The sequence below is a fragment of the Sciurus carolinensis genome, chromosome 7 (assembly GCF_902686445.1).
Source record: "Sciurus carolinensis chromosome 7, mSciCar1.2, whole genome shotgun sequence".
Classification (NCBI taxonomy): Eukaryota; Metazoa; Chordata; class Mammalia; order Rodentia; family Sciuridae; genus Sciurus; species Sciurus carolinensis.
The window spans coordinates 32,301,492-32,445,670 of NC_062219.1; the positions used below are offsets into that span (position 1 = coordinate 32,301,492).

The 144,179-nt window shown below is 36.7% G+C and overlaps 9 protein-coding genes and 1 pseudogene across 9 annotated transcripts; 5 read left to right on the forward strand and 5 right to left on the reverse strand.

The window, feature by feature from the left end:
- The first annotated feature begins 11,197 nt into the window (after positions 1-11,197).
- Positions 11,198-12,217, forward strand: Taar1 (trace amine associated receptor 1). The gene has a single exon (XM_047559160.1). It carries the CDS (start codon positions 11,198-11,200, stop codon positions 12,215-12,217), a length of 1,020 nt encoding a protein of 339 aa, XP_047415116.1.
- An 11,487-nt stretch (positions 12,218-23,704) lies between these two features.
- LOC124989747 (trace amine-associated receptor 2) lies at positions 23,705-29,087 on the forward strand. The gene is made up of 2 exons (XM_047559740.1): positions 23,705-23,728; positions 28,092-29,087. Exons 1-2 carry the CDS (start codon positions 23,705-23,707, stop codon positions 29,085-29,087), a joined length of 1,020 nt encoding a protein of 339 aa, XP_047415696.1.
- A 9,992-nt stretch (positions 29,088-39,079) lies between these two features.
- LOC124989660 (trace amine-associated receptor 3) lies at positions 39,080-40,111 on the forward strand. The gene has a single exon (XM_047559605.1). The coding sequence runs from the start codon at positions 39,080-39,082 to the stop codon at positions 40,109-40,111; it is 1,032 nt and encodes a 343-aa protein (XP_047415561.1).
- A 6,138-nt stretch (positions 40,112-46,249) lies between these two features.
- LOC124989790 (trace amine-associated receptor 4) lies at positions 46,250-47,293 on the forward strand. The gene has a single exon (XM_047559814.1). The coding sequence runs from the start codon at positions 46,250-46,252 to the stop codon at positions 47,291-47,293; it is 1,044 nt and encodes a 347-aa protein (XP_047415770.1).
- Positions 47,294-55,508: 8,215 nt separating this feature from the next.
- On the forward strand, positions 55,509-56,522 carry Taar5 (trace amine associated receptor 5). Its single transcript, XM_047559412.1, has one exon. The coding sequence runs from the start codon at positions 55,509-55,511 to the stop codon at positions 56,520-56,522; it is 1,014 nt and encodes a 337-aa protein (XP_047415368.1).
- A 13,203-nt stretch (positions 56,523-69,725) lies between these two features.
- On the reverse strand, positions 69,726-70,763 carry Taar6 (trace amine associated receptor 6). Its single transcript, XM_047558785.1, has one exon. The coding sequence runs from the start codon at positions 70,761-70,763 to the stop codon at positions 69,726-69,728; it is 1,038 nt and encodes a 345-aa protein (XP_047414741.1).
- A 7,539-nt stretch (positions 70,764-78,302) lies between these two features.
- On the reverse strand, positions 78,303-79,331 carry LOC124988933 (trace amine-associated receptor 7a). Its single transcript, XM_047558771.1, has one exon. The coding sequence runs from the start codon at positions 79,329-79,331 to the stop codon at positions 78,303-78,305; it is 1,029 nt and encodes a 342-aa protein (XP_047414727.1).
- Positions 79,332-87,455: 8,124 nt separating this feature from the next.
- Positions 87,456-92,834, reverse strand: LOC124989178 (trace amine-associated receptor 6-like; annotated as a pseudogene).
- A 3,223-nt stretch (positions 92,835-96,057) lies between these two features.
- Positions 96,058-97,092, reverse strand: LOC124988926 (trace amine-associated receptor 8b). Its single transcript, XM_047558758.1, has one exon. The coding sequence runs from the start codon at positions 97,090-97,092 to the stop codon at positions 96,058-96,060; it is 1,035 nt and encodes a 344-aa protein (XP_047414714.1).
- A 25,642-nt stretch (positions 97,093-122,734) lies between these two features.
- Positions 122,735-123,781, reverse strand: LOC124988924 (trace amine-associated receptor 9). The gene has a single exon (XM_047558756.1). The coding sequence runs from the start codon at positions 123,779-123,781 to the stop codon at positions 122,735-122,737; it is 1,047 nt and encodes a 348-aa protein (XP_047414712.1).
- Between the last annotated feature and the right edge of the window lie 20,398 nt (positions 123,782-144,179).

The following is a 144,179-nucleotide window of genomic DNA, read 5'->3' on the forward strand; positions in this document are numbered from 1 at the left end:
AGTTTTGAGGAGTACTAGACAAATAAGTCATAAGATATCCTTCTTAAAAAAAGAATCATGACTTGTTTCTTCTGTCCTTTATCTCTTTCCTTCTGTAAAAATAAGTGTTTTTTTCCAAAGTGCTTTTAATATTTTAATAAAATACTGGATAAGTTACAGACCTACAAAACTATTTTTGGAATGAAGTCATTGTTAAGTCCATTTCTATTTTCTTTCTGAATTTGTACAGCAGAAACAGGAAATGAGAATTTGAAGTATACAATTTGATTCCTATTTTTCATGCTTAAAGACAAATGCATACATAAATGTTTGTATATATGGTAACTTAAACACTCTGGTTTTTGTTGTTTTGTTTTTGCTTGTTAAGGTATCACTGACATCTTTATGGTGTTTCTTATACTTTACCACATCTTGTTGAATATGTACCATATTTCTATTTATTTTCATGTCTCATAGAAGTTTAGATTATTACACTTTTTACTTTTGTTGCTGTTAAAATGTTCACCACACTGAACATTTGCTGGGTCACATAATGTGAGTTTAAGGTTTAAAAAATGCTAGTATAATGGGCCAAAATTAAGTTGTAGTTTCTTGAGTTCAGAGAAGTGTTACTTACCAAGCCCTCACCGACCCTGACAACAACTAGTGGGTACTGAGATGGTTAAAGATCTAGTTCCAGGCTAATATTAAGGTCTCCTTAAAATTTACTTCTTCAACTCAAAACCTTTATTTAATAAGTATTTCATTATGTCACATTAATTCTGGTCATATTCTTTTTGAAACTCAGTTCTATGCTTGATTTGCCTCGAACCGATTATGGTCTTCTTATGGTTCAGCTTCCCAGTTCTTGAGATCCTAATCCCCATACCTTTCTCAAGCAACCAAAAACTTCTCTGCAAGAAACTTTTTTGTTTTTTTAAAAAGAACACATGGTGCTCTATTTTATGGGTCCCTGAATATGCAAGACCATCTTTCATAGTTGTTCAAAGACATATCTTCCACATTTAACATTCTCCAGTTTCAACACTTTCCTTGCTCTGTATAGTGTGTTCCATTAAATTAAAGGATATGGTGTTCCTGTGAAGTTCTATGTCAGTCTATTTGCATTCCTGTTACCCATTACTTTGGAGCTATGGATTTGTAGGAAGAGATCAAACTGCATTTAACGTGAAGTTACATTCCAGATTGTGATAGCTTCAAGTGGAAGTACATACCAGTTGTCCTTCATTAGATTAGAGCACGAGAGCTGCACCCAGCACGGAAAACCAGTACATTTCAGCATTTCCAGCAATACTAGAAGGTCCACACTGCAGCTTACGACACTCAACCAGGGTAGGGTTTTACAAGATTTGCAAGTTCAGCCGCGGCTATACCCATTGCTCTTTCAGTTGGGACTTGAAACACGTTTTTAGGAGATCTCGTGCTAACATTTATTCTTCCAGATAAGGGCATGTTAATATCTGGAGGTTTTCCTTGTTCTGAACAAAACACAGTCAACTGATTTCCAGCACCATCTGCAGAGAGAGAGAGCAGCTAGGGACCAGGTGTCTCGGAACAAATGTTTTCCATACTGGACTGCTTAATAGACTCATCTAGTGTGTGTGACTTTTTTTCTACGTGCTTTAAATTATTTGTTTCCTTTGAGCATCAGACATTCATGGGGTTCCATAACATTAATAAGTTGCCTTGACTGCCAATGTTTCCTTTATGATGTTCCAATGGTTACCAATGGTCAAAAAACAACTCAAACTTTAAAAGTTTACAAAGTGTGAGTGAAATACTTTCTGTGGATTCACAATTTTTAAAAATTTCTCTAGGATAAATAAGAAATCATAAAATAATATATATGGACTTAAAGTTTAGTTTCAATTTTGGCCCATGATACCTTTAAAACCTGCTCCCCTCCACCAAATCAATTAGTGTATCTGATGCTTTACTGAATTTCTTATGAAAGCAAGTACAGAATAGCCATAGAAAGTCCTAGAGCAAAAAATGAAATCCTTGCATCAGTCATCGTGCCCTATATCTTTGTCTCAAATTTTGTGTTATGTGGTAATGACAAAATTACCACACAGAAAATCAGTGTTACTTAGACACACACACAGTACAACATAAGAGTTCAAACAAGTCAACCAGATACTGTATTCTAGTTTCTGTCTGGATCAAGGACGTTTGTTTGTTCTTGATTTCTTTTGAAATACGAAGTGGTCCTTGCTAAGTAATAGTTAGCAATGAGCAGTGAAATATGAACCAATAATGTAGCAGGGTCACAGGGTTTCTTTGAATTGCCTTTAATGAAAAATTGATTAACTAATAGATAAGCAACAGGTGCACAAACTTTGAGGACAAATAGGTGGAAACAAAGAAAGTCAATTAGAAAATATGTCAAGAAGGAAAGATTGATGAGGTTAACCCATGACAGGGTCTATTGGGGTCATTGTAAAATTAGGATTTATGGTCACAGGTTTCTCAGAGTATTTCAGAAGAGACAATTCTTTAATAACATTACACCAAGGTAAATTCTGTCCAGTCACTAACCCCAATACTGACATTAACATAGGATTGACTTGTAGATGAAGCCCCCCGAATAGGATGGTCACCATGACTGCTCTGGAAAGAACCAAGTAGGGTCAAAAACTCCTCCATCCACAGTGAAGTAGGAGATAAACCTACGATTGGTAAAGACAGCAGAAGTCGGAACCTAATTCTCCTGGTAGACAGCAAACATCAATTAATTTGGAAGCAGCATGTTTTCTTTTGTCATTCTCTGTTCAGATCTCTCTCTCTCTCTCTCTCTCTCCCTGTCTCTGTCTCTCTCTCTCTCTTTCTCATTCTTTGCTTGAGCCTCACTGTACTTTCACTCATAATAAAATTCTCTTGATTGACGTTTTGAGTATGCCTTTAAATATTCTTTTGTCAAAACACAAGAACCAAGATTGGAGCTTCAGTTCCCCATTCTGTCAAAGTCCCTACCTTGAATATCCTACGCATTTAATATAAGAATATGGTAAATACCAATGAAACTATTGCAACAACATGATATATGATACTTTTTCCCCCAGTCAAGACATGTTCCAATTAGACCAGTCTCATTTTCCACTCTTCTGTCAAAGAGGAGAATTTGTACAAATTTCTATTCCAGATGGGACAAAACAAAATTGTGCTAGCAGGAATTTAATTCTGCACATTTTCTGCTGGGGGACTGCTTTTTCATTTCTATTTGGCATCACATAAGGACACATCAGTGATAGGATCTGCACTGTATCAGCTCCAGACTCTTCTGCTGTCATTTCCTGGAAGGGCTGTCAATCTCCTTGCAGCTAGGGACAAGGGGTCTTAACCTTTCACTGATCTGCATTAGAGCTGAAGTGACTTTTCCTGGAGGGTTTGGGCATGCTTAGAAGCTCTTATTGCAAGGAGGCAAAACCCTAGTCTCTCCCAGGCTCTATTGACAGCTGCATAGTTTTCAGAAGACTCACCCCTCTACCACTCCCTGCCCTGACTCTGTGATTGCCTTTTTTTTTAGGAACACTGGGGGCCTTCTTTCTTTTAACTTTATGACTAATTTACACACCTGATTGCAAAACAGAACAAATTTAGCCTCTGTTCAACATCATCACCAAACAGATTCTTGACATCTTCCATGAAATTTATTCCCAGTCTTCACCTGTCATACAAGAATGAGATGGAACAAATGCAGTCCTTCTTGACTTGGAAGTTGTATTCTCCAGTCAAGAATCTAAAGTAAGTCAGAAAAGAAAGGGAGGGGGAAGTAAGCAATTTCAGCTGGTCGAATATATAGCCTCAGAGAAACTTCTTTTTTTTTTTTATGTCTCTAACCCATCAAGGTTGTCTTCCTAAAAACAATCCACCTGACATTCAGAAACATTATTATAACTTTTTTAGTTTTTACTTGTAAGAGCAATATTATTTCACAGACCCTATACCCTAGATATCAGTGAAAAAAAAATCACCTACCTTGTACAAGTCCAGAACTCCAGATTGTTAATTCTTTGTGGCCTTATCTATAAGAATAGCAATAGTAGCTCAATCTTGTTAAAATAAAGTCACTCATAGCTGAACATATAAAAACTTGATATATCTAAGATTCCATATCAGCAGGATGAAACCTCACACATGCACACTCTGGCATGAGATCAAGGTCTTCACACAGGCAGGAATAGATGCAGCATATGACAATGCAGTTTCCCTTGTCCTCCAACCCCCAATGAGGACGTATGGCTGCCAGACCCCAGTATTGGCTCTGAGAATGTATTTTGTGCTATTGCTTCTTTATTTCTAGGAGAATTGACAGTAAAATATGTGTGCTCCTGTGATAATTTTGGCTGCTGTGTTGGGGATATCCTTTGTGGGGAGAAGAGAAGATGAGAGGAAACCACTGGAGAGGTTATTAAAATTATCTGGCAGTTGTTTGCTTGGACCAGACAGTCATAATAGAAATAATTACTAATCTGATTCTAGATCTATTTTCAATGAAGAGCCAAGATGACTTACTGATAGATCAGATATTTTGTTGCATCTGAGGTCAAGTCCTCAAGAGGACATTCAGGAATGGAGCTACCATCTTCTAAAAGTATAGGGAAGAGGAGGCAGAGCTAAGTGTACATTAGGAAAGGGATCAAGGGCTTCTTTAGACACATTTGGAGGTGATAACCTCTAGCAAGCAGGAATTCCTAGTCCAGCATTTAGTGGTGAAGTCAAGGCTGGAGGTTCATAGGAGACTCACCAGCATAGAGAGTAATTCAAAGCCACAAAACAGGAAGAGATCACCTTGGGAGTAGTTACAGAAGGGAATCGAGGACTGAGCCTCAGAACAGGTGAGATGAAGGACCAGGAAGGGCGCCTGACTGGGGCCTGTGAGGTGTCAGAACTGTGATCTGGAATAACTTGATTAAGATTTGTTCTGGTAGAATGTTAATGTTGAAAACAAAAATCTCATCAAATTAGATTCAAAAATATAAGAAGAGAGGAATTGGAGATGGGGAGTATAAATAACTCAAAGATGTTTTTCTAATAATGTGGAAAAACAGGGGATCGTTGGGAGGAGATGTGGACTTAAAATAGTTTGTAAGGAGAACCACTGAAGAGGCAGGGGAACTCAGGAGAACTGGAGGGGAGGTCTTTGAATGTCAACATCAAATAGCAACTCCACTTTAAACGAAATAAGAGAAAAATTTTTTATTTGTTTTTTTTTTTTTCCTGAACCAAATATAAGTGACCATGGCATGGGAACATGGATTCAAGTGACCCTGAATGGTATATTTCACTGTAATATATTTCATGAACCTCATAGCCAAAGAACAAACCAAGTCATTAATCAACACATTTGGCAGATAGACTTGTAGGAGCATCAGGTAGGCAACTGCAGCAGAGTTGGGGAATCTCTTCGATAGGTCTCAGATGTTATAGCAACCTTAGCATCGGGGTTGGGGAGGTTAGAGATCTGCTAAACTCAGTGATACATTCCTAAAGGTTTACGTAATAGTCACAAGGATGTTAGATTAGATGTAGAAGTTGAAAGTAAAAGGCTACTACAGGGACTAAGATTGCCCAAGGTGATTTTGGCTGGACCAGCAACATTCCATTTCCACAATCATGATGCTCAACTCAGCCAAGATTAAACAGTCTGCAGGATCTTCAGGTATATGCAACTTCTTCAGAGAACTTCAGCTGCACAGGAGAGAGTTTAAGATAATGCCAGAAAAATATTTGACTCTAAACTGAATAAAGAGGTGAGCATGACTAAATGAAGAACAGTGAAAAAAAATGGCAAAATAAACTAATAGAGGCCTTTCCTTGGATTAAAAATTGTTGGAAGAAGAGCCCTAGTGGCAATTGGTTGGGGGAACAGGATGTGGAGCTTGAAATCGATCATGTAGATGGGTCTGGTTATTAGTAAGGACATCCTCGGGTATGGTCATGGAAATGTGGGACAAGATGGAGGGAAGGACATGTTTGTTGGAAGAACAAGAATCAGTAACCTGAGAGTTCATCCTCCGAAGGATCATTTAGGTGCAAAATAAAATTACTAAGAATTTTGGCAGGAGTAGCTTAGTAAAGTCAGGAGTTCCTATCTTCAAGAAATACAGAGCAATGGCTTGGAAATCTGTGGACTCCATACCTCCAGGAGAAGGTATAACTAAAAACATGAGGAGCTGGTGAGGAGCTGGAGGTTAGGAAGAGGCAAGGAATAGTGAGGATCTTCTTTGGGCACAAATACAGTGGGTACCAACCCTTCCACCAGAGTATATCATATAAGGGGTTACAGGGACTGTATAGTGAAAACAGCCATCATTGAGGCTGTGGGGGCAGAAGTATCCTGAAGAAAGAGTTTTAGCTAAAACAAAGAGAGGAATACATGTAGAAAAGAGTTTGAAGAAACAGATTGATGACCATGAGTAGCAGAGGGAATACTTGAAGGGTCTAGTACATAACAATGCAGTGGGAGATAGGTTTAAATTAGAAGATATAGAGTGCACATAGAGTTAAAAGTATGAGCAATTAGGAGTGTGTGGTCGATGGAACCTGGGACAAAAGGTATGAAGGATTAGCTTTGATAGCCTCTGTTGGGAAGCTGGGGAACTTTACCTGTGAATTCCTGTTCTGTTAGACACATCTATTTTAGATTATAATGCCTACCAATAGATTTTTAACTCATATGCCCTTTTCAAACATTGTATGATAATAGCATTTGGAGAGAACTATTTGCTTAGCTAGATAATCAAACAGAAGTTGATTAACTTTCCATATTACTATTACATATTCAATCTGATAATTTGTATTGATGGATAAAAATCATTTCAAGCTAGCTAAATTTTTCAAGCTGGAGGAAACAAAACCGCTATTTTGCTAGGTCCTTAGGAAAGCATTCGACTAATAATGTTATAATGAGGCATTTATTTAAATGATAAATCATATAAAAGCAAACTATGATACTTCAAGAGTATTTAGACAATGATGTTCTTTAGGTTGAGTGGTATGTTGTTCAGTTTTCCATTCCTGAAAAAAAAAATGTTGTAGGATAAACAACTTAAAGTTTATTTTGACGAATAGTTACAGTGGCATTAGACCATGGTTGCTTGCTCACTGCTTTTGGGCCTGTGGCAAAGCAGTACATCAGGAGTGCTCTTGGTGGAGGAGATCTGTTCGCCTCATGATCCAGGTAACAAAAGAGAGAGAGAGAAAAAGAGAAAGAGAGAGAGAGAGAGAGGCGCTAAGGTCCTATCTCCTTTGAGGACATGTCCCCACGTCACCTAACTTCCTTGAACAAGGCCCCACCTCCTAAAACTTTCTATCACCTCCCAAGAGTGCCACAGGCTGGCTACCAATACTTTAGCATATGGGCTTTTGGGGACATGTAGGGTTCAAACCAATCGGGTAAGACAAATTATTCTACCCAAGTAGCACGAATATTACCAAGAATTTCTAAGATACTATGCTTGTGGCTCAAGTTCTCTGTAAGTAAGATGAATAAATAGGATTTTGAAGCCACCCCTGAGTTAATTTGGTGACTGAACATTTTAGATCTTATAAAGAACAAGGCATACAAAGGTGCCAGGTGGCTTTTTCATCTTCTATGAATTGTTTTCTTCTAAAATTGAAAATTTTATCTTACTTTGTTTCCACCTTACGTCTTCAAATCTTTATGTCTTTATGTCCCACTTCCTGCTGAGAGTCCTCATCTACTAAAACATCAGAGTAGAGATGGTTAATTTTTTTATTTGTTCTTTTTAGTTATACATGACAGTAGAATCTCTTTTGATATGTTCATACAAACTTGGAATATATCTTATGCTAATTAGTATCCCAGTTTTGTAGAAGTACATGATGTTGAGATTCACTGTGGTGTACTCATATATGTACATAGGAAAGTTATGTCAGATTAATTCCACTGTTTCCTTCGTTTTTTCACTGCTTCCCCCGCTTCCTTCCCTTCATTACCCTTTGTCTAATTCAATGAACATCTATCCTTCCCCGACCTTATTGTGGGGTTAGCATTCACATGTGAGAGAGAATATTTGACCTTTTCTTTTGGGATTTGGCTTATTTCACTTAGCATGATAGTCTCCAGATCCATTCATTTACTGGCAAATGTCAAAGTCATTCGTTTTTATGGCTGAGTAATATTCCATTGTGTATATATACCACAATGTTCTTATCCATTCATCTGTTGATGGGCATCTAAGTTGGTTCCACAGCTTAGCTATTGTGAATTGAGCTGCAATAAACATTGATGTGATTGTATCACTGTAGTATGATGATTTTAATTCCTTTGAATATATACTGAGCAGTGGGATAACTGGGTCAAATGGTGGTTCCATTCCCAATTTTCTGATGAGTCTCCATACCACTTTCCAGAGTTGTACCAATTTACAGTCCCACCAGCAATGTAAGAGAGTACCCTTTTCTCCACATCCTCACCAACATTTATTGTTGCTCATATTCTTGATAATTGCCATTCTGGTTGAACAAGTTGAAATCTCAGTGTAGTTTTAATTTACATTTCTCTAATTGCTAGAGATGTTGAGCAGTTTTTCATATATCTATTGACTCTTCGTATATCTTCTTTGGCCCATTTTATTGACTTTTTTTGGGTGTTAAGTTTTTTTGAGTTCTTTGTCCTGGAAATTAATGCCTTATTTGAATTGTGGGCAGTAAAAAATTTCTCCCATTCTGTAGCTTCCCTTTGCTGTGAAGAAGCTTTTGTTTGATACCATTCCATTTATTGATTCTTGATTTTACTTCTTGTGCTTTAGGAGTCTTATTCAGAAGTTTCCTAAACTGACATATTGGAGTGTTGGGCCTACATTTTCTTCTAGTAGGTGCAGGGTATCTGGTTTAATGTCTAGGTCTTTGATCTACTTTGAGTTGAGAGATAGGGGTTAAATTTCATTCTACTACATATGGACTTTCAGTTTTCCCAACTCCATTTGTTGAAGAGGCCATCTTTTCTCCAATGCATGTTTATGGTGCCTTTGTCTAATATGAGATTAATTATATTTATGTGGGTTTGTCTCTGTGTCTTCTATTCTATTCCATTGGTCTTCATGTCTGTTTTGATGCCAATACTAGGGCCAGTACTTCTAAACAGCAATTTAGAGTTTTATATGGCTCTTCAATTTTTTTATCTTTTTGCATCTCTGGGGATCCAACTCATAGCCAATACCTGCTAGGCATACATTCTACCACTGAAGTACATCCCTAGGTTTTTTTTTTTTTAATATAGCATACACTTTTAATAGCATAATTAAAAGAAAGAAGAAAAAAGGAGAGTCTAAAGTTCTATAATTTGAATAACAGAGTTTAGTTAAATTTCATAGTAAAAAGAGCCATCATTCTTTTAATTAAATTTTAGTTATAATTCAACTATTGTTTAGTTCAAATAATCTAATAGTTTTAGTTACCTGTTTATTCTGTCTTGGAATGAGCCTGTATGTCTATTCAACTAAATCTTACACATCCATTTGTATGAATATGTTTTCTCCCAGGAATAGAAGATGGTAGTGAATTGGGGGAGAGGAGTTAAAATTTTATTAAATAGGAATTTTATACCTAAATATTGTAGTCCTCCAATTCTAGTTTGGGCAAATTTGGATTTCTGTGTGGTGTCGATCTAAACCAGAGAGAAGGGAAAGAGATGAAAAGACAGACAGACCCTTGGAATTCTAACACTTGATGTCATTTTCTAGCATTTTCATACATAGGGATGGTTGTGGGGCTTCACTGAGTGCCAGAAAATTACATTTTCCCCCTAAGCATTCCCTTCCTCTCCTCTCTTCTTTCCCTTCCTCCTTTCTCCTTCCCCCTCTTCTTCCTTCCCCTTGTACATAGAGAAAATGGTTTAGAATTACAGAATTCTGTAAAAACAAAAGGACCATTTTCAAACTGAGTCTCATGGATCTCTGAAGAGGAGTCCTAGTAGAAGGTGATATCTCTGTTTTAAAGTTTTCCTTTTACCTGTTTCATACATTGGAATTTCATGGGGGAAAAATGGTTTTCAGAGAGCTTAAAAAAAACCCAGAAAAACAAAGAGAGGTCTGGGAGCCTACCTGCAGCCTGTGTCGAAGCTCCGCTCCCTGATTCTCATCTCTGGGCTCTTTGGCCCATGCTGCATCATTTCTCACCATTGGCTTTGGTCTGCATTTTAAAATTCCTTAAGAGGTGGGACCACAAAATCACTTAACTATGGGTGTGGTTATTTAAGACATAAATTCTCATATGAAAATTGAAATCCCAATATTATTTAGTTCATCTTGAGTCGATTCTTTCTACAGTGCAAAGAAAAACTCCACAGGTTAAAAAAGAAATTGAACTAGGAATTAAGACCTCAGATTATATTCCAGTTTTCATGGTTTTATGAACTAAATCTCAATTTCATGCCAGAAAAATGAGGATAACAAAACATACCATGTCTTTCTTACAAGGAATGATGTTGATATTACAGGTAAATAAATAAAATGTTAAATGAAATAATGCCTGGAATACATAGAGAGTTGGTTTGCAAACTGAAAATAAAGTTATCTAAGCTTTCATTACAATCAATTATTAGAAACAACTTATAATGACCAAGGACAAAAGGCAGCACTAATGGGTCATAATTCTATGTAACAGACACATTTAAACATTTGTTTCTTTTCACCAACATATTTAATTCTAAGTTTTCTGGCAATTTGTATCTGCCCTTTAGAATGTAAGCATTACCACAAGATTCTGGCTTTTTAGACAAATAGCATAAGTAAAAGAAAGGGAAAAAAAGGGAAATAGTGTGTAGAGGGGATTCCAGATCAAAGTGTAGGATGATAATCATTTGACCTCTGACCTATAAATGTGAAGGTTTCATATAGTTAAACCTAAAAACTCAGCTTTATGTTTTAGCAAAATGTCCGCTCCAACTAGCTGTTAAAAAAAAATCATTGAATTGAAATGAACTTGGAAATAAAGCTTCCAAAATAATTATTCTTCAACAGGAAGTTATAGGTAAGTGTGTTAAAAATACAGGGAATCAAACTGCTGATGATTTACTCTTTTCTCTTTCTCTTTTTTTCCCCCTCCCAAGTTTCTGGGATAGGTATGTGCAAATAAAAGGAGAAGGGACTATAAACTGACTATGGATCTGGAAAAAGACTATGCAACACACAAAGGGAAGAATAAACTTGGTGGAGAGTTGTCAGGAGTGATGCCCCTTTGCTACAATATAATTAACATCTCCTGTGTGAAAACCAAGTGGTCAAGCGATGTCCGTGCCTCATTGTACAGCTTCATGGTACTGATAATTCTAATCACTCTGGTTGGCAATCTGACTGTCATTATTTCCATATTGCATTTCAAGCAACTCCACACCCCCACTAACTGGCTCATTCATTCCATGGCCATTGTGGACTTTCTGCTGGGGTGCCTGGTGATGCCTTATAGCATGGTGAGGTCAGTTGAGCACTGCTGGTATTTTGGAGACATCTTCTGTAAAATTCACACTAGCACTGACATTATGCTGAGTTCAGCCTCCATTTTCCACTTATCCTTCATTTCCATTGACCGCTACTATGCCGTGTGTGATCCACTGAGATACAAAGCCAGGATTAATACCTTAGTAATTCTTGTGATGATCTTCATTAGTTGGAGTGTGCCTGCTATTTTTGCATTTGGAATGATCTTTCTGGAGCTAAACATCAAAGGAATTGAAGAGACATATTACAAACACTTTCACTGCATAGGGGGGTGCTCTGTCATCTTTAGCAAAACATCTGGGGTACTGGCCTTCCTGACTTCTTTCTATATACCTGGATCAGTTATGTTGTGTGTCTATTATAGAATATATTTCATAGCTAAAGGGCAAGCAAGATCAATTAATGATACAAATCAGAAACTTCAAATTGGATTGGAAGATAAAAATGGAATTTCACAAAACAAAGAAAGAAAAGCTGCGAAGACGTTAGGAATCGTGATGGGAGTTTTCCTAATATGCTGGAGCCCCTTCTTTGTCTGCACAGTCATGGATCCTTTCCTGAACTACACTATTCCACCTACTGTGAATGATGCATTCATTTGGTTTGGCTACTTAAACTCTACTTTTAATCCAATGGTTTATGCATTTTTCTATCCCTGGTTCAGAAGAGCACTGAAGATGGTTTTACTTGGTAAAATTTTCCAAAGAGATTCATCTAGGTGTAAGTTATTTTTAGAGTCAAATCCACAATAATTTTTTTGCAAAGGAGTTGGTGATCCAATTCATGAACACAATATAACCAACCAAATGCACTAACTACATGAATCTTTTAATGATTACTTGAGTCAAAGTACTCAAGGTGAGCCAAGTTATGCTAATCATCTCCTATATGGGGCATGGTAGGTGAAATCTTAGGCATTCTTACAATACATACACAAGTGTTGAAAACCTAGTATTTAAGGACCTACATTTAAGGACCTACATTTTAAAGAAATTCTAAGACTAGAATTGTAGCCCACTGATAAAGTGCTTGGCTAACATGTACAAGGCTTTGGTTTGATCCCCAGCAACATGAAGAGATAGGTAGGTAGATAGATAGATAGATAGATAGATAGATAGATAGATAGATAGAAAGAAAGGAAGAAAGAAGGAGTAGGAGGAAGAGAAGGAGGGGGAAGGGAGGGGGAGAATTCTTCTAAAGAACTTTTCCTGCCCGTAGATAAACTTCCATGAATTGACAGTGGTACCTAACTAAGTGGTTCAGTAGTGGAAACTATAAGGCTGTATTTGGGAATACAAATTGGAATGACTTTGTAACATTTGCATATAGGAATTTGTCATATATGTACAGTTAGTTGGCCCTTCATATATTCAGGTTCTGCATCTGCAGATTCAAGCAATCTTAGATCCAAAAATTTTTGGAAAAAAAACATTGTGCCTGTAGTGAAAACTTACAGACCTTTTTACTTTGTCATTATTATAGTTGTCAATATAGTAATTATTTATATAACATTTACACTGTATTAGGTATTGTAAGTTATCTATAGATGATTTGAAGTATATGGGAGAATGTCACAGATTATATGCAAATGCTATGCTACATTATATAAGGGATTTAGCATCCATAGATTATTGTATCTGCTGAAGATCCTGGAATCAATACGTCAAGGATACTGAGAGGCAACTGAATGTGTCTTTTTTGTGTACAAGGATTTTTATAACCATTTCCCTATCATTTACTACTTCGGTTTTTTCTATTTTTTAAAATAATAGCAATTAAATTATGTTCTGAAAAAATTTAACCATATCTTAAGGTTATATCTTGCAGGGTGGACTCAAAATGTATCCAGAATAAAAGAAGTTCACTTTGCTGAATTCTGTGCTATACAGAAAATAAGTAATCATACATCACAGCAGCTAAACATGAATGATAGCAATCAGAATAGACATACCATGCCTACTAAAATGGTATCTACAAAAAGAAAAAAAAGGGGAGAACAAATAGTTATTTTCCAAAAGGTGCCTTAATAGGAAATGGAAAACATTCTAAATTATAAACATTGATCTGCAATTGAGCTGTTTCTTACAAAGACTTGATGTGGTTTGTTTCAGGTTACGTATCATCAGGAATTTGAATTTATTCAATAATAACAATTTTGCTTAAGCAAGTTAGGGCAAAGTGACCAATTTTAAATAAAACTAAAATGCACACTCCTCCCTATATTTGTCTGTTCACAAATCTGATGATCTTCTGGGGATATACTAAATCTCTTCAACTATTACTATCTGTTTCAGCACTATATTTTGTCTCGTTGATATGGTCAGACTGTTTTTCTCATACATTTAAAAACTTTATGGGTCACCTTTTAACTTAGTATGTGTAAGACAAGTTGCCCCTTAATACTTCTTTTAAAATGCTACTTTGAATTTATTCCCCTGTGAGGTCAGTGTGTCAAAATTTTGAAAGAAAAAAAAAAAAGTACTTTGAGAGTTTTTTATTCTTTACAGCAAGTTCCTGGGATTCTCTTAATTTGCTCCCACATGTTCCTCTAAGATTATTTCTATATGTTGAACAAATTTTTGAAATCACTTTATTTTATGTAAATATTATTGCTGGTATACAATAAAGTTTATATTGACTTCCCAGTTGACTTATTTAGGTTTCCATCATAGACAATGATGTTATCTATAATGCTGTTTTTCATCTCCTTTGCAATAATAATGATTTAATAATGATTCTTATGTATATTCCTTACTGTGCTCCATTAATCAGAATTTCTAGAGCAATTTCGATAATGGTGGTAAAGAGTCATCCTTATCGTATACCTATTTTAAATGACTCAGGCTTTAATAGATTTCATGTTTATCTTAGAGCAAGATCATGACTCAGGTAATTCTACATTGTTCATTCAGCACCAGTAAAACCTTAATTGCCTATCTTTTTTTGTAGGCTCTCTCTCTTTTTTTTTAATTTAATGCTCATAGTAATAAATAACCTAACCTACAGACAGGTTGGCTTTGTCTGTCCACATTCCCTACTTTACTGTAGCTTCATTTCCTAAGGCAGAAGCTATTTGGAACTTTTGGTCATCCAGAATCCATTTCCCAAATGGAACCAAATCAGCTTTAGAGAAATTTCTCATTCCAACAGAATAGAATCTGCTGGAACTGTAATGAAGAGACTGCCCTCCTCCCTCTCCCTTTAAACACATGAATAGATAACCCTAGTAAAAATTTTCAGAACTTTCTCCAGAATTGAATCTTTAGCAAAGGGAAAAGGACAGTGATCTTTTACAGAATCATTAGCTAAAAATGTGGATTTTCATTCCTTCCAAAAAGTAAGGTCATGGTCAGGCTGTTCTTGGTATATTGTCAGAATTCTTGGTCCACAGATTTTAGAGCTGCTTGCCTGTCTTCCAATTTCCAAAGGGAGTTACCCAACCTTCATGAATTCCAAGTTCCAAACAGCATTCTATGAATAGTTTTTGGTCGTATCCATGAAAAGGACCTTAACTTAATATATAAGAATATGGTAAATACCAATAAAATTATTGCAATGACATGATACATGATACTTTTTCCCCCAGGCAAGACATCTTCCAATTAGACCAGTTTCATTTTCCACTCTCCTCTCAAAAGAGGAGAATTCATACAAATTTCTACTCCAGATGGGACAAAACCAAAATGTGCTAGCGAGGAAGTTTGTTGGAAATGACTTACTATTAATATTAATGATATCTTCAGAGATCAGTGGACTGGAATTTCCATCTTGAATTTAAACTTGGTCCTTGAAGTCAGAATTCAGTAATCCAATCTTTGCAAAGTAATAAATATTCACCAATCCACTGTGGATTCTGGTAAGCCACAGTCTCTGTTTAGTTGTACACTGTCACCAAGAGTTTGAATATTAAATGTGGAATGAGATTTGAAGAATGATTTCTGTTTTTAAATTTAGCAGACTATGAAGAGTACCAACAAAACTATTCTTCAGTACTTGGGATAGGCACCAAAATAATCTAGATGATGTAAGAATCAGAGTGAAATATTCTTTTGCTTTTTGCTTTGTTTTTCAATTACAATTTAATTTATTTTACTTTTTGTTGTGGTACTGGGGATTGAACCCAGAGTCTCATACATGCTAAGAAAGCACTCTGCCATTGAGCTACATTCTCAACTTTGCTTTCTGTATTTCTAAAAGTGATACATATGCATTTTCCAAAGCTCATTAAGTATGTAACCAACTGTAAGAAAGATTCAAAGAAATAAACTTGTCTTTAACATGTCCTCACATTTTTTTCCACATCCCTGCTTTTCTTAAAATTCCTTCTTCTAGTCTCTAAGCTGCCAGTGAGTTTATGCTGCTCTGACGTTCCACCTGGCTCCTTCCATCAAAACTGGTTCTGTTGTGAGTCACATCAGCCTCAGCATCTGTTTCTGTCTTTGATCTTTTCCAGGAGGAAGATATCATTGACTCACACAAATTTAAAATTTCTCAGCATATTTATAAGTTTAGAAGACATAGAAGCTTAAAGTTAAGCCACTCAATGATTTACAATGACAGGAATTCCTCTTAGTAAATGTATAAGTCAGATAAGCAATAACTGAGGTGATAAACCACAAAATTGTTTATTGGTCAATGGTTTTACAATATGATATATAAAGTAGTGCTTTCAACCCTGGTTACTACTGGGGAGGACCTAGGTCAAGAAAATGATCCATACTGAAGAGGACAAACCCAGAGGAGATGACATGGGTTTACAGTCTAGTGCCAATGTTTATCAGTTACTCTCAGTTACTTCAGAACCCCAAACACTGGTTTACTCATACACAAAATGAGAATAATAATGTCACTTGCCTCAGTAGACTGTTGAATATTAGATGGGAGAAGCTGCTAGCATGGGACTCCACACACAAAAACACTCCACAAACATACACTTATAGCATCATTCCTGGTCATTTTATTGGCATGTGGTATTGTGGTGCTCACTCAGTAGATGCTAAGGCACTGTACACAGACAAGTTGACCAAGGAAGATATTATTTATCTTTAAAACAACAACCAAAGCGGAATTTTAACATTTTTTCCTAATAAATGACATAATTGTATGAATTATGCAAAAAGATAGTCAAACTTTTTCAAAAGTCAATGCAGAAAGATGTAACCTGGTAAGACATTTATGCATTTTATTCTATGATGTTATTGTGTGTTGAGAGACCATGGGAATTTTTTATCTCTTTAACAAAATAATTTATATAAAATGAATATACACACACATGTAATCTATATAATTATAAACATTTGTAATTACATATGATAGTGGATGATATCATTATAAATCTTATATATTGATATCTGTCTGTAAAACAACTATTGTCTACCTAATGAACTTGAGTAAAAATTGTATAACCTTATAACATACTGATACAAAGCCCTGAAGCACCTGACATTAAAAAAAAATCCTCTGGCTTTGGCACCAGACAAGCATGGATTCAAAGTCCAGCTCTAGTTATAGTTCCCATATTTTCCCTTCTTTATGCCTTTGCTTCTGCAGCTCTGTATGCCCGAAATGCTTTGTTCCCAAACCCACGGTGTAACTAACTGACATTACTCATTCCAAGAGTCTTGTCTTGAGATTACCTGTCTGGGAAGCCATTTTTAATGCCCTCAGGTAGGTAGGTCTCTTTGAATTCCCAACATATCCCACACACTCCTTGTCAGCACACTTACTGAGTACATTATAGTGTCCTCTACCCTCTAGACTGTATCGCAAAAGTTAGGAACTATGTTTTATTCATCTTAGTATTCCTGAACTTAGCACCAAGCCTGGCATGGAGGGCACTACATACATCTTTTTTAGGTGAATAAACAAATAAAGCATAGTAAGAAGTCCAAGGGGTACAGCTAATAAAAGATAGCAACAGAATTTGGGCCTAAGTCTGTCAGGCTACAAACTCTACCTCCTCTTCTATTTCAGAAAATGGGGCCAACTATGAGAAAACTATTGGAAATTCAGTTTTATCCTGTCATATGTGCCTATATGATCTTAATTTTGGCAATAAATATGTACTTTTCATTATCAGAAAAATATTTTAAAAGAGAAGTTATTAAAACATATCCTGAAACTATTAACAAGATTTGGTTTAAGGCCTTCTAGCAGGGATTATACTTGACACATCAAAATTATTCAGGGTGATTTGACTGAGACTCAGAAATCTGCAGTTTGAATCAAGAACTCAGGTTCTTTGAAATGAATACATTTCTTCTAAGAACCATTGATTTAGAGCTTCAAGAAAAAGGGATTCTAAAGTGATTTTTCAGTGTATACAGTAGGGTTAAAATTTAGAGGAATAGTGGACACTACAACACAATTAATGATGAGCTCAGAAGTCCTGACTATGAGCTCTGTGGGCAGAACCTTATAAAATCATAAGTAAAGTTGTAAGAATTGCTAAAAAACACAGTCACAACTCAGTGGAAACAGGAAGCAAAGACAACAAACCAACACAAGCAAAACAATTCTTGCTATTAAGAAGGAAGTTGGCCTGTACAGCATTACCTTTTGATAGAAAAACTTAATTTATTCCGTGTAGGTAATTTACTTATAGTTTTAAAATTTGAAATTACCCTGTAAAGGACAAATGAAATGAGTGTTCAATAAGGGTTTTCTTGTATCATCAAATGAGGGCTGAGGTTTGGTGTCCGTTGAATGGTTTTCTTGAGACTTCACAAATCTTCCAGATATGTGACTCTTTGGTTTTGGCTCTTGATGCCAGTTCTAAAAACATATTTACATCAGATAAGAAGGTCGACTAAGGCGCCAATCACTGTTTTGCTTCTTTTACATCAGCTAAAGTTTTCTTTCTGAGATTTACACTTGGTCTTTGCTTAATAGTTTGAGAATTCCCCCAAGCATTGAGTTCTTCAAATAAAATGCTGTGATAAACATTTTCCTATCTCCATTAAGTGAAACTCCCTCACCAGGGACTTACAAATGTGAGTTATTTTCCATCATGACCAACACCAAATAACATGTGTTAATGATGCCCTCTGGTCTCTATTTACTCAGAAGTTTGATAAATGAGGACAAAGTGTAAGTGGTGTTGCTTATACTTGCCTCTTTGAACTTGGGACTTAGGTCAAACAAATTGTAGCTTCAACATGTCAAACTATAAATGAAGTGCAGAGGGCATTGGTAATTAGCCAATCAACACATTTAATTACTTTTATTTGCAATTCTCTCAAGACTACTTTAACAAACAGAAGGGTTCACAGTTATAACACATGCTTGAAAGGTGTTGATAACTGTTTTTAAATGGTTTAAAGTTTTATTCTTGTTTGTATATTCTCTTAATTATAATAATTTAACATTACTTTTTGACTTTACAAAAAAAGGAGTTTTAAATAAATATGGAATAAAACATGTAGCAGAACATATGTAAGGTATAAATGTTTGACATGAAATCAGCATAAACATTCTTTCAGTTTACTCATTTTAGGGAAAATAGCATTATTTTCAGTTTACACATTTTAGGGAAAATAACATTATTATTGTTGTTGTTATTACTTTTCTAGTTGATTTGAAGTTCTTTGCATATTCCTGATGATTATTTGTTGTCAATGAAATGTGTGGCAAATGTCTTCCCCTAGTTAGTAGCTTATTTATTCAATCTCATATGATAACTGTTACTAAACATAAATTCTTCACTCTAGTGTAGTCAAATGCATTACATTTCTTTATGTTTTATGCTTTTTGTGACTTAAGTAATTCATCCTGTTTTAGTTAGTTTTTTGTCACGGTGACCAAAAGACCTTACAAGACAAATGTAAAGACAGAAGTTTATTTTGGCTTATGGTTTCAAAGGTTCACTCCAGTAGGCCGATTCTATCGCTCTGGGCAGCAAATGAGGCAGAACATGGTGGTAGAAGGGCATGGCAGAGGAAAGCAGCTCAGGACATGGCAATAAGGAAGCAGAAGCACAGAGAGTACTCTGTTCACCCAGTGACCCGCCTCCTCCAACAACATCCTACCTACCTACAGCTACTGCCCAGTTAATCCATATCAGTTGATTAATCCACCAAACAGTTTACACCTCTCATAGTCTAATCACTTCACCTCTGAAAATTCTTGCATTGTCTCACACATGAGCTTTTGGGGGACACCTCAGATCTCAACCACAACACCTTACCATGAGATGGTAAAGTTATTTTCCTAGATTGTATACTAAGAGTTTTATATGTTTGTCATTTACACTTGCAGTTTTAATTCACCTGGGTTCTGGAATTGAGTATTTTGTAGGAGCTGGTTTCATCTACTCTTTCCATATAACCAGTTGCTCCGGTACCATTTACTAAAAAGTCTAACCATTCCCAATTATTTCTTCTTTCTGATATAGTAATTTAATTTCCCACACATAAAGAAAAAACAGTTTTGAGCTATTTGATATATCATTGATCTATTTACCCCTTTACCAGCATCTCATTTTCTTGATACTTTAATTTTATATTCCAACATGAAATGAGGTAAAGGAAAACTCCTTTCATTCAATTTTTTATTTCTTCTCTTCCTTGTTTATTTGAAAAGTTTAGGTATGTGAGACACTTTGTAATTCCCTATATAGAAAGCACGTACACATAACAATACCAGACCTTAAATTATACTATAGCACTATAGTTACAAAAACAGCATGATAGTGACACCAAAACAGACGTGAAGACCAATGGTACAGAATAGAAGACACAGAGACAAACCCACATAAATACAATTATCTCATACTAGACAAAGGTGCCAAAAATATATATTGCAGAAAAGATAGCCTCTTTAACAAATGGTGCTGGGAAACCTGGAAATCCATATGCAGCAAAAAGAAATTGAACTCCTATCTCTAACTCTGAAAAAAACACAACTCAAAAAGGATCAAGGACCTAGACATTAGACCAGAGATCCTGTACCTACTAGAAGAAAAAGTAGGCCTGAATCATCATCATGTTGGCTTAGGACCTGACTTTCTCAAAAAGACTCCTACGATGCAAGAAGTAAAATCAAGAATCAATAAATGGGATGGAATCAAACTAAAAAGCTGCTACTCATCAAAGGAAACAATCAAGAACATGAAGTGAGAGCCTACAGAGTGGGAGAAAGTCTTTGTCATCTGTATCTCAGATAGAGCATTGATCTCAGGGATATATAAAGAACTCAAAAAACTTAACACCAAAAAATAAGTAAATAAATGGGCAAAGAAACTGAACAGACACATCACAGAAGAAGAAATATAATTGGTCAAGAAATATATGAAAAAATGTCAACATCACTAGCAATTAGAGAAATGTAAATTAAAACTACACTGAGATTTTATCTCACTCCAGTCAGAATGGCAATTATCAAGAATACAAGTAAAAATAAATGTTGGCAAGAATATGGGGAAAAAGTTATGCTCATACATTGCTGGTGGGACTGCAAATTGGTACAACCACTCTGAAAACAAGTATGGAGATTCCTCAGACAACTTGGAATGGAACTACTATTTGACCCAGTTCTCCCATTCCTCAGCATATACCCAAGTACTTAAAATCAGTATACTACAGTGACATGGCTACATCAATGTTTATAGCTTCTCATTCACAATAACTAAGCTATGGAACCAACCTAGGTGCACTTCAACCTAGGTGTCTTTCATTGTGTATATATACAGAAAATGTGGTATATATACACAATGAAATATTACTCACCCATAAAAAGAAATGAGCTGGGTGTGGTGGTGCAGGCAGGATGAGTTCAAATTCAAAGCCAGCCTCAACAACTTAGCAAGGCCCTAAGTACCTCAGTGAGACTCTGTTTCTAAATAAAATACAAAATAGGGCTGGAGATGTGGCTCAGTGGTTGAGAGCACCTGAGTTCAATCCCAGATACCCGCCGCCCCCACCACACACACAAAGAAAGAGAGAAATGAAATTCTGGCATTTGCCAGGAGAGGTATGGAACTGGAGACTCTCATGCTAGTGAAATAAGCCAATCCCAAAAACCAAAGGCCAAATGTTCTCTCTGATATGGAGATGCTAACTCACAATAAGGGGCAGGGTAGGAAAAAAATAGTAGCATTTTGGATTAGAAAAAGGGGAATGGGGGAATGAAGGGAAAGGAGGGGGATCAGGAGTGTGATGAATTGGACTTTACTTCCCTTTGTTCATATATGTTCATGTTCACACAAACACACATAATATCTCTTTTTTGGGTGATACTGGGGATAGAACCAGGGGTGCTTTACCACTGAGCCACATCCCCCACCCTTTATACTTTGTATTTTGAGACAGGGTCTTGCTAAGCTGGTAGATGGGCGTCAAACTTGAAATTTTCCTGCCTCAGCCTCCTGAGTAGCTGAAATTATAGGTATGAAACACTAAAGCTTGACTCTCTCACACAATATCTTAATTGTACTATGCTCACCTTGTAATGGTGTAAGGTGATCCAATTCCTACATGATGAAATGAAGTGGGATTAATAACATAGGCATTGTGACATAGTGTTAGGCTGCTACATAACATAAGGGTTATTTGAACACAAGCACTATAATATCTCAACTGTTAATGTGATAACTGAGAAGGCTACAAGGGACTAGCAGGTGGGTAGAGTACACAGCATGGATATGCTAGATAAAGGGGTGTCCCCGGGGACATACAAAGAGACAGTATGAGATTTCAATATGCCACTCAGAACAGCACATAGTTTAGAATTTATGAATTGTTTGTTTCTGGAATTTTCCATTTAATATATTTGAACCACAGGTAACTGGAATCATGGATAAGGAAGGACTACTGTATTTCAGTTTTTTTGATATATTCTAGTAATTGTGAACTTCAGAAGGAAAGGGTACAAAATTTATTACCCTTGCTCTCTGTATGTTGTTTAGCTATTAAAAACACATTTAAGTTTTAATCCTCCCCTATGGCTTGTCTCTCATCTATGTAATTAATAGAGAATGCTGAAACGATTCTTTACAGAATTAAGGTTTGTCCAATGTGACTCACTGTCTCTACCAGAGAGAGAAGTTAATAGCAACTTTTGTGTAGTAATGTCTCTTGCTATTTATAAATTAAGTTCTAACTTCCTGGTAAACAACTGTGCTAATATTTGTGTAAATATTTTATAAAACACTTTGATATATATGTATTTATGCCATAATATAACTGAATATGCTGTGAAATAAAAACAGATTTTTAAAAATTCTTCTTTCTCTTCTTTAAACAGAACTACTTGGAGAGGGTGAGACAGGAGCATTTACAAATTTTGTGAGACCCAGCACAAAATGAAAATGTAGAGTACCTTGTTTGAAAGCTTTTAAGATTACAAGTAGGAGACAAAAGAGAATTCAGCTAGGTGTCAGCCCTTTGAAGCTCTCTTCTCCATTAAACTGCACAGATTGCACACTCACAGAGTGACCCTGGGCCACACTAAGGTCACCAAAATAGCTATAATTTTAATTCCAGTAGGACCCTGATATCTTCTAGTGACCAGTGTTGTATTTCCTCTGTAAGGCTGTCTCATCAATGGGAAACAGACTTTCACATTTCAGAAAAGACAAATGAAAATATAGGTATTAAACAACATAGGAGGAATAGATTTAAACCAAGTAGCATCTGAAAAGATTTTGGCATAATAACGGGAGTTACTTAAAGATATAATATTGAGGCCTGATTCCTCCATGTCTAAGAGGTTTGATGATATAAATTATTTTAGTGACATTCATGCCAAAAAAGAAAAAGAAAAAGGAACCAGTGGATAGTAAAACCTCTTCTCTTAGTGTCTGAAATGTTAGACACAGTATGGACTGTGACCATCCCAGGTCATCCTAAAGAGTTGAAGACACATCCATTTTTCTACTTAAACCACTGGTCCCATCTGTGTATGGTTGGGATTATGTTTGGTAATGCCACCTACGACTCAGCAGTTCAGATTTGTTACTACAACCTTTATATAATGGCAGACTTAGAGTCTACGATGGGGCAGGTGAGGAAAATCTAGGTGAGCAGGGACTCCAGAGAGGATACAAGGGTATGTTAGTTTCCTTTAAGCTCTTCAACTTTACAATGGCAAGGTGTTTTTTTTCCATTTTCAGATCCAATTCCCTTGAGATTAGTTGTTAAGTTACAAAACAGCACAATTAACATGGTTCAGGTCTTCTATTTTCATATAAATAGTCATAGTAGATAAAGAAGAGACAAAGATTCTTCCATAAGGAGTTAACAATGGCAGCTCTCCCAGCGCAACAGGTATGTGGAGAAAGGATTATAAAGGAAACACCTTGTTAGCTCTTCTTGAGGTTTTTTTTGGAAGTAAATTGTCACCCTATTGATGAAGTAGCTTTGTTGGTGACTCTTCCTTTTTCCAATTGGTCACGTGCGGAGAGAATATGTAGGCATGTGGAAGATTGTTGAAGGTGCAAGACTGAATATAAATCTGTAATGAAAGGCAGATTCTTTCTAATATGTGAAGACTTTCAACAGTACGCATGTTTTGGGGGAAGCATATTTAGAATACTGTAAAGGAGTACTTCTTCAAATGTGACTGAGCAATGTATTTATTGCAGGTGTTCATAGGGCTAAGTGAAACATAGGGCTAAAGCAGTGACCTAGGCGTTTTACAAACGCCTTACTTTCTTAAGAAGAATATTTTCTGACCAAATGTATTTCCACCCACTTACTTTCTTAAGAAGAATATTTTCTGACCAAATGTATTCTTGAATGTGTTTATTTCAAACAAGGAAGAGAGGTAGGAGTCTTTGATAATGCTTATTATATATCAAGCATTGTTCTAAGACCGTTCACATGTATTATTTAATGCATTATATTCATTAACATTAAAATTTGATAAAAATTGAAAAACTGAAAGAAATCAATTGTTAGGGAAAGGGCAAAATAATTTTAAGGCAAGCAGAAAGAATGATTAGCAAGAGAAATGAAATTTAATTCTTAAAACTTAAAATGTCCATGTTAAACTTAAAAGTCTTTAACAAAAGCGATTATAAAGCAGAATATTTAACAATTGAGGTATTAATCAAATTTAATGACAAGGTAAAATGAAAAGAGATTACAACTAGAAAAATCAGAAAATCTGTGTTATTGTGATTATGGTCTTACACTTTTATCATTTTCACGGGGAATTTAGAAAAACTCTTATTTTTATAATTAAATAGAATACAGTTTAGATAAAATAGTTTTTATTAGTTGATTGGGCAAGAAATCGATTATACTCCAAATCTTTAACTTTCATGCCTAAGCTTCTTGTAGAAATACAACAGTAATGGAGAAATTGTCAGACATTTCATTTAGTTCTACTCCAATTTGCACATCTACACATGCTTTCATTACATTGTTTAAAATATAGGAAAAATGACAGTGAAACAATATAGACTTGAAAATCTTGTTTTTTGCATTAAACTTTCTAAGGGTGATCAATATGAAATATGTGAAAGGCAGGATTAATAAAAGGCTTAAACCTATGTGAGATGTCACTTCAGAAACTATGCCAAAAGCCAGGCACGACGGTGCATACCTGTAATCCCAGTTACTTGGAAGGCTGAGGCAAGAGGATCCTAAATTCGAGGTCAGCCTCAGCAACTTAGCAAGACCTTATCTCAAATAAATAATTAATAAAGGACTGGGGTTGTAGCTCAGATGCCCCTGGGTTCAATTCCCAGTATCAAAACAACAACAAAAACTGTGTCCAATATGCGAAGGAGAACGGCGATGCTCAGAAAGAATTAACAGTATTTGAAAAGTCCTTCAAGTAATTATCTCATATGCTCCTCCCTGCTCTGTGGCAAGTGAATGAGGAATACAGGTATATGCTTAGGTATCAGATTATGTTTCAAAAAATTTCATTGTAGGATGCAAAGTTGATTGGCTAATAAAAGTTGCTGAATGCTAAACGGGAAATGAATCAAACTCTGTACACTATGATTTGAGACTAAGAAGGATTGAGTAGGACTTTTACAAAAGTGGGATGATATGATGACAATTTTATCAGTCATTAAGCCAGGACAAGGAGTTTGAAATTAAATCGTACAATGTTCTACTATTGTAGAGATGCATGAGCACAAAATTATTGTGTGCATGCCATTTTCATGATTAATTTATTATTTCTCTTTACTTTCTAAGAAGTAAAGTGATTTTAAAGTAAACCAACAAAATTTCCTTTGTGTCTATGCTTTTTTTTTTTTTTTAAACTGGGGATTGAACTTAGGATCTCACACATGCCAAGCATACACTCTATCACTGGGTTACACTCCCAGCCCTTCCTATACTTTTTAATGAGCATACCAAAGGTAACCAGAATTTTCCTTTCTTTTTCATAGTATTGCACTTTTTCTCAGTATTTTCTGCTGTGGTAATGGCCAACAAGTGGCTAACATGGAATAGTGGCAAATGGCAGAAAAACTTGGTACCAATACAGAGGAATAATTCCTTGCCTCTTCTTACTTTTTTTTCCTTTTCCCTGTGAGACTATTAGGAGGAACAGAATGAAATGTTGTGAACGTACTAGAAACTCCCATTTTTAGCTGCTAAAAAATGAATATAGTTTGAGACATAGTTGTATACATTTTGGAGATTCCTGGATAAAAATGTTTTGATGAAACTCTTTCAGGAATAAGCCTGTTCTTTCTGTCAACAGCAGTTAGAGTGCTTTTGGGTAAAAACTTTAAAGACAGTTTGGTAGTGTTCTTATTTTCTGGTGTCTGATCTCCCAGGTCACAGACATAAGGATGGCTCCTTGCTCCATCTTTAGTTCCATTGCTAAAACATGTCCCATCACACATTAGGCCATTAGTTCTCTGCAGGTGGGGATGAGCCTCAGAGTAAGAAGGAAAAAGAGGATAAAATTGCCAACAACAAACTTATCCCTGGGAATCAGTTGGAGAAGCCTTTTAATTTTAAATCTACCCTATCTCTCCTATAGCTAATTAACTATTTTATTTATTTATTTTTAAATCTGTTCAAATTTGATGACAGAGTGGGCAATCTCCTTTGTATAGGGGTAAGAACACTGGCTGAAAACAATAGTGAAATTAGAAACACCTTCTTCTCTCATCCTTGCGTTCGAGAGATCTTTGAGCATTACTTTTTGAAAGGTCTCAGACATTTCCTGCCCCCAGAGGAAATGCTTTCCTCCTACTGTTTGAATTCAAATTTCACTCACACATTGAGATCCAGATCAAAAGTCACTTTTGTACTGAAATATTTTTGTCTAGTCCAGACCGAATTTACCTTATTCAGTTATCTTTAGTTGTATATTTTGCCTAGATCTTTCTTTGGTTAATTATCATTGTTGCTTTTAACTGAGGTTCAGAATTATTGAGGTTTTAAGAGTTGTATTTTATCTCTTCAACAGTCTCAAAGATTTTTTGCAGTCAGGGACTATGTTTACACTTTCTGGTTCATTTCACTGTGTCTTCTATCTTGAGAGCATTCAATAGATATTTCTTGCTCAGTTTGTGATTGGTGCTTTTACATTACACAGAGTGACACTTGGTTATCTGTCAGTAACAGGTGAAGTCTGACAGATATAAGGTCACTGAAGGCCAAAATCAAACACTACTCTGCAAAATTAATAGTTTTACATTGCTTATTGTTTTTTTTTCCCAATGTACATTTTAAAAAGAAAGTATTATAACTTGTGAGCATATTGCATCCCAAAGGTAGGTATAAATGATAATCGGTCGATTTTTTATATTTAAACTAGACATATTGGGCAGAACAAAAGGGCATGTGCTTGTTTTTCTTATGAAGGTCTGACTTGCTTTTTGAAAGCTCCTTAACCACCTACCTGCTCATAGCCCTCTGTGTGGATCCCGCACAGGAACTTACCAGACTGTCATTATGGCCTGTTGACAATTGTACGGGCTGTGAGTAGACACACTAGGGAAGAGCACTGCTCACAGAAGAAGAAGTGGTACAGCTTTGCTCTCTGCCCACCTCTGACTTATCTGCCCTGGCTGGTGGGATGCTTGTCAGGGCTTCATGATTTGCTGAAGAAGACCCCATCAGATCATCAGGGTTCTTTAATGGTTCCTCCCATTAAACAACCTTACCATGAAAAATCAAAGCATAGTGGAAATGGTGGCACACATGAATAAAACTATTTCCAAACAATAATCTGGACCCATAAGGCAATAAACCACAAGCTAATCAATGTGATTATGTATTTCAGATTTATTTGAGGAAGAAGTGCATGTATTGCCTAATAACTATTCTGTTACGTAAAGAAGATCAAGTATGGTTACTTCCATAATAAATTTGTTCCTTCTCCTCTTCCTTACCCTCCTTCCTCTTCTTCTTATTTTCAGACCTTGAAATAATAAAGTTTTAAATATGTGTGATACAACTTGAATTGAAAGAAATACAAATCATGATCATTTAAACCCATTGGGTTAGAATTGTATAAAACTACAGACAATTGTATAAAACTACAGTCAAATAAATTAATTAATGGGAAAGACACAAGTAACATTCCAGCATACTTATGTCTCTTGAGTCCTACGTCTTTCTTGAGGTTTTCTAAGAAAGCACATATAAAATGCGTAGATTACTTTGTCTATTTTCTGATAGAATGCTGTGTGCTCTCACTTTCCTGAAGGAAACATTCGATTGTTCTGAGTATGGAAACGGATCTTGTCCAGAAACAGAGAGGTCCCTGGGCACGCGGGCGGCCATGTATTCTTTCATGGCAGGAGTCATATTCATCACCGTGTTCGGCAATCTTGCCATGATAGTTTCCATTTCCTACTTCAAGCAGCTTCACACACCAACCAACTTCCTCATCCTCTCCATGGCAGTCACTGACTTCCTCCTGGGACTCACCATCATGCCGTACAGTATGGTCAGATCGGTGGAGAACTGCTGGTATTTTGGGCTTACATTTTGCAAGATTCATTATAGTTTTGACCTGATGCTTAGCATCACATCCATTTTCCATCTTTGCTCAGTGGCCATTGATCGATTTTATGCTATCTGTTACCCTCTACGTTATTCCACCAAAATGACCATTCCAGTCATTAAACGGTTGCTACTTCTCTGTTGGTCAGTCCCTGGAGCATTTGCCTTTGGGGTGGTCTTCTCAGAGGCTTATGCTGATGGAATAGAAGGCTATGACATCCTGGTTGCTTGTTCCAGCTCCTGCCCAGTCATGTTCAACAAGCTGTGGGGGACCACCTTGTTTATGGCAGGTTTCTTCACTCCTGGGTCTATCATGGTGGGGATTTATGGCAAAATTTTTGCAGTATCCAGAAAATTTGCTCGTGCAATCAATAACTTGCCAGAAAATCAAAATAATCAAATGAGGAAAGACAAAAAAGCAGCCAAGACTTTAGGAATAGTGATGGGCATTTTTTTGTTATGTTGGTTTCCCTGTTTTTTCACGATTTTACTGGATGCCTTTTTGAACTTCTCTACTCCCGCCATTTTGTTTGATGCCTTGACCTGGTTTGGCTATTTTAACTCCACGTGTAATCCCTTAATATATGGTTTCTTCTACCCCTGGTTTCGCAGAGCATTTAAGTACATTCTGCTAGGTAAAATTTTCAGCTCACATTTCCATGATACCAATTTGCTTACTCAAAAAGAAACTGAATAGACTTATTTATGGAGAAGTGAATTAAAGCAAAAGGACTGGAACTTTGAAGAATGAAGTTACTTAAAGGGTGTGTGTGTGTGTGTGTGTGTGTGTGTGTGTTTGCATACACACACATTATTTTTGTTAGCAAGAAAGGCTCCTGATTTCTAAGACTTGAGGAAAAAAGGAATCTTCTCTTTGGACTAAGATCCCCCTCCAATCCTTCAAACATCCACTAAGAGAGGGAAAAAAAGGAAAATTATAAAGCTAAATAATATGTGGAAAAGTGAGGAACGGAAAAAAAAAGATGCACAAAAATTTGTTTGGTATTCAAAATGGCCTGAATGCAGACTGAACTTGAAAAGAGCTCACCCCTCTCACCACTATACACACTTCATGTGATAGCCCTTTAATGTTTGTTTCCAGTATCCAATCAAGTATATTTTGAAACACCAGCAATTAAAAATTAGTAGCAGGCAAGTGTGGACATAAAGATTTCAAAAATTCATATATTGTCAGGAAGCAATATTTTGTTAGATGAGGGTTAAACTTTTGCTAGATTTTATTATGGTGAGATTACGTGTGTGTGTGTGTGTGTGTGTGTTTTAATAAAAGAGAACTGGAAAAAATGTGTAACTAAGGTCACAGATTTCATACAAGCCTTCATTAATGTATCATCTTAATCACAGAAGTTGTCAATTTTCTATTGTACCAGCACTAGAATTCTGTTCAATATCTTTCTTTCTTTCCTAGTCCCACCCACATTTTGTATTGCCATTTGACATGCTGATGTTTAATAAATACAACATAACCACCAGATAGCTTGTGCTTTGAATCCATCATTCTTTTTTGGTTAATATCTACACTTCTATTTTTCAGTAATAGAGTAGTGGAAGGGGAAAACAAAGAAGAAAAGTAATATTTACTGGGGGCTGTGGGTACTAGAAACTTTATATTCATTATTTAGTAATTAAGACTCATGAATACCTGGTGGGCTGCGATCAGTGATGTGCTGGCAAATGTTTAATATCTGACTCTCGAAAAATTAAAAGACAGATGAAGGAAGAAAAAAATACCTCTGATTTGTAGAGTTGGACAATTTCTGTAGTAAACAAACAAAAATCTCCCCTTATAAAAAATAACAGAATGAATCAAACAGCATTACCCTATGTAAATTTATGATTACACAAATGGTATGCCTTTACGCCATGTACAGAGAAACAACATGTATCCCATTTGTTTACAATAAAAAAATAATAATAATAACAAAATTAATACCATCAAAAAAAAATCTCCCCTTATAACTGATTTTAAGCTATGGCTCTAGTGTCAAATGGCTCTCAAAATTCCTGAAAAGTTAGCAACCTATTCTTGAAAGTGGACTTAAGTGGTCCCAGGGTACTCCTGGCTGCAAGCAACATTCTCAGTGAAAAGCAAATTAGCATAGAAGAAAAGAGATGAATTAGAATCCATTACCTGCCTGGAGGGCATCGCCTTATGAAGTTTTACTTTCAGATATGTGTGTATGTTTCACTGAAATATTTGTTTTTCACTTATATTGGTGAAAACATTAGGACTGTTTTACATAAATGACCACAAATTTGCTTTGTTCTTAGCTCATTGTTTCCAGTGTCCAATCAAGTGTATTTTGAAACACCAGCAATTAAAAATTATTAGCAGGCAAGTGTGGACATAAAGATTTCAAAAATCCATATATTGTCAGGAAGCAATATTTTGTTAGATGAGGGTGCATGAGAACAGTGCATGAGAACAGTGACCATGCAGCAGTCAACTTAAGGGTTAGTTTTGTTAAAATACAGCCACTTAGGGATGGGTGTGTCACATGCTCTCCATATTCACTGCCTCTGTGTTCTGACTGGCCTGCTGGTAGGCTGGTCCTTCCTTATAACCTACAGTGGGGAAGTGAAAGAGTCCAATTTCTTTGAAATGAAGAGACATTGCAAGCACAAGCTAAGGGAAGGAACAAGTGATCTTCTTACACGAAGAGAGTAATTAAGCCAGGTACAGTCATGGAAGCTAATCTGGTATATTAGCTGCTATTGAGACAATTGGGTCATGTGTCTAAATGAAATGATGAAGTTTATGCTATTTTGGTATTTAAAGACAAACACACGTGCGCGCACACGCACACATACTTTGATCCTTTAAAAGATCCATTGCTAAAAAATGAACAGAAGATTTTAGCATTATAGTAAGACAGAATTAAAGTATTTTGAATTAAAAATTTTTAATTTACTTCCTGACTCATGGCTTGAGAAAATAAAACCAAACATCTTGGTGAGAGGTTTACCTGTTGTCATTGGTCAGAAAGGGGTTTGCCACTGTCTCTTTTACAAATGACCATGTTTGTGATGGTGGCTTTAGTTTGTGCTGGAGTTTACAGACAAAATAAAAACTTGACAACACTGTGTAGGCCATAAACATTCTTATGATGCTTCTTCTATTCGACCTATTTGTATGCTTAATTGTATCTGTTGTGATGCTGGGGATGGAATTCAAGGCTTTGTCCATGCTAGGCAAGCCTTCTGCCACTCAGCCCACCCCCACCTGTGTTGGCATTTTGAGGAACCATTCACAAGGCCTCTCTGTAAAATTCTGCTCAGGTACATTCAAACAGCTACTTTCCTCCATTTCTTTCCACTGCACTTTTCAGCATGAAGGTTTCGTCTGGTCATCCTGCCTTGTCCACTGCCTTTTTTCATTCCTTCTGCTTTTGTTTCCCAGGGCTGGTCAAGTAATCTCACCTGCACCCAAAGTTTTACGGGAAGTAACAGATGAGAAAACTGAATCCAAGTGATTGTGTCACTTAACCTGTATTATACCACTCGTTATAGAAGCAGGATTAGAATCCAACTCTCTTAACTTCTCCTATAGTGTTCTTTGTTTATAAACTAGGGGTGTCTTTTCATTATTTGTGACACCTTGTTCCTTCTTTCTTTTTACTTTTAGCTCAGGATTTTGTTCAAACGGGTACAAATTACTGAAGTAGTAATAAATATCTTTCCCACGCCAATATCTTCTTATAAAAAGCACAAGTAGAATCCTTTTATGAATTAGACAATTATTCCTCCCTGGATATTAGCCAACACTTAATTTAGCCTACACATTTTTAAATATACAGACGTTTTGGTACCGTATCTTTTCCAGAATGAAGACCATATGACCATGAAATCATATATGAGATTTTGTCATCATTCATTTGGAAAATATAAAAGAAACTGAAAACACTCTGGGACATTAAAAACACAGAGAAAACTCCCTGGAATTTTTCAATATCCCCCAGGAAAGAAAGTTAAGAGAATAATTCTACTGGGGTTCTGAAGTTAGTGCCTCTGTGGAGTTCCTGGATCTGCCTTCTACACTCCAATTTTCTTAAGAGCAGAGGCAAACTTATTAGAACAGGTATGTTCATCCTCTACACTAAACTTTCTGGAACTTCCTGATAGCACACCTGCCATGTCACCAAAAGAGATTCCATGATTCACAACTAACTGTCCAGGAAAGAAAAGGTACTGAGTCAATAAAAAGAATTGGAAATGTACTATCTTTTTTCATTATTACTGATTTATTCCATTCTTTGAAATAAACAACAATAATTACATTTTATAAGTAACCAGAAATTGTTACAAATAGGTTGTAATAGAAACAGAAGGGTTTTTTTTTCCCTAACTGAAAAATAATTATTATGATATTTCAATGAAAGGTCTTGAATTTCCCAACAAAATTTATGTGAAATATTTTATAAATTTCTATGTAGTCGCATATAAAATATTTTTGGAAAGTACAAAACTATGCCAGACATGATTCAGTAAGTGTAAGCTACTTGGATTGTTCAATAATGTTAAAATGTAGTTTCCTCTTTGTATTATATCTTAACAAAAATATCTGTTACGTACTACTTAAATCCTTGCTAGATGCCACATTTAATTTTTGGTAATTTTTTCTCTTGCAAGCAGCATTTTCTTAAAATACTCTATTACTTTTTGTGCCACAAAACTATTCCTTCATTCCAAATACAAAGAGTGCCCAAACAAAACATTCAGATTTTCTGTGATTCAAAACAATTCTTTGCAAATTCAATGGGTGTTAAAATACCATATGTATCTTGGAAAGATGTACATTTTGGGATGGGTCTGAGATTTTTTTCATCTCAAAGTCATTCTGAGGAGATGAGAATGCGGTTGGCTCATAAACATAATGTCATTAATATGGGCTTTAATCAGCTGAAGTAATAAATTTTCTCACTGCCCAAATAGATCAGAAGTAAATTGTCACCCACTGTTAGAGAAGGTAAGGGATGGAGAGGGTTCTCTAAAACAGGAGCAAAAGACTTGTATTTTAATGCTAATTCCAGAATTTAATAGCAATGGCTACTTCAAGACCTTAGTCATTTCATATACCTGGAGTCATTGGGAGGATACAAGAAAAAGATTCTTATCAAGGAACTTAGAACTTAAGACGCCCAGATTTCTTATTGTTAACTGAGTTTTGTTTGTAATAGTTTGTTGGGGGAGAGGTTTTGTTAGTTTTATCTAAACAGCACTTGCTGTTTTCCTAATATGTTAACCTTTCCCAATCAGAGTTAGAGAGTATTATGAAAAAATGTCTATTAATTAAGCTTACATGATGTATTGAAGTTAACTTGTAGTTAATTCAACAAGTCATTAATGGTAACCGGCCATATACATGGCTCTTTATTAAGTGTTGCAAGTGTTAACAGACAATAAGATATTAATTATCACATCCTATTGAGAAATGATATTTGTGCTGAGTCCTGACATGGGCAGAGATGAAGGGTCTGGCAATTGTATGGAAGAAAGGGAGTAGGTCAAGTTGTGGAGTGCACATTTTCAGGACAACACAGAGACCACCATGGTTAAGGTAACTGGGGGATTGGAGACTGAAAGAAGGCGGTGTTAAGTAAGTTTCCATGAAAATGGATGCTGAAATATGCACGTGGAGCACATGCAAAGCTATGTGGTGACCCTCGAGCCCAGGTGAGCTTTCTCAGACCCTCTCTCTGTCCATCACAAAACAGTAAATATGGTCCTGATAAAGGATGCATTTAGATCAATTCCTCTGGGTCCCCCGCCTCTAACTCATTGTCTGATACTTAGATTTAGCTATTTAGATATTTTTCTCTTCTGCTAGTTTTTATGCTACAGTTTATAGCTAATTATATGAAAGAGGATACGTGGTTTTAATTCTCACTCACCTTTTTGTCCCTGCTCTCTGAGATAGAAGTTCTGTGTGTGTATTTACTATCACTAAAAATGATTTTCCTGTTGCTGTTTGGTTTTTTTTTTAAAGATCAAACCTGCTTTTATTTGTGATCATTAATCAGGCAGCTACCTAGCTAAAGATTTGGGAAAGGTGCTCCAATGAACCAAGCAGAGGAGGGTTTTGGGCAGAAAAGGGCTGAGCAGGGAACAAAGAATTGGTCATTTCAAAGTTACTTTCTTTATAGGGTTAAAACACAAGGGATGTCCTTGTCATGCCTGCTGAAGTAAAGTGGGCCCCTTCTGTTTGATTGCTGTAAATCTCCTGGATTTTCTTTTTTGAAAATCAGACTGTTTAAAATTTGGTCTGATTGTGGCACCTGGCATGAGTGACTGCATTCTGGTTTGGTCTGGTGTGTTGGGCCTATTGCAGGAGCCCAGTCCAAAGCACTGGCCTCCCATAAATGTCATTTAGTAGTCCTTGGCACTTTGTTCCTCAAGCTGGAATACTCTCCCTGCCTGTGGCCACACACTGCCTCTTCAGTCTTTGCTCAAGATGTCACCAAATAATGACACTCACACACATTCCCTATCTGTGTCCCTACTTTATTTATTATTTTTTAAAATTTATTTTTGTTGTAAACAAATGGGATACATCTTGTTTCTCTGTTTGTACTTGAAATAGAGGCATACCATTTGTGTAATCATACATTTACAAAGGGTGATGGTGTTCGATTCATTCTGTTATTTTTTCCTCCCCCCACCTCTCCCACCCCTCTTTCCCCTCTATATAATCCCTCCTTCCTCCATTCTTGCCTTCCTCAGTAGAGGCTAATACACCAATGTTTGATAACAACACTGACGCTTGTATTATTTGGTGCCTTGTAAGTACCACGTACAAATACTTATATCATCTGTTGGGATCATGGATTATAAGTTTTTATCTCCAACTGCAGTTTATATTACATTCATATTTTAAGACTTCAAAAATTAGATTCCGTGCCTAGAGTTTGCTATGAGGTCACCTATGCCTCCTACTTAAATGAATGTGTCCAGCCTCTCAAAGATTCTCTTCAACATGCTTTTAACTCCATGATATAAACTAACATCACAAATCTGACATTTTGCAAAGGTATGTGACTGGAAATATGCCAACCTTATCATTCAGGGGTTGAAACTAAAACTTATGAGGAAAATTGAAAATTGAATAATTTTCAATCCCATTTGAAAATTATTTGAAATCATTAGAATTTGAATATGTTTTACTTATAAAAAAGACAATTTCCTAGAGTCTGCTTGGTTCAACACAATAGACTGAATCAAATAATTTTTTCAAAAAAAAAAAGGGGGACGTGAAGGAGGTGTCAATTCTTCTGAAAGAAAGCAGGGAGGAGAGTAGGAACAATGTCAATGGCCTCAAATTCACATAGGCAGCTTCCAAACTTATATGCACATTGTGAAGAGTTTATTTTCAAATCAGTCATTTAGAAATAAGAATATAGTTTTCCAGGGAAACTTAGTTTGTTAAAGCTGGTCAATGTGGACTTCAAGAAGTGCTGACTATATAGATGCTATGATTTTCAGACAGTATCTCTGATCATTAAATCTAATAATAAAGTGCTTTTCTCAGGATGAAACTGAGGCCCAGGGACATTGAACAACTTGTCCAAAGTAAAAAAGATATAAGTAGTAGAACAAATAACCCAACACAGTTCTAACTTCAGAATCATACAATGGAAATTAAGATAGCAAGGGGGGTTAGATCTGTACCACAAAATAATTCTTTGTAATATTTCACTTGAGGTCTTCTTCAATTTTAAAAATATATGATTTTTTCTTATACAAATGGTTAGTGCCAATAAGATCAAATACATAGTGGAAGGTTTGATATGGTGCTGAAATACCTATTAGAATATCCCAGTCCTTAACAAATGAGCATTTGCTTGTGTGGAGTGCTTAGTGAGGCTGTTTCAATGTCATGGCTGTGATTATTAAGATCACAAGGGCAACTGGGGCGTGGGAGTCTCCTAGGTAATCATATGCTTCAACTTTGTACATGCGTGTTCACAGATTTAGGTACTATACAAGTTAATTTGTAAGTGTGTGCTTTCCCACATAGTCTTTCTTTTAGTTTGGAGACTATGTGAATTTCAGCTGGAAAAAAATTTCTAATTCCCCTAAGTGGTAGGTAAGACTGAAAAGAGCCAATATAACCCCATCCTAACATGTTCATGGGACAATGAAAAATGAACTATGTCACCATGACCTCTACCTCCAAGTACTTTTAACGGAAATACTCAGTAGCTTTTTCTTCTACTAACACCTTCACATCTCTCTTCAATTCTCTTGTCTGTAGTGTAAAAGATCAGTAGAATATGCCCATGCCACATCTCTCAGCTCTGCCGATCTAAATGCTATTCTGGGATGGATTTCTTTATAGCAACCTCAGAAATAATATAATCCCAGAGGGTGTCATCATGAAATATGCTCTTAGAACTAGTCCATTCATCTATGGCAAAATTTCAAGTACACTGAACCCATTTCTTTTATTGAAACAATGCAGATATTTTTTAAATGACCAAAATCTACTATATACTTATACATTTATTCATTCATAAATTCTTACCTAGTATCTGCTATAGCCACTAACCTGGTTCTGAGAATTTAAGAGTGTACCAGACAGACGAGTTCCTTGTCTCATGGTGTTGTAACAGAAGACACATCTTATCAGATGTAGTTTTTTTGTTTTTGTTTTTGTTTTTTTTTTAGTTTATTTTAGGACATAAAGTCAAGGAAAAAAAATGTGAGCCTCTGTGTATTTTAACATTCAGCATTCAACAGTTATTTATCAAGTGCTGTCATTTGTAGGTCAAAATGGAACCTCACAATCTTTCCTTGATGAAAACCACAGAAGAAAGAGGGGGTGAGAGGAGTTGAAGAAGATCCATAGTGGAGGGAACACAACCTTACTATGGATCAGACAGGCACCAGTGCTGAAAGTACCATTCAGTTCCATTCATAGACTTTATTCCATGTCTCCCTTTCTTCTTGTTTCTCTGCTCTTCCATTTTCTGATTATAAGAAATTGATTTAAAACTAATAGCCTTTGGTTTGCCAATGACCCTCTAACTGTTAGAACTGAAAGGGCCTGGAAAGCACATCTAGCCAGCACACCTCGTATTCCCAGAGCTTCCCGCTGGCTCCAGTACATTTTGGACTAGAAGAACTCCCAGGGCAAGGACCTTTTCCTAGTGGCTCTTTGGAAATCAGTAATGAAACTTTTAACCAGAGGAAGCCCAAGACTTGTGTGGAAGGATCAGCTCAAGAAGGTATCCTCCTAAGATTTTCTGAACAGAAGTCTTCCTGTGACTTGGGAATAGGAAACTTCTCTGGTTGCCATCATATAATGTTTACACTTTTTGTTTGTTTTTGGTCACAAAGGCTTCGTTTTTCCATCTCTTAAAGAGATTGCCAAAATCAAAAGGAATGAAGGGAACTTCTAACACCTTCAGGTCCAGGAAAGGACCATTTTTTTGATCATCCTTGAAGTTGTGTGTGTGTGTGTGTGTGTGTGTGTGTGTGTGTGAGAGTGTGTGTGTGGGGGGGGAGTCCTTCTTAGGGATCTTAAGGGGAAAGCTAAATTGAACCTGTCTAAAGAGACAAATTTCCCCAATGTATGCTGCAGTTGAATCTCTGGTTTGAGAGAATCTGATGTAGTTTTGGAGTGTACTCTATTCTAATTCACCACAATTGGGCTCACTTTCCTGTAATCCACTAAGTAGCCTTGATGTTTTCTTATAGGCACAGCAGTAAGACTTTCTAAAGTCTATTAGTCAGTGGTTTTTCACAATGACATGTACCCCAGAATAAATAGTAAACCAGGTGCAATAACTTATCGAAAGTTTGGATTTATGCATTACCCATCTTCCTCATTCAGCCTACAGTGACAAGCAGCAGTTACCATGAGGTGTGGTTAGATATGAGCATGAAGTTTGTGTTTCTTCTGGGTCGCTCAGGGATGAAGCCTGTGGCATGACTCCAATAATTAGAATCTCATATAAGCTATAAGATTCAAAATACAGGAAGGTAAATGAAAACGGGAAAAAAGGACATAAGAAGAGAGAAAGGGAGTAGAAAATAGAGAAACTATAAAACATTGGCCCTGGTGCATGACTTGCCTCATAGGTACACAACTTTCAGCAGCCATGTTTAAAAGTCATGTTTTATGGACTGTATATTCAACAGCAATCTGCCATTTCCAATTCCTAAAATATATGCAGATTTTTTGCAAATGAAGAATTCAAATTATGAAAAGAATGTACAATGAAAACTTTGTGATTTCACTTAGATTTTGTTTATTAAGTATTTTTGTGGTGAAAGTGATGTTTGCTTATTATTGTTCAAGAGTTAATAGGAAAGTGGCTGCCAAAGGTAAAAATCAACCAAAACCTGAAAATCTTTCAATACGTTACCAGGACTAAAAGTCAATAAACAATGCCATGTTGATTGAATGTATGGATGGAAAAAAATAGAATAATTAGGAAAGAAGAAGCAGTTGAAATTTTTTATTTTTCTAGTACAATAACCAATTCAGTAGGCAAACACAGTCGATACAATTTTAAATATTTGAAATAAGTTATAGTTGAAGTGAATTAATAACAGATGATTTCAAACTCTATTATACTCTTAGGAGCTGAACTTTGCTGGAATCATTTTCAGAAGAGAACACACTGACTCATCCTCTTGGAAAGAAATTTGAAGTGATAAAGCACCATGGATCTAACTTACATTCCCAAAGACTTATCCAGTTGTCTCAACTTTGGAAATAAATCCTGCCCTCCCACTCATCGCTCTTTTTACGTCCGAGTGATAATGTATTCAGTTATGACTGGAGCCATGGTTATCACCATCTTTGGAAACTTGGTTATAATGATCTCCATATCACATTTCAGACAGCTTCACTCTCCTACAAACTTTCTGATCCTCTCCATGGCAACCACGGATTTTCTGCTGGGTTTTGTCATCATGCCATACAGCATGGTACGTTCAGTGGAGAGTTGCTGGTATTTTGGGGATGGTTTTTGTAAATTCCATGCAAGTTTTGACATGATGCTAAGCCTAACCTCCATTTTCCACCTCTGTTCCATTGCTATTGATCGATTTTATGCTGTGTGTGACCCTTTACACTACACAACCACAATGACAACCTCAATGATAAAGCGATTGCTAGCATTTTGCTGGTCCGCCCCAGCTCTGTTTTCATTTGGTTTAGTTCTATCTGAGGCCAATGTTTCTGGTATGCAGAGCTATGAGATTCTTGTTGCTTGCTTCAATTTCTGTGCACTTACTTTCAACAAATTTTGGGGAACAGTATTGTTCACTACCTGTTTCTTTACTCCTGGCTCCATCATGGTTGGTATTTATGGCAAGATTTTTATTGTTTCCAAACGACATGCTCGAGTCATCAGCAACATGCCTGAAAACACAAAAGGGGAGGTGAAAAAAACCTTATCTAAGAAAAAAGACAGGAAAGCAGCTAAGACGCTGGGTATAGTCATGGGGGTGTTTCTGGCTTGTTGGTTGCCCTGCTTTCTTGCCGTTTTGATTGACCCATATTTAGACTACTCCACTCCCATAATTGTGCTTGATCTTTTGGTTTGGCTTGGGTACTTCAACTCCACTTGCAATCCCCTCATTCATGGCTTTTTTTATCCATGGTTTCGAAAAGCTCTTAAGTACATTGTGTCAGGGAAAATATTTAGTTCCCATTCAGAAACTGCTAAACTGTTTCCTGAAGCACATTAATGAAAAACCATTACAAAAGTGAATAGAATACTGAAAACGAGATTGTTATTACTTTGTCCTGCAGTCTATACCCCAGATCACTGCAAACGTTATTCTTTGAAATTTCTGTAATCCCAGTTCTATAACCTGTACATGAGCTACTTTCAGCATCTTGGACCAATCAATGCGTGTGTCATTTATTGTTAACTCTGTGTCCAATGACATGGTGAGGAAAATGTACAAAAGAAATATAAAACATAGTTTGGAAAAGGTTCAACTAGATTTACATCCAGGAGACAACTGAAGACTAATAAAGACATGGTTTTGTTTCCTATCTGATTCTACTTTGCAAATTCAGAAAAGGGAAGATTCTTGTGACTAGTATGAGCTTTTAAAAAAATGTTTTACCTGACATTGACATGTTCCTCTTAAATATCTTAAAGGGTTTAAATGCTAGGTACCCAACCCAACCTATTTTCAGGCTTCTTAACAGCTCAGAACATGCTGGGTTAAAGGGTGATTCTTGCCCAGGGTTTCCAATGGCATTTTACCAATGAGAAGCACCCTCAAGAGATCAGTGGATGGAAAGAGGGTGAAATCAGGATACCTTTCTGCAAACCACAGTCATGCCCCAGGGATGACTGTGTTCCTCTAAGAAAGGCCAATTGGAATGTCTTTCCATGGCACCACCCTCTCAGAGTTCCAGTAATTGCTCCCTTCCTCTGCCACTCTGGTCTAGCTGGGGTTCCCTGCCATTGCTGCTCCTGGGTAAAACCCTGATTTTCGCTGGTTTCCTTCAACCAGCATTCCTCATACACCTTTGCAAACACACCCTTTATTAAACTCTCCTCAATCAACCAGGGTGATTTCTCCATCTGTTCCTGTTGGTCACCTGGTTAACATAATTAGACTCAAGTCTAAACCCAAAATTCTTTGTTCACAGAGCTTGAAGATAATTTTATACAATACTTTTTGTGCTATTGCATTTTGGCTGTGACCCATCCCGTGAGGTCAGGTGTGGAATTTTCCTTTTGTGGTGTCAAGGAAAAATCTCAAAAAGTTTTTGATATGATTTTGGATTCTTTGAATTAGGGATGCTCAAACTATAATCATTTCTCCTTTTTCAAATTAATAAGTTTCGTTCCTACTTTTAGAAATAATCAAGTCCTAGGACCCCACAAGTCATTTTGCCCTCCATGGAGCCCTTGGAAAGCTGTCAAAGCAGCTCATGGTGACAGTGGTCCAGTGGAGAGTTCAGGCTTCAACTGTGGCCACCCCAAAACCTGTGCTTCATATTTCAGCAGGTTGAAAGGTCACTAAGGAGTTATCTTCATGCTAAATCATGTTTTTTAGATGAATACCATTGAAAATTTCAGTTCTTTCCTGGGTCAAGCAATTAATAGATTACAAAGAAGATACAAAAATGTTTAAAAGATTGTTAAATTATAAATAACAGTGAACCAGCTCTTTTGGTAAAATAATTTATGCCAAAATAACCATATCAACAATGATGATAACAATAGTTTACCTGCATAGAGGAACTTGCCAAACTCCTGGGGAACCAGCTGTAGCAAGGTACAATTCTTACGTCCCAAGTCTGAGAACCCCTTCCGAGGGAATCTTGCTTCAGGCAAGTATAGTGCTCTAGTACAAAGAGTGTATATATGGTCAATGAAAACTAAAATTCCAAAGGAATCAAAGTCAGCATACAACAAAGACAGCCATAGACCGGTCTTCAACAAGGCACTTTTCATAATAATGAAATCAGCCTACATGCCCATCATAAATAGTGCATTAAAAAATTGGCATATATACATAGTGGAGTATTTCTCAGTCACAAAGAACATGTTTTTACCAGGGAAATGCATGGAACCGAAGAGCACTATGTTAAATGAAATAAGCCAGACTCAAAAAGACAAGTATCTCATGTTTCCTCCTATATGGAATCTAAGGAGAAAAATAAAAGAAAATAGAAGGGGAACTATTAGGGAAGGAAAACAAGGGAAGGGAGAAATGGGATAATAGAGGGGAGTAGGGAGGAAAATATGACCAAAGTACATTATGCATATACTTGAAAATGCACAAAGAAGTCCATTATTTTTACAACTAATATGCACTAATAATTATAATAGAAATGATTGAACAGAAAACTCATCATCCTCCAATTCTCCAACCATCCCTATTCACCAAAGTGTTTAATTTTATGAAGAAAATTCTCCAAAGATGCAATAAAATTAGTGTTCTGAGTTGACTTGTTTTGTTTGTTTTTTTGTTTTTGTTTTTTAATACTGATGATTGAACCTGGGACCTCAAGTATACTAAACACATGCTCTATCACACTCAGTCCCACAAATTGATGTAAATACAAATAATTTGATTCTATTTTTTTGTAAATACTTAAGCTTTGGCGTTCTCGAAATCACTGCATATTTAAGTACAATTATTTTGTGGTCTTGATGAATGATAAATTTATCAATGTAAATTATTTGAAATTTAAAGTATACAGCTATGACATACTAATGAAAACACCTTCCCCAAATGAAAACAGAGCTGGGGTGGACCAGCAAAATGTTAGCAATCCCTTTATCCCCACAGAGGGATATAAGTTTCTACTTTTCAAAATGTTTTGCAACATTTTTCATTTTGCTTGAACCTTTACTTGGAAAGGAACCACAGGTTGAATTTAAGGAACCACAGGTTGAAGTCACATTCCTGACTTATATATATATCAGTAAAGGGTAAAGGTATCAGGGATTTGTTGAATTTGAACTAAATGTTCTCCTTACTCTCTCCCTCTCTTCCTTTCCTCCCTCCTCTTGCTCATTTATTTATTATTATTTTTTATCATTCCCCACCTTTGGCCTTATGTGAAGCTCATCCGCATTGTCCCTTTGAAGTCATAATAATGAGAGTACAAAAAAAGATTTGCCCTCACAAAGCCAATTCTCTGGTGACTTACTGTAATTTCTGTTGGCAGCAAGTGAATATTGTAAGAGAACATGCCTGTCAAAAGCAGGATGCCTGGTAACACCACCTCGGGAGATGTATTTTGTGCTTAAATACTGACGACCATGCAGCCTGGGGGAGCATGGTCCCTTCAGGAGTGTGGAGCTGAACCTTCTTGGGAGGGAAATGTGTGGAAAGGAGATCAAAGGAGCCCAGGTTCATTTGCCTGGTAAGAGACTGTAGTACAACAGAAAACTTTTTGTTCAATTATTTTAACTCCAAATTACTTGATTTAACCAAACAAATTCTAGTAATCTAAAAGAAAAAAGTTTTAGGAAATGGAAAAATGTCATATTTTTTTGCATGTTAAAAGAAATTAAATTTAAAATATTGACCTATAAGAATAAATCTAGATTATTCATTTAAAAAGTCACTAGGATTCTAAAATAACAATAATAGGAAAAACTGCAGATCTTTCTTAAATTTATTTCACAAATAATCCCCTCTTGTCTAAGAAATTACTGTGCAGGATACTTGTATTAAAGTAAAAGCCAATCATTATTTTTGTAGAGATAGTTCCATAAATGGAGTGTCTGAGCTATGTGACCAGTAGAAGAAGAAAAAATCATGCCTGCGTATGATGTGTTGTGTCTTCTCCTAAGTTTTTCCATTTATTCTCAACACATTATTGAGTTGTTGAAGAGTTTCTGATTTAAGGGGAAGACATGTACACTAATATACTTTTAGGCATTTAATATCTGAGGAAAAATCATTACATTACTCCTTTTCTTTAAAATTCGAAGTATTTTTTTAAAATATAAAAACCATTATATTAAATACTTCCTAAAAGTATTTAGGAAGTATTAAATGCCTAAAAGTATATTATTTCTGTGTTCTGAGAAAAACAACTAATAATTTTCTAAGTTTTACTGTGTGATTGTGTGCAGTGCTATAATTAAGTTAGTCCTTTGTTGCTGATACTTGGGGAAATATTGATAAAGAGAAAAGGGTATAGCAATATCCCTTGATGAAAGTGAGATGCCATAAAGGGTTGAACTTTATTTTATATTATTAAAAAATTATGGCATGGATCCTTTTTGAAAATGTCTCCAAAGGCAAGAAATCACAAATATGTCAAGCATTAAAATAGTAAACAAAACCTCAACTCCACTTAGCTTCATAGCAATTTCCTTTAGCAAAGCAGTAGGCCAGTACTCATTCTTGCATTTGCTTAATTTGTTTTTGTAATTCTGGGCTCAAAGTTCAAGATAGATGTATAATAATAAACCTTATTTTTGACATTTCATAAATAATTCATCCATGTAATAATTTTAAAATAAATGTGTGTTCTACTTTATCTTCTTGTCTTAATCTAACACTTAGCTGTTTAAATATTTCCTTAGTATTTTTATCTATGCAAAAAGACCAAGAGAGAATACTGTTACTCTCTAGAAGTGGTGCATTCCATGTTTTTGAAAAAATGAAGTTCACTTGATAAATTCAGGGAGTTAAATTATATCGATACTTCAGGGAATTAGTTTTCACAACTAAAATTTAAAACTTCAAATACCATACAATGAACTATTACAGAGTGTTCTGTCTTTTTTAGGGAATACTATGTCTATGGATATATAGCAGCAAATCCTTATGTAATCTTGTAGTGATTCTTAGCTAACTTAAAATAATTTTTAAGTGACTTTAAAAATAATTAGAGAGAACTTTAAATCACAAAAAAAAATACAGAATAAAGTTAATTTATTAAGTAAGGTAATTAAGTGTTCAAGAATGAATTATTTTCATTCTCTTAGAACTTAAGGACCAAAGTGATAAGTAACAAAATAATAGGTGCTGTGTTAGGATCGATTGTACAATTTTATGTTGGTACAATTTTAAAAATCCGAAGAAAAATACTAAAGAAATTAAATTATTATATCTAGAGCTAATAAACAAAATATGCCATAACTGTAAAGTTTCAAGTAAAACATAGACATTGGAAATAACTATTGAGCTGCTGTAGCAAATGGGGGAAATATTATTTTCAAAGGTGTTTATATTCTCGTTAATATGTTGTTCATGTAAATCTGGTGAGGACATGCTTGTTGGTTCATTTCCCCAAGAGACCAGTGAGTTAGAGTCTATTAGCTAGTCAAAGTTCATTTCTATGAGCAGTTGTTGGTTCTCACAAATGTTTGCCATTGGTCATCAGAATTATACATACAGACTTGTCCCTGGAAAAACAAATCAAACACTGTCATACTGTGGGTGAGTCAGTCCCATTAGTTTTACATTATAAGGACAACAGCATAAAGGATACAAAATGACAAGTTAAACAAAAAGACCTCCTGTATGTCAAATCTGTTACCAATGCAAAACTTGAAATCACTGCAAGAGATCCTCAAACCTGAATTTAAATTTGCCAGTGCATCTGCTAAGCGAAAGGAAACAACCCATGTGATTTATAGAATCTATCATTTGGGTTATTTTCCCCTTTTTCAGACATGTTTAGTTTACTATAATATTGCTCTAAATTCTAAAAGCTATATTCTTAACATTGGAGAAAGAAATAGTTCCTTAACTGAATAATACATAAAAAGTATTAGGATCAAAGCATTCGCAAATACCCACATTTTTTTTTTTAAAGAAGATAGCACAATCTTCAAGTTCTAATTATGGTTTAAGCTAAACCTGAAATAACAGTTCTACAGCTTTTGATCATTCTTGAGGGGCTTTTATCTGGAAAACTGGTTAATATAAGTGGGACAGGAAAAATTCTTGCTCTGACTTTGAATTTGGATCCTAAGAGTTACCTATTAATGCAACTGAAACCTGCATCCACCTATACTGCTTGTATGTTGAGTGTCTAAATATCAATTCAGTTTTCTTTAGCTCCTTTTTTCTCAAGGAGTGGTCCTTGGACTAACAGCATTTGCCTCTCCTGAGAGCCTTGGAGAAATGTGGACTCTACCTTCTACCCTAGAATCAGAATCTGGCTTTAGAAAGATCCCCAGGTGATTCATATGCATGTGAAAAATGGGGAAGGGAAGCACTTGGTTAGTGGGAATTTCAAATATCGATTGGAAGTGCAGATTACCTGGGCTTGTATAGAAAGTTGCCCTGCCAATAATTTTTATTGTTTTTCTTCTTTCTTTCACAGAAAGAAAGGAAATATAGTACTTTTTAAAAAAGATTCATAATACCACCAGGATAAAGACGATGAATTCACCTGACTCTTGGAATCCTCCAGAAGTACAATTTTGCTTTGCTTTCATTAATAATTCATGCCCTAGGAATGAGAGGTCCATGCCCATTGTCTGTGCCATGTATGTGGTCATGGTCAGTGCTATCGTGCTGACCATGCTGGGCAACATGGTGGTGGTCATTTCCATCGCTCACTTCAAGCAGCTCCATTCCCCCACCAACTTCCTGATCCTCTCCATGGCCACCACTGACTTTCTACTAAGTTGTGTGGTCATGCCCTTCAGTATGATCAGGTCCATCGAGTCCTGCTGGTACTTTGGAGACCTCTTTTGCAAAGTCCACAGCTGCTTCGACATCATGCTCTGCACTACCTCCATTTTCCACCTCTGCTTCATCTCAGTTGATCGCTACTATGCTGTTTGTGATCCTTTGCACTATGTCACCAAAATCACAATGCCTGTTATAGAGGTCTTTCTACTTATCAGCTGGTCCATTCCCATATTTTTTGCCTTTGGCCTGGTATTCTCAGAATTAAACATAATTGGCACAGAAGATTTTGTTGCTGCAGTCAACTGTACGGGTTTGTGTGTGTTGATATTTAACAAGCTCTGGGGGGTGCTGGCCTCCTGTATAGCTTTCTTTTTCCCTGGCACAGTCATGGTGGGGATTTATATACACATTTTTACAGTAGCCAGGAAGCATGCTAAGCAGATTGGCATGGGTCCTAGGATGAAAGAGGCTGGCTCAGAAAGCAAGACAAAGGCAACCTCCAAAAAGGAAAGCAAGGCCACCCGGACGTTAAGCATCGTCATGGGAGTGTTTGTGTTGTGCTGGCTGCCCTTTTTTGTCCTAACAATCACGGACCCTTTCATTAATTTTACAACCCCTGAAGATTTGTACAATGTCTTCCTCTGGCTGGGGTATTTCAATTCCACTTTCAATCCCATTATATATGGCATGTTTTATCCTTGGTTTCGCAAGGCATTGAGGATGATAGTCACAGGAATGATCTTCCGCCCCAACTCTTCCACCCTAAGCCTGTTTCCATCTCATTCTTAGACTCTGCTCCCCATTTTTGAAGATTCTTTTCTTGTGGGGAATCTTAGATGTTCTTACATCCCAAAGATAGAACCACCAACTGACTCAACAAGGAGATTCTTCAGATGGCGTAACGGACTTCTAAGCATGAGCAGTAAATCTTGTCTTCCTGGTATACAAAAGAAACACAGCTCATTTCTGAGCTCCTGGAAAAGGCATCTCCAACAAAAAGAAACTCTCCAGTCTTCTGATTTCTGAATTTCCAAAATTAGCAATTTAGAATCTCACTCTATTGACTCACATAGATATTTTTTCCTTTTAACTTATGAACATCTGGGGAGAAGATATAGTTGGGCTTTCAATCATTGACAGCCATGTAGTATATCTGAGTGAATCTAAATCTCCCTTGAGATTATTACTGCTGCCAGGTGCAGTGGTGCACGCCTGTAGTTCCAGGGGCTCAGGAGGCTGAGGCAGGAGGATCATGAGTTCAAAGACAGCCTCAGCAAAAGCAAGGCACTAAGCAACTCAGCGTGACCCTGTCTCAAAGAAAATACAAAATAGGACTGGGGATTTGGCTCAGTGGTTGACTGTCCCTGAGTTCAATCCCCAGTACCAAAAACAAACAAACAAAAATAAAACCAAAAACAAACCACTAGAGATTATTATTTCCTATCGGGGGAGTGAGAGAGCTGGAACATGTGGTAGGCTGGGCTACGGAACATGTGAGTGACAGGAGAGGGAAGAAGGAAGCAGAAAGAACTTCCAATTACAATTTTATTTGTTCTGGCTTAAATTTTTTTTTCAGAAAGAATTGATGTGAGGTTCACAATATTGATAAAATCTGACCTACATGAAGTGAAAAGAATGAATAAAGAAAAAGTTTAAGAAAACATTCTTTATCCCAATATGTACTTTTGAATTATACAAATTATACAATATGTACTTTTGAATATACAAGTGTCCTGTATGTATCTATATAGCAGATATACCTGTCTTTTAGAATGTGTGTCAATGTGTGAGTTGACACACATTGAAATAGTTGAAATAAAAGTTGAGTTTGGAGGTGTTTAGCAGATGATTTATCCTCTAGTGATTGCAGAAATTTAATCCTTTAGGAGATTTCTTTTGACTATTCCTAAGGCAGTATTCAGAGGCTAGGGTGTGTTTTTTTTGAAGAGTCAAAGGAACAGGAGGAGCTCTCAGGCTTCAGGTCAAGATAAATCTCACTGAAGGTCTCAAAGAGGTAATAGGTCACTTAAAATGACAGGAGCATTTTGCAATTCACTTTCCAAGATGAGAGTCCTTTCCCATCTAGAATTTAACAAGGGATTCATTCATTCAACACATACTCATCTTCTTAAATGATGCTCAAAATAACACAAAATATGTGACAGTCACAAGGAACTATGGTTTGAGGACAGTTATTTTCTTTAACCTACTAGGACCAGTAAAGTGAGAAAAAATGAAAAGCAGATGGAAACCTTTGTTGGAGTCATAATCATTTTTTACCTTAGTAAAGGACTTTTATAACTTACAAAGGTGTCCATGCATTTTATAAGCTCAATTTTTTTTCTCAGAACAGCTCCACATGCTCTTCCTAAGCTAATCCAAGGAGAAATGAAGAATCCGACATTATTGCTATTTTAACTCTCTTTCCAAAACTCATATAAATTGACCAGAGTAACCATTATCTCAGGATGATGATGACTATGATGGGTACTCTGGTTGTGTGTTCAAAGTCATTCAGGAGCTTCTACTTTCCAAATCTCATACACGTCCCTTTAATGTGGGATCCAGAAAGAAACTGAGCAAAAGCAGTTTCTAGCTTAAGTTGACACAACACAATTTGTCACAGGAAATAAAATGAACAAAAGGGAAGAGCAGCCTCTTTGTATGGGGATAGAATCTGCTCAGCCCCCACTGCACAGAGATGAAACCTTAAGGATGTCAGGAATGGATTGAGGAGTACCTTATGTGCCCTGCTGAGAGTCTCCATCTATTCAGTGAACAGGAAGCATTGAAACAGGTGGGAATTTTCAGTACTAGATTTTCACTCTCTTCTCCCGGCTTCGTTACAACATTTGGTTCTAACAGACATATGAATGAAGAGATGCACACTAAATAACTCAGTGTGAGTATAATATATGATAATATATAATATTATCCAGGATATAATATTATCCTACCTCTCCAGGACTATTACCAAGATAGGAAGTGATTCCATATAACCTGTTAGTTTCCATAGAGTTTTACTACAGATTGATGAGCATAATCTCTGAGGGTTCTAGGATAAGAGACATTATTTGTTTAAAGGAAAGAGAATGGAAGAAAAAAACATAGGAATAGGAACTGGCATCTGGGGCAGTCTGTCTAGTAGTCTCACATCAGGAAATATTGTGGGCACCAACTCATGGAAGCAGCCCAGTCGTGTCTGTCAGTCTGTGAAGTCAGAAAAAGCATATTTTAATCTCTATTAATGTATAGATAGCAATGCAGAAAAATGATACTTAAATCTCCTGTTGTCAAGACAAATTTATTATAAAACTTCTTGCCCTATCTTTTCTACTCCTCAGTCCATGCTCTCAAAACCACTTTCAAAATCCACCATGCTTCATCTCAATGACTCTTCTTCCCTTTTTGCCAACTAAGTAGAGTCTGGAACACTTGGAAATGTCAGAGTTTTATTGAAAATTTATATTTAGTTTCATTTTAAAAACTTGTTATTTAGTAAGTATCCACCTGACTTCACGATTTCAGGTTACCATAATTAGTGTAGAGTATCATAATTGATTTTGTTAAAAGTTGGGACAAATCCAAAAACAAATTTGGTTTCTAAAATTTGGTAGCAGCAATCTTGACCATAAATAATAATTAAGTAGCCATCTCTAACATCCCATGAAACTTTTTGAAATCAGTATTAAAACAAAATTTGCTAAATATGCAGAGGTACATTCCAAATTAGGAGGTGCTGTGATACTCAGACTATTTTACATCAGTAGTCTGGGGTACTCCCATTTGTGGATTTTATTCACAGACAATAATTCAAAGAGTGCAGTATACTTGGTTAGAGGACTTGGAGCAAAGCTCAATTTCTGAGCACACATAAGACACTTGCATCTTTCTTGGAGCAAAACTAAAGACTTTTCTCTCCCTTTGATTAAAATCATACAGACTTACTACAAAGAACAAAACAAAACTTCAAGTACTAAAGAAAAGTACATTGAAGGTAGTAACTCCAAAACAGACTAGAGAGAGCTACTGTCAGTTTCCCCTCCTTGTATAAATGGGCCCATAGAGATATACATGTTTGGTTTTGTTATACCTGTTTATTTGATATCTGTCTTTTGTACTCAATCATATATCATGAATATATTGGTTAACAGCAATATAACTATATCATTAACTTTAGTGATTGCAAAATATCTCATTGCATTGATTATACCTCATTTTCTTTATTTCATCCCATATTAGAGAATGTTCAGATTATTTATATTTTTCACTACTATTAACAGTATTCCACAGAATATCCTTTTTTGTCTTTGAGTGGTTATCTTCCTGGGACATATTACTTGAATTGGTACTGCTACATCCAAGATTCATAATAACAATAATTTTTACTTCAACCCCTTGATCCAATAAAGACTGAAGAATTATTTATGTGAATGCTTATAACAAAGAGACTCAGTCAAATTAACTTTTTTTAATTAATTTTTTTTTTATTTTTACAGACTCCATTTTGATTCATTGTACACAAATGGGGCATATCTTTTTGTTTCTATGGTTGTGCACAATGTAGATTCATACCTTTCGTGTAATCAGACATGTACATAGGGTAATGATGTCTGTCTCATTCCACCATCTTTCATAACCCTCTCATTTCCCTCTACATAAGCTAAACTTCCACCATTCTTCTCTCACCCCCATCCCCCCACCCTCATTATATACCATCATCCACTTCTCAGGGAAAACACTTGGCCTTTGTTTTTTTGGGATTGACTTATTTCTTAATAATTTTTTTTTTTAAAGTAGACTAAGGAAATGAACAGACACTTCACAGAAGAAGATGTACAAGTAATCAACAGATATATGAAAAAATGTTCAACATCCCTAGTAATAAGGGAAATGCAAATCAAAACTACCCTAAGATTTCATCTCACCCCAATTAGAATGGCGATTATCAAGAATACAAGCAACAATAGGTGTTGGCGAGGATGTGGTGAAAAAGGAACACTCATACATTGCTGGTGGGGTTGCAAATTAGTGCAGCCACTCTGGAAAGCAGTGTGGAGATTCCTCAGAAAGCTTGGAATGGAAACACCATTTGACCCAGCTATCCCACTCCTTGGCCTATACCCAAAGGACTTAAAATCAGCATACTACAGAGATACAGCCACATCAATGTTCATTGCTGCTCAATTCACCATAGCCAGATTGTGGAACCAACCTAGATGCCCTTCAGTTGATGAATGGATAAAGAAACTGTGGCATATTTATACAATGGAATATTACTCCGCAATGAAGAATGATAAAATTACGGCATTTGTAGGCAAATGGACGAAATTGGAGAATATCATGCTAAGTGAGATAAGCCAATCTCAAAAAACTAAAGGACGAATGATCTCGCTGATAAGCGGATGAGGACATATAATGGGGGGTGGGAGGGGTTAGCATTAGGTTTAGGGTTAGTTTTAGGGTTAGGGATAAGGAGAGCGGTAAGAATGAAGGAAAGAAGGACTGTATAGAGGGAAAAGAGGGGTGGGAGGGGTGGGGGGGAAGGGAAAAAAAATAAACATCATTGCCCTATGTAAACGTATGATTACACAAATGGTATGCCTTGACTCTATGTACAAATAGAGAAACAAAATGTATCCCATTTGTATAATAAAATTAAAAAAAAAAAAAAAAGTAGAACAAAAAGGGAAATGAGACTAGAAAAGGTAAGACAAAGACACTGGATCCAGGAATGGTTCCAGGTCATATGCTAAATCCTACCTCCAGGCCAATGCTTTTGCTCTTACCACCACCCTCTCTGTGCTTCCTCTCTGCACCCTTGAAACCCCTTCCTGGTCTCCACTGTTCCCATGCTATCTCTGGAGACCACCGACCCTTACAGTCAACACAACTCTGTTAGAGCAACAGCACAACAATGTCTAAGTCAGGTTGCCCACTATGTCTCATAACTTACCTGGTACCTGGGTGGTAAGAGAAAGCTGCATTAAAGTCACACTGTTGACCAGTGTTTTCATAGCATTCTTACAGTGCTGGCTTGTCTAGGGTGTGATGAATCACAGTCAATGCATGTTTCTTGTGTGACTAATATATGCCAGGCATTGCAACAGGCATCAAGTCCTGTTGATAAATAATACACAACTCCTCATCTCATGAAGAATGTAACTGATAGGACCCTGAAAAGAAACAAGGTTTTAATGGCTGCTAAACAGTAAGGAAGTACAAGAGTTAAAGAAGCATCTAAGTAGGACATGGAGTGCAGACTTTGGGAATCAAGGACCAATTATTTCAACATGAAGTACAGTGCAGAGGAGACTATGTACAACACAGTGGGGAAATTTGAGAAAGATTAGAAATTTTCTATATTCAAGACACTTGCCAGCTCACTGGGATAAAATATGAAATCCTTGAGGATGATTGCAAAAGCAACATAAAAGAGAAAATTAATCAAACATCAGATATAAGGGATAAATACAGAGAGGATGCAGAATGAAGGTGACAGGAGAAATCGATTTTTATTAATTGCATACTATGCTCCGGGTAATTGGTATAATGTGTTTTAGTTAATCTAAATATTTTAATGCCCCTTATAAGTTGTAGATTAGATCCTTTGATTCTCAGAGAGGTTAGGCAACTCTTCCAAGACCAAACAGTTCATATGTTAGGAGCAAGATTCAGAACCAGGTTTCCCTCTCCATAAAGACCCTGTTATTTACATTGTCTAATGATTATATTTTAGTCAGCTTTTTTGCTGCTGTGACTAAAAGGATCTGACCAGGACAATTTCAGGAGGAAAAGTTTATTTGAGGGCTTCTGGTTTCAGAGGTCTTAGTCCATAGAAGGCCAGCTCCATTCCTCAGAGCTCAAGGTGAGGCTGAACATCATGGTGGAAGAGTGTGGTGGAGGGAAGCAATCCACATGGTGATCAGGAAGCAGAGAGACTCCACTGGTCAGATACAAATATATACCACATAGCCACGCCCCCAGTGACCCACTTCCTCCCGACACACTCCACCTGCCTCAAGTTATCACTCAGTTAATACCATCAAGGAATAATTCACTGATTATGTTATGACTATGGCCCAATCAATTCCCCTCCAAACCTTCTTGCATTCACACGTGAGCTTTTGGGGAGACATCACATTTAAACCATAACAATTACCTATGTCTTTCCTTTGTCAACATTTAATTTACCTTTATTTAATTGCATCAATTCTACTAAAAGTGGGTAGTTCCGTACTCTATACATAAGTTCTAAAATTGCTTACGTTAAAAAAAAAGAATTTCCACCTTATTGGTCCTTTGACAGTGATTGACTCATAAATATAATCAGAGTCAGTTCTTAGAAACTTACTGCTTGTCTCAAATGCTTCTGAGGAGGTATGGGCTTCTTGAAGGTCCTCAGCTAGAATTTCTTCCCCTCTGGAATATCTCCTTATAGCCTTTCCCTCCCCATGACCAACATTTAGAACCCCTCCTCAGGAAATGATTTGCCAAGAAGAATTAATTCTCAACTCTTGCTCATGTTGAGAAACTCACACAAAGAATTCTAAAGTAGAAGGCATGTATGGAACTTACTGAAAATGAAATAAAATAAAATAGAATTCAATAAAAATTGACATTAAATAATCTAATTGTGTATAGTTGTGGATAGAAACCATAAATAATCTAATTGTGTATAGTTGTGGATAGAAACTATCCACACACAAGAAAATAGAGTACCTCTGTGAATATCCCAGAACTCATGAGTGAAAAAAATCCATTGTCTTTAAATTTCATCTCTAAGTTTTCAGAGTAAATAATCCCATGTTGAGAAAGAAACCTGAACAACAGAGGCTTGTGAATAGTGCAAACTAGGTCCCTTGGTATTCCTCCACTGCCCATTTGTATCACACTACAAGGGGAGCTGTTTCTATGGAGAGTATAAATCATGAACTGGTTGCACATCTGTCATCTGTGGGGAGAGAGGACTCTACATTCCTTATGTCTGCCTGCTTACATGGAAGACCTTCCTGTTAAGTGACTCTGACTCCTACCTGTGTAAGTAGCTTAGAAACCCTGAATTCAGATAATTAGAATTTGTTTACTGACTAGTGTTTGTTACACAAAATACTTTCTCATATCAGATAGTTCTCCCAAGATGTGTAAACACTGTGTATTATCTTTATAAAATATGCAGCATGATAAACCAAAACAGGGCAATTTTCTATTCTTTTGGTTATTTGCCTGCTGAATTCTTCTTTTTGGAAAAGTTGGCCTCATTAAAAATTTTAATTAACTTTAATTTATTGTCAGTTTAGTTGTTGAAGAGAAGTGCTAGAATTTCCTTTTCCTCAAGCAATGATTTCTTAATAAAAATTAATTTGTCATTTGGTTCAGACTCATAACTAAATCTCACTTTACATTTGGCAAGTACCTTATTAACATGGGAAAGACATCCTTTCAATAATTTTATACTAAATACCATCACATAATCAGTTTTTCCTTGAAGGAATATTTAGCTTATATTCCTTCTCTTTCCATAAGGATCTTGTCTATACTAGTCAGACAAACAAAGGCTAGCAGAGGTATATCTAACAAAACCTTGATTCCTATGCTACTTTTGATTTTCAGTGCACTTTTTTTGGTGGGGGGTACTAAGTATCAAATGTAGGGGTATTTTCCATTTGAGCTACATCCTTATTCTCAGCTCTTTTTATTATTATTTTTAATTTAAGTCAGGATCTCGTTGAGTTGCTAAGGGTCTTACTAAGTTGCTGAGGCTGGCCTTGAACTTGCAAGCCTCCTGCCTCAGCTCCTGCATCACTAGGATTATAGACATGTGCCACCACACCCAGCTTCCAGTGCACTTTTGATTCAGTACTTAGGGAAACTGTAATCGGTTCAAGTGACCTTTAGTTTCCTCTTCTTGTTCTCTCTTTCTGATTTTTTAGCAGAAAAACATTTTTTTAAAAAAAATTTGGTGGAGAAGGTGGCCAGTTCCAGAGAAGACTAGAACCTATCAATGAGAGCTGTCCTCACCCGAGGTGCTGAAGAACTCCCTGCGGCATTCTGCTACCAGGTGAATGGGTCTTGCCCCAGGACAGTCCATCCTCTGGGTATCCAGTTGGTCATCTACCTGGCCTGTGCAGCAGGCATACTTACTACAGTCCTAGGGAACCTGTTTGTGGTATTTTCTGTGTCCTACTTTAAAGTACTTCACACTCCCACCAATTTCTTACTGCTCTCCCTGGCCTTGGCTGACATGCTGCTGGGTCTTCTGGTGCTGCCACTAAGCACTGTTCGCTCTGTGGAGAGTTGCTGGTTCTTTGGGGACTTCCTCTGCCGTCTGCACACCTACTTGGACACTCTTTTCTGCCTCACCTCCATTTTCCATCTTTGTTTCATTTCCATTGATCGCCACTGTGCCATCTGTGACCCGCTGCTCTATCCCTCCAAGTTCACCATCAGGGTGGCCCTCAAGTACATCTTAGCAGGGTGGGGAGTGCCAGCAGTTTATACTGCCCTCCTGCTCTACACAGATTTTGTAGAAAAAGGACTTAGCCAATGGCTGGAAGAGATGCCTTGTGTGGGCAGTTGCCAGCTGCTGTTCAATAAGTTTTGGGGTTGGTTAAACTTCCCTGCATTCTTTATCCCCTGCCTCCTCATGATCAGCTTGTATATGAAGATCTTCGTAGTTGCAACCAGGCAGGCTCGACAGATCAGCACCTTAAGCAAAAGCTTGGCAGGGGCTGCCAAGCGTGAGAGAAAAGCTGCCAAGACCCTAGGCATTGCTGTGGGCATCTACCTCTTGTGCTGGCTTCCCTTCACTGTGGACACTCTGGTGGACAGCCTTCTTAACTTTATCACACCACCACTGGTCTTTGACATCTTTATCTGGTTTGCCTACTTCAACTCTGCCTGCAACCCCATCATCTACGTCTTTTCCTACCGGTGGTTCAGGAAGGCACTGAAACTCGTCCTGAGTCGGGAGATCTTCTTGCCACGGACCCCCACTGTTGATTTATACCAGGAATGACTCCTTGTGGGAAGGATGAGTGGCACTGAGGCTGTGGGCTGTGTGGTGTCATGAGTTTGTAGGCAGCTTCCAAGGTTCAAGTGCAGGACAGCCAACATAATTTGGGAAGAGATGAGGTTCTCCTCTTATTTTGTGTTCTTATAGTAGAATGCATAGAAGGAGAGAGTTAAGTCATCTAAAGACCTCCTGGATAAGCCATGATGCTGGGAAAATACTTGGCTCCTAAGCCCTTGCTTCTTTGAAACAACTAAGATGCAAAGGTGGAAGGACCAGAACTCCAAGATCTGTATTTCTGAGCTCTTGGTTCTGCCACATGAAGCAGCCAGGTGAGACTTCAGCTAACTTTGAATCCTCCATCCCCCTGCCATAGAGTGTCCTCATTCACAAAATTTGGAGTTTGTACTATTTTCTCTATAAAGTCTCCTAAAGTTAAAATATTTCATAGTATAACCCTGGGAAACCTTGTTTGAATCATAATTTTACTTCACATTTTTAAGTCAATGTCAAGAGTTTGACATCTTTTTCAAAATGTTCATTTTAGAATTCTTGTCCTCTTGGAAATCAACCACTAAACAGAATTATAAGTCAGATCTATTTATTTTAATGATCATTGAATAAATATATTCTGTTCTTGAAGGAATGTTTTCATTTATTTAAATTACCATAACTTGAAAACATATGGAATATTTTATTAAGTGATAATTAGCCACATCTCATCATTTTAATATTTACTCTTTTATATTTTTATCATACCGGTTAGAACCACTATCTTTCCAACAGCACTACCACATGGTTTTCATTGGGAAAATGAGTAACTGTGTCACATACTTCTCAGAATTGGACCAAGTGAGTCTCAGCAGCCATCACCAGCAATGGTAATAAATCTGTGAGTAGGACTAGCATTAGAAATTAGGAAGGACTAGCATTAGAGAATCATAGAAATACAGAGAAATGAATGTCACAGCACAGTTCAGTGTCTCTATCACCAATGAATCAGGCAGGACAGAGAACAAGAATCAGACCTGAGGTGAACAACTATAATGGGGAGCCTAAGCTGATGGGTGGACAAGCAAGCACCTGACCCCAGAACTTGAAGTCCAGCTCTTCATCATTTTGATGAGAACAGGGCATAATAAGCAAATGTTTTGTACCTGGCAAATATGTTTAAGCCCTTAGACAAATGAAAACCTGCTTTCCATATTAATTCCCTGGGATCCTGGTGTCTGAGCAGAATGTCTCTGGCGATACATTTTTATGGGGTTATTGTCCCTCTCCCTTACTAAGTGAGAATTAACTATACTTAAGGTAAATATTCTTACTTATTTTGTGCTATGACTCTTTTGACACTCTGGTTAAGATCATAGGCCCTGATCTCAGAATAAGACTTTCAAGTGGAAAAAATTGTTTTTAAGACAGTTTTGTAAAGGAAAACAGTTACTTTGAAGTATAATTATCATGAAGCAGCACAGGTCATTAGTCAGATCCAAGTCTAGAGATCTAATCCTGATTACCCAATTAGTATTCATGCCATTTAGGGATGGTGATAACATCCGTGCATTCTTGTGCTTCTGGATGTGGTCTGGATCCCACCCTGGACTGTGTCTTATATCTCCTTATCCCAAGAACCTAGCACAATGCCAGCCACGCAGCAGGTACTCAATCAATATTTGTTGAATGAAAGATCTGCAAATTGGGAATCAAAATCTTTTAAATGCTTTGAATCAAAATAGTTAATGTGTAATTTTGTGAATTCCTAATGCTCTGAAATCTGTAAAATCTCTGGTCCAGTAAATGCTCTATATTCTTCAAAAAAGAAAAAAAGAAATACAGTTATCATAACATTCTAGAAATAGCCAAGTCTGTAATGTAATCGTGTGCTTCTTTCTGAAGTCATCAAATAAGATCTGCTGGCAAGTGCAATAAAATCACTGTAATTCAAAATACTGATGGGCATAAGTGAGGTTGCACAAAATCTGCAACCATACTGTGATATGAAAATATTGATTTCTACTGATGACAAAAATCAGCCCTAATATCACTGTATTTTTTGCCTACTTTCCAAGTGGAAGGAAGTTCTAAAATTTCAGAAAGAAGTTAGTGAATATAAAGATAGAGTATTTTCCCCATACAAATTCATTAACACCCTGAATTAAGATTCTCCTTTAAACACAAACACCAGGACATTCTAACAAGCATGATGACTTTGGGATCAGATGTGAACACAAGGCAGTGACAGTCAGACCTCACTGTGAACTGTGACAGGCTGATGCCTGATTAGACTTATCTTCATCAAGAGCATGCCACTGGTAAACAAGTGGACAAGCACAGCAATTTCTTGTTCTTTACGTGCTTGTTTAGAATGTTTTTGATTTTTTAAAAAAAATTTCTTGCTCCATAATAAATATCATCAGAGTTTCAAATTCTAGGATGAATCCTTATTTTGTATGAACCTAACCATTATTCTCTTTTCTCTAAACATCTCTCAACTTAATTATATTGCTTTCTTTTAACTCAGTCAAACCCATTATAGCTCATCCCAGCTGGCAACATGAGTGAATATATAATACACCTGAGTGTATGTGAGTTTGTGTGTGTCTGAACATGCCAGTGTACGTTTATGAGTAAGTTTGTGTGCGTGTGAACTATATGCCAGATACCATATAGACAAGGGTTCTGAGCAAGGCAACTTCCATCACTAGAGGCCCTTTGTATTGTTTCTTAGTGTCTCTGTTCTATACAGTTAGTCCTACAAGATGAAGAATTAAGGGGTGATCTGGGAATGGTGACATGGACCCATCAACCTAGCTGGTGGGTTTTGTTCCCAGAAGCTACCAGAAACCCAAACAAATGAGCACTAGTAATGGATCCATTCACCTGCCTGAGTATTTTCAGGGAGACTGTCAATTGGGAGTCAAATTGCAGGCATTTCCTCAATGATCCCTCCACAGAATGAAAACTTAAGTGTTTTTAGTACTTACAGATTCAATTGGTAAGATGTATGCACACGTAGGACAGGGAACTCAGGCAGAGAGAGAAGGAAATGACTGTGGATGGACCAACACTTTTATTAGGGTATAAGGCATCATCCCAACAAGGTTTTCCATGAGGAATTTTAATTGTGAACTTAAGGCATGCAGGCATGAGTTGCAGACCACCCTGTGTTTGAGAGGTGGTCACTGTGTCATATCTGCATAGTCCATGTGGGGCATGGGGGTCAGTGGAGTCAATCAAACAGCATCCAACTGCCCCATAGGAAGTGGTTACTAGGGACCAGCTGTATAAGAAGAAATCTGAATGGTCACATGGAGGAAATGAGGGAAGATGTGTACAATTGGAAATTATGTCAAAGGTAACTAGGCCCTTCTTCTGGTATAGAAAAGTCCAGCTTGCATTTAGAATGGGTGCTAAGGCAACATTAAATTATAAGCATTTGTTCTAGCAGAAAAGTTGACTAATACAGGCAAAAATTCAGTGGGCTGTCTCATGCTGCCCTCTGGCTATTCAGTTTCTGTTCCAATCTTAGTTCAACATTGAAGTACCTGCCAATGTTTAAAAGTAATCATCCTCTACTTCCACATCTTGACATCAGCTATGTGTTTAATATCAGTCATGGGGAATAGTTTCAATTCACAGGCAAGCTTTCCTAAAAACATGGATGTTCCTATATGTCTAGTCAATTCTTCCCACTTTATAGGCTGCAACTCCTACTGCAGGACTGAATCCTGAACAGAGAGCCTAGGAGTCCTGAGGGCCTTAGACATGTTGCCAAAATCTCTGACTCACCTCTACCCAGTCAGAGATTCAGAGAAGTGCAATATGATTTGAAGTACTTAAAATATGATATATTTTAGTCTCTCAGCTAGCATTTCTTGAGATGCTATTATATGCAGATTGTGTTGCTATTCTGCTGAACCTGGAATTCCTGAAATGTCAACACTGCACTCAAAAAGCATTCAGTTCAAAGGGATAGAAATAACTACAAATTAAAAAAAAAAAAGGACAAAGGATAAGTTCAGTTCTCAATAAAGGTACAAAAAAGAGTTACAGTAATCAGAAAGGAAGTAGTCAATTATTCAGCATAAATCAATATTCAAGTGCAAGGGTTAAAGAGTCAGATGGGTCTGGCCAATTTCACATTTAATCCTTTCCTTCTCCTGTAATCTTGGACAAGCTACTTACTTCATTTGTGCTTCAGTTTTCTCATCTGTAAAAGGGAGCTAATAATAGCTATTCCCCAGGGTCTGGACAAGAAATGAGATAATTATGGAAATAAAGTGACTGTCAAAACACTTAGCACATATTCATGCTTCATTAATTGTCCCAGTCTCAAAGAATTACAAGAGGAGTGGCATTTAAACTGAATTTCAAAGATCAGAAACTTCCCAGCAGCGGGGAAAGATAGAGAAATACATTTTAAACTCAAGGAGCAGTATAAAAACTAATAGCTAATATTTTTTAAAAATTCTACCCATACTGAACTTGAATATTCAAAACACACCCTTGCGAAAGCAAAAGAACAAGGTTCAGAAAGGTTAAGAATATTGCCAAGGGTTGGTGTGTGGCTCAGTGGTAGGGTGTAGTAGGTAGAGTGCTTGCCCTGGGTTGGATTGCTTGTATCTAAACAAAAAAAGAAACTTGTCCAACAGATATAAACTTGTAGTCTCTCATATGTGAAAGCTGAAAAAGTTGGTCTCAAAGAAGAGAGTGGAATAGTAATAATTAGAAGAAGGAGGGAATTTGGGTTATAGGTGGATAAGAGGAATAGGTTCTGGTGTTCTACAGCACAGTAAGGGGATGGCAGCTCACAATAACCAATTATATATCTGATGAAGAATTATAAGGGAGGAGCCCAAAGGCTCTGAACAAAAAAGAAATGATAATTACCTGAAAATGCTAATTACCCTAAAGTTGATCAGTACATGTTGTATGCATGTATTAAAATAGCTCACTGTACCCCATAACTGTGCATATTTATTGCATGTTAATTAAAAACCAAGAGTAAAAAAAAATGCTATTCTTGTTCATAGAGTCAGCAAAGAATAGCACTGAGATTGAACTGCCCATGCCCTCCAACAGTGCCTTTCTTGGACACCATCCTACTCTTTTCCAGGAGCAAAATTTGAAGGACTTCTCTAGGTTGGGTCTTTTTGGATCTGGTGAATGTTACTGAGCTGAATAATATCGTGTATTGGAAGCAATACAGTTGATGCATTTTTATGGTTTTATTTTCCTTTTAAAATAAATCCTCTTGTTTATAAAAACAATAATTCATTACATATGTGCACAATTTGGAAAATACAAAAAAAAAAAAAAAATGGAGGGGGAAATCATTTCCCTAATTCTCACTTTCTAGAAAAGACTGGTGTCTGTTTTATATATTCCTCCAGTCTTTTCACTCAAGGAATGCTGCTTTAAAATACAGTATCTTGATTGCATTTCTCTATTTATTTCACTCTGGGTTCATGGTAATTTGTGAACCTGATACTTTGTTGATACCTGGAGAGGGTTCTAGTAACAGGTCCAGTTAAGGATCACAGACAGTTCAGCGTGTCAGGGGTAGAGACAGACAGGCCTGAACACCATCTTAGCTAAAAGAGATTGCAAGAAAGGCGTTGTGTTAGTCTCATATTGCTGCAGTCACAGATTCCCTCCACCTAGAGTTTTAAAATGAAACAAATTTATTATTCTATAGTTCTGTAGGTCAGAAGCTGGAAATGGGTTTTATAGGGCTAAAATCAGGGTATCTACAGAACATGTTCCTTTGAGAGACTCTGGAGAAAAGTTCCTCTATGTCTTTTCCAGTTTCTGGGGTATTCTGGCATTCCTTGGCATGTGGCCATGTCACTCGATCCTCTGCTTCCATCCTCCCATCTCCTCTGACTGATTCTCCCCCTGTCCCTCATAAGAACCCTTGTGGTTGCAGGACGCCCACGTTGGTAATCCAAGGCAATATTCACATCTCCAGAGGCTTAACTTTAACACTTCAGCCAAGTCCTTTGGCCACATAAGGTAATATAGTCAAAGGTTCTGGGGATTAGTATGTGTGCATCTTTGCGATGATTGTCCTGCCTACCACGGCACCTAAGGTTTCTCTTATATTTAATCCAAGATCTTATGTTTCCACTATCAATAGCATTAATATCTGTATGGTTGAGGTCACACATTTCTCTTGACCTAAAATTATGACTGAATTCCTTCAACTTCCAACCACATACCTTCAATTCCAGCTTTGAGGGAAAAAAAGTAGAATTAGTCTGAAAGAACGGCACACCTACTAAACAACACTGAGAAAGCAGAGTTTATAGCAGGGAGGTGTGTAAGTCCAGTTTCCCTGAGAGTGCCAGCTGAGAAACAATCAGTAGATCAGATAACAGGTACAGATGTATTTGACTTCAGTCACCACACAGGTTAAGTAATGGGAACCCATTCCATGGGCCCGCTGCTGCTCCAGGTCAATCCAGGCATTGTTTCTGCATTCCTTTATTTTAGAAATTTTAGAAACCAAACTAGGGAGGTAAGTCCTCCCTAGGTCTTCCTACCACTCTTTCTTGTGGGTCCTAGGCAGCTCACATTCTGCTTTTGCCATGGCACAGGCTGCCTTGGCCTATGGCCCTGACTTCCACTACAGTCCTCCTTCTCTCCCCTAGTGTTCAAACTGCTTTACCTCATTCTTGGGGAGGCTCCTACAAAGTAGGAAAACTTACTTGGTCAGACTTAGATCGTTTTCTTCCTAATTTACTCTTTAGATAGTAAATGTAGTGTGGCATTTGCAAGTTTACATACAGTATTAAACTCTCGGAACAGAAAATTCTATCTGACTCCACTGTCTGGTATATTCTGACACTTCTAGGTCCTCTTGAGTCAAGTCTTAGGAGCATGCTGGACCTGTCACTCATCTGTGCTTTCTAATGGATTCCTTGCCTTCTTGGAGTACATCTCTCCTTTATTCCCTTTGTTTGGATCTTAACCCTGAGGACTAGGATTTTCAATTCAGTTCAAAGCTGACTTAACTATGTTCCGTGTAACTTCAGCTACCATGCAAATAGACTCCCCAAAGCAAGTCCTGACTAGAACTGTGGGCACACAGAAAGTCATACCATGTTACTCACATGTCCTTTATAGACATAGACCTTCTAGACTGAAAGAAAATTTAGAGGCAATCTATTTGAATTTTGTCATTTTACATTGGGGTCTACTCTTTGTCCAAAGTCCCACATGTCTAAGTGACAGAACCAGGACTCAGGACCAGATTCCCAGGATTTCTAAAGTATAGATAGCACACTTTCTTCTACCTCAGGATTACATAGTAGGTAAAAGTAGGAACATCATACCTGTCTCCAAATACCAAATTCCAGCTGAATGGTCTGGTCCAGTCAGATTTCTGCGGAAATCTGAGGAAGGAGTGATCTGGGTAGATGAGATAGCTTGTGCCAGGCTCCCAAGGCATCTGGTAGGACATCTGAGGGGAAGGGAGTGGGGAAACACGTCTGCCACATAGTGAGGTAGAGGAGAATACAATTGGATGTGGTTAAAGAGTTTTGCAGGGGTAAGACTATGTGAAGCCTCACAGGTCACAGCAACAGAGTTAGAATTCAATTCCAAATACTCTAGGAATGAGACTTTGGGCTGTAGATTGTGGACAGACCATGGAGACCAAGGTCTGATGCTGGGACCAAGCAGGATCTCTAGGACCTGGTGGTTGCGTGGATACACTGCTGTCAAGTCAGGCCCAACTTAGTGTGAAGTAGGAAAATCTTCAACAACCTCTGTGACTTTAACACAAGAAAAGTTTATTTCTTGCTCACGTGAAGTCCACCTTGAATCTGGAGTACTATCCTGGGCAGCTGTCCTCAACATTTGTGATACAGAGGGCTTTGCTTCCATGGCTCCTCCATCTTTTCAGCAAGAGACCTTCACTGCCTCAACTGGAACAGACATTATCAGAGCTGCATATGAATAGCAGAACAGAGCAGGCAGCCCCACCTAGTGGCTGGGAAAGGTAGGGGAGCAAGTGGAAGGAATGGAAGTTCATGCTGTGTGTTAAGGCATATTTTTCAGGATTTGGATTTGGCACAAACTGGCTTAAACACATTAGGGTTTATTTTATTAAGTCATACTGAGGTTGAAATGAAGAGATTGCTGACTTTGGCTTGGTGACTCAAGCACTTTAGAGTCAAGGGTGCAATGATTCCCTGATAATGTTGTTACTGGTCCCTGAGTGGCCCCTTGGAGCTCCAGCCAAATCTCACATATTCCTGGATGTAGGAAGGAGCAAGGAATGGGGAGAGAGGGCTTTCCTGGAGCCTCTGTGAACAACTACAGCTTCATCCATGGAGGGAAGTTCCTGATGCCTTGGAAAAAGGAGAAAACAGCCATCAGGTAAGAAATAAGCACTTCTACCATGAAATAATTAAGAAAATGACATCTAACAAGAGAAAACAAAAATTCTTGACAAATCTTCTCAAATGAATTTTCTTTACACAAGACAGTGATCTGAGAGAGATACAGGATAGGAGAAAATAGCTAAGGTTTTCTTAATAACCTCTCTGATCTTTTCCTCAAACTTCTGCCTTAGTATTACTATTTTTCCAGCTAATGAACACTTATTCAACACTATGTAGAAACCACTGATTGGGTAAACGCATGAGACATGAATGAGACATGAGAGTGAATGAGACCCAGTCACTTCAATACATTTCCTGATATTTCCCCAAAGGTTGGGGTGACGAACATCACCTGACCGTCTCATCTTGGGATAGACACATCTTACTAGAGTTCAAAAGGGAATCAGCACCAGGGAGAGAGTCAAAGATTCACAATGGCCAACTAACCCAAACCTTATCCAAATCGAACTAAGAATAATTAAAATCTCATTGGAATATAGCAATTAACCCAATAGCAAGCTATAAAAAATTGTGAGGACAATATAATAATTCTGATTATGAATGTCTTTTATTCTCATTCAACCTTCATTAATACTTATAAGCAAAATGGTGAAGTTGTATTATTCTAAATAAATTCAGATGAAATAATTTGTTTAAGTCAAATATAGCATATCAAAATATAGCATATCAAAAAAGATGATTTTTTGACAATGAGACTTTAATCAGTTTTAAGTGGAGTTTTAACACTAAGAGATAGTTGTTAACAAACGCAATAACAAATGGACTTCTGATTGGTATGAGGCATTATTCTGCTGTACACATTTGTGTGTGTGTGTATCCTCAGTGCATAGCAAAGATGTTTATATTGTCCTTAATGTACATAGTATGAATTTGAATGAGGAAGTTTAAAAACAAAACTTTTCTCCTCTTTCCCCCAAAATGTCTCCCCAAGAGGGCCCTCCTCTACCAGATGGCTAGATACAGAGCTAGAGCGTGGAGGGCCAGAATTCTAATTTTTAAGCCCTGGAAGGCTTGAATCAGGTCTTATGATTCATTTTTATTTTCTGTAGGGTAGAACTGTCCTATAGAAATATATTATGAACTGTATGTAGCTTAAAACTTTTTTAGTATCCAGCTTGAAAAAGTTAAAAATTATATTTAAATTATGTATTTTATTTAACCCAGTATTTAAAAAATGATAGTTTCAACATGTAATTAATATAAAAATTTATGAGGGCTTTTACGTGCTTGTTCTAAATTTGTGCAAATCTGATACACATTTCGTACTTACAGGCAACCTCAATTCAGACTAGCATTTTTCAAGTGCTCAATAATCACATGTTTATTTGTGTAATGACTTTATGTAATGACAGTTTTATCATTTTTATCCTCATTTTGAATATGTTGGATCAGAAGACAATGAGAACTACAGGAGTCAACTTGAGAGATGGAAGGGTCTGGATGCTAACACCAGTAAACTTTACGGGGTGAGAACTCTTTGGGTGATTGTTAATTGTTTAATCTCCATATTCTCTTGGTAATGACTGTTCATTGGGTGGTGTAGTGATAGGGCCTAAAACAGTATCTTGATTCACTGTGGCACTTCAACACAAACACTGTACTTTGAACCAACTGGTCTTTTGATTGTTCATTTTGTGTGCTTAATTATGCTTGATATGCCAACAACTTTATGCATTTCATAAAATATTTACTTCAAGTAGGAATTTCCTTTCTATTCTCTTTAAATGAGTGATCCCTGCTCAGGCTATAATCTGAACTGTCCATGGAACTTTCTCAGATTTCTCAACCTTAGCATCCTATCCCTCTTCCTAAGTCACACTGTATTATGTGTTACATATCATATAATTTATCTTATACATCACAGTTGACAACAAACACAACTTGAGTATTATTATTCATTATTGTACCATGAGTTCTAAAACCATCTTTGCCCTTTAGAAATACACATTGAACTTCAAGACTGGGATCCTAATTAGAATGTATACTCCATGTATGTATAATATGTTAAAATAACTCTACTGTCATGTATATCTAAAAATAACAAATAAAAAATTTAAAAATTATATAAAAAGATATATACATTGAAGTTTGTGGATTATAGTTTAAAAGAACAAGACAAAATAAGGAATAAATTTGGTAAGTGCGAAATCAATGATACAGACCAGTGTTTCCCTGGGACAGGAGTTCTGTTATTTAGCCTTCCACCTCAAAGAGGTCTTTATGGTTAAACAATTTTTAGAATGCATATTTAAACAAGGTCAGATGAGTTTTTGTTAAAATGGCTTCTAAGAGTCTTTAATAGGACTTTGGGTAGTGGTATACTCTAAGAGCAGGGTATAGCATACAAACTTTCCAAAACATTGTTGATACAGAAACTCTTTTCCTTGGAATGACTTTATGTAATGACAGTTTTATCATTTTTATCCTCATTTTGAATATGTTGGATCAGAAGACAATGAGAGCAGGGCTGGGGAGATAGCTCAGCTGGTAGAGTGCTTGCCTTGCAAGCACAAGGTCCTGAGTTCAATCCCCAGTATCAATAAAAAAAAAAAAAAAAAAAAAAAAAAAAAGAAGACAATGAGAACTACAGGAGTCAACTTGAGAGGTGGAAGGGTCTGGATGCTAACACCAGTAAACTTTACAGGGTGAGGACTCTTTGGGTGGTTGTTAATTGTTTAATCTCCATATTCTCTGAAAATTACACTTTCTCAGTTTCTTTTCTCATGCTATTGCCTCAGCCTGAAAATCTCTTCCCATTCCTTCCTTCCTTCAAAAATCTTTCTTATAATTTAAGGCCCAACCTAAATGCTACTTCTTTAATTTGTCTCCCAAATCTTCCATTCAGGTGTGAATTCTTTCCTCTGCACTCCTTGAATGTGTCTTTTACGATTTTAACTCTCATGAATCACAAGACATAATTATTGGCACCTTGCTTTTCCCCACTAAAGATTCTACATTCTCTGTTTTCTATTTCTAATCACACTGAACCCAAAACTTGGTACACACTTTCCTTCAGGGACATTTGTGGAGTGGAGAGATGAATGAATATAAGGAATGTGCTTTGTTGTCTGTAGGTAGACATGTTGGAAACTTCATCAAGGAAGAATTGTGTACCCTGTGTTTTAAAATATTTTTTATTATGGAATAGTTTTAGATTTACAGAAAAGTGACAAAAATAATGCAGAGTTTCTAATATACTCACACTTTAATGATAATTAAAATCATCATTTTAATTAGTATAGTACCTTGATAACAAGCTATAAACAAATGTTGATACATTGTCATTAATATATTAGTAAAAAGTGCATTCATTATTCAGATTTCCTCATTTTCCCTGATTTCCCTTTTCTGTTTCAGCTTCCCATTTAAGACATCATAGCACATGTAGTTGTTACATGTCCTCAGGTTCCTCTGGACTGGGACAATTTTTTATTTTCAATGACCTTGACAGTATGAGGCTACCAGACATGAATTTTTGTATTCCTTAATGAGGATTCATCTGATGTCTTTCTTTCATATGTTTTTGAATGGGGATCATATATAAAAGGTCATTCTCATCACATAACATCAAGAATACATGCCATTGACACAACTGCTCACCACTGATGTTAACCTCCATCACTGCTTGACTAGTGTTTGTCCTTTTAAAACCTGTCCACCATGACCAACATTGCTTCTTGCTATAGAGTCAAAGCTTATTAAATGTCATTACCTGCATCCATGGCTCTGAGGACTGATTTCAATACGATGTAGGCATGCAACTCATGTTTGGTAATTAAAAAAGACATGGATGGATACAGGAATGTTTGTTATTGATTTATATTCCTTGGGTCTTTTAAAACTTACAAATTCTCTAATCTGATTAAGCTTTTTAAAGAAAATGACAAAGAACTAGAGACTGCACTTAGATATTCTTCTTCCACGAACAGGTGATAGTCAATGTGTATAAACAGAAGCTTGTAATACAGGGTGTTGACCATCCAAACCATTCAGTTTCCAGCCATGGTGAGGGAATATAATGACACAGAAGGACAGTAACTTATTAGACAATCACAACAACCTGGTCAAGGTGTCTATATTTGCAAATTGCCCACACATCTGAGATCTCCCACCAAACTGAATACATTAAGCTGCTACCCAATAGGCTCAAGAACAAGAACCCATAAAGGCTCTTCATGAATGAAATTTTTAACAGGTTAGGATCAAGTAGCAAACTTTGTAAGGAGAAGAGGAAAGGGAATCAAAGGAGATACTTTCAGGGAACATACCACAACAAAGGGAAAGTCAGTGGATTAAAGGAAGAAAGGGAAGGAGGGAGGCAAGTGTCCTCAGGCATGAGATATGTTGTTTAATAATTAAGTTAATATTTTTGGAGAAGTGACAGATATATCTTAAAATGACTGAAAACATGTATATATATCCTATCTACTTGAAGAGAAATTTTTTTGTTTTCATTAGTAATCTTTCTTGAATTTTTAAAACATTTCATTTGGAAATCCTGTGGGTTTTGTTTGCTTTTTTTCTTTCTTTCTTTCTTTTTTTTTTTTTTTTTTTTTTTTTGTGGTGCTGAGGATTGAACCCAGGGGGCTCATGCATGCTAGACAAGCACACTACTACAGAATTTTATTCCCAGCCTTCATTCAGACATCTTAAAGATATATACATACTGGAAAACAAAATTGACCAAATTATGCTGTATGCATCTATGAATGTGTAACAACAAATCCCCACTGATATGTATAATTATAATGCACAATAATTTTTCAAATGAAATCTTTAATTTCCTCAATCCAATTGCTTACATTTGATCAGAGAACAAATTCATGGTTGCTGAACTGTTCTTTAAGATCTGACCACTAATAATAACTTTAATAGCTTTTTTAAACCATGGGTAAAATAAAGCATAAATCAAAGGATTCATGGCTGAGTTGTAATAAGCACACCAAACACAAATCTCATAAATATAGGCAGGCGTGATAAATCCCATAAAAGCATCAACTAAGGAATCAATGCTATATGGTAACCATGAGATCATAAATGCTATCACAGTGATCCCCAGGGTTTTGGCTGCTTTTCTTTCTCTCCTAGCCACTCTGGCTTTGTAACTTTCTGAGGCTGATTCTGCTTTGCCACTAACATTTTCGATCTTTTTAGCCTGCTGTCTAGCCACAAGAAAAATATTACAATACAGAATTATCATAATAATGGTAGGTATAAAGAAAGATAGAAAATCTATCAACACCCAGTTTTGATTGACAACTACCTGACAACCTCCTATGCAGTTGAGGGCCTTGGATAATTCTTCCAGACCATCATCATAAACACCCGTGTAGAACACAGCACCGCTGTACACCAGGGGCAGGATCCAGGAGACACAGATGCAAATCCCTGACACAGACACTGTGAACTTGGTGGGATAGACCAGAGGGTCAGTAACAGCAATGTACCTGTCGATGGAGATGAAGCACAGGTGGAAGAGAGAAGCGTAGCAAAATGCCACATCACAGCAAGTGTGAAATGTGCAGAAACTTCGCCCGAAGTACCAGCAGCTCTCCACGGACCTGACCATGCTGAAGGGCATCACAGTTACTCCCACCAAAAAGTCAGCACAAGCCAGTGAGGCGATGAGGAAATTGGTTGGAGAGTGCAGCTGCTTGAAGTGGAGAATAGCAGTCATTACCAGCAGGTTTCCCAGCACAGCCAGCACAGCCCCACAGCCAAACACTGCGTACAGAATCACCCGGGGCGCTGGTGAGTAGGGAGTTTTCACACAAGACCCATTCAAGTTCTCAAAGCAGAGCAGCAGAGCTTCAGGTGGGGATGAGTTGCTACTCATGGTGCTGCTGCTTTGCATGTGCAAAAGCTTCAGCTCTGATTTTCAAGAATGTAGGATTTCGATCCTATATCCACCAATCCAGCAGAAAATTGTCAGATATTATCCCTAATATAACTTCCCATTTTTATTATAAATTCCAAAGACTTTTCTAGAAAAAAATAAAATCTAACAAAAATAATGTTGTAAAAGATTACTGGGTATTGATTTCAAGAAACAAGTGTTCCATTTCCTTAATTTGATAAAATTCACTTTAACTCATAATTTTTTTTTCACATTTTATTTTTACCTTCAAAGTTCTTCAGAGCAACAGTCACTGATATGGTGTAATTAGAGTCGATGAATCATCTTCCGCAGATTTATTTCCATGTCATATGGTCTGCATCACTGCCTAAATTAGGTTTCAGTCTGTCCAGTTAAATAGATGCCTTCAATGGGAACTCCCTCAATGGAATCCCGGTGGTGCAAGGTGTGAACTAGCAAGACTATTTCCAACAGTGGTTATTAAGAAAGTTATTCTACAAAACAATCTCTATTCTACATTGAATTCAATTGCCATTATGTATTTGGGGTCAAAGATTTCTTTTTCCTTCATGTATAGACTTGAACCATTCCCCTGTTCCCAATCATGACCTTACTGGATTTTTGTACCTTGAATTTTTGTTACTAAGATTTTTGTATCTTGGATTTTTGTTGCAAAGATATAGTAGGGTGCAAGCTTTCAAGTTCAACTATTCTGTTAAGAATCATTTCTGCATCTGCAATATCTGCCAACAACCAGAAAAGATAAGATGCAGTGAGAGAAACATGAGATTGATGAAATATATCACCTCCAAGCATTAAAGAACTACATGGTGTTTAGACAATGAGCATTCCTGAGATGCTAGTAGAAAGGAGATCAGCTCTTCTCTCAGGACCTTGTCACTGGAAGCATATATGTAATGTCTCTCCATCTGTGTGACAAATGCGCAGTGAACCTTATGACCACACATTCAGTTATGGTTCCTGGTGGTTGGTCTTTCTGCCCAGTGATAAAGAAATGCAAAAAAAAAAAAAAAAAAAAAATGGAATACTGAAGCCTGGGTATGTTGCTCAGTGGAAGAGCACTTACTTAGCATGTGTGAGGCCCTAGGATCAATCCCCAGTACCCCCCCACACACACACACACACAAGAAATAATGAGAAGAAAGAAGTAAGAATGTGGAAATGGATTCCTTAGGAAGGGTTCCAAACCTGGAATGGTGGGACATTGAAGAGCAAGGAAAAACAATCTTTAGTCTTCCTGAGGAAGAATTCGAGACCTAGGCAGTGCAGAGTTGGCACCTGAGAGATATTTGTGAACTTGCTTTTCATATGAAAAGTAAGAGGAATTTTTTAGTATTCCAACTGGCCATCTGATCATTCATGAATAAAATTAGGACTCTTTTTTTTTTTTTTTTGGTGGGTGTGGGTACTGGGGATTGAACTCAGGGGCACTCAAGCACTGAGCCACATCTTCAGTCCTATTTTGTATTTTATTTAGAGACAGGGTCTATTTTGTATTTTATTTAGAGTTGCTTAGTGTCTCACCATTGCTGAGGCTGGCTTTGAACTCAAGATCCTCCCGCCTCAGCCTCCCAAGTCACTGGGATTATAGGCATGCATCACAGCACCCAGCTAAAATTAGCACTCTTAACCAATTTTTTCAAATTTCTCCCAATACTTTCTGAGTGTCTGTTTTTGTGAAGTGATGTCAATCGCTTAGTAGACAAAACCCTATGTGAGGTTTTCTCAACATGTGCTGTATTGACATTTAAATTTGAAAACACTTGGGAGTGGGGAGTTGTCCTGTAGGTTTTATGGCATTTAGTATCATCCTAACTTTATGTCTCCCTCCATCCTTTTGAGATTAATTAATTCATCTATTCAAAATATATTTAGTGAATTCCTTAGATGGGTATCAAGTATTGACCAAACCACACATGATCTCTATCCTCATGAAGTTCGAGGTCTTGAGAAGAAAAGAAACATGAAAGAAGTAAGTAGAGAGATGGATATATGAATGCAAATGGTGATAAACACTTCCAAGTGAAAGACAATAGCCTGTGAGTATAGTAAGCCAATATGGGCAGATCTAAGCAAAGGAGTCCCTAAAAATAGCATTAAACAAACGTGTTTCTTCAATATTTGTATGTATTTCCTATATCATCTAAACTTAATACAGGAATCTAAATCAATCTGCACTTCCACATTGGCACTTAGTCAATAAAATCACCTCACCCAATACTGAGGTAGGATGGGATTAGAGGCTCTTCCCAAAGACTCTAAATTTCTTGCACATATGTGACTCTTCTGGTATCGCTTATAAGACCATCTTCAGCAATAGTTTTGCAACAGATAAGATCAAGATCAGGCAGAAGTCTTGTTTCTCAGGGGCTTAAGATTCTAATCCCCAAGGCAGGATTTGCAGGCAAACTTTTGGTGGTCTTGCATCAGCTGAAGTTTTCAGTGTTGTTTTTACATTTGACCTTTATCTTGTGTGTTGTGAAATCCTCGAAGATGTTTCTAAAATAAAAGCCCACTAACTCAACCTCCTCCCCAGTGACTGAGAGTGTAAAACTTCCTCATTATGACCAAGGAAAAAGGAAAATGTGATAATGATGCCCTGTAATCATGGCAGTGCCCGAACTCAGAAGACTGTTAATGAGAGGAAGGGGAGGGAAATGTTCGGTACCCAGTCTCTATAGATTAGAGGCTAGAGGTCACAAAACACAGTCAGGTCGAAGTGCTAAACAGTAAGTGAAGAGCGTTTTCTCCAATCACAGCCTCTGAGTGTGTTCCACGTCTTCCCGTGTTCCTCCCTTGGTTATACCTCAGGCATGATTCATGATTGTCCATCACTATGAGTGTTGAACATTTCAGTTTTAGGGCACTCCAATTAAAACTTTGACCCATTACTATTTGAGTATCCCTGGCCTCCCTGCCTCTAGGAAGCAGGTATGAGCTTGAAGTGTTTGGTTTTAGGGAAAGGAAATACCTGCTTTTCATTCCTCATCCCACCCTCCTTTTCTGAATCTACTCCTCAGAGAAAAAGAGAAAGTAGGAAAAAGAGGATCACAGAATTTTATGCCAAAATTTGATACCATATTTGGCAACCTTCACTTTGTGGGCACGACTTCTGCACGCTGAATGTCCAGATCATGCCACTCTCCGTGCAAACCTGAATTCTTCAGTAAGCTCTGCAGAAGCCATTCTCACTCCCCAATTACCTGAAGCTCGTGGTTACTTTCCTCCTAACTCTTTCAATTTCTTCCTCAGTTCCTGTAGGATGTGTCTCTGACACTTGGTGTACCCTTAACAGAGCACTTGCAGAAAGGACCACCTAACTCCCTCTTATGTGTTCTCTAGGCCACAAGGAACTCAAGCTCCTTTACCACGGGGACAGTGACAGCATGGGCTTCTCTCCTCATCAGCCCACGTATGCTCCCACCATATCCTCCATTCAATCTTCCTTCTGCTCAAAATGAGCACAGGGCAGTTCAGTAAGACTATTGAATAAGGAACCCTAAACAGGGAATTCAACTTGAATCTTCTTACTAGTACTTTTTTCAGTGGAGTGTTCCCCTGGACAGAATGACCCCAGATGCAAAAGTCCATAGGGCTTCTTCTCATGGACAGACTCTAAACAGGAGTTGAAAGGGATCCCAGGAGGCTCACCCCATCAAGGATCTGTGTAGTATGCAAGCTTCCCCCAAAGGAATCACAGGTGCACCTCATTACAGAGCCTACATTTGTACAGCTTTGCTCTTTAAGACTACAACACTAGGGGGCATGATTTAAACTATTGTACCATTGCTGATGTTCTCCCTATTCCACTTTTGCTCTGCCCTGGAGGGTGACTGGGACTGCATGAAGAAAAGAGGGGAGGGAGAGGAGAGAAATAAAGGACTGTAGCCCTTCCTCCTTAGGTCTATAGGGCCTAGGCCTAGAAGGCGTCAGGACAAGGAAGATAAGAGTGCTGAACAGGATTTAATGTCTAAGTTAATCTCTTTAGAGTGGACTTTCAAATCTAGAACTTGAGTAGAAAGCTGTGGGATCAGATAATATTGTCATAAAAATGAGGGATGAAGAGTCAATAGAGCCTGTTTCCATGCACAAATAGATATAATGATAAAGCCTTTTTATGTTTGTGGTGTATCAAATTCATAACATTGAGTAACTAAGACATAGTCGGTGGGTTGCACTTTCTAATTAGATGGAGCAAAGGATGACTCTGATGACTAGAGTCCCGTTCTTTATGGTTTTCCTGGATAGTCAAAAAAATCTCAGTTGTCAGACCACATATTTGGAGAACTCATTTAATTTTAGAAGGTAATAATAAATAAATAATAATTAAATAATAATGTATTAATTATTAGTCCATTCTTAAATTTCCCCTATTTAAGATAACATGCTCAAAAATAAATTTATTATTGATCAAGTTCTCTTCAGAATGTGATCACTTAATTTCTGGATCAACATTCAGACAAAACACAGTCTGGCAAGACGTGGGCCATGATCTATCAGAAAGGAGGCTTGTCTGAGAGGTGGAGCAAGCTCTGAAGATGCCTTCCTTTGCCTGGCATTGGAGTTGGCATTTGTGGATCATGAAAAGTCTTGGGAGGGATGAGGGGAGCAGTGAGGACTTGCATGGTGACTCACAGCAATAGGTACTTAAAAAGTAAATATGTATTTTTAAACTATAAACATCCATTTAAGCACTCCAACATTTTAATTATGGGAATGGTTGTATTTTTACATATCATATGAAGATCATCCCTGTCGAGTTAACTAAACACATAGTTTTAATTATATTGCTCCTGAAATCCCATTGAAATGCCCCCCAAAATAGAAAGCAGGATCAAATCGATTGTAAAACCAGAGAATTACACAGCTGGTGTGTTCCTGCATGCTCACACACACACGCACACACACTCACATACCTGCACCCTAGAGGCAACCAGAGAGTTAAGAGCTATTCTTTCTTTTACTTCTCAATTGATTCAGAGAAAAGTTCCAAGACCCAAAAGGAGCCACCATAGAGAACAAAGGAATGAATATAATAAAAGCAATTCCAGAGAAAGTTTCTTCTGGGTTAAAGAAAGGTCTAAGATTTCAATTCAAAGTGTCTGCCATCACAGAAAAGCAAGTATCACATATTTTCTCTCTAAAAAGAGTGAACCGGAAAGTAGTCTCAGAGGAAGATAGAAAATGACTATCGAATTTCTCATCATCCCACTAGGTCCTAGAGGGCAATAGAGAAATGCTTTTCAGATTCTGAAGGATTTCTTTTTGAACTAGCATTCTAATTCCAGTTAAAATTATAATTTTAATAGAATTACCATAAAGTCTTTCCTAAGTAATTTAGACATAAATATAGAATACATGTATAATAGACAGTGGAAGAGATAACCATGGATCTAGAGAACCAGGCCAAGAACCCATTTAAGGGAGGAGCATTGAGGCAATCCTCAGAAAGAAATTACACCTTGACCTGTTGTTGGAGCCAAGAAGGGGAATCTCCAGGGTACCCCTACAAGGCCCAATCCTAGTACTGTGGACAGCCAGACTCACAAATACCACAAAATTAACATGTAGGGTGTCCACAATAGTGTCTGATAACCACCTTTGTGCATAATGATCCATACATAATCATATTTACTCAATGTGAACACTCACATTCTTATATAAACTCATCAAAATATTTCTCTATTTAGCCTGGAATGGTGCCACATGCCTTTGATCTCAGTGGCTCAAGAGGCTGAAGTGGGAGAACTGCAAGTTCAAAGCCAGTCTCAGTGACTTAGTGAGGCCCTAAGCAACTTAGCTAGACTCTGTCTCAAAAAAAAAAAATAAAAAATTACAAAATAAAAAATAAAAAAGGCTGGGATGTGGCTCAATGGTTAAACATCCTTGGGTTCAGTTCCTGATACATTTTTTTTTCTTTATTTAAAGGAAATGCACACTTAATTATTCAGCTAACATTTATTGACCAACCATTACAGTCCCATTCCATGTGTAGTGCAGGGTCCCTGCTGGAGGCATAGAGATTAAAGATTAACAAGAAAAGACAATCTCCTGAGGAACAGATTTTTTAGGAAAATGAATATGCACAGTGGATCATTAAAATGCAGAAAATAATATAACAACCTGACTCCTAAAAAGTGGGAAGCTAAAAAATGCACCCAGAATCTCTTTAGTTTTAAACTTTTGTACATGGAAAAAGGAAAGGAAAATTACCAAGTTACTGTTAAATATATGTTACTAAAGGTGCACACGTTTTGCAAACATAATCATATTGATATTCTTATTACTGCACTAGTGTCCATGGAGAAAAGTTCAAGGCCATTTGTAATCTTAACCAGGCTTAGGGGAATGAATGGATTTGGAGATCTTGTTGGGGAAAAGAAGAACAAGGGAACCAAATGGTCCAAGAGTATAAAATAACAAGGTCACAATTTTGCTTAATTTTTGTGGACCAATTCAGCTTTAGTACTTAAAATTTATCTGAATGACCCCATGAGCCTTAAAGGAAAATAATCATTTACAGTAAAACTAATTTTTAATAAAGAAGTGTATATGAATAGAAATTCATATATTCAAATGTTGAATCACAACAAATCAATTAGTCCCTCCAACGTCTACATCTCTCTGTAGAACTTTGTCTATACTTTTCTTTATGACATAATTCTCTTCCTCTGAAATATTTTACATAAAAAATTTGTGCTCCAGATGCCTCTAAGCAACCTGACTGCAGTGTCTGAGCCTCACTCTTTGTGAGAGCAGGAATATTTAGGGGTAGCTTCACTTACTCCCTGACTCCCTGGAAGTAAATACACATTTCATGGCTAGTAAAGAAGTGAATGGATATAACTTATGATGCTATTATTCTTTTCCATTGTAAAATATTGAACTGGTACTATAATTAGTATATCTCTTCATTTATTTTTCATGGCTCTTAAATGGTACTTTTAGACCCACAAATCTGAACAACAGAGTGGTCCTTGGACCTCTTGGAGCAAAGAAACAGCACCTAAGTTTCTCTTGGTTTCATTCACATTAGTTTAGGAAACTGATACAGAAGAATGGAGAGATGATATATCCAGGGTTTAAACTAATATGAAAAAATATGCCAGACCTTAGAATTTAAAAATACATTTCAATAGTTCCTTTATATTAATTCTCCTATATTTTCTCAATGATACTACAAGGAAAGGGTTATTAACCAGAGAAATACAAGGAACTCAGGGAAAACTAAACAGCCAAGATCACATTGATAAATGGCAGAGTTGGTTTTGGAATTCAGGCATTTCTGGCTCTGAGGTCATGCTGTTTGCAATACAATTGGGTTTTAATGTTATATTTACCAAAGACCATTGCACCTGAACTTAAGAGTCTGGATCAAATTGAAGCATAATTCAGTTATTTCACATTTGGAGATCTTGCACAGGTATGGTCAGTTCTTTTCCCCATGATGTGTCTAAGGTGAATCTCTCTTCAATTCCCCCAATCTAAAACAAGAAACTACTCAAGAGACAAGTTTATCGTTGAGGAATTCTCTCTCAAGACTTCGCCAGTGACAATGAGTTTGATGGCTTTTCGGAACCAAGGATAAAAGAAAGCATAAATCAAGGGATTCATTGCTGAGTTATAGTAGGCAATCCAAAGCAATATTTCATAAACATACGTGGGCGTAATGAAACCCAGAAAGGCATCGATGATGGAATCAACGAAGTACGGCAACCATGATATCAGAAATGCTATCACAGCGATTCCCAGCGTTTTGGCAGCTTTTCTCTCCCGCTTGGCCACTCTGTCTTTGTAGCTCTCTGACGATTTTGCAGTCTCGTTGCTCATGCGTTCAATTTTCCTGGCCTGTTGTTTAACAATGAGGAAAATCCTGGAGTAAACTGTTATCATCACAATCATGGGCACAAAAAATAATAGAAAATTTATCAAGACCCAACTCTGATTCACTGCGATTTGACAGCCTCCCACACAGGTGAGAGCACTGACTAGCCCCTCCAGCCCAACTTCATTTGCCCCTGTATAAAGAAGGGAAAAACTATAAATAATGGAAAGGAGCCAGCAGAAGGCAATACAGGTGCCAGACACAGATGCAGTGAACTTGGTTGGATAGACCAGAGGGTCTGTAACAGCGATGTACCTGTCAATGGAGATGAAGCACAAGTGGTAGATAGAAGCATAACAAAAGGACCCCTCGAAACAAGAGTGGAATTTACAGTAACTGTCCCCAAAGTACCAGCAGCTCTCCACTGACCTGACCATACTGAAAGGCATCACAGTCACTCCTACCAAGAAGTCAGCACAGGCCAGAGAGGCAATCAAAAAATTGGCTGGAGAATACAGTTGCTTGAAATGAAGAATGGAAGTCATCACCAGCAGGTTTCCAAAAACAGCCAGCACAGCCCCAAAGCCAAACACTGCATACAGAATCAGGCGGGGGGCTGGAGAGTAGGGAGTTTTGACACAGGACATGTTCAAGTTCTCATAGCACAGTTGAACTGCAGGAGGGGTCAGATCACCACTCATGACTCTCTGTTTTGATATCTGGGGAAACTGTCATCTACGACCAAGTTTGTTATTCCAATTCTTGAAAATCTAAAAAAAAAAAAAAGGTATAAAACAGTTCAATCATTGCTAGTACATTTTGTCCGTTTTTCTTTGAACCTACAAATTCTTATTTGCATGTTTAGAAACTGAATCATATCTTCATCTCCTAAAATTATTTCCTTCCTAACACACAAGCAATCAACTTCCATTATTACATAAAATGTTATTTACTTCTACTTTTAAAAATGTATCTGCTTTACCCAGTTCCTCATATCTGAGAAGTGTTTCTCTTCAAAAGGAATGATCTGTTTCACATAACTGAATGCCCTTTTTATTAGCATTCTTACCCTGAGTTAACAAAGCTAGGGCAATGCCCAGAGTACTCTTTCCCCTCAGGAAAGTAACTTAATGATTTTGAATACTTAAGGCCCCTGAGATTGAATCCCCATAGGGCAAGTTCTGGCAAATAAGAAACTTCTAAATAATTACGTTTATGTCCAAACACAATTTATGCCCTTCTGATTTTTTGATGAATATGATCTTTTCCTGAAATGGAAATTATACCTTGTCCTGATGAACCTTTGTTCAGAATTTGAAAGCTGTATTGCTTGCTCTTATTAATTATTGGAGAGTACATTTCCATTTTTGTGAGAACTATTTATTAATAATTCTCAAATTGTCACTAAAATTCCTTCAGCTATGCTCTTTATTCCTTTGAGCACTAATTTTGTGAAAGAAATATAATTCAGAATTTTAAATTAATACGTAGAATATTACAGGTTTAGTTTTAATCATTCTGATTGGGAAAAGTAGAGTGTAAGGTGTTTTCCTGATGGAGTCAAATAAGGGAAGTGTAAGCACAAACAAAAAGTAGTTCCTTCTAAGGTTTATTTGTTTATTTGTTTTTAGTGAGAATTATTAGAAAGAAGTTTTTAAAATAAAATGTAGAAAGAATCTTCAGAATGTAGAAATTCTAATATAAGACTACCTTTCACCTTTGGCACATTTCCATTTTTGCTTAGAACTACAGAGCAGGCTTCATCTTAGGTTTGATAAGATTTTTCTGGCAAATGACTCTTGGAAACTTTTTAAAAATTGACTTTTTAATATTGATATATACTTCATATTAGAAAATTTCTTACTTTTTAAATCTGTACTAGAGAATTTGAAGTAATTTTAATTTTGACATATATAACTATGTGTACTCCCTTTAATTTGAAATTAACACAGCATGTTATTAATTTAATATTTGATTTTATGTAGAACAAGGAAAGGTAATATGTTTTGGAATACATTTATGGGACTACAAATAGAATGAGTATATGTTTAGGCACCTACCAGGAATTTGTTCCTTTTTCTGTTGAGTAGTGAATTTTACTACTTTACGATTGTGGACTTTATTTTGGAATTTCAAGAGTGTTTTATTTACAGGATTTTTAAAAATATAAATTTAGGATGTACAACATGATGCTTTTATATACATATCCAAAGTGGAGTGAGTCCTATACATAATAATTTAACATATCCATTTCCTTTTCAAGTTACATTATTCTTTTTTTTGTGATCTGAATACCAAAAATATATCATTTTTATTTTTACTAATATTAATACTTTGCTCAATGATGCAAATATTTTCTTAAGTTTTTAGTGGCCATTAATTCTGTAGATGATATTTTAGATCTTCACACATTTAGTGCTACATGGATTTCTAAAACAAATTATATTAAATAATTAGAGATAATGTTGATGAATAGTTGACAAGTAAAGGAAAAGTTTTCTGGATATCATAATCATTTGAATTAATCCTCTGTTAACTAAAGAAATAGCAATCAGGAGCCAGAAAGCATCCTGATTTAAATCTGCCTCACTTACCTACAGTTCTTCCAGGGCCGGTCAGCTTATTCTCCAGAATCCCAACAGAATAAGTTTTAATGTGTGGTTAATTTTCCAGATTCCCAGCCCTAATCTGCTGTTTCCTCACAGATCCTAAACACTGAAACCATTTCCCACTCTCAACTCCTAGGCTGAGATCCACCCACTTGTATAGGCCTCCTGCCTGGGACGTAGCATTTGTGAATTTGCCCTTTTCCTCAAGTCCCACAAAGCTTAGGTTGGGCTTCAATTCATTTTGTGTCTCCCCCTTACCTTCCGCTTCACCTGAAGCTGTGCATCCCTTTTGTCCTTTCCAGACTTGAGCCCTGCAGGCCAATGTCCTAACACAGGCTCTGCACATACCTGTCCCCTGGGCCATCCAGGAGAAAGCCATACAGAGAAGCCTTCCAGTCTCTCAAATACTCCTGACCACAAGATTAGTGACTAGGAAACACGAGAAGGTTGTTGAAAACAGAACTGGGCAAAGGGGAAGGGGAAGTCTAGAAAACCTAGTGACACTGATGGAATTTGTGAATTCCCATTTCCAATATTCCTTATGTCTGGACCATTGGTAAAATCTGCCCCTCTGACTGCTGTCTTCTGCGTATCAGCTCACATTTCCTTCTGCGCATGCAGTCTGTATGGAGCCATGTCAGTGTGGTTCATGCCTCCCCCCCACCCCCCCACCCCTCCCCCGTAACAGCTGTCAGGGTCATAGCTGTCAGGATCATACTCTGACTGTCTCATATTATTGCTCTTCTTGCTTCAGTGCTTACTGGTTGACCTCCAACTGTCAGCAGTGCAATGTTTTCCCCAAGGTCTTTCTTTTACATCTTGAGACCACATTACAACCCACAATGCAGGTGGTTAGATCTGCAGAGTTGATAGTTCTTGGCAGTGGCCCTTAACCAATGAATGACAGGAGTTGGTGTATAAATTCTCTATCTCCATTTCTAACTAGGAGGGATGACTCTAAGGTCTGTGCCTTTCACTGGTTGCCAGTTTGCCCTACAGGAGGAACTGCTTTCCCTTCTGCCAGAGGCACCTTGTGCTGGCTGCTTAGTCCTTTTCTCACTCTCCCACATCTGTGCTAATCTTACCTTCATTTCCTCAATGAACTTCATTCATTGGAATTTTTGTCTTTGCATAGCATTCTGGGGAACCCAAAGTCACTCACTTCCCCTCCTTTTCTTCTGGCTGATTACCTATACATCAGTAAAATTTTTGAATAAATAAAATTTTATCCATAATATTTTATTTTACTTCTGCAACTTTGGCATGGGATGTCAACATGTAAACTAATAAATATAACAATGTTTTGATTACTATAATAAGCACATAGACTACAGGGAAAGAACAACATAACAGTAACTCATTTTGTCCAAGTATGTATGGGGAAAGTACTGATGAAGTACCCGTTAGTTTTGAGTTAGGTAGGCTGAGAAGAGAGATTGAAGGTAAAACAGGGAAAGGAAGTGTGTGCCAAGTCTTGGAATAAGGAAGTATAAGGGATTCTCAAGATTGACAAGAAGTGTTGAGTTGCTGCTGCATGGGACTCATGTGCCAAGCAGCATGAGATAAAGGAGAAACGTACATGGGGCTAAGATTGATCACATGTGTGCGTCTTGCCACAGAGGTCATGTGTGGAGGGAAGAGGACAAAAACACACTTGGGGACAGGTATAAATGTGATCTTCTACACACTCAGATTTGCTATAAATATCATTTCTCTTTCTGCAGTCACTTAAATTTGCTTATAAGTTTGCATTCTACCAAGTTCAAGAGATAAATCTTGGTAAATTAAGAGTTTACTCCTTTTCTCCTTTTCCCCCACAGTAAAATCCAGGTTCCTGTGTACTTGGATCTCACAATAGTAGCTGTGGAATTTTATTCATGGTCTGTCCTATGGAATGCATTTCTAACTCTAAGGAGCAGAATAAGCAGAATTCTCCCTCCAAGAAAGGGAAGTGCTTCCTGCAGCCTTATCAAGGAGAAATCTCCAGCGCACCTGCTGCAGCCACTGATCTCTGTACCCTGGACTAATGCTCAGATGCTGCACTCAGCCTTCTTTCTATTTCTAGAAAAACATTGCCTTAAAAAAGAAGTCAACATTGATAGAGCTTCTCTCCTGAATGATTTCGTTGGTGTGTGAAGGTGACTGCACCTAGCAAAAGGCTGTCCCCATTGTTTACATTCATAGGACCTCTCCCCAGTAAGAGTCCATTTATGTGTGGGAAGGTGACCAGATGTTGTGTCAGGCTTTCCCACACTGTTTACATTCATAGGGCTTCTCTCTAGTATGAGTTTGTTCGTGTACTGGAAGGTAATTGGAACTGGTGAAGGTTTTACCACATTATTTACAGTGATCAGGCTTCTCTCCCGTAGGAGTCTGTTCATGTGTATGAAGATTACTGTACTCACTGAAGTCTTTCCCACATTGTTTACGTCCATTTGTCTTCTCGCACAGATTTTAGTTCATCATTGGGTGGTTCTGTTGCTTTGGTCCAAGGTGACTTAGAACCTTATGTTGGAAGAGCAGAGCAGAGCTTCCTACGTCACGGCAGCAGGGAAAAAGAGAAAGTGGGAGAGGAGTGCCACAGCACCCAGCTACCCAATGACTATCTTTGGTTGAGGTTACTATTTTCATAAGTTGTCTAAGTACAATGGTTAAAAAATTAGGCAGAAATAAATGTAATAAATGCTTATAAATAGGAGTTTTAAATAGATATCATATATATATGTATGTATCATATTCCAGTTATTTTTGAGTTAAAATACTGAACTTTATTATTATTATTATTATTATTATTATTATTATTATTATTATTATTATTTGGTACTGGGGATTAGACTTAGGGGCACTGAAACTCTGAGCCACATCTCCAGCCCTATTTTGTATTTTATTTAGAGACAGGGTCTCACTGAGTTGCTTAGTGCCTTGCTGTTTCTGAGGCTGGCTTTGAACTTGTGATCCTCCTGTCTCAGCCTCACAAACCTCTGGGGTTATAGGCATGGGTCTCTGCCCCCAACCAAAATACTGAACTTTTAACTGTCATTATGAGGCTGAAATTTATCCTTTCTGGAATTTTTAAATTTTGTGAGAACAAAAATATTTGAATCTTTTATTACTTATGTCCTTTCCACAGTAAAAATTTTTATGGGAGAGCATATGATCCTAGAATTACATATTCTTAAATTTTCAGCATAAGGCAATCTTTAAATTTTGCCAATATCCTAGGTTTTCACTACAAGTGAGAGTTGTTAAGACTTAAATTTCTAAGTGATGTATATAATTTTCTATACAAATTATATACAAATAAATTTGTATTGATGATGCAACTATTAAAAGTATGAACATATGGTTTGAGAAAAAAGAACAAATTCAGATTTTTTATGACAAGCAGAAGAAAACAGTAAGTAAGGAGAGAGTTCTAAAGGAATATGTAAGTGTGACCATGTTTTTGTAAGGAATATTGTGATCAATGAAGACAATTTTTTAATAAGAATATTGTGTGGTAGAACCAAAATTTTCTCTTCAAGTAGAATGATGGGTTGTTCCTAAATGAGCTAAAGGCAGTACAGGGCAAATCTGCCAGCATAAGCAAGTTATAAGTCTAAACAAGTCATAAAACTTCAGAGGAAGTTTCAAGGTATTCATGGAACGTGAATTTTGTAAGAGGAATTTTGTGAGTAGCCATGTTGACTCTAATTTAAAGGAAATTATTTCTAAATTTTTCTAAAAATTTGGAGCATTAATATTTTATACAAATCGGAACGTAATTCACCATGTTAAAAATTACAAAGTTTTCTCGACCTAGTGGTAGGGAAAAAAAAAATTGGAAGAGATATTTTGATTTGTATTTCTTTTTTTAATTCTGAAAACTATTCTTTAAATGTCCAACCATGTTCTGGACTGCATTTTTACAGTTTAGAGCAATATATTCCTTCAACGTAACCTGACTGATCTTTCCTAACATGTCTGCATTGTTCAGGGTAACTGGACAACTTTATTTGTTTTTGTTTTTCTAAGTCACCTATGCCCCTGTGCAATGCACTGATATTCTTATATAGCGCATAAACTTGGGCACAAACTCTTTTTGTAACTAATTAATTTAAATAACTAATCTGATTCAACTTTCAGGTTATCAGCAGGCTTCACTTAAAGAAAATGGACCATATTGCAGAAAGTTTTTCTGTACCTTTTGCTTTCATGTTTTGTCAAAATAATTTCTTGTTCTCTCTTTATTAGATTTTCTATTATTTAGAAATATGAGTCTTGAGACAGTTAAACGTAGGGGTGTTTATTTGTTTTTTTCATTTATTTTCTTTTAAGTTCTTGCAGTTGTTACTGCCTTTGAATGAATACCTTTTCTCAGTTGTTAATGTTTTAATCACATTTTAAACTTGTTTTGACATCTTTGGCAGGACTTCCCCAGAATCCAAGTTCTAAATTAAGCTTTTGTTTTTTTACCTTAAAATTGGGACCTTGCTGAGAACCCCAGATCTTCTCAAATGTTTATTTTACAAAAAGGAGGTATTAAGCTAATCAGGCTAATGTGCTATGTTGAATTGTATGTGAACATTTTCAGATAATATGGTAATTATAAATCCTTTAAAAGTTATATTGGAATGGATATGGTATTAATGTGAATATGTTAGAGAACATATGAAGTTTATGAATGTCTGTTGGTCCTGGCATGATGCTGTCAGTCATGACTGTGGTTATCCTGAAATGATGCATGCAAAGGAAATAACTGAATTCTTTGTTAATTACTGGAATTTCATTAGATTTGTAACTCTATGTTTTAAGTCATTGTTATACATAAACAGTTATTATTTTGCTTTTTATCTATCAACTTTGTAATCAGACTCATGGAAATGACTGACAAGTACACTTGAATACAAGTTTCTGGTCATTTTAAGACCCACGGAATGAATACATATTTCCATTACTTTAAAAAATATAGAGAGAAGTCAAGTCAAACACTGGGGATGTTAAAAAATATACTCCTCTTCTTTCTCAGTCCTTTTCTGGCAGTGAGGGTCTCTAAACATTCCACAGTCCCCTGAAATTTTTTAAACAAGTTTTTTTTGTTGTTGTTGTTGTTTTGTTGTTGTTTTGTTTTTTTTTTTTTTTTTTTTTTTTTTTACAAAAAGAAGGTATCAATGATAAACCTAGCCATAGGTTCCTGGAGGAATGGATTTTGTGAATTATACTTGTAGCTTCCAAAACTCCTGACTACAGCACATAATTAATATTTAGTGAAAGAAGAGTTGGAAGATCTTAAAGATCTGTTGTAAAACATGAAAAATACTTTAATAACATTAAGTTGTAATACTCACAATATATTAATCACTTTAAGTTGTAGCTCTTAACATATGCCAATGCATAGTTTCATTAGGTGAAAAATAATATGTTGCAGATGTATTCTCAAAAGATATTTCCCTTAAATTAAAACATACAAACAAACAAAGCTAATTTCAATGCTCAGATGAAAACTGAAATATGTGAAATGGCAATTTAAATTTTAATGTATTTATTTTATCACAAATATCTAAGTGATAGAATATATGTACAAGGTATATTCCCCAATGCACTCTATCTACTATATATAAAATTAGACTTTGTAGAGATATATGTACATGTATTTGGGTCAGAGTACCTTAATTCTTTTGTAATTTGTGTTAGAGTCGTTTTGCTTTATGTCAATTTGTGCAGAATTTCTTAAAGCTTTTTAGTGACTTCATAACATTTCATTACATAGATCAGGTATAGTTTATTTAACTTATCCCATATCAATCAGGTTTTTTTCCCATTAACAGTGAGAGTTATACAATGAACATCTTTGTCATCATAAGATTGGAGAATCTTCACCTGGCTCTTTTCTTAGGTGACTTGCTAGAAACAGAACTGCAGAGTTAAGTGACATGTGTGCTTTAAATTCTTGCACAATTTTTTGATACTCCCCAGAAACGGGATACTAAATCATACGCTTCTGAGATGAATATGAGCAGGCTCAGCTCAGAAACATGCTCAATTTCCCACACTCTCATTTCCATCATGTATTATTGATTCTTCTAAAATTTATTAACTTGATATATGAAACAATCACATTTCATTATCCTTTTTTGATTACTTACAAATTTGGCATTTCAATATATTCCATAGACCTCTTTACTGTATGTCAATGACTTCCTCTATTTCAAATTTAGGCTGATTTAAAAAATAAATCTATGGTTGATAAACTATCTCTCTTAGTAACTGGCTGGTTAGAGTAACTTTTATTGTTCTCCTAAACCAAGGGTAAAATACAGTATAAATCAAAGAATTTAAAACAGAGTTATAGTAACTAAACCAGCAAAATATCTCATAAACATAAGAAGGACTTATAAAACCACCAAAGAATAAATAAATGAATCAATCACATACAGAAACCCTAAGATTACAAATGCTAACACTATGATTCCCAGGGTTTGGCCGCTTTCCTTTCTCTCCTGGCTACCCTGCTTTTCTAACTGTCTGAGGATGATTCTGCTTTGCTAATACCTTCAATCCTTTTAGCCTATTTTCCTGGCCACTAGATATACATTGCTATACAGGATTATCAAAATAGAGGTAGGAGTGAAAAACAACAGAAAATCTGCCAAAATCCAAATTTGATTTATAACAGGCTGACAACCTCTTATGCAGTTGAGGGCACTGGATAATCACTCCACTCCATTGTCACCAACACCTTTGTAGAACATGGCACCACTGGACACCAGGTGAAGGGTCCAGAAGACTCCAATGCAAATTCTCAACACAGACACTGTGAATTTGGTGGGATAGACCAGAGGGTCAGTAACAGCAGTGTACCTGTTGATAGAGCTAAAACACAGGTGGAAGAGGGAAGAGTAGTAAAATTCCACACCAGAACACATGTGGAAAGTGCAGAAATTTTTCCCAAAGTACCTGCGGGATGAGATGTAGTCTGACTCATTCTACCGGAGTAGATCTGGATGGTCTTTGTAGATTCCATCTCCTACAAAATTGTTATGCATTTCACAATGGAAAAAAGAATGTCAACTATTTCCTAAACTCATGATGTGCTCCACACACTCCCTCCAGGCCTTGGAAAGGCTATGAATCTGGTGATTTCTTTTGCACAAGCTACAGAGCACCTATTTGTGACAAAATTTCACAGTTTCCTGGTTTGGTTATTTTAGACCTTGGAGTCAATGTACCATAATCGGTCCTTTCTCTATCTCTGGAAAAAGGTTTCACTTTTGAAAATCTAGAGACTAATTAGATGTTCTTAATTCTTCTTCTCAAGCCCCTTCATTTTTAGTCTTTACCTGAGATAGAGATTTTGCTCCATCAAACATTTTTTCCCAGTATTCTCTCCATCTTTTCATCCCTGCATCTCCCCTCAGTCTTCTGCTAATTTTGTCTGTGCAGGAATCTGGAAACACTCTGCAATTCTTGCTCAAAATTCTGTCTCATTACAGTAACTTGATATTTCTGAATTCAGTATGACTGCAGAAGGTCCAACTGACATTTCACACCAATTTTCTTGAAATCTTGGTCATAGTTATCATCTTACAGTTTTTAATCTGTCCATTGTACAGGTAATGTACTGCCTAAAGCATGATAGGAATTCCAAAAAGCTTCACAGGAAGTTCCCATGAGTCACAGTACAAAATTCATGTTCAAAGCAGGTTTTATGTATATATTGGGGATTAAACCCAGGGCCACTTTACCATTGACTTACATCCCCAGCCTTTTTTTAATTTTTTACTTTGACACAGTGTCTTGCTAAGTTGCTTAAGAACTCATTGAGTTGCTGAGGCTAGACTCAAACTTGGGATTCTCCTACCTCAGACTCCCAAGTTGCTCAGATTATAGTTGTGTGCCACCATATGCACCAGGTGATTTTATTTTTAATGCCACAATCATGGTAGTAGCCAGCAGCTTTTGACCACCTCCTATGTCTAGGTGGTCAACATGCCTTTCATCTATGTTTAAAAACTGTCAGTGAAATAGATCCTCAAATATTGGCTCTACATTACTTACCCTACTCTAAACATATGGCCATCATGTTGTACTTCTTTAGACCTATTTATTATGATCTATAAGACTTAAACTGTTTTCTGTATTTCAAAACTCTTTTATTTTCTTCAAAATCAATCTCTGGATATTTTCTACTTACCAGTTTTTGTTCACTAATCCTTTTACAGTTTTTAATCTGCTCTTAGACTGTAATTGAACTCTTTATTTCGGTATTATTTTTCAGTTCTAGAATTTCCACTTTGCTCCTTATTTATTTCAGTTTTCTATTGAAATTTCTTTTTTAAGATTCAATTCTGTTAGTCCCAGCATCCAGGTCCTCTTGGGTCTTTCTTTCCACTTGGTGTTTAATTAGTCCTAACTCATGGAATGCTTTGTTATTTTCATTGAGTACTGCTAATTAGATATGAAAACTACCAAAAATCTGAATGATGTTGTTTTTTTCCAGGGAGGATGTAGATTTCTTCAGTCTGGCAGAGTATAACCAGAACAGGTATTTGATTTGTCCACTTTAGATTTCAGAACTAGTGAAAGCTAATCTTTTTCTGATTTTCCCTTACTTGGAGGTCCCCTGAAATCTTAGGTGTATAGTTTGGTCTTCTTCTGTGATAAACCCAAACTCCAATTTTTGCCTCTCCAGCTTTTTGAGAGTGCCAAACCTCTATTTAGTTTTTTTGCAATTGCATTCTTCTTTGTTTCTCAGTCTTAACCATGGAAAACTGTAGAATCTGGAAAACCCTTAAGGGCAAAAGCAACACAGTATGTTTCTCTCTCTTCTCTGCTGTCCTTATTTCTCCTGGATCATGGCATCTCAAATATTGGCTTCTTTAGTCACTAACATACAATTTCCACTATCCCTCTGCAATGGTTGCTTGAGATCAGTGACGGCCTTAGGTCACCACTTTCTGATCAGTCTCTTTGTGTCACAGCAGGAAGATGTTGCTACAAATAAAAGAATCTTTATAGAAGGTGCAGCTCATCTCCATGTGTGTCCCTTCTCTGTATAATTTCAACCAACAATTCTGGGCTGTCTTGATTGGGCTTCAGTGTTTTAAGTATGGTTCTGTTTGTTCATTTGGGCTTTCATAATTATTCTCAGTGAGGAGGATGGTTTGATACCAGTTGTTTTATCATAATCCAAGTCAGAAATTTCCCTCCACATCCCTCAATTTTTATTTTGTTATCATTTATTTGATTGGTCATATTTTATCACCATTCAGTTAATACTGTTTTCCAATTTTCACTTTTATGTATTCCTCATCCCATGGCCTTCTGTATTAGGCCATCCTTTCGGTGTCTTTAGATGCTCTCAGTATCACACTTAAGTACTTATTCGGATCCCCACTACAGCCATCAAACCCGTTAGTGATCTGCAGTTCCACTGTCGGTAGTTAATGTTCAGATTTTCTAACTTCTCAACCACTTCCAGGTTCCCAGGGTGTGGGGCTTCACTTCTACAAGGTTTACTGAAGTAGTCAAATGAAGATCCCCTGAAGTTTAGGGAATAATTTTCTGTACCATTAATTTTGACCTGCAAGCAACAGGAGCCAGGGAACAGTCAGAACAGATTGTATTTTTGTACAGCATATCAGTAGACTTCCACATACCCAATATCTGGGTTCTTTGTGGCTTGGTAAGCAGAGATCAATAATTTTCAAATCTACAACTTTAAAGTTTTGAAGTGGTTTATGCTTTCGTACCAAGCTTGATTATTACTTCTTTAACTACAGCTATAATAGTTTTTTTAAAAGTCAAAGTATAACTTAGTTATTTGAAAGCATAATGTGAATTTTACATATTTATTTTATTTGTCCATTATTTCTGTTGATTTCCACCAATTTTGTCTTGTCTTTTTTTGTTGTTGTTGTTTCTGGTTCTTTTAATTGAGTTTCAAACATTCTCTATGAAAAATTGGTTTAATTATTTGAGGACTGGGATGTTATCTTCCTCAGAGAAAATTTGCATTTGCTGCTGGCACGTAGTTAGGAGAACAAGCAATCTTGTATTATCCTATACCCCATCACAGAAACCAAGACAAATTGAAGGGAGAATTTACTCCAATGCGTAGGGAGTAATAGTGTTCCAGGGTTTAACCAAAAGCAATGGTGGTGGATGTAACCTGGACTCATCTTTCTTGTTAGGACTTAGAATCCAACATTTTCTCATTAAACTGATGAGGTTTTCTGCTTGACTTCATCTCCTCAGATGCTTCTTCTGGAATTGCCTAATATCTGCAAAAAAAATAGTTGCCCCAATTTTAAATTTATCTCTCTAAATTTCCTTTTTCCTGAATTTTTATTAATTCTTGGTTGCCTTTATGTCTCTCTGATAACATAAATATTTTTAAACACTTTTTCCAATTTTTCTAAATCTTTTTAAGTAGGAGAATTGGTTTCTGTAACTTATTCTACCATTATTGGAAGCATTATTGGAAGCAGATGTCCACATGTGGAGTTTAATAATTTAAAAAGGTAACAGGAAAATTATGGTAGGTGATATATGTATTAAAACCCAAATTCACTGAATGTATTACTCCTTAGAGAAACTAATTATGTCAAATATATGCTATACTATTTCTATTATCAGGGAAAGAGTTATTGGTGTTTGGGAACAATTTTCAATGATAATAAGGCCAACCTAGACAAATTTATTTTCAGTCATGTCATTTGCAAGTATTTTAACTTTTAGTTTTTAATTTCCATATCTATTCTTTCCCTCATCTCACTGTGTTAGCTAGTATTTCTAAATCGATATTTCTATTGTTTATATCCATATCCAGACCACAGAGAGAATCCTCCTAATGTTCCACCTTTAAGTACGTGCTGAATCTTGGTGACAAATGTTTTTATCATATAGTTAAGGAAATAATGAGGAATCAGAATTTAGAGAAGTGGAAATATCATTCTAGTGCTCAAAATTAACATGGTCTTGGGACTTAGTTCACAGTCTCTTGAGTGGTAATGTGATTGACTCAGCAAAGCCTATTGGTGAGTTTTTGTACAATCAAGTCTCCTACTCTGTTTAGTGGTCTAATGCCAGTGAGATTATCGTGTATTACCAACAAAGGTGGGCAATGTTCATGTTATCAGAAACTGATGATCAGCATATCTGGAGTAAACACACTTTAAAAAGACTATCATGGAAGAAATAGAAGATTCTAATCTTCTTTTTTTCTATCTCTCTTGTAAAGTTCCCATACTATTACATGTTGAAAAGTAACATCATTTTTAGAATTATATTGGAGGTTTTGGCATCATTTATAACAAAATATTTTGCATGCCCACAGGATGAATTTCAAAATTCTAAAATCTACCTTTGAACTTCTGTCATTTTTATTATTTGTAATTTAACTTAGCAACAGTGCAATTCTAAAAGACATTTACTGAGTGGAACTGTTGCCTGACTCTTTCACTTATTTTTTTTCTCTTTGTCCTTTAGAGTCAAAAAATAGGAATCTTGACCTCCTTTTTTTTTAACTTGCCACAGTAAATCTGATCTATTGAGTATTGTTAAGTGATAGCATGAAACTCACTACCTTGTAATTTCCCAAGTCCAAGACTCCATTATGGAAATTAATCCTAACGTCAGAAAAAGATTTCCACATGCCTGTTGACCTGTGCAAATTCAAACATGCTTAAAGACCCATCAAAATTATTTTCTAGACAAGTATCACATGTTTTTCTCTCAAATGTGGAAATTGAAGGAAGATTTAAAAAGATGATCTGAAAGTGAAAATACCTTTAGAGACTGGGAAGAAATCCAGGACCTGGGGGGAGAGGGGAGGGTGAGGGAGGGTGGAAGTGAGGATGGCATGATATGTACACCTATGAAACCAATTAGTTTGTATAATTATTATGTGCTCATAATTATAATAATAAAAATAAATAAATTACAACACACATTCTCCAGAAAATAAAGTTTCCATTAACTTCTTTTTTTGTTGCTCAGGTAACATGTGAGGAAGAGGAAAATTTTATAGAAATTCCATCAAAAGTTCCAGCCTTGTAATGGGAATTGGGCTTTTGCTCACAGGATTTAGACTCCCTGAAATGTTTTTGGTCCTCAATAATATAATCTAAAATGTATTGTCCATATTCCCCTCAAAATTATTTTCCATGAGAAAAAAAAAACTATGTTTTTATCCTTAACCCTTCCTAACACAAGTACTTATACATAATTGTGCTCAAAATTTGTTTGAAAAAAAAATAAAAGTCTTACTGGAAACGAATGAGATAAAAATACTTCAATAATTTGATTAATTGATCCACAGAAAAACATAGGATAAAAGAAAAGAAAGTCTATACACCACTACGCTACTTCAGTAGAGTTCAGTTTCATTACATGAAATACTCTAGATGTGAATTTTGAAATGACTTTTATTGAATTGACAAAGTAAAATGTTTCAAAGAGTAAAATGTAGAATTACAGAATGCACATTTATACTCTGTTTAATACACTACCCTTTTATTTTTTTAAATCAGGATTGACATTCAATCTTTCACCCATAGCATTCTGGGGAAATGAACTACAGTAGTCTTCCTCATCTCCCCACATTTTATTTTGTGTAGTTCAGATAACCACTATCAACTTTGATCAAAAAATATTAAATGGGAAATTCCAGAAAAAAAATTACAAGTTTTAAATTGAGTGCTGTTCTGAGTTGCATGAATCAATCTTTATTCCACTGTATATACTATCAACCCACTAGTCAATTTGTAAATAACCGTGTTGGTTCTCAGATCTATTAACTGCGGTATCACAGTGCTTGTGTTCAAGTAACCTTTATTCTTCTTAATAATGGACCCAAATCATAACAATAGTGATGTTGTCAATTCAGATATGCCAAACATAAAACTTAAAGTGCTTATTTTAAATGAAAAGATGAAAGGTCTAAAGTTCTCTTAAGAAAAGAAAAATCATATGCCGATATTGCTATAATCCACTGTGAAAACAAACCTCTTTTCCATGATAATGTGAAGAAGGAAAAATATATTAATGCTAGTTTTGCTGTCACATTTCAAAGTACAAAAGTTATGATCACAGTGATTACTAAATGCCTAGTTCTTCACATGATTTCACCATGAAAGCATCATATCATCTCATATCACAAAAAGAAAAAGCATAGTACAATAAGATCCTTGAGAGTCACAGAGAGAGAACACATTCATATCACTTTTATTATTGCATAAGATTATAATTCTTCAGGTTTATTATTAGTTATTGTTGTTAATCTCTTACTGTGCCAAAAATATAAATTATAGGTACATGTCTTTAGGGGAAAGAAGTATATGTGGTTTGGTAGAATTCACTTTCAGGTATCCACTGGGGGTCTTGGAATGTACCCTCTGAGAATAAGAGGGGACTATTGTACACACTATTTTTAGGTGAGAAAAACTGTTGAGAAAAGTTGCTTAAATGAATTATACACTATTTCAGGTGATGAAAGTTGCAGAAAAGTAACTGCTAGTGATCACTGATCATTCATTTGCAGTTCCATTTTGCTAATAAGCATTATGCCAATCTATTCCTTCAACTTTCTAATTCTTTTTTAAAAATGTTCTATTTATTCTTTTTAGTTATACCTGACAGTGGAATATATTTTGACATATTATAAATAAATGGAGTATAACTTCTCATTTTTGTGGTTGCACATGTTGTGGAGTTACACTGGTCATGTATTCATATATGGACATATGAAAGTTATGTCTGATTCATTCTACTGTCTTTCCCATTCCCATTCCCCCTCCCTTTGCCCCCCTACTTCCCTTTCTCCAACTGGGTGAGCTCCCACCCCTGCCTGTTGTGAAAGAGATTACGACAGCTTTTTGTGGTAGATTTTTCCACTTAACAAAATTTCCAGCAATGTCTATTATTATGTGATCCTGTGGCTGAATTACTTGTCCCACAATACTGAGTGTGAACATTCCAAGATTCCATGCAGCCATTAAGCACAAGATGCTTACCTGCTGCCCCCAAAACTTCTGGGAGACAAATATTGAAGGAAGTTGGAGGAATAGTCACAGAAGATCTGCGTATAAACAGCCCCTTTGATGGTGTCATCACACCTGGACTGTCTGCGATGGGTTGAAGGGTGTCACCCCAAATTCACAAGTTAATGTCCTTATGCTAGTCTTTGAAGACGTAGTTACGTGAAAATGAGGTATTTAGTGTGGGACCTAACCCAATATGACTGACAATCTTGTAAGAAGAGATTAGGTTACAGATACACACAGAGGAAGAGCTGGTGAGGACACAGAACAAAAGGGCTGCCTACCAGCCTGAGAGAGAGTCCCTCTAAGAAACCAGCCTGGAATACCTTGGTCCTGGCTTCACAGCCTCTAGAATAAGTCCGGTTCTGTTGTTTAAATTCACCAGTGTGTAGTGCTTTGTTATGGCAACTCCAGAAAACTAGCAAAAGAGAAGAATGGTTATTTGAAAAGAAAGGAAATTTGAGTATGAAAGGGAAGATGATTAGCAATTGACTAATCATTAGTGATTGACTAGATCTCACTGAGATCTAGAACTCAGCACATTAGAAGAAACAAGTTCACAAGGCAAGAACACATACAACACATTGACACCCATGTTGTATGTAAACCATTTTATTATTTATTATAATAAACATCTTTACAATGCTTTAACTGTTCTATGTCTTTTCTTCTTGGCTGACAAAGATTACTGTATTTCCCCAATTTTGAAAAGTTTTAGTCATTTTGTGCATTTAATTTCATCATAAACACATAAATTTTGAAAATATCCTTAGCTTCCTTCCACTTAATGCTTACATTTAATCTGTAAATACACTTACGGTTGATGAACTACCCTTTAAAATTTCTCCACTTAAAATAAGTTTTATGGCTTTTCTAAACCAAGGGTAAAATAAAGCATAAATTAAAGGGTTCATGGCTGAGTTATAATAAGCACACCAACAGCAAATTTCATAAATGTAGGTGGGGGTGATAAAGCCCATAAAAGCATCAATCAATGTATCAATTGTGTATGGTAACCATGAGATCAGAAATGCGACCACTGTGACCCCCAGGGTTTTGGCTGCTTTTCTCTCTCTCCTGGCCACTCTGGCTTTGTAACTCTCTGAAGATGATTCTGTTTCACAACAACCCATAGTAGTTTCAATCTTGATAGCTTGTTGTTTAGCTACCACAAAAATCTTACTATAAAGAATAACCATAACAAAGGTGGGTATAAAGAATAACAGAAAATCTATCAAAACCCAATCTTGATTGACAACAATTTGACAGCCACCTACACAGTTAAGTGCACTTACTAAATTTTCCATACCATCATCACTGATACCTGTATAGAACACGGCACCGCTGTACACCAGGGGCAGGATCCAGGAGACACAGATGCAAATCCCTGACACAGACACCGTGAACTTGGTGGGATAGACCAGAGGGTCAGTAACAGCAATGTACCTGTCGATGGAGATGAAGCACAGGTGGAAGAGAGAAGTGTAGCAAAATGCCACATCACAGCAACTGTGAAAGGTACAGAATTTGGCTCCAAAGTACCAGCAGCTCTCCACGGACCTGACCATGCTGAAAGGCATCACAGTTACTCCCACCAAAAAGTCAGCACAGGCCAGAGAGGCGATGAGGAAATTAGCTGGAGAGTGCAGCTGCTTGAAGTGAAGAACAGAAGTCATCACCAGGAAGTTTCCCAGCACAGCTAGCACGGCCCCAAAGCCAAACACTGCATACAGAATCACCCGGGGCCCTGGCGAGTAGGGAGTTTTAATACAAGATCCATTCACATTCTCATAGCAAAGCTGCAAAAGTGGTTGGGAAAAGTTGCTGGCCATGGTTCTGTGGTTTGATGCTTGTGGTATTTCTGTCCTTCTGTGGTAGGGAATATTAATTTTGAGTTCTGAAAATTAAAAAAAAATCAAACTGCATATCTGAGCAGCTGCTTTGAAATCTTGCCTCAGAGTGTATTATTTTTCCATTTGGATTATGAACAAAATTAAAATAAATTTTAAAACTCTGAGAACCATTTTGTCTTTAATCATAGTTATTTCTGGCTAAACTTCATAGTTAACCCCAAATCCACTATAAATTTTCATGGGCCTAGGAATCACATTTTGTGAATAATTGAGGAAATTTTACTTAAATACCTGGTTCTTTACACCTGTGAAGCTCTTCCTCGCAAAGGATAATTACATATAATTACATGTTTGAGAAGTCACCTTTTATTAGGCTTCCACCTCCCAGGTTGTTTTAGGAAATGAGCCAATCAGGTTCACTCCTCCTAAATCCCCCACAAGAAATCCCTACAGTGAAAGGTGTGAATCATGAAAGAAAACTTATTTTTGATAATTACAATTAATAAGTTCTTCTATAAAACATGTTTCAATTGCTCTGCTACTTTCTAGAAACACTTCTGATTTTCATAACCAAGAGATTTCTTCAATTTCAATTGCCCCAACATAGCCCAAAATTTCATGATAATATTACCTGTTCCTTATTTGCAAGGTTATCCATGTAATTTGCAAGGCCCCATGCCAAATAAAAATTAACACGGGAAAGGACACCTTCTCAAAATTTGGAAAAAAATTTGTCATGAAAATTTCTGAACTATAAGCCTTTTTCCTTTCTTTTAAACCTCTCTTGACCTGTCACAGTGTTTGATATTTTCTGTGTAAAATCCCATCTCCTTGCATATAGAGATTTTTGTGGGGCAAGTTCATACCATCACAGGTATCTGAATGCCCTACCCTCAGCATGCATGTGACCCATTCAATCCCAGGTTCCTCTCCTGTCAGCTTCTTAGCCAATATACCACAGCCAGGATCAGAGCAAGAAAGAAGATTCCAGCATCTGTCCTGCTCACAGACCTGTCACTAAACCAAAGGCAGAGAGGAGACCCAAAGAAACTGCAATCTCCAACCAGGAAGCACCTGATACCTGAATTGGGGTGGTAAGAGACTTAGTCCTGCTAAGTTACCCATTAAAGTGTTATGACTCTACCAGCCTGGGATGGGGACAGCAGCCTGTGCCTAGATCTGAGCCTGCAGAGGGAACTCCTCACTACAACTTCATGTGGCATCCAGACTGCTGCAAGGGTGGGAATAGGGTGACCAGGAATGGAGGAGGATTTGGGTGCTAGGAAGTGGAGATGCAGGTGCCCAAGAATTCACCTGGAAGGAGGAGATATGGTGTAAAACAAGACGAAGGGTAATTTGAGGTTTAAAGCATCTAGTACATACTCTGTTGTCCCTTTGGATTTCATTAAACAAAACATGAATTCAAAGACAAAATTATTAAGAAATTCAAACTGGGTGTGGTGGCACATACCTGTGATCCCAGCTACTCAGGAGGCAGGAGAATTGTAAGTTCAAAACCAGTCTGGGCAACTTAGAATGACCCTACCTCATGTGATGGGCTGACAGAACTGGTTCCATGAGAATGTTATAGGCCAAACTATAAGGGAAGTGACTAAACAGACTCCATTTTGCTCTGAGACTCCATGTTATGTAGGAAATAAGCTTCTCCATTGGGAACACTCCACCTCTGTACCCATCATCAGTTACTTAGTGTGGCATGTTTAACAATACAAGAATGATAATTCCTACGTAAAGAAAAATTGCTCTCTTTTGATTTCTGTTGCTCCTAAACAATGTACCATGTGAACAGTGATTGTGTGGATATTAGTAACCATTCTTTAGTTTGTACCTAGGTAAGGGTCATTTTGACCCACTTCCCCCTCTGTCGATGATCTCATGAGCTTAATGTGTAATTTTGAATCATAGCAACAGACACTTAATTTTAGGATAAGAACCCTTACAACCCTGTGGTCAGGGCTGTTCTCCCAATAGCCATTTTTTGGGGGGCATTGTGTGACACAGTCAGTTGGCCGGCTTAATAGACTCTCATATTTGGACTTCTTGGCCTGACCCCTGCACCTGGGTCGGTGCCATCACTGGTTGGTTGCAGTCGAGAAGCGAGCTGGCAGGCGAGTCAGGCTGCTTGTATTGAGGAGATAGAGGCGGGCACCAAACCCACCTGCCTTGCAGAGCTGGGTGGTAGGTAGCCAACCTGCCCGACCACCAGGCCAAAGACAGACGCCATCACTGAACAACCCCACCTGACCACCAAGCCGAGTTTTGTTGCCATCACGGAGTTAGCCAGAGGCTTCTTTATAGGCTGGTGCAGGCATTTTGAATTACTCCTGAGGGCGTGGCCACCATCATTGGAAGGGCAACTCCCTTCCTGAGACACCTACAGGAGGCTAGAGGACCTTTGACAAGACCCAGGAGCCAAGAAGAGGAGGTATTGAGAAACTCGGGACCAACTCAGAGCCACCTGGGAATATACCCCACCTGAAGGCCACCACCCCTAGAAGGCCAGCTTCCTACTGGAGCACCACATTATCAAGTTCCTCCAAGACTTCAGGCTACTGAAGGCTAAGAGGTGAGTTTTTGGAAATCTACAGAGACAATATTAGTCAATAGAGGAAATCTTCAATATCCCAGTGTTTCACTATTAGAGGGGTAGATACCTGAACAATATGAGAAAACAAGGGAAGAAAATGTCCCAAACAAACCTAGATGGTATAGCAATAAAATCCAATGACAGCATGGCAGAAGAAATGACAGAAAGGGAGTTCAGAATGTACATAATCAAAATGATCAGAGAAGCAAACGAGGAGATGAAACAGCAAATGCAGTCACTGAATGATGAGATGAAAGGGCAAATGCAGGCATTGAATGATTGCACCAATCGACAGTTAAAAGAGCAAATACAGGAAGCAAAGATCACTTCAATAAAGAGTTAGAGATATTGAAAAAACAAACAAACAGAAATCCTTGAAATGAAGGAAAAAATAAACCAAATTAAAAACTCCGTAGAAAGCATAACCAATAGGATAGAACACCTGGAAGACAGAACCTCAGACATTGAAGAAAAAATATTTAATCTTGAAACAAAGTTGACCAAACAGAGAAGATGGTAAGAAATCATGAACAGAATCTGCAAGAACTATGGGATATCATGAAAAGACCAAATTGAAGAATCATCGGGATTGAGGAAGGCTTAGAGAAACAAACCAAAGGAATGAACAATCTACTCAATGAAATAATATCAGAAAATTGCCCAAATATGAAGAATGAAATGGAAAATCAAGTATAAGAGGCTTATAGGACTCCAAATACACAAAAATACAATAGACCCACACCAAGGCACATTATAATGAAAATACCTAACATACAAAATAAAGACAGAATTCTAAAGGCTGCGAGAGAAAAGAATCAAATTACATTCAGAGGGAAACCAATACGGATATCAGCAGATTTTTCAATCCAGACCCTAAAAGCTAGAAGGACCTGGAACAACATTTTTCAAGCTCTGAAAGAAAATGGATGCCAACCAAGAATCTTATGCCCAACAAAACTTACCTTCAGATTTGATGACGAAATAAAATCCTTCCATGATAAACAAAAGCTAAAAGAATTTACAAAAAGAAAGCCGGCATTACAGAGTATTCTCAGCAAAATATTCCATAAGGAAGAGATGAAAAACAATGATACAAATCAGCAAAGGGAGGAATTACCCTAAAGGAACAAACAAATAAAGGAGAAATCAAGTCGTGTCAAAAAAAAAAAAATGAACCAAATGACCGGGAATACAAATCATATCTCAATAATAACCCTGAATGTTAATGGCCTGAATTCATCAATCAAAAGACATAGACTGGCAGATTGGATTAAAAAGAAAGATCCAACAATATGTTCCTGCAAGAGACTCACCTCATAGAAAGAGATACCCACAGACTAAAGGTGAAAGGATGGGGAAAAACATACCATGCACATGGACTCAGAAAAAAAGCTGGAGTATCCATCCTCATTTCAGATAATGTGGACTTCAAGCCAATGTTAGTCAGAAGGGATAAAGAAGGACATTTCATACTGCTTAAGGGAAGCATAAATCAGCAAGATATAACAATCATAAACATCTATGCCCCAAACAGTGGCTCATCCATGTATGTCAAACAAATCCTTCTCAACTTTAGAAACCAAATAGATCATAACACAATAATACTAGGTGATTTTAACACACCTCTCTCACCACTGGACAGATCTTCCAACAAAAATTGAACAAAGAAACCATAGATCTCAATAACACAATCAATAATTTAGACTTAACAGACATTTATACAATATACCATCCAACCAGGAGCGAATACACTTTCTTCTCAGCAGCACATGGATCCTTCTCTAAAATAGACCATATATTATGCCACAAAGCTAATGTTAGCAAATACAAGAAGATAGAGACACTACCTTGTATTCTATCAGATCATAATGGATTGAAGTTAGAAATAAATGAAAGAGTAAAAAACAGAAACTACTCCAACACCTGGAGATTAAACAATATGCTATTATATGATGAATGGATAACAGAAGATATTAGGAAGGAAATTAAAAAATTCTTAGAGGTAAATGAGAACAAAGAAACATCATATCAAAATCTCTGGGACACTCTGAAAGCAGTTCTTAGAGGAAAATTTATTTCATGGAGCACATTCAACAAAAGAAGAAAAAATCAACAAATAAATGACCTAACACTATGGCTCAAAGCCCTAGAAAAAGAACAGAGCAACACCAAAAGTAGTAGAAGACAGGAAATAGTTAAAATCAGAGCTGCAATCAATGAAATTGAAACAAAAGAAACAATACAAAAAATTGACAAAATAAAAAATTGGTTCTTTGAAAAAATAAACAAAATTGATAAACCCTTAGCCACACTAACAAAGAGAAGAAGAGAGAAAACCCAAATTACTAAAATTCGGAATGAACAAGGAAATATCACAACAGACATGATTGAAATACAAAACATAATTAGAAGCTATTTTGAAAATCTATACTCCAACAAATAGAAAATCTTGAAGACATTAACAGCTTTCTAGAGACATATGAATTACCTAAACTGAACGAGAAGGACATACATAATTTAAATAGATCAATTTCAAGTAATGAAATAGAAGAAGTCATCAAAGCCCGCCAGCAAAGAAAAGTCCGGGACCAGATGGGTTCCCAGCTGAGTTCTATAAAACCTTTAAAGAAGAGCTCATTCCAATACTTCTCAAAGTATTTCATGAAACAGAAGAGGAGGGAACCCTCCCAAACTCATTCTATGAAGCCAATATTACCCTGATACCTAAACCAGACAGAGACACATCGAGGAAAGAAAATTTCAGACCAATATCCTTAATGAATATTGATGCAAAAATTCTCAACAAAATTTTAGCAAATCGCATTCAAAAACATATTAAAAAGATAGTGCACCATGATCAAGTGGGTTTCATCCCAGGGATGCAAGGTTGGTTCAACATAGGAAATCAATAAATGTAATTCACCATATCAATAGACTTAAAGTCAAGAATCACATGATTGAGGGGTTTTCAAGATGGCAGACTAGAGGGCGGCTGCATTTCATGTTGCTCCAGGACGCAGGATTCAAAAGAGGAGATAGTGAGAGACTTGGGACCAACTCAAATCCGCCGGGTGAGTCTCTACTGTTGGGGAGGCGTCCTGGATGGGGCGGTAGCCCCGGAACGCAGGGAACTTTGTGAAGTAGAGTTGCTTGGCGAGACACCCCTCCCCCCCGCTGGAGCAGTAAACACTGGCAACTGGGATCATCGTAGAGGTGGTGGCTCAGCACAGCGCTTGGACTGGGAGCAACCACTGGGGCTCTGAGCGGCTTCCTGAGGAGGAGCTGCGTGGCGAGCTGTTTGGACTCAGAACGACCGCTTCTGAACACTGGGGGGCTGCCCGGAGGAAGAGGAGAAGCACGGCGGATCGCTTGGTCTAGGAGTGACTGCATCAGAGCCACAGGCAGTTGCCAGATGAGGAGGCGAGTGGTGAGTTGTTTGGACTCAAAGCGACCGCTCCTGAACACCGGTGGCCTGCCTGGAGGAGGAACGCAGTGGGTCGCTTGGTCTCCGAGCGACCGCTCCGGAACACCCAGAGGGCTACCCCGAGGAGGAGGAGGAACAGGGCGGGTCACTTTGACTCGGAGTGACTGCCTAGGGCTACGGGTGGTTGGTGGGAGGAGGAGATGCGAAGTGAGTTGCTGGGACTCCTAGTGACTGCGTCAGAACCGGGCGGCTGTCCGGAGGAAGAGGTGTGTGGCGGGTCTCTGGGTCTCGGAGCTATTGTACAGGGCTCCAGGTGGCGGCTCAGAGGAGGGGCCGCATAGCCAGGCGATTAGGTGCACAGCAGGGTCCCAGGACCAGCTTCTTGGTGAGAGAGTCACACAGAGACATGCCTAGGGGCGGAGCGAAGTTTCCAGGACTGTGGGCAGATTCTCTGAGGAGAGGCAGCCTAAGGAGACTCGTCTGCAAAGGGTGAGGCTTCCAGGCCAAGGAGGTAGGTCCGGGCCCCTGGGAACGTTGCAGAGGAAGACAGCTCAGCCCAGGCGGTAGTTGTAGATTGAGGGGAACCTCTAGGAGGGGAACTGACTAGCGAGACCTCCCCACCGGGTAAGTCTTCCCTGCCAGGTAAGTTTTTCCCACAAGGACGGTAAAACCAGAGACACAGGCTCAAACAGGCTTTGCCTCAGCTCACAGCCTAGTTTCCCTTTGGATGACCATTGGTCAACAAGTGGAGGCACCTCTGCCCACTAGCAGGGAATATACCCCACCTGAGGGTCACCAACCCTGGAGAGGCAGCTTCCTTGTGGAGCACTGCATTATCAACTTCCTCCAAGACTGCAGGCTACTGACGGATAAGAGGGGATATACTAGCAATCTTCAGGGATATTATAAGTCTATAGAGGAAATCTGCAATATTTGAATGACCCACTGATTCCTGAACAAGGGAAGAAAATGCCCCAAACAAATCTAGATGTTACATCAATAAAATCCAATGACAGCATGGCAGAAGAAATGACAGAAAGGGAGTTCAGAATGTACATAACTAAAATGATCAGGGAAGCAAATGATGACATGAAAGAGCAAATGATGCAGGCATTGAATGATGAGATGAAAGAGCAAATGCAGGCATTGAATGATAGCACCAATCGACAGTTAAAAGAGCAAATACAGGAAGCAAAAGATCATTTCAATAAAGAGTTAGAGATATTGAAAAAAAAACAAACAAACAGAAATCCTTGAAATGAAGGAAACAATAAACCAAATTAAGAACTCCATAGAAAGCATAACCAATAGGATAGAACACCTGGAAGACAGAACCTCAGATATTGAAGAAAAAATATTTAACCTTGAAAACAAAGTTGACCAAATAGAGAAGATGGTAAGAAATCATGAACAGAATCTGCAAGAACTATGGGATATCATGAAAAGACCAAATTTGAGACTTATTGGGATTGAGGAAGGCTTAGAGAAACAAACCAAAGGAATGAACAATCTATTCAATGAAATAATATCAGAAAATTTCCCAAATCTGAAGAATGAAATGGAAAATCAAGTTTAAGAGGCTTATAGGACTCCAAATACACAAAATTACAATAGACCCACACCAAGGCACATTATAATGAAAATACCGAACATAAAAAATAAAGACAGAATTTTAAAGGCTGTGAGAGAAAAGAACCAAATTACATTCAGGGAGAAACCAATACGGATATCAGCAGATTTTTCAATACAGACCCTAAAAGCTAGAAGGGCCTGGAACAACATTTTTCAAGCCCTGAAAGAAAATGGATGCCAACCAAGAATCTTATACCCAGCAATACTTACCTTCAAATTTGACGATGAAATAAAATCCTTCCATGATAAACAAAAGCTAAAAGAATTTACAAAAAGAAAGCCAGCATTACAGAACATTCTCAGCAAAATATTCCATGAGGAAGAGATAAAAAACAAAGAAGCAAATCAGCAAAGGGAGGAATTATCCTAAAGGAACTGTCAAATAAAGGACGAACCAAGGTGTGTCCAAAAAAATAAATAAAATTTAAAAAATGAACCAAATGACCGGGAATACAAATCATATCTCAATAATAACCCTGAATGTTAATGGCCTGAATTCATCAATCAAAAGACATAGACTGGCAGATTGGATTAAAAAGAAAGATCCAACAATATGTTGCCTGCAAGAGACTCACCTCATAGAAAGAGATACCCACAGACTAAAGGTGAAAGGATGGGGAAAAACATACCATGCATATGGACTCAGAAAAAAAGCTGGGGTATCCATCCTCATTTCAGATAATGTGGACTTCAAGCCAATGTTAGTCAGAAGGGATAAAGAAGGACATTTCATACAGCTTAAGGGAAGCATAAATCAGCAAGATATAACAATCATAAACATCTATGCCCCAAACAGTGGCTCATCCATGTATGTCAAACAAATCCTTCTCAACTTTAGAAACCAAATAGACCGTAACACAATAATACTAGGTGATTTTAACACACCTCTCTCACCACTGGACAGATCTTCCAAAAAATAATTGAACAAAGAAACCATAGATCTCAATAACACAATCAATAATTTAGACTTAACAGACATTTATACAATATACCATCCAACCAGGAGAGAATACACTTTCTTCTCAGCAGCACATGGATCCTTCTCTAAAATAGACCATATATTATGCCACAAAGCTAATGTTAGCAAATACAAGAAGATAGAGACACTACCTTGTATTCTATCAGATCATAATGGATTGAAGTTAGAAATAAATGAAAGAGTAAAAAACAGAAACTACTCCAACACCTGGAGATTAAACAATATGTTATTATATGATGAATGGACAACAGAAGATATTCGAAGGAAATTAAAAAATTCTTAGAGGTAAATGAGAACAAAGAAACATCATATCAAAATCTCTGGGACACTATGAAAGCAGTTCTTAGAGGAAAATTTATTTCATGGAGCACATTTAATAAAAGAAGTAAAACTCAACAAATAAATGACCTAACACTACAGCTCAAAGCCCTAGAAAAAGAAGAACAAAGCAACACCAAAAGTAGTAGAAGACAGGAAATAGTTAAACTCAGAGCTGAAATCAACGAAATTGAAACAAAAGAAACAATACAAAAAATTGACAAAATAAATAGTTGGTTCTTCGAAAAAATAAACAAAATTGATAAACCTTTAGCCACACTAACAAAGAGAAGACAAGAGAAAACCCAAATCACTAAAATTCAGAATGAACAAGGAAATATCACAACAGACACGATTGAAATACAAAACATAATTAGAAGCTATTTTGAAAATCTATACTCCAACAAAATAGAAAATTTTGAAGACATCAACAGGTTTCTAGAGACATATGAATTGCCTAAACTGAATGAGGAGGACATACACAATTTAAATAGACCAATTTCAAGTAATGAAATAGAAGTCATCAAAAGCCTACCAACATAGAAAAGTCCAGGACCAGATGGGTTCTCAGCCAAGTTCTACAAAACCTTTAAAGAAGAGCTCATTCCAATACTTCTCAAAGTATTCCATAAAATAGAAGAGGAGAGAACCCTCCCAAACTCATTCTATGAAGCCAATATTACCCTGATACCTAAACCAGACAGAGACACATCGAGGAAAGAAAATTTCAGACCAATATCCTTAATGAAATCGACGCAAAAATTCTCAACAAAATTTTAGCAAATCGCATTCAAAAACATATTAAAAAGATAGTGCACCATGATCAAGTGGGTTTCATCCCAGGGATGCAAGGTTGGTTCAACATCAGGAAATCAATAAATGTAGTTCACCATATCAATAGACTTAAAGTCAAGAATCACATGATTATTTCAATAGATGCAGAAAAAGCATTTGATAAAATACAGCACCCCTTCATGCTCAAAACACTAGAAAAAATAGGGATAGTGGGAACATTCCTTAACATTGTAAAGGCCATCTATGCTAAGCCCATGGCTAATATCATTCTAAATGGTGAAAAACTGAAAGCATTCCCCCTAAAAACTGGAACAAGGCAGGGATGTCCTCTTTCACCACTTCTTTTCAATATCGTCCTTGAAACTCTAGCCAGAGCAATTAGACAGACCAAAGAAATTAAAGGGATATGAATAGGAAAAGAAGAACTCAAACTATCCCTATTTGCTGATGATATGATTATATACTTAGAGGAACCAGGAAATTCCACCAGAAAACTTTTAGAACTCATAAGCGAATTCAGTAAAGTAGCGGGATATAAGATCAATGCACATAAATCTAAGGCATTTTTATACATAAGTGATGAATCTTCAGAAAGAGAAGTTAGGAAATCTACCCCATTCACAATAGCATCGAAAACAATAAAATACTTGGGAATCAATCTCACAAAAGAGGTGAAAGACCTCTACAATGAGAACTACAGAACACTAAAGAAAGAAATTAAAGAAAACCTTAGAAAATGGAAAGATCTCCCATGTTCTTGGATAGGAAGAATTAATATTGTCAAAATGGCCATACTACCAAAAGTGCTATACAGATTCAATGCAATTCCAATTAAAATTTCAATGATGTACCTTGCAGAAATAGAACAAGCAATCATGAAATTCATCTGGAAGAATAAGAAACCCAGAATAGCTAAAGCGATCCTTAGCAGGAAGAGTGAAGCAGGGGGTATCGCAATATCAGAACTTCATCTATACTACAAAGCAATAGTAACAAAAACAGCATAGTATTGGCACCAAAATAGACAGGTATATCAATGTTCCAGAATAGAAGACACAGACACAAACCCAAATAAATACAATTTTCTCATACTAGACAAAGGTGCCAAAAATATGCAATGGAGAAAAGATAGCCTCTTCAACAAATGGTGCTGGGAAAACTGGAAATCCATATGAAACAGAATGAAACTAAACCCCTATCTCTCACCCTGCACAAAAATCAACTCACAATTGATCAAGGACCTTGAAATCAGTCCAGAGACCCTGCATCTTATAAAAGAAAAAGTAGGTCCAGATCTTCAACTTGTCGGCTTAGGATCAGACTTCCTTAACAGGACTCCCATAGCTCAGGAAATAAAAGCAAGAATCAATAACTGGGACAGATTCAAACTAAATAGTTGTCTCTCAGCAAAGGAAACTATCAGCAATGTGAAGAGAGACCCTACAGAGTGGGAGAAAATCTTTGTCAATCATACTTCAGATAGAGCACTAATTTCCAGAATATATAAAGAACTCAAAAAACTCTACACTAAGAATATAAATAACCCAATCAACAAATGGGCTAAGGATATGAACAGACACTTCACAGAATAAGATCTACAAGCAATCAGCAAACATATGAAAAAATGTTCAACATCTCTAGTAATAAGAGAAATGCAAATCAAAACCATCCTATGATTCCATCTCACCCCAATTAGAAAGGTGATTATCAAGAGTACAAGCAACAACAGGTGTTGGTGAGGATGTGGGAAAAAAGGTACACTCATACAGTGCTGGTGGGGCTGCAAATTAGTGCAGCCACTCTGGAAAGCAGTGTGGAGACTCCTTAGAACACGTGGAATGGAACCACCATTTGACCCAGCTATCCCACTCCTTGGCCTATACCCAAAGGACTTAAAGTTGGCATACTACAGAGATACAGGCACAACAATGTTCATAGCTGCTCAATTCACAATAGCTAGATTGTGGAACCAACCTAGATGCCCCTCAATTGGTGAATGGATAAAGAAACTGTGTTATATATATACAATGGAATATTACTCAGCAACAAAGAATAATAAAATTATGTCATTTGCAGACAAATGGATGCAGTTGGAGAATATCATGCTAAGTGAGATAAGCCAATCTCAAAAAACCCAAAGGATGAATGATCTCACTGATAAGCGGATGATGACACATATATGGGGTGGGAAGGCGGCAAGAATGGAGGAAGGAGGAACTCTATAGAGGGATAAGAGGGGTGGGAGGGGTGGGGGGGAGAAAAAAAATAACAGAATGAATCAAAAATTATTTCCCTAGGCAAATGTATGATTATACAATCTACTTCATGTATAAACAGAGAAACAAGATGTATCCCATTTGTTTACAATAAAAATGAATTTAAAAAATTTGGACTTCTCAGTGGTGATCGGTCTGTTCTTAAATTGCATCCCATAACACTCTAAATAAAAAGAATAAGGGTTTGTGGTGTAGCTCAGTGGCAGAGAGATGGCCCAGTGTTGTGGTTTCCATGTGAGATGTCCCACAAAAGCTTACATGTGAGACAATGAGGGAAGGTTCAGCAGAGAAATGATTGGGTTGTAAGAGTTTTAACTCAATCAGTGAATTAATCCCTAATGGGATTAATTAAAATGGTAGGGTGTGGCTGGAGGAAATTGGAATTGGGGAATGGCTTTGGGGTATATATTTTGTATCTGGAGGGTGGAGACTCTCTTTTTGCTTCTTGATGATGCAAGTTGCTTCCCTCTGCCATTCTCTTCCGCCATGATGCTCTGCCTCACCTCCTGCCCAGAGGAATGAAACTGGCCTTCTATAAGCTAAGACATCTGAAGCTGTGAGCCTTCAAAGAAACCTTTTCTCCTCTGTAATTGTGCTGGTCAGAGGATTTAGTTACAGCAGCAAAAAAGATGACTAAAATACCCAGCATGTGTGAGGTCCACTTAAAAAAAATATTAAGACAATATAGGCACCAAATCCCAATCATAGGGTTCTAAACCTCTGCACTCATTGCACAGTCATAGAATAACCCTGCCTACTTCATTTCAGATATTAAATGTTCTCTTTGTAATTGCAACTCAACGATGAAGCAAAGAATACTCTACATGGTGGTGACAGAAACACTGGCAGGCAGTGGAGGCTAAAGGCCAGCCAGTTGTGTCAATAACAGCCTTTGCGGACCCAGAGCCTGGCTTGAGCACTATTATTAGGAACATAGGGAGCTGGGGAGGGAGATTAAGGGTTGAAGCTCTATAAAAGGATTTCACCTCTGGGAAAAATAGTTACCTTTGATCCCATAGAGTAGCTATCAAGTGGGAGGTGACTAAGACTTTTGTCCTCCACAGCAATATATTTAGTGCTTGAAAGCAGAAATATGATCTATATTTTAGGATAAAGATACTTAAAATATATTGGAATAAAAGTAGAAGAGTTTTAAAGATATAACATGAAAACAATCATTCAGTTAATTATCTACCAAATTCTTCCTGGTAATGCTATCTTACATTCTCTGTAAATTCTCAGACATAACTTGACCTCTCACTTAGTGACCTTACCCCTGCTATTTTCTGAAAATATGAAATTTAAAGACTGAAAGGATACAGGGCTTCAGGTTAGGGTTTCATGATGGTGGCAGGAGACAAGGCTGATTTCCAGGTTTTGATGTGGCCAAAGAAAGATACATCATGGAGAGAAAGAATATCTTTGCAAGGGAAAGATGCATGGTGTTCTATGGGGTATTTTCTAGCTACCTTAAGGATCTACCTGCTTCTGCACTGACATGATGTGTACTCCATGGATAATGGTGTCCTACTGCTCCTGCTGTATGCTCCTGCATCCAGATTGCTGTATCCCATCAGATATAGAAGTTAGAAAATTTAGAAGGAGGAGCTCATCTTATCACAAGACAAGTTTAAAAATAAAACCTCTATTTGCCTATCTTTTAAGATCAAAATCGCAGTTCAAATGAAAAAAGTAAAGTTAGAAAATATATGCAACTAAGTAACAGGTTTTTTTTTTTTTCCTTCCACTTTTACTTCTCAGACAAGACAAAGATTTCATGAGGACTTCCAGTCCAGAAGGTCCAATTTGTTCATTTGTCAATCCCTGTGCTTCAAATATATGGGAAAGGTGTAGGGAACATTCCTCAAGCTTATTTGACAGCAGTTGCTGATACAACGATTTAAATAAATCCAACAGTCTGGATGAGGAAACTGAGGAAATGGTAAAGGCTCACCATGGATTGTAGGCCTTTGCAGTTACTGAGGCTGAGCTATGAGCTGAGGAAAAGCCTCGCTCAACAGGCATCACGGCCAAGCTGTGATGTGAGCTCATCCTGCTGCCTCGCCTCAGGCTGTGTGCTGGAGCTTGCCCTTCCCCCAGTCCTTTGTCTCAGACTTGTTGCTGGACAAGACCACCTAGGGATACTTGGCTTGTTTTTATTAGTACAATGTATAGCTTACCGAGAGGTTGATTCTGTTATGTTTTAACAAGCATCTTAATCTGATTGGATAATGTGCCCAAATATGTCTTGTACAATCCTAAGTAAAATTAGATCTGTGCCTTCCGAGCCTGGTCTCTGATGTCTGCGTTCTTTGGGTGACTTCATCGTCCTCACTCTCAGCATGACCCCCATTTGAAATAACTTCAGAAAGACAGGCACATGGGGAGAGAAAAAAATATGGTACAGTTCATAAGTAAGATATGCAGTTCATGTGCAAGAAAATGAACAAACACAACCAACGTGAGCAGAACTAAAAACAAGAACATTTTGGCTTAAAGGTTCAAAAGTGACAATGAAATCCAGGGTTGTGACTCCTCTAATGGGATCTAAAAGTGCCCTATAATTGGGATTCATTATGATGTATTTATTGGACCTAGCATAATTTGGTAGATTTCATTCCCCAGTACTTTTCCATACCCTCCTGTTCCTCCATCTTGATCCCCTTCCTCTACTCTGTTGATCTCCTATTTTCACTAGATCCTTTTTTTAAATTCCTTTTCCCTTTTTTTGCTGTAACTTCCACATATAAGAGAAAACATTTAAACTTTGACTTGCTGGATGTGGCTTATTTCACTTAGCATAATGTTCTCCAGTTCCATTCATTTACTAAACAATAACAGAATTTCTTTCTTCTTTATGGTCGAATAAAACTTCATGGTGTATTTACACAACTTCTTCTTTATTCATCCATTGATGAGCACGTAGATGGGTTCTGTAACTTGGGTTTTATGAATTGTGGGCTAGAAACATCTGTATGCTTATATCACTATAATATGCTAATTTTAGTTCTTTTGGATAAATGCCAAGGAGTGGGATAGCTGGGTCATATGGTGATTCCATTCCCAGTTTTTGAGGAATCGCCATACTGCTTTCCAAAGTGGTTGTACCAATTTGCAGCCTGACCACTTTCTAACCAGAAAGTGTTGTTATTTGTATTCTTGATGATTGTCATTGAGTGAATCTCAATGATGTATGTAATTATAATGCACTAATTAAAATAATAATAATAATAGAAGGGAAATATGTAGAATAGAGCAAGCAGATTAGGGGGAGGGGAGAAAAAGAGAAGGTACTGGGGAAAGAGATCAATAAAATCACATTATGTGCATGTTTGAATATGGCATAATGAATCCCACTGCAATGCATAATTATGATGCACCAATAAAAAATTTAAAATAAAATTAAAAATTAAAATACCCTATGCAGACAGGAAATGGTAACTGTGCACAGGCAGGACATGATGTGCCTCACCTCACAGCACACATAAAAGGATCCTGAAGCAATATGACTTGGCCCCAACTCTACTTATAAATTTGGCTTTCAGAAAGCTATTCATCTAGAGACATCTAAGGACACAGACATACCTCCAAAACCAGGAGCTGGGCTGAGCTGCCCCATGACTGAATTGTGTATCAGTGACATTTCCAATATGACAACAAAACAAGAACCCAAAGCCATAATCATATTGTAGAGTATGATTATGATTTGGGGACATTCACAGATGGAAGGAGATAATTTTGAGACTATCAGGCATCAAATGTGTGCTTCACGTGGAAGGAGAATAAAACAAAAATAAAATAAACTCTTCAAATCACAATAGCAATGCACAACAAAATTCCAAAACACATGAAGAAACATAAAACTGGTAAAGAATTCAATCATGTCCTGTGCAGGAAAACGGATGGAACTAGAGGACATCTTGTTAAGTGAAATAAGCTGGACATGGAAAGTCAAGTATTGCATATTTTCTCTCATATGTGGAAACTGAAAAGAAGAAGAAGGAGGAGGAGGAGGAAAAGGAGGAAGGAAGGAGAAGGGGAAGAGGAGGAGGAAGAGGAGGAAGAAGAAAGAAAAATGACCTGAAAGTAGAAGAAGGATTATCAGGGAAGGGGAAGAGGACCTGGGAGGGGAAAGAGTGAGTAGCAGAGAGAGTGGATTTGATTAAAGCACAACATATATATGTATAGAAACGTCAGAGTGAAACCCATTAATCTGCACAATTAATGTACAAATATTGAGCTGGTGTTTATAATAAAAAGAAATATAATGCTAAAATACAACCAATAAAATCAATTTCCAGAAGAAATTAACTTTATAGAAACTTTGACATAGACAAGGGTAACTCTTGGCAATGTTTTTGAGGAAGTTCTTTGTTCAAATGCAGATTCCTTGGCACACAGTGATTGGGAAGCCCTGGATGGAAGCTTGAAGTCTATTCAATAAGTACTTACAGGCAATTCTGATGCTAATAACAGATATCATCTACTGATAATAATGATAATAATGTCATCTACTGTGGGGTGAATAACTTTACTTCTTTTGTATTTTCTTTTAGAATACTCAATTCAATGTGAAATATAGAGTAACCCATAAACAAACATTTTCTGAGTCAGGATTCAGTCAAGGATCACTCACATTATCTGCCCTTTTTATATTGTACACCATGTTCCTTCTAAATCACTTCCTAACTCTTCTCAATTTTTTCCTGCTATACATTATGACCAGAAATGAGTCCACACAAAAAGGAAAAAGAAGTTTTCTCCAATGATGAACTCAGTGAGAAAACGGCAGTTGTTGACTGCAGAAGCAAATGTTATAGCGAGATCATAATAAATCACTGAGTGTATCTTAAAGCAGGAGAAGGAACCATCTTTATTCACCAGTTGATGGGACGGAGAGGCAGGTTGCAAGTCTACAACCTGAGACCCCCTCCAGGGGTTAGAGTACACCTTGTATACCATAAATAAACATGTCAGTACATTAATCGTAAGTGGCTGTTGCTGTGATTTAAAACTACAAACAAACATCATGAGATCTAGAAGCAGAAGGGGACCCTAACTGAGTAGAAGTTAAAAAATGGTTACTGATGTCTAGACAATCATTCTCTGACAGGGTACATTGTGCAAGATAAATGAAAACCAAAAAGAGAACAATTTTACATTGCATAAGAATTGCCATTTTATGTTGCCAAACAGGCCATGATGATAGGAGCAGCATGGAGTCTCAAGGTAAAATGGAGTCAGTTTGGTCATTGCCCATATAGCTTTGAAAAGATAGAAAAAGCTTGCACCTGTGTAAATACGAGGCTCTTCTCAAACTGCCCTCAACCCCTCATAAAAGCCGCAAAGAATTTTCGTCTCGTCTCTTATCTTATCTGTAAAGGCCAGGTGGCTGACCCAAAAGCAAATTTTGCTGGCACAAAAGCAAACTTAAAGATAATGACAACCCTCCTCTCGGAGGTCAGGGTGACCCAGAACTTAAAATAACATGCTTTGTATACAATTTTATATGTTAACCAATTAAAAAGAACACTGTAAAACTGCTTGCCTTTCATTATAAAAACCCTGCTAAACATGGGCTAGGGGCCTCTTAGCGTCACTGGTTACTGAGTGCGTGGAGGACCAGGCTTGAGCTTGCTAATAAAAGACTCTTTGTGCTTGCATTGATTGTGGTCTCTGGTGGTCTTTGTGGGTCTCGAGCCACTGGGCACAACAGCTTGACCCATTACACAAACGTAAGCTTTACTGCTAGCCTCACCAGAAAAGAAGGGGGTAAGCCTTCGAATCCCCATGGAATGTGCAGACACCTCCATAGCCAGAGTCTGCCTCCTCTGGAAAAAAAAGGTGTTCACTGGCTCTGAGTCTGCTCCCGGTTTTCTCACTTCATTGTACCTGGTAATATATGTTCCTCAGAATTAGGTAAAGAGAGAGGACGTGGGGTATCAATATGAGACCTCTGGGAAAAAGACACATTCCCTTTGTATTATAGAATTATTATACATGATCCCAACAGTTTTAACGTTCCCTTTAGTTCAACGAATTTTAAAACAGCCTTCCTCCTGGCTTGAGGCCCCTGACCTCTCTTTTCTTAGAACATTTTTTAAAAATTGTAATTCTAAGTTCTTTCTCAGCCCCTTTCAGATGTAAAACTCTATAAAAGCTTTTTGACAGTTTTACAACACAGGAATATCTTTCCTGAGGACCTGGAAGCCATTAATGGAAATGTAGATATCAAGGAAGACAGTCCGCCTATCTCCCGGTCGCTGTGTAAGGAAGGGCAGGAACTAACTTCAGGAAGTGACTCACTCCAAGTTGGAAAGCCACCTCCTGTAGTAAAGATGGGGGAAAGCTTACTTTCCTTTTGGTAAGGCCTATCAGCAAATACAGGTGGCCTCAACCTCCTCACTCTTAGTTCTCAAAAACTCTCCAGTCCTTTGTTTTTGTGAAGTTGAATTTATTCGACTGAGTTCTGGTCTCTCCCCTACTGCAGTAGTCTTGGATAAAGTGTTCTTCTTCTTCAAATTTATCCAGTGAAATTTTTTGCATTGACATAATAAAAATATACTACAACGTTCATCACTTGGTTATTGCATGCAATGAACACAAACTCTTTTTCTTAATTTATTTATTTTGGTTGTAGATGACATGATAGCTTTATTTTATTAGTTTATTTTATGTAGTGCTGAGCATTGAACCCAGGGCCTCACACATGCCAGGCAAGCGCTCTACCACTGAGCCACAATCCCAGCCCCGAACACCAACTCTTAAGTGCATATAACATTAAGCATTTGTTTCTTACACATTTAACTATGACTGAGCCAGGTTGACTCTACTATAGGCTCCAGCAACTAGGGAAAGAGAGGAGGGGGCTCTGTCAGTGCTACAGTGTGTTTCATGGATCTCTCATCCTCTGCAGATCTGAGAGCAAACACAGCATGTGCTAGTGGTGAAGGCAGAGGTTCAAGAGAGCAAACATGAACCATAAGGTCTCATAAGATGTGTGCTCAGAACCAGCATGGTATTGTTCTCACTCTTCACTCAGGAAGCTGCAGAGTTACATGACAAACAGCATAATTACAGGGAGGGGTGAATAATTAAAAAATTAAAGCAACTACAAAGTGTTAAGGAATGTGTCCTTTCCTATGGTATGCCATAGAAGAGTAGCAAGCAATGAATGTTGCCCACCCTGCCTGTCACCTGCAGAAAAGACATCACACTGACAGATCCTGCCTGCTCATTGAGCAACATCAGAAGAGAATCAGTAAGCCTGACTGTGGCCTGAGTCTTCTTGCCTAAGAGCAGCAACCAAATTTGACTACGCTGCATAGAGAGTGGATCAGTATCTCCTGGTATATATGTAACCCATTTGCAGCACATCATTATGCCATTGGCTGAAAAACTCTGCCTTATATATCTAACAGCCTGATGACCCATCAGATTGCAACCGACATTTTCAATAAGTTTTATATTTTCTCAACTCATATCTATTGTCAGTCTCGATATGATGTATTATTACCACCCTCAAAATGATGCTATTATTTGCTGCATCTTTGTGGCATACTCAGTGAGACACTGCTAGAATTCTTCAGACCCCTCTTCAAGAAAGGGATCTTAACTGCTTAGGCATCCTGGTTTAAATCACATTGATTTGGTAAATTGATGATATATTCATCAGGCAGTTTGAACAAGTGATACCCAGCCCATAGGAGGCCTTGGTAAGATGTGTGCTTACTAGAAGTTTGGAAATAGGTCATATGAAGATTCAGGGGTCATCTATTTTAATAAAGTAGTCAAAGATGTCCCATCCAAACTAAAGGACAAATGATAACATCTGGTATCTCCTCCAGCAAAGAAGGAAGCACAATGTCTAGTAGACCTCTTTAGGATCTAGAAGCAGCATATTTCATACTTAGGACTACCACTTTGGGCTGGATATGTAGTTCAGTGGTTGTGGGTTTGCCTAACATAAACAGACTCTCAGATCAATAGCCAGAGCTGAAAAAAAAAAAATACCACTCTATTTCATACACTGGGTAACAAAATTCTCTGCCATAATTGTGTGGGGTCTAGAGCAGGATATGACTTTACAGTGAGATGGGACTACAGTATAATAACTATGCAAATTGACAACTTTGTGGCACTGGAGGTGCTAATGACAGTGTAGATGTTATGGAAGGCTCCACTGGAGAAACGCAATGCAATTCTCTGGAGTTCTAGAACAAGGCCAGACTATTTGCAGTGGAGGATAAAACATTTTATTTTTGAAAGTGATTCTTGGTGTGCTACTAATCCCAGGTGTGACTGAATATTTGACCATATGACATCAAGAGATTGTGCCTGAAACTGCCCGTTTTCAGTAAAGTCTTGTTGGATCCCCTAATGGAAATGATGATACAACTGAGACAAAATGTGAGCAAGGCTTGGAGAAACACAGGAGCTGTAGGAAACCAGAGATCATGTTATCTACCACTGCTCCACCAATACCCCTCCATCATACTGCAGTCACCTGAAGAACTCTGCTTACAGATGGCTGACTCATTCTGTGAGTGCAAACCCAAAATGGACTCAGTTGTATTTCAAACTTACTCAGCATTGGCCTTGGAAAAGTGTAGAGAGCAAAAATTTTCCCCAGAGATGAACTCTGCTTTTCCCTGATTGGTATTAATGAAAGGCACCAGAAAGTTGTCCAATGTGAATAAATCTTCCCTTACTAAAACTTCACTCCTAGTATTTTATTCTTCATGTAAAGCACTTCTCTATGAATGTCTCCTAATATTTCTCTTCTACTTTCATCCATGACCAACTCAGGAGAGAACCCCTCTGAAAATGGTGCATTTTATTGTGAAAACTTTCAATATTTTTGTTAATTAAATTCATTTAGAAAATTAGCAGCTCATATCACTAATGGGAAAGGATAGCATACACAGGTTGGTCACTGCCTGGAATGTAGGGAAGCTCCTAGGAGAGAGTAGAAAGTAGAGAAGGGGGAGGCAGAGGACTCTCAAGGGGCTTGACCTGCTTCAAATGTAACTAGCATGAATCATTACAGGGACCTTATATATTTTTATCTTTGACATGGACTATAGTGCTTAGCTTAGTATTGTCCTTAGGAAATGATGAAATGTTGCATCATGGCACTAGACTCATGTGTGTGCTTGTGCATGGTGTGTGTGTGTGTATGTGTGTGTGTGTGTGTGTGTCTGTGCATGGTGTGTGTTTGAACAGAATAAAGTATAAATATCAATTTCTATGTATGCGTGGGAGAAGAGTCTATGACTTGTTTCTGGAAATACCGGTTTTTCTAACTGGTTCACAATGTTAGTAAAGCATTAATTTTGAAGACAGACATAGGTCTCAATATCTCAGCTCCAAAATTCAGTACAGTACATGGAATCTCTTCAAAGCTGAACTCCTCATTAATAATTCCTTTAATTGAGCTGGGTGTGTAGTTGCATGCCTCTAATCTCAGCGATTTGGGAGACTGTGGCAGGAGGATTTCAAATTCAAGGACAGCTTCAATAACTTAGCAAGATCCCGTCTTGCTAAAAATAAAAAATAAAAAGGGGCAGAAGCTGTAGCTTGATGGTAGAGAACCACCAGGTTCAATCTCCAGTACTGCAAATAGTAATGATAATAATAAATAATTCTTTTAATTAATATTAATAAGAAAAATAAGATGTTAATTCTAAAAAACAACATAATAGGAATATAATACAGGCAGTTTATACAACTATTTTATTTATGTAGATATACACTATCATTAATATGTGTATTTGGATTTATGCTATCTATCATGGAGATGCAGTTATTACTTCTCTATGAAGGGTTTACCACTAAACTCATATCATTGTCTGAATCAATCAGAAGGCTCTTCAACAGAACCTTGAAACTTCTCCTAAGCTCTAATTTCTTATTATAAAATAATATATTCTCAGGCTGCAGATATAGCTCAGTTGGCAGGTAGAGTGCTTGCCTTGCATGCACAAAGCCCTGGGTTCAATCCCCAGCACCACAAGAAAAAAAAAAAAAAAAAGAATATATTCTCCAACATTGTGTATAACATTCAAATTTTCCATTTGGCTAAGAAATATGTGACATCTGAAAATCAATCTTAACAAAGGTATGTTTTGAAAGTTTCTCTAATAAAACATTCTTATACAGGTCTTTTCACTGAGAACATTTATAAGACATGAAGAAAATAATATGTAATAGTGGTTTGTGTATTGGCACTTTGGTCTTCAAAATTTATGGCTTTGTTTTCCATCATGATTATTGTTATATTTAAACCTCAAAGAGAATGTTCCATTATCATCTCCACCTTAAGGTGAGCAACTAAAATGTACAAAGGGTAAGTAACTGACCAAGATGGAAGCTAGTGGATGGTGGAGATGGGAATCAAACCCAGGTAGCCCCCCTTTGGACCGTCACTCTGGACTTTCCATCATGCACAGCTCTTGCAGATAAAAGATGACATTGCTTTTCAAAAATAAACTTGCCAGGTACAATCCTCAAGGTAAATCTCTAAGGGCCCCTTCATGTATTCACACTTCAAATAAGGAGACCCAACCTTAAAAAAGTTTATGTGATCTAACACTTCTTCTTAAGGAAGTAAAAAATTACGTTAAACAATGTAGTAGGCTACAGCTGGACTTTCTCCAAATTCCATTAAGCATTTTCTACTTTAGAAAACCAAATAAAGAAGAAAGTAGCAGAGTTTTTTAAATGTAAAAAACTGATAGACCATTATTTGACAGGTAAAAACAAAGAAGAACTGATCATTAATTTAATTTTAAAATATCCTTGTAGACTTAAAAAGCACAGGACACTGTACTAGGTATTGAAATAATGAACAAAGACTTTCTGGGAGTTAAAAATAGAACAGTACGGTATTTTCAGTCAACCTCAAATTATGATTTATGAAGTATAGAAATGTATCTCTCTATAGATAAAAATGTTTCAAAATTGTTGCTTAAAATGTTTCAAAATTGTTGCTTATGTACTGTAAATAATTAATTTTTAAATTTAATAAATGGAGAGGGGAGGTAATGAGGAAATTTAGGCCAAAGGATACAAAGGAGCAAAATCACAGTATAAACAAGTCCAGAGACCTAGTGTGCACCAGGAGTATCATTCAACAAATTCTATCAGGGACTTCTGTTAAAAATAGTAGATTTTAACAGTTTTTCTAACAACAGATTAGCTGTGTGACATAATTTATATCACTTCAGTAACAATTCCACTATGCTTATATATCCCATATCATCGTATCGGCAACTTAAAATATGCACAATAAAATGTATTTAAAAATAAATTATAAAAATATAAGGAAAAAATGTACTGTATATAAAAGAATAGTTTTTTTTTTAGGTGTTCAGGGCATAAAGGTTTCATTTAATGCTCATGTCAAATAATTTGATTTTTAAATTAATATTACTAATGTGTTCTGTTTGTTTTATTAATACAAATGCAAACCTGAAATGTCATTCTTTAAGACTGACTTTTAAATTGGTTGCACTGGGTCAACAATGAAGAATGAGATGAAAGTCAAAAGAATGATAGTTAAATAAAAACAAGTACGGTATGCTGACAGGTTGTAAAACCTGGGCTCATAAAATCCAGTTAAGCATCTACTAAGTCATCAGTAATAAATAAGCTCTGTTACAGTAATACCCAATCAGGAGTGAGACTGGGAAACAAATGTGACCAATTTACATTGTTAAATTGTGTGTACAACTTTGCAATGACAAATCCCACTGTAGTACATAATTGTAATGCACCAACAAAAATAATGATATTTTGAAACAAACAAACAAAAAATAGTGAGGCCTAACCACCTTGGTAGCTCTCTGAGAGAATCTAGGTGTTAGTGATTGTCTATGGTGTTTTTTTGTTTGTTTCTTTTTTTGTTGTTGATTTTCACTGTGCTTGGGTTGGCACCAAGGGTCTCACTCATGCTAAGCAAACACCACCACTGAGCTAAACCCCCAGCTCCATTGTCTTTATAACTTGTCATTAATGGATTACTTACAGCCCTCCTGCTAAATAATTGATAAAGTTGTCCTAATCCTGACTGAATCTGGGGCAAACTATAGTAATTACTCTGTAACTCTGAACCCTTTATTTCAAAATTTATAAAAATACACAGAGTTCCACTTAATGTAGTAGTTGTACCAATTAATTGTGAAAACACATGTGGACAAAATCTATTATGAATTAAGCAAGACTTTAAATAGATTTATGTTTTATTAATCATAAAAATCTTGTATTTTTAATAATAGTACATATTTGTGAGAGGCATGGTGTTTCTACAGCTATGCCCAGGCATAACTGGATGAATTACTTCTTTGCAACAGTTCTGCAGCCTCCCATTGGTTGAAGCAAACAATTTGGGAAGAAAAGCTGACCACAATAGATACCTCACTCAGCAAATTGTCTCAGAGTCAGATGTTATTTTGCAGAGTCTTGCAGAGTGAAGTTGCTTTCCACCTTCGGTGTTGTCATAGCTGTGCAGTAACTTGGTATGCAACTGGCAAAGATGTTTACAGCTCATTTGTATGAATAAATAAGGTACAGAAGAGAGGAGTGGTGCTATGCTAATAGTCCAGTTCATTTTAAGGAAAACAGACAAGGACTTTTGATCAAAAGACTGCCTTTATAATTAAAACTAACATCCTACAGCAATACATGCATACCAATGTTTACGTCAGAGAAACTCACAGTCACCAAGATATGGAACCAGCCTAGGTGTTCATCAACAGATCATTGGAATTGGATAAAGAAAATGTAGCAAAAATGCACAATGAAGTATCATTAAACATAAAGAATAAAGAACAAAATTAAGTCATTTGCACGGAAAATGGTGGAACTGGAGATAATCCTGTTAAACTTAATAAGCCAGACTGCATATTTTACAATAATAAATCATGTTCTCCAAAAAATAGTATGTTCAAGCATAGTAATCATTAAGCATGTTCTTTGTGAACACAGTATCTATGAAATGAGAGAAAGAGATGCCAACATCAAAAAACACAAATGCTTTTCAGATGATCGTCAGTCACTAGAAAGTTCTACATTCCAGTTCTCCATAAAATTCTTTTGAAAGTCTCATGTTCTATTAACCAAGCTATCTGGGCACTGATTACAAGGTTCTTTAGATTAAAAAGTGTTTTGAGAATTTATAAACTTGTGTTTATTTATCAGGCAAGATATGCTTTAAAGAGGAGTTTTGTTCTCAGAAAATCTAACTTACAAGTTAAATAAGAAGTTCAGTTGTGTATTTAGGACAACTGAACACTGATCATGCATAGGGAAGAAATTACAATGCTTCAAACTATTTGAAGAAACAGGTAGGAATTTCAGAGAAGTGGAAAATGGAAATCCATTAAAAAAATACTAAATTGAAAGAAATCAACAATCTTGTTAATCTGTCACTAAATTCTACTTGAAGATGACAAACACCTTAGAACAACTGTTGAATGTAAGAACCTCCTACTTGGTCAATGATTATGCTTGCCTCTCAAGATCCAAGTATTTATATTTGCACTTGACCTTAGATTCAAGTTATCTTCGAAATTCCCATGGTAATCTTTTCAATCTATATCTGCTTCTCCAGAAAATAAGTTAGTTGTGGATGAATCACTCCTTAAGACTCTGCCACTTACAATAAGTTTTATTGCTTTCCTAAACCAGGGATAAAAAAAAGCATATATCAAGGGGTTCATAGCTGAATTATAATAAACACACCACACTAGTATCTCGTAAACATAAGGGGGAGTTATGAAATTCATATAAGCATCAATCACAGCATCAATAATGTATGGTAGCCAAGAGACAAGAAAGGCTGCCATTGCGATCCCCAATGTCTTAGCAGCCTTTCGCTCTCGTCTCGCTACTCTTTCCTTGTAACTCTCTGAGGACGAATGAACTTGGCTGCCTATACTTTCTATCTTCCTAGCCTGATGCTTAGCCACCAAAAATATCTTACCATATATAAACACCATGGCAACAGTAGGTAGAAAGAATAGAAGAAAACAAAGCAGAACCCAATTTTGATTCAGTGGAGCCTGACAGCCTCCTACACAGGTAAGAGCAACTACTAATTCCTCAATTCCTTCTTCATTGGCTCCAGTGTAAAAGATAAAAAAACTATATGTGACCGAGAAGAACCAAGAAAGAACAATGCATATCACTGAAACCGATACAGTGAACTTGGTTGGATAGGTCAGAGGATCAGTGACAGCAATATATCTATCCACAGAGATACAGCATAAGTGAAATAAAGAGGCAAAACAGAAAGATGCATCAAAACACGTGTGTAGCTTACAGTAGCTCTCCCCAAAGTACCAGCAGCTCTCCACAGACCTCACTGTGCTGAAGGGCATCACTGTTGCTCCCACCAAGAAGTCAGCACAGGCCAAGGATGCGATCAGGAAGTTGGTGGGCGTGTGCAGCTGTTTGAAGTGAAGGATGGCAACAATGACCAGTAAGTTTCCAAACACTGCCAGTACAGCCCCCAAACCCAGCACTGCATACAGGATCACTCGAGGGCCTGGTGAATAAGGGGTTTTAATGCAGGATCCATTCACATGCTCGTAACAGAGCTCCACAGCTTCAGCTTGGGAGAAATTGTTGACCATTGCCTTCTTGCTTGAATTATTTTCAAGCTCCCAAATTCCTGATTTTTGCCACTTAAAACAAGAAAGAGATGGCAATTGCCTGGGCTTCTGGGAGGGAAAAATATCTCTAGTTAAAATAAAAGTGATTTTATAAGAATTTTTTTGCACGTTATTTATAAACTTTTGACCTTTCTGAACAGTATTACTGAGGTTTTAATGCATTTAGAGCAGGAACTTGTTGCAGAAAGCCATTAAAGATACAGTAAAATCATATTACTAAATAAATGGCTGACTACACTCTCAGTCCACCGTCTATGCTGTAGAATTTAATTTGTGAATCATTAGAAAAATCATTTTCTGCCTGTGTCACTTTACCTTTTGAAAAATCTCATCTGTAGCCACCAGAGTTGAGAAATAATTAGGTCACCAAACACTGAGTTTTATTTCCTGAGTTAGCTCCCCTGAGTAGCCACTTCAGCAGTAACGACAAACTAGAGTTCATTTTTTTTTTCAAGAAGGAAGAAATTACATCTCCTTCAAATTATAATCTCGAAATCCCCATAGAATGGAGTGTGAAGACTGAGGAAGTGTTTACTCATGATTGCTTTAAACATACTTTGGGAATACATTTTTTTATTGCTTATAATTTTAGAATTTTGGATTTTTAATTTTTTTATGTATTTTTGGTTTGGAGCTTGAGCTGATTTGAAGAAATATCTTTATCAAATTGATACTAATCTAATCAGTGCTAAAGCATTTCCCAGGCTAATAGTTTTCAGTGTCCAAAATTAATAAAAATTTATTAAAATAAGCAATAACTCATGTAGTACCTCACCTTTGGATCCTTAAAAAGCAGTATCGTTTTAAATCTACCACAGAGGAGTAGGCAACAACTGGGTTGGGTTGGAGTGGTGTTTTAAATTAGCCAAGTCTCTGGAAGTGTAGACTCATGCTATCATCCAAGGTTTAAAAAGGGAAACAGGAGCCAGGCTCGTTTCTCTAGGCATTTGGTGGTTTTTGTTTTTGTTTTTGTTTTTGTTTTTTAACCTAGGAGTATAGTCTAAAGAAGGTTTTCAGATTTCACCTGATCTCTAACAGGTGAATAATTTTTACTTTATTTAACAATAAATAACTGCAACCTTGCATCTGAACCTTGGAGCTAAAGACTGGACTACTTTTATTGCCATTTACCCATGCCATGCCTGGACTCTGCTGAAAGTGCAGGGTCCTCGGAAAAGACAGGTATAAACGTAAGTGTGCATGTCTTTATCTCTATCTATACCCTTTCTCGGTAATAAATTTCCATAATGTGCAAGTTTTAAAAGGTGTGTGTATATGTGTGAGTGTGAGAGTGTGTGTGTGTGTGTGTGTGTGTGTGTGTGTGTAATACCCCTGGTATTGCAGGCTTTACTAGTCTGTGAATTTTAAATCAACTCATTTTGACTTGATTTCCCAGCTCATGCTCAAGCCCTCACTCATATGATGGCTCCGAATTAAATCTTCTCGTTGCTGTGTCTGCAGGTCACTCCTAGGGTTCCCTACATAGTATACCCATGTGTTTCCAAGTCCAAGCACAGAATAAAACCACTCTGTTGCCCACATATTCTCTTCTGCCCCAGATTTACTGATGAGATCCACGACATCTATTGCTTTATTCTCAAGATGACTAAAGGGATCTCACCACTGCCACCATAGAAGGTGTTGTGCCTGAGAGTTTGACAGTCTCTGTAAGGGATATTGTCTCCACAAGTCGTGGAAATCCCCACTTCATTAGCACACAATAATAATGCTGTTGCACAGAAGAGAGTGACTCCCTTCCTCAGTTCTTTATACTTGAGCACAAAAAAAGAAAACCCCAGCTTTTGATTTCATCAAGTGTCCTAAAATTTGCCCTTTCATAGAAGCAAAGATAGTTGCTAAGAAGCAAAGATAGTTGAGTAGCAATGAGCACTCCTAGGACCCACATTTTACAGTTTAACAGTTCTCACCAGTACAAGGAACTAGGACTTCCCAAAGAAATGATTTTACCCAGTGACAGGACAGAAAGGGAGGTACATGGAGAAATTAACCATTTTTATGCCTAAAACTTAGAAATATATTCTTCTAAATGTCAGAGCATTTCATAAGGATAATATTACCAGTGTGAATATGTAAATCTGGAATAATTTGAGTGCCAAAATAATTGTGCAGAATTTAAAAAATTATAAGGCATTGGAAAAATAGGATTCAATTAAGCTATACTAATTAGATAGATAGATGGCTAGACACCCTTCCTAAAATAGAATGTGAAGTTCCAATGAATACACATAGAGAGTGGTAGATTTGGAGCATTATATATTTGGAACCATCACATCAATATTGGTTCAGGTAAAAATAATCAATGAATATTAACTTTGACAAGAATCACATATTTGAATGTTAAAGTATTTCCCAGAGATTGTTTATTGTTTGCAAAAGTAAAAATAGTAACTGCACAGTGGAGAAATAAAACAATACCTGGACTAGAAGACCAAAATTAGCATCACTAAGGATAGCATCCTATCCTCTGGATAGGATGCCCCAAGAAGCACATAATATAATGCATATGGTATTCCAGGTAGGCAGGCATAACCTAAATCTAGTCATGAAGAAATTTCAGGTGAACTGAAATTAAGAAACATCCTATTTTTAGAAGGGAGGGAATGGAAGACTGAAGAAATACTCTTCAAAAATGTCCATGTTATAAAAACTGAAGAACTTTCCCAGAATAGAGGAGACTAAAGGCAAGACAACCAAAAGACATATGTGACCCTAGAACATTACTGGTACAATTGACAACACCAGGATAGGGATGGTAGTTGGTGAAGGTATGGTACCAATGTTAAGTTACTGAAATACTTGGCTCAACTTACTGTCAGATGGTTCCAATAAAAAAGTTAAGCACACACAGAGATAAAAACAGATACAGAAAACAAATGTTCAAGCAAATGGAACAAAATTTTAATAGGTGAATCTGGGTAAAGGAAAATTTTAAGTGTGCTTTGTATGCCTTTGTGCATATTGCAGTAGGTTTAAAATTATTTCCAGAAAACATTAAAAAAAAAAAAAACTGAGTCTTCAGTATTTCATCATCTTCCATTCCTCATCTTGTGCAAGCCACTCAACACCACCTCCTCATCCAAATAAAACCTTCCCATGAGCACAAGGTCATGTTCTCTGCCTCATGAATCTCTCCTCTCCATCATCATTCTAAAGGCAAAAGTCCTTAAGAGGCTGTTTCTGTATAACCTACGATTTACACTGTACAACACCTAACATCTATTTGTGTGTTTTTTTATGATTTTATGATTTCCCTGAAAATAAAACAAAAGAAGATTGTACTATAGTTGAGTGGCTATCACTACTGTTCTACTGATTTCCCTTCAAAAGCAAGGCCTCATATGCTCCAAGTAGAATTGGTTCCCTATTTTCTGAGAGAGAAAAAAAAAATTGTATATTTTATTTATTTTTTGTTTGTTTGTTTTTTGGTACTGGGGATTGAACTCAGGGCACTTAACCATTGACCCATACCCCCAGCCTTTTTTATATTTTATTTAGAGACAGGATCTCACTGAGTTGCTTAGGGCCTCAATAAGTTGCAGAGGCTGGCTTTGAACTCCTGATCCTCCTGCCTCATCCCTCTGAGTCACTGGAATTACAGGCATGTGCCACCATGCCCAACACAAATTACATATTTTAAACAACTATTTGCTTTCTGTATCCAAACCCTTCTACTTATCAAACTGTGAACACATAAGTAGATAAACTAAACATTCTACCTGCAAAGTAGCGCTATCCGTTAAACATCTGCATATATATTTATTTCTGCCTATTTTTATCACTGTTCCCACCTGACTCCAGCCCTCTTTCTGAGACCACTTAACAAAAAGAAATGGTTTCTAAAAATATTTCTCTGCTACTAGCAACATCTTCATGATACCCTGAACACAAAGAGAAAAAGGACATGAAAGAATCTAAGGACATGAAAGAATCTAAGGACACCAATCTAGCAAAATAATAAACATACAGGACATGGCAGTATCTGTTTCATTTGTGACTAGGGAAAAAATTTCAAAATATTGTTTCATCTTTGCAACAGAATTGACTTTCTACAGGTATAATTGACTAGGAAGAACATAAACCCAGGAAAAATACCAGCTTTTGTTGAAAGGTTTAATAATAATAAACAGCTCCTTTTTTTGTTTGTTTGTTTTCTTTTTGTTTTAACTTTGATTGATGCTGAAAGTGCTTAGAAAATTATCTCTCTTAGAGAGCTCTCTGAAAAGTGTACTTCAACTGTGAGAGCAATGATTGTTGTTCATGCAAATTACATATAGTATCACATTATAACCATAAATAATCCATTCTCACCTAGCATAGACCACATGAATGAGTGAATTGTACAACAAAGGGTTCAGAAAAATCGGTGTTCAGTGAAGTAGCTCTGATGGAGCAGTCAGAGCCTGCACAAGAACACAGTGGATACCTAAGAAGTTGTCCCAGAAAAATATCTGCCAAGTTTTGAGTTCATATTGTTGAATTTTTTTTAACATATACTTACCAATCTTAATGATTCCCTACTATTTTCTTGAACAAATTTTGAAGCTTTAAAGAATAAGATTTAGTGTTCTCAATGATTCCATGCTTTTGAAGAGACAATTAATTTTTCTCCCAAATAGTTGAGACTAGAAGTAGCCAATAAAAATTCTGTGATGAGAGAAATGTTCTGTATTCTGCACTGTTCAGATGTTATTAAGCATGCCTGAGAAACTAAAGCTTTCATCTGAATTCTTAATTTAAATTTAAATAGTCATGTGGAACTAGTTGCTACTATATTGGATAGAATAATCTGTGACAAAGGGATTAAAAAATAATGAACCTATCACAACACTTTGATTTAATTTTAAGTTCAGTATAATCACATCAGCTTTGTATAGGTGATTTTTGCCTAGCAAAACTTGAATCATTGCACTGAAAATATCATTTTATTACTTTCCAAGGTTTATTTTTCATTTAATAAGCACCTTCTTATTAAGAAAAATCATGGGGTGCTTAGAATGCTGACCCCAGAATTGGAAGAACTCATACTCAAATTCTAACTTTGAAACTTACCTAATTAAATACTTAATTACTCAAAATTCTAATTTTAAAAATTTGTAAATCTTCAGTGGCATGGGGGAAATACTTGGCAATTATTTGTTCACACATTATCTTTCTGCTCTCTTTCTAGGGCGGAAATTATACTATGTTAAGCCACTGGCTATTATCTGACTGTTCTCTGAGATAGTTTATTCTTTTTCAGTCATTTTTCTCTCTGTGTTCTTAATACTTGATACTTTGTAGTGATCTATCATCAAGTTCACTTACTATTTTCTAGGTAGCTTCTATTTGGCTAAATTCATCCACAGTATTTTCATTTCACATGCTGGTTTTTTTTTTTTTTTCAGCTCTAGAGTTCTATTTGATGTTTTTATTGTTTTTATTTCTCTGTTGAAGTTATTCATTGGTAACTTATTTTGTTTAACCTCATTACAGATATTTATAACCCCTGCTTTAAAATCTTTTCCTGCTAATTCAAACATGTGTGTCATCTTAGGGATGGTCTCAATTGATTTGATTCAATTTTTTCTTGAGAGAGATACCAGAATTCCCTCACCCACTTCACCATGTAAGGATACATGGACAAGACGGCTGTCTATGAAACATGAAGTGAACCCTTACCAGAACCTGGTACTTGACCTTGGACTTCCCAGAATCCACAACTGTGAGAAATAAAATTCTGTTGTTTGCAAGCTACCCAGGCTATGGTATTCTGTGGTAGCTGCCCAAACAAACTAGAATAAATCCATTTCCCATTCCCTTTGGATTTTGTGGAACTCAAGCAAACTTCTTGTCACTGCTTTCTAGTTTCTTTTAGCTGAAAAAGAAGTGACACAGTGAAGTGATCAGAACATTGGGACATATCAAAATAAATTCCTCACAGTAAATTCACTTGCCCCTCTTGTGCAATCTGTAACTCAGACTGCTGGGACAACTTGGAGCAGAAAAGAAGTCACAAAAGTAGTGAACAGAAATAGCCTGACCAACGAGTAGAATATCCCAGATGAGAGTGAATCAGAAAAGCAGGGAAAGATCTACAGCATCAAGGCCAAACTGCAAATTCACATGGTGGAAAGACACTCCCTCATACCTCTGTTATAAGACCTCTGTTAAAATAAAAACTGAACTTAAAGCATAGAGTGGGATTGAGGTGAGAAAATGGGGTAAATGAAGAGTGGTTAGTGCAAGAATAACCTGGAAGCCAGAAGACTGTTCTGAGAACTTTACACAGTATTACTCATGTGCAGTATCATTATACATGACTGAAAGGTTGAGCTGGGAATTGTGGAGGAAGTTAAGAAGTCAAAAGAAGGGAAATGATGATTCTGCCCTCACCCCAAATTAATAAACTCTGAAGTGATTTTGAGGGTACCCAGAATATTTTCCTATGTCTACAGAATCAGAATCTCCTATAAGGAACGTAGGCATTGTTGGCTTGTGCAGAGACCACACAGAGAAAGGTATCAGCAAATTGCCAGAATTCAGTCATGCTCATTTTAATATTTATACAAGTTGAAATGCTAACAGATAAGAATGTGTAAAGAAGACAGAAATCAGGCCAGGTGTGATGGCCCACTCTGTAATCCCAGCGACTCAGGAGGCTGAGGCAGGAGGATCATGAGTTCAAAGTCAGCTTCAGCAATGTCCAGACACTAAGCAACTCAGCGGGACCCTATCTCTAAATAAAATACAACATAGGGCTAGGAATGTGGTTCAGTGATCAATGCCCCTAAGTTCACTCCCGGGTACCAAAAAAAAAAAAAAAAAAAAAAAAAGAAAGAAAGAAAAAGAAAAAAGAAAAAAGAAGGCAGAAATCAGATCCAAAGGTGTAAAAAGCTAATGATGATGATGATTCATGGACAAGATTTACCGGATAAATTACCTTATTATCAAGCATCATAGGAATTCCAATGTATTCAAAAAGTAAGAGCCATTAGTCTAGAACTTCTTGATCCAAATTTACATCAACTTAGTAGACCAAGAAGATGAAAAGGGAGCAAAAAATATTTATTCTAGAATTAGGACAAAAAATTCCATGAGCCATATCTGAGCATGTCTGTCAGTCTACTCTGGCTGCTGTAACAAAACACCTTAGACTGGGTAATTAATAAATAACAGAAATTATTGCTCACATTCTGGAGGCTGGGGAGGCAACAGCAGATTCAGTGTGTGATGGAGCTTGTTTTCATATATGATGCCTCTGCATCCTCACATGGTGGAAGACACTCCCTCAGACCTTTGTTATAAGGCACTAATCCCATTTATGAGAGCACAACCCTCATGACCTAATCACTCCCAAGTCTACGTCTCTTACTATCATCACCTTGGAGTTAGGTTTCAACAGGTAAATTTGGGGGAACACATACATTCAGATAATACCAATATCAGACAATAGCAAGTTGATCCAATGGATTCAGGATTTCCAATTTACATAAAAATTGTGCTTTGTAGGTACAGTGCGAATGCAAATTTATGTTTTCCAATATCTGGTAAAGAAAGCATTAAAATAGAAAATTTGGGGCAATGAAGCATTTCTTTAAAAATTAACTACTCCCTAATTTATCTTATAAATCTCTATTTTCAATCATTGAGTTTACTACAAAAGAAAAATGCTTGTTCAAATCTAAAACTCCAGGCAATGTTGGGAATAGATTCATAATAAACAGATCTGTAAACATATGTCAAGGTAAACAGTATTCAAAATATATATGAGAGATTAGGTTTCTGTTTTAATTTCAGGGAGAAAATACCTTCCTTCTTTTTTACTATTCTTTGTCAGGATCAGAAAAATAAGTCTACATTGAATCTAACCCTGCTCTCTTTCAGAATTATTCCATGCAAGGCAATGTCAACTACTAGTTAATACACTGACTCTCTAGCTAAATGACCTAAATATAAGTCTAGCTTTGCTACCTATTCAGAGTAGTAACTTTCTGTGAGTTTCCTTACCAATATAATGCAGATAATAATGCCTATTATTTAGTACTTTGTGAGAATGATTCACATTAATGAATATACTGGTAAATATAAATAAGGCATGTAATTGACAACCTGGTACAGAGTAAGTTTCTAGAAATAACTTTACTGTTATTCTAAAGGACGTCATGCACTGATAATATATGCTAAAATAATATAGTTATCAGAAGGTAAGGGGTACCCCAGTAATTTTGGTAGGTACGCATATTACAGAGGATAAATAGTAACCTTGAAAATACAAGAATGTGTTAGTTAAAATCTAGGGGGACTTAGGAGTCCAAGACATATCAAAATACACCCCTAACTGTAAGGACAAATGACTCAAACTTGTGCCTATCACCAAAAAAGGCACAACATTTCTCCTCTGCTGCCTTTTTTCTCTGGTGTTGACAACCTCTTGGGGTTTTCATGATTATTTGATAATCAAGAAAGAACAATAAATATCAAGCATGACTTATGGATATGCCCACACTTCCTGCAACGTGACAGCTCTGGCATTATCCTCAGAGATTGTCCTGAAGAACTGTGGGGATGGGAGATCCTTCCAGAAAACAGAATTTTTAGTAGTATGGTAGATTTCAACCCATGCTTTGCCTGAAATAAGAGATATCTTCAGGCATGGATTTGTACAGATGGCCTTCCTTGGTTTGTCTGGATGAGTCTTGGAAGGATCAGATGACAAGGAGCAATAACTGAGAGAACTGAGTTGCCACCTGGATAGCAATTGAGTAAATTTTGGATTCTGTAAGAAATTATGTGAAGAGAAAAATAAGCACTTTTAAATGTAAGTATGGAGGGGGAGTAAATGTGTTGTTTGTAAGGAACCTATGTTAATTTGTGTACCTATTATCCAAATATTCTTCCTGTGAGTGAAAAATACCAAGAGCGGGAACATTAGGACCTACATTCTAATACTTAGCCTTCCTCTGGCATCTTTCCCAACAATGTGTAAATCTTGCAAAGGAGCCACTCAGAAGCTGCTGGCGTGATGCACGCACAGAGTGAGCTAGAGATTCTTCACAGTAGCTGGCAATGCTGTCCCTGGTCCATGGTGCTGGAGTGGAGCTAAGGTGAAAAGTTCCTGTGGCGGTTTTCTAAGTAGATCACTCAGTGATGGTATCTCCACTTGGTTCCTTCCTGAATCTTGTCATCCTATCTTCCTGTAAGTTTAAGGATCTTTCGTAAATCTTTCTAATGAGTTAAATTACTGCCTTAAGACAATTGAAAGATGAATTTAATTATATAAATGGGAAATAATGAAATTCTAGAATGATTCCTTACCATCTGGCCTAGATAATCTGGTAGAGGAGAAAGTTTGGGAAGATGATGGAAAGGGGAGAGGATTTCCAGATGGAACATGTTGAAGTTAGGATGCCTTTGGGCAATCAAGTGGGGACTTCCTAATAACAAATAGACCTATCTATGTAGAGCTCAAGAAGATTGGAGAGATTGATTTGGAGACCATAATCTTATATGTCATAACTAAATGTCTGGGAGCTAAGAGCATTAAGGAACTGATCATTTATTTTGAATCTACTGTGTTTCAGGCATCTGCTAAATGTTGCCATAAAACAAAATCACTATCACTTTTCTCAAGTCACCTGTAAATGGATTAAAGTGTTTACAATTCTATATTATGGTCTAAAAAATGTTGTGCAAGAGTCTGGGTTTATTTTAAGAGACACGAAACAAGTCAGGTATAATAATGGTTTCAGGATTTCTATCATTAGATTCTTTCTAATGATTTTAAATTCAAAATTTTATTGATACAGTATTCTCTACCACATAGTTCAAATGATGTAGTGGATTTTTTTTTCAACAATTTAAAAAGTTTTCACTTCCTGACAATGTTGGGAAGAAGCCTTTAGCTAAGATTGTTTCTTTGAAAAAGATTCCTGTGATAGAAGATAAAAGTACAAAGGGGGTCAAAACATATTACACAAGATTTTTTTTTGGCATTTCTTTACTGCTGTACTATATGGAAGGCAGTATCTCCATTCTAATTTGTGGTCCTCTCATTTTCCCATCCTCTGCTGTCACTTAGTGGTCAATCTGAACAACACTGGGCTGAGTGAACAAGAGGACTTCAAACCTAAATCGGGAAAGTCTCTTTAAAATAAACCCAACACTAAACACTTTGAAAAAAGTGTTTAGAAAGCTGGCTGGCTTTCTCCTTTCCAAGCCACTCTGCTATAAAAGTCACTCAAAGGAAGGTTCTGAGCTGTCAGTTTCATTAGAGTCACATGAGGCACTAAAGATTTCCTGGTCCTCTATACAGAACTTCTCATCTCTAGGTCTGAAGCAAAATTTAAATGTGATTTCCAAATCAAGTACCCCAAATGATTGTAGCATTCCACAGACCACTTTTGAGGAAACACAGTCCCAGGAGAAGTAGCACATTCTAAGGGAAAGAGCTCTAAATTTGGAGTTAGACAAGTCACGAGGGTTCATTGCACTCACACTTGCTAAGCACCTTCTAGTCCAGGCATCTATGCCAGGTGCTAAGCACACAGATAAAAGTGACAGTCACTGACTGAATAAGTTCATAGTCTAGTTTGGGAGAGGCCAAGTAAATAATTGCAATGCCTTGAGATAAGTGCTTTAGAAAGAAAGAGGCAGAGCACTTCTGGAAGGTGGAAGGGAAGGACCTTGGGGAAGCCACACTGAAGACATTCATTACCAAACAAATACCAGTCACAGAGATTTGGAATTGAGTTAGAAAAATGACGTTCAGGTTTCTAATTTGTGTGACCCTACACACATCCCCAAAGTCTCTAAGTTTCTGTGTGTCATTTATATAAGACTATATATATATATATATATATATGAATTCATAATTGTTTGTTTCTAGTGTTCTTCACTTTTACTCAATGGTGTGTGTTCCCAGCTTATAGTCATCACAGTGTGTGTAATAGGTAAGATGTCATTTCCCAACTCCAAAGAGTGCTGTTTTATGGTCTCACTTGGTTACATGATCCTTATATCTTATGCAGAGCAGTCTGTTCTTCATCCATTAAAACAGGTTAAGATCTTAAGTGCTCATTAAATTTCAGAATCATTTACTAAACAGAAATCTATAATGCTTTTATGTCTAGTCTTGGCATTGACTATGGAATCTCATTTGAACCTGATAATCATCCAAAGGAAAATAACCTGAAATAATGTGAGACCAGGGAAGAAGGGATTCACAGACAGAAAGAAACTGTGGGGGGAAAAGGACAGAAAACAAAAAAAGGGACAGAGGAGACCAGAGAAAGTGATTCCCCACTACTGCCACCTACATCTATCAGTATTTTTCTGCTTTCATAGGCTAGCAACTTAAATGCCCTCTTTCTATGGGACTTCCTGAAGTAAGGCCACCATCCATGCTCAGTGTTTATATCTTTCCCTGAGTGCTTACCTGGTGGTAGGTTCTCTTACAAATGGTTTTCGTTGTCAACTGATTGACTAGTCATGACTGTGAGAGGTACTAGTATAATCTTTACTTGACGTGTGAAAACAGAGGTCCACAGAATTTTAGAAATTTACTCAAATTTGGAGAAAAAGTGGCAGAATTAGGATCCAAACCTTTTCCTCATCTTCTACACTTATTTGAAGGCAAGAATTTTAATCCCATTTTTCTTCATTATCCTCGATTCAATGACTTATGAATAGTGAGACACCAAAAAATTATCAGTGATTTAAAGGAGGAAAAAGATAAAGAACTTGAAGGAAGAGTGGTTTAACAAGTTTTGAGGAGAATATGAATCGATATTAGTCATAACTAGGATTATTTCAGGCCAAGATTCAGCTGGCTATCTCCTAAGCTTTAAGTTAGGGAGTAGTTGATTAACTATTGCAGAAAGCATTTCCATATTTTCACCTTTAAGGATTAAATTAACCTCACCACGAATTGAACCCATGAAAATCAATCTCTGTTCAATTGCAAAGAATTACTACTCCAGAGTCAACTATAGTACTGAGCTATGGTATTCCCACTCCATCCAACTCTCTGACTTTCCACCTGTCTCTTATTTATTTTCAAATAGGAGATGGCCTTATATATTTCCCCCATGTATTTTATTAAAAGAAAAAATTAAAAGTTCTGCTATCTCTCCTCTCTTTCTGTCTCTCTCTCTGTCTCATATATGTGTGTGTGTATTTAAAAATGACATCATAATATGTATTCCACATTGTAATTGTATTTTCATATTTTATATATGGCAGACACATTTGGATATCAATAACATAAATCTAGTAATACTATTTTACTACATTTTTATTACAATGTGCAAAATAATACACAATTTCACATATTCCCCCATTTAAACCTCTCTTGAGCCTGTAAGGTATATACATCTCAATTTCCCAAGTGAGGAACCTCAGGCACAGAGAGGTTAAGTGAATTGCCTAAGATCACATTTATAAGCACTGGAACTGGGTTTGAACTCAGGCAGTCTGACTTGGAGAACACATGCTTAATTACCCTGCTGTGTTCTATTAACTTTGTTAATGGCCACATGATATTCCATTGTTACATGTGTACAAATGTCCTTAATATATCTCCTTGGAAGATGTTTATGTTTTTCCCAAACGTTGGCTATTTCAAACAATACTGTGGTATGTCATCTCAACGCCCTTATCTAAGCATTCCATCTCTACAATTTCCTAAAGGAGGAGTTGATGAGCTAAGAGTTAGTCTATTGCATTTATAAGTTTGCAAAAAGGCTATATCAACTTACAGAGCTGTCACACTGTAAGAGTGTCCATTCCCCAAACAACTACCCCTTGTCAACCCTGAGTATTATCATTTTTTCTCTTATTGCCATTCCCTAGGCTGACAATGCTGAATTTCACCTGAGTCTTCTTAGAAAATAGAGGTGGTTCCAGAAACTCCCCCATGTTTTGTGTACCCAGAAATGATAACAGCATTTCCTCTAATGACTCAGATAAGATTCACAGCACCCTCTTGTTCCCCTGACAAGGCCAAATACAGACCTTCCGAATTCCCTTTCTTTGCTGCATAAATGATTAACTGAACTTCTGGTCTCTCGGTCAATATGAACAAAATGCTAAATAACAAAAGTTCAGTGGAGACTATTCCTGAACTCTGGTCTAACTTCAGCCCAAGCCAGCTAACAGCCAGTCCCTTAGCCCTTTCTGAGAATAGGGACTTTGGGGTGAAATGTTCTCTAATCTAGGGGCTGGTCTTGTCACGCCCATTCATTCCACTTCTTCACACCCATTTTTCTGGTCTTGTTTACTCCTCTTCATAACAGGAAAATCCTTTTGCCTAATCCACAAGACACTTGCAGACTTTATAGTCAAAGTGTTCTCCTTATTGCAAGAGTCCCTTCCCCCACTGCAATAACTTTTCGAATTAAGTACCTCCTTACTAAACTAGATTTGTTTTTTATTTGACAAGTCAAAGTAACAGCAATGAAACAGCTTGTTTTATTTGTGTTTTGCTTTTTCTTGTTTTCTCTTGTTCACTGCTCTAGTATGATCATTGGTTATGTTGGTTCACTCCTGTAAAACTCCCCAGATGTGCTCAGTCCCAGGGGCCCCAAGACTTCAGCCATTTATTCCCAAGAGATTCCAGTTACCAAGGACATTGCCTTGTGAACATTTTTGGGCCTTTGGTCTCCTGACACTGAGGCTAGTTTCCACAAAACCCCCATCATGTGGTCTTAGTGTGAGTCACAGCAGCGCCAGCACATAGTTCCAAACCAATCGGACCCATAAATGCCATGGCTTCTCTCCCACTACGCACAGTTCTCTCTTTTGGATCTGACTTTCCAGGAAACTGGGTAACATAACCCATCTAAATCTGGAGTTTTAGATGTGAACAGGCATTGTTCTCTTATAGTAAATACAATGCTTCAAATAGGGATTCACAAGATAAAAAAAAAATAAGGGAGTATTTAAATGTTTAAAATGCTTTATTTTTCTACATTTTCTAGAAGTGTAGGGAACTTAATGCTCCTTGGAATATACTTTGATTCATGAGAATCAATTAAGGAAAGGAGGCAACAGGTAAATACTTCTCTCTCTCTTCTCCCCTTTCCCTCACACCCCTCTAAATTTTGTCCTGAGGCACATTGTTTCAATAAGGCCTTTCTGGAAGATGCCCCAAGTGACATCTGGAGACTTAATCTCTCCTCTCTTAGAATTGAAGAGATTCAGAAATAGAACTCAGTACCAAGTGACTAAGTCGTGTTTTTTTAAACATATGCTACTGTGTATTTGCTCTTTCTTTTGGTTTCACCTTCCTTTAACCTTAATCATGCTGTCCTAAGATTTCAGTATGTAAAGTGTGCCTTATGCTCTGCTTTCAAGAAACTTGGCCTAAGACTTAGGTGAATTGTTTATACTGAGATTTTGCTAATCTTTCTAGTGTGGTGTTAGTTTTTCTAGAAGTAGAGACTAAAGTGAGGAATAAGAGAATTTAGGAAGAATGTTCTCAGGATAAGGGAAGTAAGGAAAGTTCTATCTCAAGGGTGGGGATGGTGGGAGTTAAGGATGTGGTCTAAGCTGGAGACCAGCTTCAGTGAGACCCACAGGAAAGCTCTGGAGCACACATGGCACCTCAGAATTAGTTCCACCATAAGTCCAGGGGCTGATGTTAATTTGTCTTGATTAAGGGATCAATTTGCCAAGAAGACAAAACCATCCTAAATGTGTGAACACTTTACACAAGAGCTTTAAAACATGTGAGGCAAACTCCTGAAGGAACTGGAAGGAAAAAGAAAAATTCAGTGACATCTAGGGACTTCATCTTTTTTCTCCTAGAATTGAAAAGATTCAGAAATAGAACTTAAGGGTAAAATAAATTATTTTGTCTTATTTTAATTACTCTAAAAAGTGAATGCCATTAACAAAGGAACAAAAATAGAAAATATAGTGTGTTCTTATAGCATATATAAAAGTGAAATGTATGGCAACAATGGCACAAAGAGGAAGGGGAAAGACACGAGAACACTCTGTAATAACGTCCTTATACATACATAATTTGAAGGGAGGTGTGGACTAATTTTAAAAAAGAGGTATAAATTGTTTTTAAAAGAAGTACACACAATAGGTCAACAGTGAAGATAAAATACAATTATTTAAAAATTCTTAAGCTCAGGAAAGGAAGAAAAAGGAAAAATAAAGAAAAAATGGAACAAATAGACAATTAGCAGGATGGTACACCTTGCTTTACACATATCAATAATTCAAATGTGAGTGATCTACACTAGTTAAAAGATAAAGATTTTAAGATGGAATAAAAAATCAAGACATACTCTTTGCTGTCTACACAATACCACTTTAAATTAAAAGATGTAGGATAACCATAAAAAGATGAAGAAAAATATACCATGGGAACCTTCACCATATGAGAGCTAAAGAGGTTACAATAATTCCAGACAAAGGAGGCCTCAGAAAAAAGATTATTATTAGGGATAAAAAGGGACATATAATGATAAAGGAGTCGATTCACTGCAAAGATAACAATCCTAAATATATATACACATAACAAGAGCGTTTCAGAATAGGTGAGGCAGAGAGAAGACAAATTCAGTTACAGTTGAAGATTTCAACCCTCCTTTTTGTTAATGATGAAATAAGTAGACAGAAAATCAGTAAAATCCCCCAAACACTGTCAACCAACTTAAACTAACTGCCATTTAAAAAATACTCCACCTAACACATTACTCCTTCTTTTCTAGTGCACGTGAATTATTCATAGTTCATATTCTGGGGCTCTAAACAAAGCATAGCAAATTTAAAAGAATAGAAATTGTTAGGGTTTCAGTGTAGGTGTCCCCCAAAAGCTCACGTGAGATAATGCAAGAAGGTTCAGAGGAGAAATGATTAGGTTGTGAGAGTCTTAACCCAATCAGTGATTTAATCTCCAGATAAGGATTAACTGAGTGGTAATGGAAGTGGTAGGGTGTGGCTGGAGGAGGTGGGAATTGGGGACATGGCTTTGAGGTATATATTTGTATCTGGCAACTGGAGACTTCTCTCTCTGCTTTATGATCATCATGTGAGCTGTTTCCCTCTGCCATACTCTTCCACCATGTTGGGCCTCACCTGGGGCCTTGAAGAATGGATCTGGCTGTCATGGACTGAGAACTCTGAAACCATGAGCCCTTACAAGAAAGTTTTCCTCCTCTGTAATTGTTCTGATCAGGTCTTTTAGTCACAGCAGTGAAAAAGCAGACTAAAACAGAAATCACACAATTCTCTGCAATTCTCTGACTATACAGAAATGAAACTAAAAATTAAGAAAAGAAAAATAACTGAAATACCATGAATATTTGGAAATTAAATGAGATACTTCCTTAAAAAGTCCATGGATCAAAGGCATCTCAAGGGATATTTTTAAAGAGATAATGTACTAAATGGAAGCAAATATACTAATGTGTACAATACAGCTAAAACTAATACTCAGATGGAAATGTATAGCAATAAATGCTTATATTAGAAAAAAGATCTCAAATCGATAACTAAACTTTCAGTTTCCAGAAAAAAATGGAAGAGAGAAAATGGAGGGAGAAAAATGAGCAAGTTAAACCCAGCAAGAAAGGAAAGAAGTGATAATAAAGATTAGAGCAGAAATCAATATACCTGAAAGTGGGAAAATAATAGGAAAAAAAGGCAATGAAGCCAAAAATTTTAAAAAATGATCAGTAGTTTTGATAAACCTCTATACAGGAGAAAAGAAGGGAAAGAGAAAATACATAAATTACAATACCCAGAATAAAAGAAGAGATACTGTTATCAATCCATGAGACTTTAACAGATGAATGAGGGAATACCAGAGACAACTTTACTCATAAATTCAAAAAGTTAAATGAAATGGACCAATCTCTTAAAAGAAGCAAACTACCAAAACTCACTCAAGAAGAAATAGGTCATCTGAATGTTTCCACATTCATTAAAGAGTTTGAATGTGTGGCTAAAACACATTCAAAAAACAAACAAAACAAAAATCTAGGTCCATCTGGTTTCACTCATGAATCCTACCAAACATTTTAGGGAGATATAATACCAATTCTACAAAGTCTTTTCTAGAAAAGCCCTCAAAAATACAAACACAAAAATTCTTAACAAAACATTAATAAATAAAATCCAGAAATATATAAGAATCAAGTAGGATTCATCCTAGGAATGTAAGACTGGCTCAAAATTGGAAAATTAATATAGAATCACCATATTCAGTAGACTAAAAAAGCAAAACCATACAATCATCTTAATAGATGAAGAAAAAGCATTTGACAAAATTCAGCATTGACTAAAGATAAAAATTCTCAGCCAACTAGGGAGAAGGAAACTCTCTTAACTTAATAGAGGGATGTTAAAAATACTATAGCTGACATCCTGCTTAGTGGATGCTTTCTTCCTAAGACTAGAAACACAGGACAGATGTCTTTTTTTCACTATTACTATTAAACATCATACTGGAAGTTCTAACTAGACAGACAGAGCAAGAAAAAGAAATAAGTTAAATAAATAAATGAATAAATAGAAATAAAATTCAGATAGGAAAAGGAAAACCCATCTCTATTGACAAATTGGCTTTAGATTTTAAGGTAGAAGGAAAAAATTGAGAAACTGTAGAAAAATCTCAAAAGATATATGGGAAAGTGCTAATAGATTATTTTACTAAGTTCACTGAACAGATGGTCAATATACAAAAGCCAGTCATGTTCCTAGATATCAGGAATGACCTAGAGGAAGTTTAAGTAAAAAAGGCACATTTAGATAACATCAGAACAAATGAATAAATTACATGTGCCTCTCAAAATATGTGTAGGATCTGTATACTGAGATTTAAAAAACACTGAAGAATAATAAAAATAAAATCTAAATAGATGCAAAGATACACTGTGTTCATAAATTAAGATTGAATATTGTTATGGATCAATTCTACCCAGCAATTTGTATAGTGTCAATTCTATCTCAATCAAAATTCCAAAATTTTGTAGACAGTGACTACTTGTTTCTAAAATAAACATAGGAAGGACAAGGAACTAAAATAGCCAAGCAATTCTGTGTGTGGGGGTTGGGGGGTGTCTGAAAACATATTACTAATTTCAAAACTTACTCTGGGGCTTCAGAAATCAAAATAGGATGGTATCATAGAAAATACAGACACGTGGGTAAATGAAACAGAATATAAGGAGCAGAACTAAACACACAGAGAAATATAATCAACAGATTTTGGCAAGAAGTACAAATTCAATGGAGAAACATAGTATTTTCAGCAAATATGTTGAAATAATTAGATATCCACATGCAAAAAAAATAAACTTGGCACATAGTTGAAACATTATACAAAAATAAACTCAAAATTAATTGTAGACCTAAGTTTAGAATAAACTATAAAACTTTTAGAATAAAATGTAAGAGAAAATCTGTGTTATACTTGGGTTTGATGATGAGTATTTAATTCAAAACCCAAAGGCATGATTCATAAAAGAAAAATTTGGTAAACTGGAGTTTATTAAAATAAAAAAAAATTCACTGTGAAAGACTGTTAAAAGAATGAAAAGACAAGCAACTAGGAGAAAATATTTTCAGATGATACTATTTGATAAGTGTCCAGAATACCTAGAGAATTATTAAAATTAAAAAAGAGGAAGACAATCTAGTATTTTTAAAAAATAGGGAAAAAATAATAATGAACACTTCACTGAAGGAGGTACACAGCTTTCAAATAAGCATACATAGAGAAGCTCAATATCACTATGGAAATGAAATTAAAATCACAATGAGATGCCACTACAATACATATAAATGAAAATGGATTTTTAAAAATGATAATATTAAAAACTGACAAAGATGTAGATTAACAAAGATCCTCATTCCTTGATCGTAGAAACACTAAATTATACAGCCACATTGGAAAACAACCCTGCAGTTTCTTATAAAATTAAATGCACATTTATACAACCCAACAACCTCATTTCTAGATATCTACTGAGATGAATTAAAAACATATTTCACCAACACCTATATTGAAGTAATTTATAGAAGTTTTGTTCATAATTACAAACCTTATAAATAACCAATAGATAGATAAATAAGAATAAATAAATAAATAGAATAGAATAGATAAATAAGTGATGTTATATTTAAACAATGGAATAGTAATCAAACATAAAAAAACAAAGTTTTGATTCATGCAAAAATGCAGATATATTTTAAATACATCTCGTTAAGTAAAAGAAGATAGACTCAAAATGTTATATATTTTATAATGCAATTTACATATAGTGACAGAAACCATCAATGGCTTCCAAGGGCTAGAGCAGGGCAGATTTTGAATAAGAATTGTCATAAAAGGAAGTGTTTAGAGTGATGGAACTATTCTGTATGCTACTGTATTTATAAAAAAAATTCCATAGACCTATCTATCTCAAACAGTAAGCATCACTCAATTTAAAACAAAAAAAAATTTTTTTAAATATGTTTGGGGATCCTGGAATGGAATGCAGATAAATGAATCTAATTACAAAACAAATATATAACACATTTTCACTGAAGGGAGTGGGGTGAAAGAGTTGATCTTGGTAATTTTGGAAAATACTGACTTGTTACTACAAGGCTAAAGGCAAAAATAATTATCCATAAATACTATACTTGAGTTTTTTTTCTCACAAGGTCATGAGTTTGCAATTCTGAAATCACTTTACATTAAACAAATAAGTAAATAAATTGTAGATAATGGGAGCTAGGTTTCTCACTTTTAGAAAAAGAAGTTAAAAATAAGGACAAGGGAAAGAATAAAAGGTAGCCTGTGGTACTGGATCAGAGTTGGAAACATCTATATGAACTCATGTTTATCAACTGTACACAGAACCAAATAAAATTATAGATACGTGTGTATACGTGGATTTATAGATAATTTATTTCCTAGCTTTGTCCACTGAGAAAGCATAGAAGTCATGACAACCCAGTAATAAAAGGAAGGCTAACAACCAGATCTTGGTTTAAATACCATTTCCTAACAAAAGAAACAGGGATCTGTAGTTAAATGACTTGATTCTAGAGCTGAAGCAGGAAAAATAAGGGTAGAAGATAAGCCTGGAGTATCTTGTTCCAACAAGTAGGGAGTTAAAAAATGGGGCCAATCGAAAGGACACAGGAACAGACCTGAAAAGAAATCCCAGTGACAGAATAATTGAGAGACAAATTTATTGTAATTTAAAGAATAAATATCTGAAATCTATTCTGATATAAATAAATGATGGGAAAATAAATTTGGGAGAAGTGACGAATTCTTACAGAATAAAATAGAAAATCAACCTTAGAACACAATAGTACTATGATACTATTAAAATGTGCTGAGAAT

Coding starts and splice junctions, on each gene's coding strand:
- Taar1 (XM_047559160.1), top strand. CDS start 11,198: ATGCCCCTTTGCTACAATATAATTAACATCTCCTGTGTGAAAACCAAG.
- LOC124989747 (XM_047559740.1), top strand. CDS start 23,705: ATGGCAGCTCTCCCAGCGCAACAG. Junction 23,729..28,091: donor CAGCTCTCCCAGCGCAACAG/GTATGTGGAGAA, acceptor ACTTTCCTGAAG/GAAACATTCGATTGTTCTGA.
- LOC124989660 (XM_047559605.1), top strand. CDS start 39,080: ATGGATCTAACTTACATTCCCAAAGACTTATCCAGTTGTCTCAACTTT.
- LOC124989790 (XM_047559814.1), top strand. CDS start 46,250: ATGAATTCACCTGACTCTTGGAATCCTCCAGAAGTACAATTTTGCTTT.
- Taar5 (XM_047559412.1), top strand. CDS start 55,509: ATGAGAGCTGTCCTCACCCGAGGTGCTGAAGAACTCCCTGCGGCATTC.
- Taar6 (XM_047558785.1), bottom strand. CDS start 70,763: ATGAGTAGCAACTCATCCCCACCTGAAGCTCTGCTGCTCTGCTTTGAG.
- LOC124988933 (XM_047558771.1), bottom strand. CDS start 79,331: ATGAGTGGTGATCTGACCCCTCCTGCAGTTCAACTGTGCTATGAGAAC.
- LOC124988926 (XM_047558758.1), bottom strand. CDS start 97,092: ATGGCCAGCAACTTTTCCCAACCACTTTTGCAGCTTTGCTATGAGAAT.
- LOC124988924 (XM_047558756.1), bottom strand. CDS start 123,781: ATGGTCAACAATTTCTCCCAAGCTGAAGCTGTGGAGCTCTGTTACGAG.